The sequence below is a fragment of the Micropterus salmoides genome, unplaced genomic scaffold (assembly GCF_014851395.1).
Source record: "Micropterus salmoides isolate LMB-PRFRI ecotype aquatic unplaced genomic scaffold, ASM1485139v1 Ms_hic_scaffold_19, whole genome shotgun sequence".
NCBI classification, from domain to species: Eukaryota; Metazoa; Chordata; class Actinopteri; order Centrarchiformes; family Centrarchidae; genus Micropterus; species Micropterus salmoides.
Window position 1 is genome coordinate 6,781,332 of NW_024041039.1, and position 144,179 is coordinate 6,925,510.

At 39.0% G+C, this 144,179-nt stretch overlaps 4 protein-coding genes across 7 annotated transcripts in view; 3 read left to right on the top strand and 1 right to left on the bottom strand.

Annotated features, from left to right (window-relative positions):
- Nucleotides 1-1,327: 1,327 nt before the first annotated feature.
- Nucleotides 1,328-7,577, bottom strand: ky (kyphoscoliosis peptidase). Its single transcript, XM_038728772.1, has 7 exons — nt 7,522-7,577; nt 5,942-6,540; nt 5,360-5,474; nt 5,090-5,207; nt 3,644-3,835; nt 3,170-3,360; nt 1,328-3,003 (listed from the first exon to the last, which is right to left on the bottom strand). The coding sequence occupies exons 2-7, from the start codon at nt 6,518-6,520 to the stop codon at nt 1,631-1,633; spliced, it is 2,568 nt and encodes an 855-aa protein (XP_038584700.1). The 5' UTR covers nt 6,521-6,540; nt 7,522-7,577; the 3' UTR covers nt 1,328-1,630.
- Nucleotides 7,578-14,733: 7,156 nt separating this feature from the next.
- slc4a11 (solute carrier family 4 member 11) lies at nt 14,734-121,423 on the top strand. 4 transcript variants are annotated; one of them, XM_038728773.1, is made up of 20 exons: nt 14,734-14,966; nt 60,165-60,215; nt 65,364-65,480; nt 78,576-78,619; nt 82,883-83,111; nt 91,505-91,586; nt 93,127-93,250; nt 97,863-98,072; nt 101,371-101,455; nt 102,521-102,646; nt 104,025-104,138; nt 105,460-105,592; nt 106,571-106,644; nt 109,105-109,330; nt 109,754-109,860; nt 112,314-112,479; nt 114,279-114,452; nt 115,380-115,575; nt 117,274-117,443; nt 118,628-121,423. In XM_038728773.1, the coding sequence occupies exons 1-20, from the start codon at nt 14,906-14,908 to the stop codon at nt 118,692-118,694; spliced, it is 2,556 nt and encodes an 851-aa protein (XP_038584701.1). In that variant the 5' UTR covers nt 14,734-14,905; the 3' UTR covers nt 118,695-121,423. The 4 variants fall into 4 exon arrangements, with proteins under 4 accessions (XP_038584701.1, XP_038584703.1, XP_038584702.1 ...); XM_038728775.1 differs by having other exon boundaries at nt 65,369-65,480; XM_038728774.1 differs by lacking the exon at nt 14,734-14,966 and adding an exon at nt 37,736-37,905.
- Nucleotides 121,424-122,856: 1,433 nt separating this feature from the next.
- On the top strand, nt 122,857-130,624 carry rpia (ribose 5-phosphate isomerase A (ribose 5-phosphate epimerase)). The gene is made up of 9 exons (XM_038728777.1): nt 122,857-123,184; nt 124,262-124,322; nt 124,650-124,705; nt 125,055-125,114; nt 125,382-125,446; nt 125,534-125,602; nt 126,192-126,333; nt 127,461-127,560; nt 127,772-130,624. Exons 1-9 carry the CDS (start codon nt 122,873-122,875, stop codon nt 127,867-127,869), a joined length of 963 nt encoding a protein of 320 aa, XP_038584705.1. The 5' UTR covers nt 122,857-122,872; the 3' UTR covers nt 127,870-130,624.
- A 1,308-nt stretch (nt 130,625-131,932) lies between these two features.
- eif2ak3 (eukaryotic translation initiation factor 2-alpha kinase 3) overlaps nt 131,933-144,179 on the top strand; it is a 32,586-nt gene continuing 20,339 nt past the window's right edge. The window contains exons 1-2 of the mRNA XM_038728395.1: nt 131,933-132,455; nt 142,836-142,965. Coding sequence (XP_038584323.1) covers nt 132,148-132,455; nt 142,836-142,965 — 438 coding nt within the window. The 5' untranslated portion in view covers nt 131,933-132,147. The remainder of the gene's footprint in view (nt 132,456-142,835; nt 142,966-144,179) is intronic.

Genomic DNA, 144,179 nt, shown 5'->3' on the forward strand with positions numbered 1-144,179 from the left:
GTTTCCAACTGCATGGGACGAGTTTGAATTCATGTCAAGTTTAGTAGGAATTTTTTTAGAGAGGTGTTAATTCAACTGTAGAACCATTTTGGAGGCTGCACTTTGTGGCACTTTTAAATTGTATTGCATTATACGAACAGTTGTTTGTCTATTATTTTGTCCACTCCGCTTATATTGATTAGGGTAGGCTGAATATTAAGAATACCTGTCTGTATAATAACAATAAAACAACAGTTCAATAGCACCAGAAACTACACCCTCCAAATCCAAACAATACAACCTTCATCTTCAAGGTAGGTACTGTTGTATTAAACCTCATTACTTTTAGCTAGGTGTACCTAATAATCTGGCAATTGAGTCCCAATACCATACAATATGCTATTATACAGATTATGAGTATGTTGTGTTCTTACTAGAAAAGTGTTACTTAATGTGATGTACAAAGGAAATGGACAAGCTTCTTATGAGCTTTTTTTATTAAACACTATTGTAGATGGTGGCGGGACAGCTCCAGAAAGAGATCCTCAATCTCTCTTTGTTACATTTACGTGACAGTGGGGACTCTCCCTGGGTCCATGTTAGCAACATAATGTATACACATGCTTTCACATATATAAATACAGACGGGAGACAAATTAAAGGAATACCTGAATGAGTGGAGAAACATCCAGTGCACATGCTTCCATGCACCAGGGCTCACTGAAACATTTGGTGAGTATGAAAGTGATGTGAATAAAAAGCCACTGCCTTTACAGCCACCAGACATAACACCCCAGTTTTACAACCATGGAATATTTTGGACCGGTGTTTTAAGATGATGCTGTCCACATGTTTCCATAAGATCTAATTGTATAATATAAAAGTTTATCTTCAAATCTATTTGTGACTGCCACTGATGGTACATGTCCTGTAATGGTTATTTTTCTGTCTGCTTCTCTTGTTTTTTCTTGATCTCAGTGATTACTTGATTAAATAAAGCTTTTACTTATATATGAGGGAATATCTGGTGGAGGAGTGGTGTTCATCCCTCCAGTAGAGTCTCACAGACCTGGCAAAGAACACTGAAGCTTTTCTGGAGGTTTGTGGTGGCCTGTCTCCATACTGAGACTTGTCTTGCTGCATGTTGTGTCATGTTTGTCCTTGAATTTATTACCCATCTGTACATTAACATTTCTTAAATTGAAGTCTTTGCGCAGCCATGACTGTTGAAAAAGAATGTCATTCAGATTGTTTTCACAGTATATTTTTTATTTCATGCCTTTTGACAACCATCATTTCATAATGATTTTTTTTTCTTAAAACAATAGTTTTGCACAAATGCACTCTTTATCTGACCACCATTGTCAATTTTAAAAGGTTTTTGTACTGAATACTATCTGGATAAAAGCCCTTCCTAAAATTGTCAGGTCAGTTTGGTATTGCATTTTTATCACTTCATTACGAGTTTATACATTCACAGCATCATATTTCAAATTTAATTTTATACACCTTACTGTGACTGGCAATAGCCTGGCTCCATCTGTGTTGTGTTGATATAGTTTAACCTGAAAGATTATGCCTTACAGTTTGAAGTATTTGCAAATATTTTCAACCCCAGTCTGATTTGCATCAGTCCATATCAATAACTTCATCAGGCTGTTAACAGCTGCCCATCTGGTGTTTGTCTTTTGATTTCACACTTCTCTCTCTCCAACTGGTTGATGTCAAAGGTCATCAAAACAGCCATGTCACTGGAATCCCCCGAGGCAGCGGCCAGTTTCAGTTGTTCGAGACCATTTCCACTGAAAACTTCGCCCTCCCAGACTCTGCTCTTATTTAGTTTCAGATCAGTTCGCGTCTCTCCCACCACGCTCACCCTTTGGGCTCCAGGGATCCTCACCCTGAAGCGGACCCACGAGAGGGGCTCTAGCAGGCCCACGCGAGGCTCAAAGAGCACACAACCCTTCCTCCAGGCTGAGTAGACACAAGGGAACGGAGGCCCTGGCTGATCACAGCTGTTCCTCAGAACAAAGTCACACATGGGGTTGAAATCTCCACCAGGGGTGAGCCTAGCATACAGGCCCAGGCGATACACCCCAGGATCAGGTAGGCTGACGCTCACAGTCACCTTGCTGTCTGTGTATGTGCAGAAGAGGTGGCGTGAAAGTGGTATGGCTGCTGTTTTGCTCTCTTCTCTGCTTAGCACAGTGTGAAGCTCAAGGTCCTGATGGTTGTGGAAGGTGATGTTACACTTGCCTTGCTGGGTACTCACCACCGCTGTCGTATGGCTGAATTTGGTCAGTCCTGCCTCTGATGTGCGCGTCCCTGGCCCGCATGCTGAGCCCAGGTTAGGAGGGAAGAGCTCATTCAGACTGACCACCTTCCCTTTGCAGTGTAACAGGAAGTTTGCAGCATTCTGGAACTTGACCTCTGTTTTCTCATAGTCCCGTACAAACACTGACAGCCGGTAAAAGCCACGCATGGGGCACAGGACATGGCAGGTCAGGACATCCTTTTTAATTTGAGTAGCAAGACAGCGCTTGGCTACAGCAGCTTCCATCCCTGGGTGGACCAGTTCACAAAGGACCATCAGAGGCCTGGATGTCTTTAATGACAATTCAAAGACACCTTCTTCCACCTCAGCAACCTCGCTGCCCTGGATGCTGCCTGCGACACCAAGGGATCCAGCGACAGGCTGCAGGCCCCAAGACAAGAAGGGATTGTCTGGGATCTCCTCCATGGCCCTGGGAGTCGGACACTCGACTGTGAAGGAGCATACCCAAATCAGGGGCGTGGTGGCAGTTTCTGGTCTGGCAAACACCTTCACGTCATATACACCACTTGCAGGTGGCAGGAGCTGCAGCTTCATGCTGCGATGGGACACCGTCAGGAGGCCGTAGGAGGAGTTGCTGGACTCCTTCTGCTCAGAAGCTCCACAATGGAGAAGGTCCTGGTGCTGTGTGATCTCATAGGTAAAGGTTGCTGGCCTGGAGAAGCCGAGGGACACGTTTGCCTCGCCATCATCTGAGGAGGAAATCAAAGCAGAGTTGTTGTTTTTTTTTATTAATTTAAGTAAATTACCCTTCCCTTGGAGAGACGGAACAATAAGCATGATAGGAATTTATGAATTCAAATTTCTGATTTAGCAAAAACTAAATAATATATAAAATCAACAAAACTCAGGGCAGACCTGTGACGATGTGAGAGTGATGAGGCTGAATCAGCCTGAGCCCCATGGTGAAGAAGGCTGAGGTCTTGAAAACCCTCCTCTCAAAGTCCTCGAGGGTGATGGGTAAGTCCAGGAGCTGCCATTTCTCCTCATCGGGGAAGTGTGAATCTATGAACTCCTCCGGGTCCGTTAGGAAATAGAAATCATCAAACCTTTGAGACAACAGATGGAGACAACAGACTGGTTTGGGACTCAACTCGCTGCTGGTTTCGGGTGTATGATAATAAACAAGAGCAAACTCAAACTTGTCACGATTGCAGTGTTATGGTGTTTTTATGGAACCGTTTGCAGTAAAAACAAAAAGATGCTCATCACTCAGGCGTGGCTTTAAATTCCTAGTTTGGGCTAATTTCACAGAAACTGTCCTTCTAAAACTATACAAATGAACGGTGAATGGGGTGGAATCACTCTTTTGTCCCTCTACCCTTTTCAAACCTTCTGACGAAGCTTTCATGTTCCATATCTACTCGTCCTGCTCCCCAACAGGCATCCAATAGGAACCACTGTCCTCCCAGAAGCACAGCGTTCCACAAGTGATCAGATTTCACATTCTTAAGGCTGTGGCCCTGACGGTACCCGATGCCCTTACTGTGCCCCGGAACTTCTTGGCACTCGATGCCCACCTCTCTGTAAACAAAAACCAAACAGAGCACAATCACTGCTTTTTACTTTTGTTTTAATTCCCCTGTCCTTAAACTCTAGTTCAAGGTTGTTGATTGTGCTGTTGGTCTGAACTTTATTTCATTCACTGCACAGTATTTATACTGCAAATGTCTTGCTAGAACTCTGAAGGGATCAAGGATGCAAAATGTAGCACAATACTGAATGAATGGATGGAAGAATGGGAAGTGAAACAACGCTTTCTGTGTTTGAATGTCTAGATGAATGAAAAACTCATGTGCGATATGTTTTTCTCCATATACTGCACATTTATATATTTATTTATTTATATATATATATATATATATATATATATATATATATATATATATATATATTCTTTTAACATGTCTCTCGTGAACAAAAAAAAAATTTATGATGCATAAGCTGCATAACAGCATCAAACAAGCTGGTTCTGAATGGGGTTTATTCCAATAGCCATTCGTTTCAGTTTGTATAGTGAGCCATATGAACAATAAAGCTGCAGTATTCAATATTTTTATATTAACAATAGATACAATAGCTGTGTATAATATGAAATTAGTAGTGATGAACACATACGGTAGATGACAAACCCACAATTATCACCCAACTCTGCAGTTCCCCTCATATCTAACTAGCATTTTAACTCATTGTTAATTGTCTCTGCCCTGAAAACTCCAATTTCATCTAACTTATTTCCACCATAGCTGGCATTAGTTTTCAGCAAAAAACGTCTTGTTAAATTCACTGTACACAATCTGCCCAGCACCAAACGGCAGACAGACTGTAACTAACATGGTGGAGTATTATACTGGAGCGTTTATCGGCTTAAGAGCCAGATGTTTTCCTCAAGAGTTGGATGAGAACAGAAAGAGAAAATGACATTTATATGGTAACTACATGTCAACACATTAGCCATAACAACTTTATAAGGTGATGATATATCAATGTTGTGTTTATAGTTTGTACTGCTGCCCCCAAGTGGCCAAAAACATCAATTAATGATTTAACATGCAGAGACTTTAAACATTGCAAATTGTCTCTGTTTCTAACATGATTTTCTTGGAAGGGGTGAAAAATTTGAACTTCCTGGAAGCGGTAATTTGTATTTAAAGCGATTAACCAATAGTCATTACAAAACAAACGTTCCAGAATATGTGGCTATGGTCTACGTCCTTGAGAATAGCCATTTCCCCATGTGTGTTATTTATTTAAAGGTTTTAGTTTGGGGCTGTTTACCTGCACATCTCTGTACAGAGGTTGGAGTAGCCACAGCACACACCCCGACCGGCTGCTATCACCTCCTCTGGTGAGCTCAGCTTCTCTGAGTGGCCAAGGTACCCACTTACATCATATTCTATGAAGACAATATTTCTTTTATTCCAAAATTAGGTGTAATATGGCACCTGGTCTTAAACAAAAATAGATTATCTCTCCTGAAATGCATTATGTGATAGATAAGAGAACACTAGGATTTATATAAGTATGTATAGTTCAGCAAATACCCACCGATGTTGTGGCACAGCCAGACCCAGATGGCACGAAGCCTCTCCAGCTCATTTCTGGCTCCTCGTGTGATGCTCTGTACTATCGTCTTCACATCATACACACACTTTTCCTTCAGCTTCAACACACAACCAATATATTGACTGTTAGGTTATTTAGGGTTTTATAGGTAATTAATGTAATGCAAAAATGTCATTTGCTCCATAATCTTACTTATACCATCATATTTGTCGGCATCTTCAGTGTCTGTATTCTGTGTACTGAACAAACCAGGTTACGATGGATGTGAGTTCTGCCTGACAGCTGCTTTATTTGTTATGGTTTTATTGCAGTAGATGAGTAGATGTTATCACTTCCTTAATGCTTTTCCTGTAGAGCACAAGAACCATCTCTGTCTGGGTTTGTTTTTGTTGCTCTTAGTGTCTGTGTAGTTTATCAGGTGCACATGGACTGATGTTAGTCAGTGTTGATGTTAAAGATTCAATCAGAAGTGAATTTCAGGTAGATCTGCACTTTGGCTGGAAGCAGTAAAAATGTTAGCACTTCCTATGTTATGTTATACTAGGATGTACTGTATGTTTTCACCTCTGCTCCTGCCCTGATGACATGTGAATCAACCCTGTGGAAGACCTCAGAGTTGGTGAAGAGGTCCTTTCGACGCCTCCTCTTCCCTACTGCCATAGGGCATGGTGACACCCTCTGTCCCAAGTGCACTTTTGGTTTCAGGTGCCTCTGTTCCTCGGCCTCCTTCGTCACTGCACTCTTTTTCACCACGGTGATGGTCCTGGCTGCGCTCTCGGACGACAGCTGTCTCTTTGCTGCAGGCCGCTGATCTTCACTTTCAACCGTCAGTTTCTCAAAAACACTCTGCCTAGAGAGCACAGCACTCTGTGAAGCTGCGGCACAGACCAGGACCTCTGCAACTGCCATGTCTCCCCCAGAAGGTGGTTTTGGACTCTCCTGAGCTTCGTTCTCATCATGCACCAGAGCTCCTATAACTGCAACAGAGCTTGGTTGGGTTAAGACTGGATTCTCCTGAAGGTTATGAAGCTCCTGAGCCTTCGCCTGTACACATCCCTTTTGGGTCACGTCATCTTGCTGAGAAAGGCGTGCAGCACAGGAGAAGGGGAAGGAGAACTTCTGAATTGCAACTTTAGCTGCCATTATGCTGAAAGCATAATGTCCTAATCAGAGAGAAGGTAGATACTATTCAAAAGACAGTAGCCATTTTCTTTGAGCTATTTTTAGCTAATGCTCTTAATCCTGAGAGCAGGTACGGTTTTAATACTTTGTTCAATGGCTTAAAATGAGACCCATGACTGCTATGGGAGCCCCTCACAAAAGATCCATAGGACCATATATTTTATACAATACATTCTGTGTAAGACAATGATGAATTGGCAATTATATCATGTCTATTCATGACCAGAAATTAACAGAAAGGTTGGAATCATTAGTCACTGTCGCAGCTAACAGCGCAAAGAAAGTCAAAGCCTTCACCAGATTAATATGACCTTATAACTTTATATATGTGATGAACCTGCAGATTGATGGCCATGTTCAACATGTGTTCAACATGTGTGTACACATTAGTGAACATTTTGAGAATAAAAATTTAAAAAATGACTTCTTCTTTTGAAGGCACAGCAGGTTGGCACAGTGGAGACCGAGCCGAACTTGCCAAGTCTGAGCTTTAAAATACAGAAGTCCGAACTTGGCAAACTCAGTATTGAGAAACTGCCACTGACCGTCATTCAACCAGATGACCCCTGTGTTGGCAAGTGTCGGCCCAGCTCAAGTGTACTTCAGCAGGCGACTAAGTCCTATCAGCTCTGTGGGCGCTATGTTGCAGCTGACCCTGACCTCTGACCTTACTGGAGTACGACTAAAGTGAAAGTCCCAGGGGATCACCCTCATGTTGGCGTAAATCCAAGCCCACTGATAAAATAAAATGAGGATTTTTGCAGTAGTAGAATGGTACTTATTTCTCCAAACAAATCATTCAGCATTTTAGAACAACTGATACTATCTTCAATGTTCATGATAACTCTTGAAAACATTGATTTATGTGAGATTCACACTCACAAAAGTAAAGTTGGATAAACCCAGTATAGGTATGTTTAACTATCGCTGCATCCCTAAAAGTTGCTGAGGTTTTTACTCACCCTTGGAGGAATTAAAATGTCTGCTGGATGTTTGCTGGAGTGTCGGGCAGAGATGTTTCCACTGTGTGTTCTCAGTGGTCCCCAGTTGCAGGGGGAGGCTTATATACTCTCCCAGTGGCCTGCCAGGACAGGCCCCAGAATAACAGGCCTAAAAATACTACAAAGCAGTTAAGACCAGCCAATAGAGTAAGCCCCAACTCAGGAGTGTGACGTCTGTGAGTGTGTATCTGTAAGTGTGTGTGTGAGGCTTACAGATGTATGTTCTGATGCATTTGCTAATCAGTACATACACACAGCAGCTCATCTGAACACGAGTGAGTGTGAATTTGTGAATGTGTGTATGTCACGCTGTGTATGTCTGCATTTGTCCATATAGATTGTGAATGTGTGCGTTTTTGCTGCGTTGATGGGTTGGTGGGAAGGTTGGCACATGAGCACGTGTTGGGTGCAAGTGAGGGGTCAGATTCAAGGAAGAGGTGGTTGTTCAAAGAAAAGAGCAGAGGAGTTTATGAAGGGCCTGGCAAATGATAACACCCACATCAACATCAAACACCCTGAGTCACCCCTGGTTCTGTCACACAGAGAAATACACAATTTCCATCTTATTTGCATTTTGTAAAGTCTGAATCTATACCGATCACTTTTATTAGATTAGAGATGTACAGAGGAGAGGAATTAATTGTTCAAATAGAAAGTCAAATCCAGTTTAACTCAACAGGCCAGTATCACATGCAATGTCTCAATACATTTAACATGCTTACAACATCTACAGTTCCTAACAAAGCCCATATTCATTAAAAAGGCAATGAACCCCTCAAAGTGATACAATTAAAGAGGGGGAAAAAAACATTTAAACCTACAATTACTGTGATTTATATGGACACTCGGGATCAGCGGAAACACGTAGTTACCACAACACTGACATACAGTATGGACCAATTTTAGCATTCATTTGGAGCCACCTGATGAATGTAAATCTAATATTCACTCACCGTTTAGCTCTGTTTTGGTCTTCACCAACTCCTCCGGGAAAGATTTCCTTTTAATTTTTTTTCTTTTACACATCAATGTCTATTTAATGGTCTTCAGCCCCATTTCTTCTATTTGCTTAGGGCTAGCAGCTCGAGGCTACATTCTTTGCTACAAGCTAACTAACTTTGCTATAACACCCATGGAAAGAACCTATATGAGGATATATGCGCATATATGAAACCTATATGCAGTTTATATGCACATATATGATAATATATGTGCTGCATATATGCTGCATATATGCGTATATATGCAGCATATAGGCAAAATTGAGGTGCATATATGTGCATATATGCTGCATATATGCACATATATGATAATATATATGCTGCATATATGCATATATATGCAGCATATAGGCAAAATTGAGGTACATATATGTGCATATATGCTGCATATATGCACATATATGATAATATATATGCTGCATATATGCATATATATGCAGCATATAGGCAAAATTGAGGTGCATATATGTGCATATATACAGCATATATGCACATATATGATAATATATATGCTGTATATATGCGTATATATGCAGCATATAGGCAAAATTGAGGTGCATATACAGGCCATATAGGTCTCCGGTATTGCTTCTTTATATCCACATATAAGCCCTATATGTGGATGCAAGATATGTCTCCTATATAGCTCATGACAGGATCTGGTCATTTTGTAGCTCACATCTCACTTTGGCAACTGTCATACATGATGCCTAGCTCATATTTTCTATTATCAAGGCAATAACTAAGAACTAAAAGAAAATTATGCAAGGACTTATGTATGTGCGAACACGTGAAATTGGTATCACTTGTAATTGGCATGTTATGGAATTTAACAATTAAGTGAGAGGAGATGGAAAGCTATGATGTCTACATGTTTTCCTGAAACATTTACAAGGTCAATTCTTTCTTGTATAAAGATAGTGGAAAAGAAGGAAATGTATAACAAAATGGTTTGTTGTTTTTTTATTTTGTCAATCAAGCCTTTTTTCCCCCCAATTTCAAGTCACTTCCAGATTCACATTACAGCTCATACACAGCCACATATTCACCGTTTCATCCACCAAATGCAATGCAAAATGCAATGTTTTCTGTATTGTCTTAATGCAGTTTCTAGATGAATTTGGCTGAAAGGTCATTAGTCTAAATGTAGCAAAAAAAAACTAAAAAAAAACAAAAGTACATAGAACATACATTCAAGTAATCATCATCATCCCACATCTATCTGAGCATTTCACTGCGGTTAATGAATTTGAAGACAATGTCAACATTTCTGTTCAGTTTTTTGTCTTATTTTTCTTCTTGTACTATTTGATTGTTCTTAAGTTAATGAATAATGTAAATTTCTACATTTTGGGCTATTATTTATGTTGCCTAGTAGCTATGGATTTTTATAATTTTGCTAATATATAGGTAAACATAGGTGCATATATGTGCACTGATATAGGTACACATATAGGTACATGTATGCACGGATATAGGTACACATATATGCATATATGTACATATAATATAGGAAAACGATTTTATATATGTCACATATATTAAAAACCTATATCAAAACCTATATTAAAACATATATGTTTATATAGGTTCTTTCCATGTGGGACATCCCAAACACTGACCAAAACTGCCAATGCTTGAATTACATTGTGGGTATTGTTGGCACCAGGTTTTGCCAAAAAGAAAGTGTAGAATAAAAAAAAGATATCTCTGGCTCTGCTGCATAGATTTCAATACATTTTGTCCATCATGAGTTCAACAACGCTACATGCTAAATCAGTGGAATACTCTTTTAAGGTGCTAAATGCTCCTCTATGTTCACCAGCTAGTTGCTAACTTTATCTGTCTGCCATTTAGTGCTGGGCAGATAGTGTACAGTTTATCTGCATTTCTATCAGCTGCCTGCTGCGGTCCAAAGCTAGACTTTGAGATCAAGGGGAATTAACCAAAACAGTAGAGGCAGAGTAGGGATTTTGGACACAACTTTACCTACTTCCAAGGTGCTTGGAGCAGGGAAAACAGTCGAAAGAGATCAAACACATTACAAACAACATTTAAATAGGGTAGGCATGTAAAAGAAAACAATTTTAAAAAGGTGAGGGAAGTGCAGAGATGTGTGATAATTATCTGTGGGTTCATCAATACGAGTCACCCCTTTCACATACGTATTGTCATTAATAGGTGCTTTAAGTAAAATAATAAAAATGGCCAAAAATGTCAAGAGTGGTTGTTCAAACAGAAATATCTTTAGCATTAGGAGAACCAAATGTGGAAAAATAAAATCATAAAAAGATTTTATAAAAAATGTACAGTGCACTTAGTGGATTTTCTAAACACAAGAAATGTAAGAAGAATAACAATTTTCACAAAAATGAAATGTAAATATGTAACATTGGGTAAACTGAACAACACAGAGAGAGGCAAGGGCGCCTATGCAGGAGCAGGAACACTGCCACAGTCCTACATGTACAAAAATCAAACAGGCCAGTGTATCATGTTTTATGTTCATCCCAGGTGCTTTGAAGTTCCAAGCACAACCAATTCTGTAGTTTTCTCACCTATATCAACTCAACACTGGAACTGTCATCTCTAATGCATTTCTGTATGTGCATTTATAAATACTGCATATAGGAAAGCAGTCCTTGAACCAAGCTTTTGTCAGATTGAATCAAAAATAGAGAGAAGGAGAACTTGCGGGGTGATCACCGTAACTTATGGCCCCACAGATACAGTATTACATAACACTGCCATATGTTGATGTTGGTGTTGATGCTGATGCGTGGGCATGGCAGTGGGACAGCCACCTCCACCAGTGGTGGTTCCTGAGCCAGCTGACTGTGAAACTGCGGTGTAATAATGCCATCTGGAACAGCTGTCAGCCAAGGAATCTCGCTCTGGCTTATTAGGGTAGAGCAGAGTAGTGGGGAGATTCTCTCCAACTCAAAGAGAGGTGAAACACATGGAGGGAAGATGTGAAGCATTGATATGGCAGAGAAATGAAAAGGAATTCACTGCAGGCTGAAAAAGAGGAAGAATAATTTGCTCCAGGCACTAGTAAATTTATTATAGTGAGAAACTGTATTTCAATGCCTTTTGGGTTCATGAGCTTTAGGGGTTTTTTTTTTAGTCCCCACTTGCACTATTTAACCATCAGACAAAAATGGACTACTTGTAGAGGTGGTTTCTTAATTTTAGTAAGCATATGTAAAATACCATAAGCGACCACCCAGTGTCGCATGACCGAAGTTCTATACTAAGGGCACATGATGAGAACTTAACTATCCTCATATATACTGCACAAACTCACAGTAAGGTGTGTGGAAAATCCACAAAAACCAAGTATCTAAGTGGGCCTCCTGTTAAAAAAAATATTATTTGTGAAACTAGTGTTTCAAAGTTCAAGAATGAACTTTCACACTGAGCCTACTGAGAATTTAAAGTTATTTTAAAAAGAATACATTGAGAAGTAAATGAAATGAGTGCAGTGCAGTGCAGGAAATCAATCAAATGCATGGAAACATAAGATAATCTGAAAAGTGGCCAAAGTTGGGGTGCATCATTAGGTGGACCTGTGTGTGTGCAGCATAGTAGCTAAGTGCATCTTTACAGTGTTTGCTTCTGACTGGAGGCACAAAACCTGTTTCTTTGAGATCTAAGGGACCAACTGGGTTTATATTCTTCAAACATATCAGAAACATATTTGGCCTTTGGCTGTTGTGTGATTTATAAACTAGCAGAAGCACTTTGAAATCTGTTCTATAACTGAATTGGAGCTGCTGTACTGTGCTCAATTGTCTTGGTTCTCTTTATGGCAGCAGCAGCAGCCATCAAATGTGTTATCTTTTGAAAAGATCAAGAACAAGAGCTCATTGCACTCTGCTGGAGATGAAGGCATGAATGAGTTTCTCTAAATCTCACGTTGACATGAGACCTCTGATTCTTACTATTTTTAGATGACAAACAACTGATTTAGTCATTACTGCAGCAGTGCTGTGAGCTACAGTCTTGAGTCCATTAAAACAAAGAGATTTTTAGCTTCGATTTTAGTTTTTATTGCAAAGGTTAAAAAAACTTGAAAGTTGCAGAGTGCAACAGGACCGCCATAATCCAAGGTTTGGCTCGCACACACAGATACAAATAAAAGTGTTATGAGATAGGGTCTCGGGGAAACAACCTTAGTAAAAGTGTTCTACGGGTGTACCGTATAAAGCACTTCTAGTTCTTGGCACGAAATAATTAAAGAACCCCTGTGAATATTGTATTGTAAGTGAGTACTTACCTGCCACAGCCGAGAACTCCCAGCACTCAGCTGATGGAAATTCCCCCTCTTTAACCTTTGCTGTTTAAAGACAGTATAATCTGGACCGTTTGCTTCTAAAAATGAAATGTAATAATGCATGGCTTCTAAAAAATACATACAGATACATACCCTGCAGGGACAATATCACAGAAGCTACAGTATGAGCCTCATTCAAATACCCGTTCCATAATCAGTCTGGATTATTTAGAAATAGTTTATAGTATATTTCCCATAGAAGATCATAAAATAACCTGCCCAAAAGCTGTTGATACAACCTAACTACACTGAACAAAATTATAAACGCAACACTTTTGTTTTTGCCCCCATTCATCATGAGCTGAACACAAAGATCTAAGGCTTTTTCTATATACACAAAAGGCCTATTATTCTCAAATAGTGTTCACAAATCTGTCCAAATCCGTGTTAGTGAGCACTTCTCCTTTGCCGAGATAATCCATCCACCTCACAGGTGTGACATATCAAGATGCTGATCAGACAGCATGGGTATTGCACAGATGTGCCTTAGGCTGGCCACAATAAAAGGCCACTCAGATTTGGACAGATTTGTGAACAATACTTGAGAGAAATGGGCCTTTTTTGTACATAGAGGAAGTCTTAGATCTTTGAGTTCAGCTAATGATGAATGGGGGCAAAAACAACAGTGTTGCGTTTATAATTTTGTGCAGTGTAGTTGCCTATTTCAAATATCAGTTGCCCAAACTGTTGATACCACATGAAAAGAGGGCTGAAAATGTATCATCGGGAAGTTTGTACTTCAGCAATATATTTCAGCAATAGCCAAGTCAAATAGGATGTTATTTTACCCTCTCAAATAATTCATGTAACAGTTTAGTACCACATTGCTACGTATCTCTGTACAATTTTTTTTGCTTAATTAAGCTCTTAATGACTTATTGGAAAAGTTTGCTTTAAACTTAACACACGCATCTATGTTTGACCATATAAATTACATATATAGTATATTCACCATTAAATACTTTGAATTGTGGATGAAAATCATATTTATAAACAGGTCACAAAATGATAAACAGGAGACCACACAAAAAAGTACTTCTACCACACCAAATATTTTTTCAGACTTTCCTCTAGTCTTTGCTTTTTTCTTGTGAAAACTGAAATAAATGTACCTCCATGAGGTGAAAAAAAGACTGGTTGAATTCATGACAGGTTGAGATACGCAGCCAGTGAGGAGGGTTGGAAAATAGACATTGCTTCCTCTCTGGGAGTCACAATCCAAATAAATGTTGGAAAACACTGGGTTTAGCCTAGTAAACACAAACTCACCCAACTACCTTATTAAATAACAAAAAAGGACACATTTTGGCTGTTTTTCATTATACCATGTCTGTTTAACCCAGGTGTTTACAAACATGATTGGATAAAAACCTTAGAAGCATCAGAAAACAGTAATTTTTAAACATATTTTTTTATTGTTGTTTAAGTTAAGTTGTTTAAGTAGTTATAAATGCAGTTATATTTCTCATGGGTCCATGCTTTAAAAGGCAGTCAGTCAGCGGGGGGGTAAATTTAGATTATGGTGGTTGTGACATTGGCTCTGCGTTGGACTGGCGACCTGTCCAGGTTGTACCCCGCCTTTCGCCCAATGTAAGCTGGGATTGGCTCCAGCCCCCCGCGGTTGATGATGGATGGATGGATGGATGGTTGGTTGGTTGGTTGTGACATATTTAATCACAGATTGCACCTTTACCTCAGTATTTGCATTTGCTCAGCTTGTAGTCACATTGGACACTTTGTGACAGCCCAACTCTGGTTCGGACGAATCAACGGTCTCGTGCCTGTAGAGAGCGGTGGGCGGGGTCGCTGGTTCAGGCACTCGGCGGGCTCGCGCTGTCATCAACACCTGGTGATGGACGTTGATTACATAGTGATACTACTACTTTTTTAAATGTAGCGACCGGACAAAACCAAGTCAGTACCTTTGTTTTACTGGTTTCCTGTGGACAAACAAAGAAAAAGCCGGCGAGAGAAGATATTTCGACGTTATCTGCAGACCGGGGACATAATGAAAACTGTTAAGGACGACGGAGAGGTGACCGGTGTGTCAGTAAATCGATTTACTGGAGGTAAGATGCATTTTAGTTTTTTAAGCTTCTTGCTAATGGTTTTTCTCACAGGTGAACTGCCGTGACATGTATGGCAGTTGTGAGAACTATATTCTTACCACTCAACTCTTGCTACTTTCTGGCTACTTTTCATGAATAATGGCAGGTTAATTAGCTAGCTGGTTACAGTTAACGTTAGTTAAACTGTAGCCTACCGCGCGCGCGCGCGCGCGTGTGTGTGTGTGGGAGAGAGAGAGAGAGAGAGAGAGATAAAGACAGATTAAATGCTGCACCTAAACTGCACCAGAGGAGGGTCAATTTACTGCAAGACAGCCTTCTTCATGTATTTTGGCATGCTTAGCAGTGTGTTTTTACGAATATTCCTTAACTGTTACAGTAATTTAGGACTAGTTGAAGTTCTTTAAGAAACCTGCAAACTACAAAAAACTTGAGAATTCAGAGTTCTTTGTAAGAGAGATTCTCATGTACCGTCTCAGACAATGAATAAGCCTGAGAAAAAGCTAAATGAAACGTTCTTATGTTATGACAAAGACAAACATGGCAGTCCCCATTGCAGCTTTTGTGCATTTGACATGGTCTTTGCATACCCCACTATCAACATATGTCTTGTTGCATTGACATCGTCACAGGTTTCCACCTAAGACATGTTGTGATGAGTCAGGAGGTATGTGAGGGACACAGCAGAACTCGTTATATCTGGATAGAGGAAAAGATGAACACACAAGCACAGTAAACTGTGTCACTGATGCCAAAACACATGTAAACAAGCAGCTTTAAATCGAACAAACAGTGAAATGTGGCATCTTGAAAGAGATGCTTTCCATTGTTCTTCAGGTTTCTCTTAGAACCTCCATAAAATGAAACTGTATTGCCAGCATCATAAAAATTAGGCCTAAGAGGTATAGGTACAGATAAGTAGGCCATGTGTGTTGTGTGTGTATGTATGTGTACATTTATCTAATTCTGTTCAAAATCAGTTTTTTTGGGGCCAATTTGCATGCTCCTCACAAGCTCACTTTTAATTCAGTACTGATTCTGTGACGTCTTTTAATAGATAAAATGTAGACTAATCTAATAAGAGTGCAAATACATATCAGTGACAAAACAAGAAATTTTCAATTAATGAAAAATAATCAATAATGGAAATATCTTCTAGAAGCAGTCGGTGTTGTATAAATGTGACTGTTATGTAAACCATATACAGTGGTATTTTAAATATGATCTAATATTTAAAAAGTCAGAGACAGGTTTTCCTTCATACTGTAGGCTTACAGTAAGATTAATTTTTTTTGGCTTCTACTACTCCGTTCCTACATCAAAATCAAATCAAGGTCCTTGTAATTAGAACACTTCACAGAAAGACACACTATTAGCCTTTTGAACCTTCCTTTGCCGTATCTTGTATTTTTAATTGGCCGTTGTAGAACAGAGGCTTTGTAGTCCTAAATGCTTACAAAGTTCAGAGACGTGTTAAAAAAATCCTTGTGACCTTGAATTTTCCCCAAAAAGCACTTTTTCTTTTACACCCAGCCCAGTAATGCACTGTGTAACTGCCTTAACCAGGATTATTTTTTTTATATGCTATTTAGCTAGCACTTTCATCCTGAAGTCCTTGTGGACTTGAGAGTGTATACATGTTGTTTTGTTCCGGTGGGAGTAGAGCCTCCATCTCAGACGCTGTTAACACTCTGTTCTACATGTTGACCTACTCAGGAAAATCCACAATATGACCCTGTTACCTCTGTAAAGGACACATTAAGAAAAAATACAAACCATATGGGTTGTTTATGGGTCATTCATTTTTTAAATGGAATTCACTGTTGGCTGATATTACGTACCGGATACAATACAGTGTCTTAAAATCGAACAATTATTACAGTATAACCTCTATTTAACTTTTATCTCCCTTTTAGCTTATAACATTATTCGAAAAAGGCAAAAACCACCTCAAGTTAGCCTAAAAACCTATTTGCAAAATTTAGGAAGTTTTTCAATGAAGCTTTTTCAATGCAAAACTTCAAAATGCGCATTAAAAAACTTTGATGGAAACACAGCTTATGTCTTTGCTTGTGCGAACATAACATGTTAGTTCCGCCATAAACGCTTTTGCAGAGTTAGCTAAACCATTCTAGTTGGGTTGGCTGCTGAATGTATGCTTGTGCTTGTCTAACAAGTCATTTGCGTTCATTTTACAGTCGGTATGTAGAAAATATGTGTAATTTAGATCTGTTGTTGAGAAGAGAGTTTCCCAGTAAGTTGCAGCACTGAACAAAGAGTAGTAACATTGAACAAAAAGTGTGGATCGACATTGTGGAACCAAAGTTGGGTAATGTTATGTACTGGAAACGCAATCAAACATGCTAATTCACTTGCAATAGCATACTCCTAGCTGACGGTAAAAGGAAATAAGGGAAGGCCATATGGATACATCTTATCATGGTATATGTAATTTTAAAAGTTGAAAATACTACAATAGAAAGCAATATACACAGTATGTTTTATAATTTATTTAGGGGAGTTGTTGAGATCTAGATAATAAGATTGGAATGATTTGTTTTTTTTTCTTTTGGGCCTATTTAGTGACTTGAATATTCATATAATAGTCCTGTTCATTAGTTTGCAACATTGCCTGTAAAGGTCTAATACAACTTGACATTTCATAGCCCACTCTGTGTAAACAGTATGGTAAAGTGGGCACATTTCCATCGTCTCATAGTAATATCACCACTCCTAAGAAGAATACTTACAAAGTTGATATGAAGTTCTACCAATAAAGGGTGCGATCCATTGGCACACCTTATTTGTCACAAGCTACTTTATCCAAATACTAAAGGTCCTGGTTCAAAATTATTAAGTTTCTGAAATGAAATTATTGATATAATATGAATGACAGTTTAACTGGAACAAAACGTCTCCTGAAATTGACAAGACGCGATCAGCTAGAGAGACGATGTATCACTCTGTTGCAGTTGTTGGATGAATAAAAACACGTTCTGTGGTGATGTTACAGAGTGGAGGTTCTTTTACCTTATAAACGATCTTTGGCAGAGTACAGGCTCACAAACCAGACAATGGCCACGTTTACTTTGGCCTGCCATCAAGTTGCTCACAGAATAACGACAGCTGATATGACCTGCCGCTGATGTTGTTTGTCTTGTAATGATACTTGTGGCGAATGCTGCATTGTAGAGCTGGCGGTGGTGAAGGAGTAGCACTGTAACAGCAGACTGAGGTGGATAAAGCTCAGTAAAATTAGATTTGGTTGGGTATGGTCGGCTACAGCAACATATTTGAATTCTATTTTTTATTTTTTTTTTCCCATTAAGTTTTTTTGATTCCGTATTTGAATTCTTAAGCTAGGTAAAATTAAGGCCATGTAAATTTAATTATTTGAACGGTTTCCCAAGCTAAAATAATCAAGTTTAATCTGGGAAAATAATGTATTGATCTGACCAGAAATGACGATTGGATTTTAGTCAGAAGCTAACCCAAGGTGTTGAATATATTGAGAATTTAATATGATAATGTGTCCTTATTGATATAAAGAAACAGATGTATGTTCAGAGTACATCTTCAGTGTTCTTCATGAACTCACCTTACCTTCTCTGCTTCCTCTTTCTGTCTTAAATAACTGTCAGTGGTGTGTTCATGGACGCGTGGGAATTTGGTTCACAGTGTTAATTGTTTGTTAAGTGTCATCCATTAACTGCTGTCTGGCAGGACTGCAGTAGAATCAAGTAGCTACTGGTGAAGACATTAATCAATCAGGTCAGACACAGCGACTCACTTAGCTTTCAGCTCCCTCAGTCACACTTTATTTGCCAAGTTAAATAGATACTCAATGTGTCTGACTTAAACTGGTACTCGCATGATTTTCTTGCAATTAATCGCATTGTTACGTGCAAAATTTAATAATGAATTCTAAAGTAGTGTATTGCGCACATTTAATTAAATGTACTTCTATATACACAAGTGCCCATACAGTACACATGTTGGAGTAGTAGCACAAAACAAACAATACAGGCACACCAGGATCACACACACACCATGAAATAATACAGCAGACACTGAAGACATTGAAATGAACTGAAGAGCAAACATCCTGGAGCAACTGACACCTCAGGTCACTTTGGTCTTAAAATTGAATGTCAACCTCTACTAAAAAATCATTCACCAGTCTATTGTAGCTGGAGTAGTTAACTATTAAATGTATGATGTTACTAGGATAAAATATCGTCTGTCTATTCTTCATTAAGAGTGACTTTGTTGACTGAAAATATTTTCGGTACCATCTCAGTGACATTACACTTTGGTTCTTTCTTTGATGGTTAGTTGCTTCAGGAGAGTGTGATGCAAGTTTGCACTCACTTACTAAACTGTCCTGGTGCTGGACAGTCTGAAAATACATTGCATATTTTACTTATTGACCCAGGAAGCATTGATTTAGTTATTTGTAGATTCAAACTAGGGCTGCTGGATTATGGCGAAAATCATAATCACACTTATTTTGGTCAATATTGAGTCGAAACTTGGTCAAATATGATCATTTAAAACGATTACTTATTGACTTAGGAAGCATCATGCATTTATTAAACTTTTAAAATGTATTTTAAATCATAATATATGCATTATCCCAAAAAATCCCAAATGGCTCATGATACAAGAAAAAATAATCCAACAACTTTAAACTGCATTTGGAGCTGTGAGCTCGTTACGTTACATAATGCTGAAATTCAGCCGTGGTGTTCTTTCGGGAGATGCAGTTACTAATAATTAAGTATAAATAGTACATAATTTCTTAAGCTATAGGCCTGAGTAGAGGATGGGGACGATAAGGCGCAGTGGATTAGTTGCATGCCTTTTGAGGTGGGAGACCTGGGTTCGATTCCCACTATGACATCCACCAATGTGTCCCTGAGCAAGACACTTAACCTCTAGTTGCTCCAGAGGCGTGTGACCTCTGACATGTAAATTAAGTCACTTTGGATAAAAGCGTCTAGCGTCTAGCTATATATCCAATATATGCAGTGTAAAATGCCGGACGCTTATAATAGTAATAATAGTGGCTAGCAAGTTAAAGCAGTTATAACCTCCCGTCATCTTGGCTCGAGCTGGTCTAAACATGGCATTGACTGGCTGAGAGTGACTTTGGGCTTTTGAGTGGTGGGAACCACTGCTGTAAAGAAAAGCGGTGCACTGGATTTATAACACAAGACAAAACGAGAGCATCATTGTGAGACTTTTTTCGTAATCGCTGGAAGCCAAAATCGTAATTGAAAATAAAATTCGGCCCTAATTCAAAGTGAGCTCAATTTAATTAGCTTGTCCGTGTGACAATTCAGCTTCTCAGTAATAGGATTTGCTGCTTTTGTCTAGTTTGTATGATTGTAAGCTGTTTATCTTGCGGTTTGTACTGATGTTTGGGGAAAAAACAAGACATTTGAAGACTTCAACTTAGGGAAATGGGGATGGACATTTTTATATACAAATTAATTAATCACAAAAAACATTAACAACAGTATAATCAATGAGAATTGTAAAACTGAATGCATAGGTAGCAATTATGTTATTACTGGTTTACAAAGCTATGTACTAGATTTGTAAACCAGTTTAGGGTATTCAGAGTGTGTAAATGAGTGAGCGTGCATTTTCTTTTAATTTGTCTGTGCGTTTGTGTGTAGTTTATGACAGATGCATATTGTTGTTCTTCTTTGCAAGCGGCCCTTGGCCAGCATTTGAAAATGGACAATGCAAGGCAGGAGCCAGTCAGGAGGAGAGGAAATCCCACCCAGTGTTTTTCCACAAACTGTGTCTTTGCTGTCTTCCTGCTTGGAGCACAATACAACAAGGTGCCCTTTGCAGTTTATTGCTGCGTTTTTAATGCGCTCTGTAGGTGCACAGAATTTTAAAGCTTGCTGCAGAGTGACATTTCTTTTCAGAAGCAGTTCACTGTAAGCAAAAGGAAAGGCTTCTTTTCAAAACAAGGCAGCTTAATCTATTTTGATAATAGTGACATGCTCTCTTGCAAAAATATTAATAGCACAAAGTAGGCGCCTGTATTTCCTGGCTGATAAAATGAAAATCTGTAGACTGGATTCTGAATGATGAACATCAGGAAATTATAAGTTACTTCTAAAGAGATGGGTAGAGATTTCAAAATTAATTCTTTAACCATAAATCAGAAATAGTGAGCAGCAGTATTATTGGATTTACCATGACTATTAATCTACAATATTTTCGACACATTGTTAAGGATAACGTGAAATACACTTACAAATGTCTGCAGTGTCTGTTATAGAATTTTGTTCAAAATTAATATAGTCCTGAGTCAAGTACTGCAGTATTTGACACAGTTTGCCATAAGAATGGGCTTCAACACTTGTAGGTATACTTTTATTTGTGCAAATTTAAATTAAGTTTGAATTTAACCATGTAAACCCGATTTCAAAGCAGATCACCTCCATGGGAAATTATTGTTGTATGTTGGTCAGAGTATGAATTACAGTGAGGGCAGATGAGACAGGATGATCCATGTTGCTGATGTGATCATTTCACTTACTCAATTGAAAGCTAAAAGTGTCTGTGTCAGCATTGCTTCCCCAGAAGGGCTTTTGGAAATCCAAAGACAACAAACATTTCCTGTGTGTGTGTGTGTGTGTGTGTGTGTGTGTGTGTGGAGGGTATCGCACTGAAGAGGGAAGCATGTAGGGGAAACTAGGAGTCAAAGGGCATGGCCGCTGTCTTCAATTCAGTGCCGCTGCACATTTCAATATCTGACCAATCCAAGATAAGACAAGCCTCATTGAGATAACCAGTCTTTATGATGTGCACCACTACTTTTGAAAGTACATAAATAGATGTAGACCTACATTTTCTATACATTTTTGCTTAAAAACTTGGTACCATACAACAAAAAGTAGAATAGAAATAATATTCTATTTCCTTTCTAAAGCTGAATGATATATTTTGATAGACCTACTTTAGTGTATTTTATTGAGCCTCTGTAGATTCCAGCAGGGGGCAGTGTGTATGTGTCTCTGTCACACTGGACAACATAATTTAGCTTGTGATGAAATTCAAGATCTTTTGCTTAGAAATCCTTGGTCATCGGGAGGATTTAGTCTTATTTAACAAGGTACATAGTACTGTGCATAAGACTGAGAATTATAGGTCACATCTGCAAATGTATCAGTTGGTGGCCTCCAATATGTAAATTCTATTCTACAACTATGGAAAACTTTTAACTTACATTTGCATCATAAATAGACATTTATCCGATAAGCATGATTTATTTGTCATTTATAACATTTTTCTCCGCTGCTTACCTTGGTTCCCCTTGGGGCTAATGAAGTCCACCTTTACCACATTTTTATTTGAACATTATGTTTTTTGCTGCTTCAAATCTAAGTTAGGCAGGGAATGTGAATAGGAACCAGTCACACACCCTTGAGCAAGCGCAACTGTTGCATGGGGTAGCTTCTGCATGTGAATGACTAAGTGATGTGAGTGAGGAGGTGCTGAAAAATGTGTGTGCTCAGTCAGCCTTCCCTGTTTAGATTAGGGTTGAAACTTCCCCACTACACCTGCTGCACTGGAATTCTCATTTTACATCCCAGGCACTTATGTCATGCAGGTTTCCAGGACAGCTTACTCTTAAGTGAGCAGGTGGGATTTACTGTGTGGCACTTTGCTGGAGGACACGGTTGTTATTGGACACATGTGGGGATTGATTCTGTCAATCTCAAGGCTGCTCCGGCATCCATTATTTGGATGCCAAACAAAACGTTAACCAAAACAAGCAACATTAATTTCTGATGAGAAGCGCCCACACTGCCGCTGGTTTAAATTATTGTGCTTGGGCTGTAGGAGTAAGTGGTGGCCTATAGAGGGTAGATGGAGGGCTAGGAGGACTGTTCAAGTACTTACTCAATTGTAGCAAAGAATTAATAACCAAATAAACCAAAAATCTTTTTTGGTCTTATCTTTTTTATTCCACGCACTACATTACCAACTTTGCAACTTGTTCACCAACAGTTCTGTCTGTCAGAGTTAAAATAATTGCAGGTAATGTAGCCTCATGCTGCTAGCCTCAAGCAGAGGTGAGGAGTGGGCTACAGAGGTCTGGTAAGCTCACCTCAGTCTAACTTCACGCCCACAGATTTGTGGTCTTCAGCCCCGACTGAAGCAATTTATCAGTTTTCGGACAGCTTTCTGTGGAGCCACAAAAGGCTTTATACTGTACAGCAACATATTAGGGCTGAACAATTTTGGAAAACAATATTGCGATTGCAGTTTAATATGCAATTCATTTTTAAGCTCTTTACCTTCTGAATTACTTAAAACGGACAAGCAATAAATCATTGTATAGTATGACGACACAATATAAGATAGATTAAACATACACTGTTCTTTCTTGTAGGCCAATTAAATTAGGTGATGCATGAATTGCATGAATTATTATGAGCAATGGTGGAGTATCAAATTATAATAATATGGAAATATATTTAAAAAGATCGATGCAAATCGATCAAATGCAAATAATCGTTCAGCCCTATTACATTTGCAGTAGTATTTCCCAAGTCCTGCAAATAGACTTTGATGTGTGACATTGATGAAGTTCCTCTATCCTACGTTCTGCTTACTAGTTGGTAAAGGCTGCATAGAGGACATTCAGTAGTGATTTGGTAAACGAATACCAGCAGATTTATCAAGCTGAAGGATACTCAAATATTACATGTCATATGACCAGATGGTGGTGGGTGATGCAGATAAAATCCTTTTTTATCACGTTATTTGTCATTTTCTATTACTGTATCGAAGTTTATAGTGATATAACACATTTCCTGGAAAATCAATTAAGAAATTGTTGAAGTAACTAAATAATAAATATCTTTTTTGGCTAGTCCTGCAGATTATATTTTGCCTCTGCACAGTTGTCACCGTATATATCATCATACTGCCAGCCCCCATGACCAGGCTACACTGGAAAACAACACATAGGAAAAAGAACTTTGTATCATTAAATTTTACAGTATCCTATATCCAATGTCATTGTGGTTATTAATGCTTTTATAAAATATTGACACAGACATTTTGTGTATACTGAGAGTGAAAACAGAGTTTAGCTTTGTTGGTAAAGCAGGTTTGCTAAGGATGGGTATTTACGTAATACCTTTTAAGGTATCGACCGAAAAATCCCAGTATTGAGTAGTATTGAAACGTCTCCAGTCAAACCAATATTTTTTGTAACCAGATTGCAGCACAAAATTAGGATTTTTATAGTTTTGCTTGCAGCAACATGCAAGCAACACACCAAAGGAAGAGAAGGGCATGCCTCTTTTTTCCTTATGTGCCAGCACGTGCCTAGTCCATGCATGATTTTAACTACCCCTCCACCTGCGGCTGTGGTCTCAGGCATGTTCGTCATTGTTGCAAGTTTAACACTACTCTACGCTATTAACGTCACTTGTCACCAATCAATCACTGCATTCCATCATATTAATTCAATGCTTTTGTGGAACAGCAGCCTCTCTTTTCCTCTTTTTGCTTCTTTAGACCCTTTGTGTAGTTTAGTGACTGGTTTAAATAGACCTTACTTGTTTTCTACTTCTTACTGGTCTTTTTGGAGGTTTGCAACTCGCCAGGAGGAAAAAGCAGGCTGAGATGTTTCAATTTGTAGGTTAACAAAATAATTTTCTATCCTTTACTTTCAACAAACGTATCAAAAATTTTTACTTCCCAACTTATTTGGTCACTAAACTATTTCACTCCTACTCTCTCATTGAAAAACAAAAAACTCCCACGCTGTTGTCCTTCCTCTGATACTACCCCTGAGGATGACCTAATTAGGATGAGGAGTGATCTGATACAATTTCCCAATATTTTTATATAAAAGTTATTTGAAAAAAGAAAAAAATCACCTTGCTTGTCCTTAACAACAATAAAAATAATAATAGGCTACCAATCAACTACTATGGCTTCAACAAGTGGCATTTTACACAAGGTATCAGGTGTTACAGACAGTAGCTCCGCTTTAATCTTGAAGCTGCAGAGCTGCAGTCTCTTTTCATTCAACCTGCACTGTAAATTTCCAGCTAAACTGACTCACCCCCATTTTGCCAAAGTGGCATGGTCCTTGTTTTGCTGCGACGCTTCGAATGAGAAGCATCAAATCTTCGACTATTCGGGGTCAGCCCTAGTAGACACTCTTTTCTAACAAGCGTTGCACTTCTGTCATTTGTTACTGCAATTGCAACATTACGCTAAAGTGGTGTCAGCGCTAACGCTGCATTGTACTTTGTGCAGGGAAAGACGCTGCCAAAACTTCCAGTGTAGGGACTGGAGGTTTTGGCTGCTGCACTTTCAAAATAAACAGATGCGACAGTATTTCCATTGGTAATGTCTTTGCCACAAGTAATCACTTAAGAAAACAATACTGCTTTGTCCTGCCATTCGATATTTTAATAGTTTTATATCGCCTGCAGGCGATTAAAAATGCAGATGCAAATGGCAGTATGCGTTCGTGAATGCTGCTTAGGGCTGGACGATATGGCCAAAAATGTTATTGCGATAAAAAGCTTCATATCTTTCGATATCGATAATTATCACGATAAGTATCAAATTGTTTTTTCATTCAAGTTTAAAGGCTAATTTTTGCTTCTGAGTGAAAGTTGAAGAAACCTGGTGGTTAATTGTGATTTAAATTTTTCTTTATGGTTAACACACACAACACACGCCAAACTGTCGATCGCATCACAAATCTGAGATAGAACATTCAAAATATTTATGATAAAATCTTTGTCAACAAATATCTTTAAGTGAAATTAAGTAAAACCTTTTTCCGTCCTTTTTCCTTAACAGAATAAACATCTTAATAAGAAAAATTAAGTCCTAATTCGTGTATGATTCAAGTGAATAAAATCAAACACTTATTGAATATTTATTGAGCATTTGTTATACTGTTGTTGAAAAAAATTAGATTGCGATAATTATTGCTTTATTGTCCAGCCCTAATGCTGCTGTATGTGCCTCCTACATGTATGACTGAATGCTGTCCTGTACAATGACATTTATTTATACCAGAGAAATGGGGGTAGTTTTTGAGTTTTTAAATTAACGTTTTTACCACTTTTATCAATATAAAAGTTCAAACAAATGTCTAATAACATATTTGGTCATTACAATACCTACATCTAAAAATTAGGAAGTAAAATAAACAATATGTTATAAAAAAATTATGTTGTGTAAAAGCATCTTATGTGAGGGGGGCGCTTATTTAAAAGGCTAATTTCTTTTTTAATACATTTTTAAATGCCTCAAATCCAGGATATTTTACAAGATCAGTATGTGTGGTTATGTTCTCAGTCTTGAACAGAGCTTAACCTTGCCATGTGACTTGAGCTTTAGTAAGAACAATATTACTGGAACCACTGCACAAAATTGCAGATAACCATTTAATATCCAGGAATTCACTTCAATTGCACTGCAGAGATTTGTCTGATGTAATGTGGAAAGATGGAATGCTTTGTTGGATATCAATTTGGCGTTTTTTTAGACAATATTTTGCATACATTTGTTGTATTGTAATATAGATTGATAACACAAACACATATTGTGATGTTATTTTAATTCGCTCAGCCATAACATTGACTTGATGATCGCTCCCAAGGTGGTAACCATGGTTTGGTGGGGTCCAAATGAGAATCTAAAACAATTTGACAATTGCATTGTGACCAGATATCATTATTTTGCCAGAAGAACAATGACTGACTTTGATGATGATGTTCATTTGAATATTCTGCTTTTATTACTAGTGGATTTATTTACAGCTGATATTCAGACCTAGGTTAAAACCAATGATATCAAGCTGTTTAGTCTCTCGTTCCCATTTTCTCACCTGATCATCTGTATCTCCACAGCATGACTTCTGTCTGGCCACTGCCTTCAGCATGCCTCTCCCTCTCCCTGTCTCTCAGTGCTGCCTGCAGTGTGTCCAGATACCATTATTTTACCGTAAGAATAAAATCTGACCTTGATGGTAATTTTAATTTGATACATTGAATATGCTGCTTGTATTACTAGTTTTATTTTATTTTTTAATGTTATCATGCTGTTTAGCTAGCTATATATGTATAAAGAACAGTGTACATGCAGCCCTCTCTGATGGATAACTGAGGTTGTTATCGTTACCATCTATGTTTTCTTCACAGATACCAGGCTCCATTGACAAAAACAGTAATTTTACCTTGCAGAACATTGGACTTGGTGGTCTGCTGCCCCACGTGGCAGCAGCACGTGAATGTTACACGTTTTCCAGTTTCTTGCCAACAATGCAAGAATGTCACTAAATGGTAGGGGTGGGAGAAAAAAACGATTCTCTGACGCATGATGCGGACGTGGAAGATTCTGAATCAATTAACAAATCAAAAAAATCGATTATGTATGTTGAGGTTTATTGATAACGTAATGTTGACAGAACGCAACAGGCGGAACTCGCAGAAGTGCAGCGACCGGACCGTCTGTGGCACGCACATAACAGAGTGTTCCACCTGTATCCGGCTTAAATGTATCACAATCATTAATATCAGTGCACAAGTAATTGATTTTAACTCGCACACTGCAAGCATGGTGACACTCAAAGCTTGGCTAGCTCCCTGTTAGTATACTGATAGTAATTATCCAGAGATCCTGAATAGAGAATAAAGATGCATCGATAATCATTTTAAAATCACAGCCCTCCGAATCGTGACGTGCCAATAGATTACCACCCCTACTAAATGGTAAATGGACTGTACTTGTTTAACTTTCAAGTCTTGCAACCACTCAAAGCGCTTTACACTACATGTCACATTCATACACTGATGGCAGAGACTACCAAGCAAGGTGTCAACTGCTCATCAGATAGAAACTAATCATTCACACACAGCCTTCAGCAGCCATTTGGGGTTCAGGATCCTGCCGAGGCACACTTCGACCTGTGGGCCGGGGGAAGCTGGGGATCAAACTGCTGATCGTAAGATTAGTGGGCGACCTGTCCGACCTCTAAGCCACAGCCGCCACTAATGATGTTGTCATGAGCGTGTACCTGTATTTTTATGGGCCATTTGTATAGCAAATAGGCCTTACCACAATGGAACTAAAACTAATGCCAGACATCCTTTATTCAGGTTGACTTGTGTACGCATTTTGGTCTGCTTTTTAAAAAAAGTGTTCATATTACCATATATGTAAGTAAACAGCTCTCAGATTGAGACTGAACTACCAGTGTGAAAGTGTCCTTTGGATCGTGTGTGTCATTATGTCTGCACTGATGTGTGTGTTCACCTGTGTCGTCTCAGTTACATTTCTCTGAGCCATTTTTGCCTGAGAGAACATAATCAAGTTGTTCTTCTCCAAATTAAATCTGTAGCTAGTTTGTGACCTGAAATATGCCCTCATCCCCTTGGCAATACTTACAACTCTGTACTGAACGCTGAACACACACTAACACACACTCACTCACGCCCATACCCATACAGGGGGAATTGCAGGAGGCTATATTCTGATGGCTGCTGCAGTGATGTGTGGGGTCAGCAGAGTAACAAGAACCAGCTGCTCCCCTCCTCTTCCTTCTTTTTCTTCCTCCTACTCCTCTTCATCTTCCTCCTCCTCCCTTTTCCTTCACCTCTTTTCATTTCGTTTTTCCGGAACATTATTATGATTATCACTGTGCCTCTCTCTCTTCCTGTTTGACAGTAAATCATGAACAACAACAACAACAACAGACGACACTGAAAGAAGAAAAAGGGGGAAAAAAGAGACAATTTCCCTAATGCACGCACGCACGCACGTGTACACACATCCACAGGCACACAAGCTTAAAGACACACACAAACAAAAAGACAAGATAGACGCCTACACATGCAGACACCAAGGTACAGTTAAAACACATGCGCGCACACACAGACCGTAGTCTCACACACACGGCTGCTAATGAAGGTTGTTCCCAGTCAAAAGGAGGGCGCAGGATGCAGGATTCCCTCACTGATTGATGACTCATTGAGGCAATAGATTTCGCTGTTTGTGCATCATTACTTGCTATGCTGTATTTCCATTAATACTATACTACTGCAGATGCAGACCTTGGGAACCCCACTGCTTCTCATAACAGGGTCGACAGGCTTTAAAATCAGCAAGTGAAAAGTCTTAACACTGGTGCAGAGGCATGTTGGCATCCAAATGAGTTGTACACCACATCCTGACATCTGGCACAAGGACAAAAGGACACAACACCACATACACTGCAGCAGCACAGTCCTGCACAATACTAGACTACAAATCAGTTAAATCACATAATTTCCGCAGCCCTATACTCGACACTACATGGCTGCGTGCTGTGTATTAGAATAGCTAGGAACGGGATTGTTTTTGCAAAAGAACCATGCACTCAAATATGACAGGATTTTTTTTCAATTATTTTGACATAGACTCTAGAGGATAATTACAGAGCCCAGGAGGACTAGATTGAGAAAAAAACAATGAATTTATGTGCACAAATGAACAGAATGGTTTACAAATGTTGAGAATTTAACATATTATGTTTAAAATATTACATTCGTAGCAGTTGTTTAACAGGAATATAAAAGTCCACATGTATTCATCCAAAATCAGAACAAAACTGCATTAAATCAAAGTGGCTCATTTAAGATTTAGATTGTCCATGGCCTAACAACTTTAACTAATTATGCTACTGCATTACTGCATTATGCACTTTGCTGTTATCAGCCAAAGCTGACCTGTAATGCTGAAAATGTAGTCTAATTTACCATCAACTGTATATAAAAAAAAGTGTTGCTGCTGCTAGCCTGCTGGTAACTTTTATCCCTAACTGACCAGAGCACCCAACAGACCTGTAACTTCAGATCTTACTGTAAATCACTAAATAAATGACTAATGTGTGTTCAAACAAAAACAGATTTGATATCACAAATGATAAATTGGTACTCACGAGTTAAAGTAACAAAACAACTTAAACAAAACTCCTGGACTTGCTTGGTTCCTAACAAAATAGCGCTAAATTACTTAATATTAGAGCTGCAAAGATTCATCAATTTAAACTATTATGATCAGTGATTAATCACACAAGTACATTTTCAAGCAAAAATACCAAACATTTGATGGTTTGAGGCTCTCAAATTTTTCATATAGAACATGTCTAGACTGTACTTGTGACATTATTTACAGAGACCCAACAATTCCCACCATGAGCAAGCACTAGGCGACACAGGCGGGGGGGAAAAATGTCCATATTGTGATGGATTTATTTTTACTGTTTTCTGATGAGCAGATTTGTAATGATGATGCAAATAGTTTGTTACTCGTAGCTAAAATACAGTGTGTCTATTTAAATTAGATAGGCAAATAGATAAACAAGTGAGAAAAATAATAATACTGTACGTTACGCCTCATTCAGTCCTCTTTGACCTGCAGACTATCCAGCTCACATTAAATGTTTCGGTATAGAACACACACTATGTTGACATAAAGCTTTATTTGTACTGTGAGGCTCTGACACTGAAACCAGGAGACGGTCACTGTTGAGCTCCGGCTCAGCTGTTTAGACAAGGTGTACCGCAGGTACGAGGATCATCTTAATAAATGTTGGCTTTGATTGAGGTTATCCTTAGTCAAAGTCATCAAGATGTGTTAAAGTATGAATAATGTTATATCTATTGATTCCCTTAAATTTATTCTGAATATCTCAAGTAAGATATTGAAAACACTTTTGTATTATTTGCACATTTGAGACCTGCTTTTATTGATGAAGGACTATAGAAATGACTTTAACAGAGTCGCTTCAATGCAGGTTGAAACTTTTATGTGCAAATGCCCCCATGGGCCTTGTGAGTGTTGCATATAAACCCTTTGTTTATTTTTTTTATAGCTTACTTTGCTTTTTTTATTGAAACAGGGCTGAGAGAGGGACACAAACATATGGACAGTTTTGGCGGGGATCAATCCAGGCCAGCAGGGGGATGCATGTGGTTCCAGAAGCAGGGGTCCTAACTGCTAAACTTTGTGTGCACCTTATGGCTTTTTAGTGGTTAAGGCGGTTCGCAAGTGGTGATTCATCATTCAGTAACACACACACATACCAAACTGTGAGCTTCCTGGAGGCCATTTCCACCTCCAGCCTCATAGCACCCACTGATGACGAACCGCAGAGTAGCCGCAGGGTCATTCCAGACGCCTCCCTGTGCACGCAGTATCATCTGAAACTGAAATTTTATCCTTTTTTTTTTTTTTTGGGAGACCTCCCACTCTAGTTATGTGTTGGAACTACCTTTTGATGCCAATTAGCTGGAGAGACCGAGAAACCGCTGTTACTAGATGTGACGCTCTGAGCAGAAACAGCTGGAGTCTAAGGCATGATGGGATTTTCATGAGGGAGAGAGGCTGACTGCAGTCCCTGGACAAAATAAAACTAAACTCATCTAGATATTTCAGGTAAATAGAGTAAAATATAAAACACCAGCAACATATTTCAATAATACAATAATTGAAGAGTCAATGGTCAGGAGAAATGCAAACTCTACTCTGCACTACATACTGTACACTGAGCTGCACACAACATTTGCAGAATTAACAACTCTGTCAAGAGAAGGTAAACCCTTAGTTTTGCTGTGTTGTGTGCCATGCCCTGTCTCTGAAGCTTGGCAGGCTGCTGCTAGTTTAGTAATGTAGAGAACTACTGGAAATTGGCATTTTATCACACAGTTTTAGGCAATCAAACAAGGTCGACATCAGTCCAAAGGACAAATGAACTCCTTAACAACATGGCACTATGGCATTCCCAGACCCTATATATTACATCAACTATTTACCAAGAGCACCTGCCAGCATTTGATGCCATTTAAAGCTAGCATTGAGAAAAGCACAACCTTTGTTTTGTATTATATTTTAAGCATACTGAGAAATGGCATAGCTTTTTTTAACATGTGTTGTTGAAATGGTCATCATAACTTTTCATCTTTTTCTTCTTAAATTGAAAATATTTAGACACTGAGAAATGAGTCCTTAGAGATGATTCTTGTTTGTGAAGAGAAACTGTTTTATGTAATATTTACTAGATGATATGATGAGCTATTACTATAATAACCTTTACACAGTAGTGTCCCAAAGGTGAAGTCCCTTCTTTATTAGTACTGTTGAGTTGCCTCAAGCATTTAATTACACCTGTTTCAGTGGAGCTAATCTAGGGTTGCAACTAACAATTCCTTGCATTATAAATGAATCGATAGGTTATTTTTATAATTCGTTTACAAAATATCAAACGGTAGTGAAACATGCTGCACCTGATCAACAGTCCAAAAAGCAGATATTCCATATACAATGATACAATGATGAAGACAATAAAAAAGCAGCAAACCTGGACCCACAATTGTTGCTTGATTAAAACAAAATGCTGAAACTAAATGAATCAAATCTCAAAACAGGGTAATTTTCAGATGTTCTCCTAATTGACTGAATCGAATTGTTTCAATTCTAATCTGGTCAACAGATCAGACTGTGGTTCTGCAGACTTCATCAGAATATCAGTAAATACTAAATCTGTTATTTAGCAAATAGGCAACAGTAGTTTATGTTTTTTACACACTCAAAGAAGATTTTTTTTTAACAAGTGTTGTTAGATCCTGCATGAAGCAGTTGCACAAATGTGACCTTACTTTGAAACTGTGTTATGCACCGGGGGGAGCAGCACTTACTGGACTTTCTCTTAGCGCTAAAAATTGCTAAAAGCATTGAACACCAACAAACATCAACAAACCGACCCAAGTCTTAAATATGTGCTTCTCCCAATACGTTTCCTGTAGTCCAGTGAAAACTGGGATGAAGAGTCACAGCTTCACTGTTGGCCCTGTTTTCCACTGTGACTTAAAGTAAGTAGACAGTAAGGGTTTAGTGTCAGGGACAGTTGAACTCAACATATGGCTGTGGCAGGTTATGTGAAACCTCTCATGCCCTCCTGTTCTTCCTGTTGCAAAGTGATTGCATAGACAACTTGTCGAAAACAAGCATAACTCCAATACCATAGGCCGCAACTTGTATTTGTTTGTTTTCCACAACCTAAGTAGAAGTACCACTCAGGTTTTGTGTAGAACATGAGCTTGGTTGAAATTAAAGGTTGTAGATGAGGTAAAAGCAATCCTTGCTCAAAACATGGTAGGTTTTTTGTTTTTAACAGCCGTGTTGTACTAGAATCTGGCTCCTGGCTACGATGGCATCTTTAAGTAAAACATTAGTTAAATATTTCTGTTTGCTTAACTCCCTTTTCCCTTTTCTGTGATGTTTTGAAAATGAGTGTCTCTACTGTCAGTTTCTAATTTGTCAGTTTCCCCATGGTTCATGCTAAAACAGTGTTATATGAGATAGAAAATAATTCAAAATATGGTACACGGTTTCAGATTACTTTACAAATTAAATTACCTTTTTGTGTATAATTCAAATACACTATGCAGTACAGTACTGTATATTAACCTCTTGGTACCAGACCTGCCCGATGGGTAATCGATTTTCATTGTTCTAGCTGTTTTCCGTCTAAAAACAGTGGTCGTTTGTGTCAACAGAGACCGTCTGGCGGGCCGCCATCTGAGGTGAGGTTGGCAGAGCTAATAAGTTTCCTTTCTGTCATCAGATTGAAGTAGAGAAGAAGATTTTGCTTTGGCGGGGGGGGGCAGGTTTTTCAGCCTCTGCTGGCGACCCGTAGGAGCTACACAGACATGCAGGATATCAATCGATTCGTCTCTTCAATACATTATGCATCTAGGCCTAATGGTTGAGAAGATATTACTGATTTATTTTCGGTATGTTATTTTAGGCGTTTCCTAAACGTAATAGGTGGCAGGTACCATGTGGTTAAATATAGCTTACTGTAGTTCAAATTATAATTAGGCTATAGTCTAAAATAGTTTTGTGCTGTTAAATACAGGAATGTCGGTAGTTTAAATAGGCCAATGCCAAATTGGTAGCAGAATTTATTCGTATTCACAAAAATTCCGATTTATTTCCGTGGGAGAGAGGGAGAGAATCATCCATCTAAAAAAGCGTCAGCTAAATGTATGTAATGTTATGTATGAAAAGACCCAAAATGAAGACTGTAAGCAGGCTGCTTGATTACTGACTCCAACAAATGTCAAATCGTGTGTTTTTTTTTTTATAGTTTTTTTTCCAGTGAAAATGAAAATTGTGGAAAACAAAATAAGAAATGATCACTCCCGCAAATCACAAAGCCAGAAAATATGATCCAGTAAAAAAAATGAGTACAGTAAATGGTGAAGTTCGGCCAACTTCTTGTGTTTTCTGTTTTCTTCCACAAGTGGTCTACGCACATGCGCAATGCAGGTGTTCATGCAAAAACAACAAGAAGGTGAACTTCGCTTGCTGAGATCACACGATTTCCTCTCAAATGCAAAGGTCCAACATGTCTGCATCCAAGTCCAGCTCGTCAGTTCCCCTTTAAACAGGTTTAAGAACCCGAAAGTAAGAACTGAAAGAAATGAAGAACAGTAACATTTTAAGGGAAATGTAAAACCAACAAAATATTTGATTTCCATACACACTAAAGGAATGCTATTACATTACCTGGGTACAGCTTCCTTGGTACTTTTTTTTTTATTGACTTTTTTTTCTGCCTACAGTTCACATTTGCAGATGTAATTTTATTATTCACAGTATTCTTTTCTCCATTCACACTCTTTTGAGCTTAATGTGACACATGCATATACTCACCTCAGGTGCAACCATGAGTCATCATGTTGATTTGACTTTTCTGACTCCAGTAAATGACAAAGATGGAAACAAATGTACATCAAACCTCAAGGCTTCAGTGCATCACTAGACACAATAGCCATTTTAAACTCCATATTGTCAACTCAGTCACTCTTATTGACATTTACCAAGACATAGATTGTAATGTAGCCACGCTGTTAGGTGTTTAACTAGAGTGCACCCATCGTGTCACCTGGGTTACAGGTTCAGGGTGGGTGAGAACACTTGAATTATCCTCTGGGGAGAATGCGCCCTGGCTTACTGAGTGACGCATTTGCCCTCACAGTGCATAAAAGTTCTTATGCAAAACAGACCCACTGGCCGTTACCACAAACAGTGATGTTATATATGCTGGCTTATGCAAATGGATGACCTTTCACAGAGCATTTACATCAGGGTAGGAAATTAACTTTTTGATCCAGTAGCTCTGTGTGTGAGATTTATAAATTAAACCAAACTGCTCATTAATACGAACAGAAGCTACTCAAAACCAACACTATAAAAGAAAACCTTTTCTTAAAGCTGGGGTAGACAGTTTATTTTGGGAGACTTTTTTTGTTACATTTGTTTAAATTCTTTTTACATAGGCATAATTTTTTTTTTCAGCAGAAAAGACTCCACCCGTATAGCCACAAATTCAACGAACTCGCATCTTGCATCTACTGAAATGGTTGCACTTCTGAGAATCTGTTGAAGTGATGAGGGCTTGCTGGCATTATTCTGTGTGTGTGTGTGTGTGTGGAGGAGGCTCCCGCCACCAACACAGAGAGCAGAGGACAGAAGCAGCGTGCCCCTAAATGACAGCAAAACATAGCAGTATAGTTTTTTCTATTCATTTGCTGTGAAAGGAAAAAAAATTACAATGAGAGGGGGAAAACACAGATTTGAATAAATTGCATCCACATTTTGGCAGATTACACGATATTCGGTGTCTTTAACAAGCCTCAAGGTCAACAAGCTAAACTAATTTAAAAGTTGGCACTTTGGTGATAGCATGTATGATCAGAGGTCATCCAGGGGAGTAGTATTTATTTCTCTCCAGGGTTATGACCTTTCATGTCAGTATCATTTGCTCTGAAATTACATTGCTTGTATAATGCCTGATAGGGGTCATAGGAAGGATAAAAATGCATACCAGATCCATATATTGGGTAGTATATCAGCTACATGTTTTTTAACCACTTTTGGGCAAACTATTCATTCACTGAATATATTATTTAAATTGGTCAGTGACAAAGTCAAAGTTCTGCTTTTAATCTATTTTCTATTCTAATATTTCTATTTCAGATGATGTGGATGGATTCAGTCTGTCTGTGTTAACAATCATACATGGCTATCTTGTAAAAGAGTTGGTGTTACTATTTACAAATGGATGCATGTGTACAGTAGAGGCTGACCAATAAATCGTCGTGTCAATATCATTGGCAGATGTGAGCTGATTGCAGATAAACCTGTATCAGTGTTTATTATAGCCGAAATATGACAGTTTACAAAAGTAAAGGAGAGCGCATGCTTCAATCGTGTTATGAGTGTTGTCGTTGCATAGTTTGTCCACCCGAGGGCACTTTTCAACTCCCCTGTTGGAGCAAATCCACTGAGAAACAGGGCAATCAGCTGACATAAACAGCTGTGCTTTTGTTTGAAGTACTATTTATAACAGTAAAAATGTTAGGGATAATCTTTCTTCACGTTATGCGTTTCTGAAAAGAGAGAAAACCAATCAGCCAATATATATCACAATATTGGATTTAAAAATCCTCAAATATCAACATTGGTGTCTATTTTATAAATCTCATATCGGTCGGGCTCTTGTGTGCAGGGTTTAGTTTTTTCTTTGCACTTGAATTTTAATGTTGAAATGTGATCACATTTGTGGTATGTGTTCTTTCATACAAGCCTTAATTTATTGATTAGATTTGTGTATTTGGCTTGTGTGAGTTCGCAGAGGCCACAATTAAACCAAATTAAAAGACTTGAAAGCCAGAATCACAGGCTTCTTTTTTGGACAGAGTTGAGGTTACCTGTCATGTAAACTGGAGATTTTGGCAACTGAATGCAGAAGTGTCAACACAAATCTTATGCCAGTCCCTGTCACTTTAGGTAGGCATAATGTCTTTGCTTTCTTTTTCTGGCTGTCAGGTACTATACTATCGTATGTGTAAAACACAACTTGGCAATAAAGCTCCTTCTGATTCTGATAAAATATGTGGCATTATGTTCTTCTCACATCAGGGCAAAGATAAGTGAGTTTTGACCAAGGCTAAGATTCATTTTTTGCCCTTTATTCAGCATAGATGCAGAGAGGATAGAGGAGGGGGGTTTGACGTGCAACAAAGTTTAATGATGTGGCCATATGTTCCAACCACTAGTCCTCCAGAAAGCCTCACTAACAGCACTAACAAAGTTTTAATTATTGATTTAACTGACATGCTGAGCCTGGACCTGAATCGGTTTAGATTAAATTCTGATCCACAATATTTTGCAGAAAAAGACGAAGCAAAACTTCCATGAAAGTAAGCATTAATGCATGCATGTTGTGTGAAGTGATCACACAATTACAACCCGTTAACTCTTGCTTTAGCACTGTTCCATTCTTGGTTTGGCCTTTACAAACAGCCAGTATGAGTGTTCAAGTATAGATGTATGTGAATGAGATCATGGAGAGAGTTTGGTCAGTCTGAGATAGACTATATGACAATGCTGTGGCGACCATGTGAGTTAGTGTGGCTGATAACAACATGACATGTTGAATGTTGGGTGTACTGTGTTGAGAGAAGTGTGTTTAGGAGGTGTGTCTTGACGCGCGGTTTGCCTCGCTGCATGCTGGCTTGCCATAGGCTGCTGACTGGTGAGCTGGGATGGTGAAGCGGAAGGGGAAAAGAGAAGGCACTAGGACCCAGCGGTGAGACATTGAATAGGCAGGGAGAGTGGGGCTGAGTCACTGCATGTGTCTTGAGAGGCAGTCAGAAACAGAGCAGAGCAAGGGAGCAGAGGTGATCTCACACATCAGCACAGGATAACACAATCATGATGGGTTGACTTGGGGGGGAGGCGGTTGGAGAGAGGAAGTGTACATTCGCCACCGCTTGTTCAGCTATGGAGACCAACAAAGTTCTTCATTTTGTGCCTTCCGGTAAGTGGATCAAAGCTCTCAAAGCTGCTCCTCAGCTGTGCACGACAGTGTTCACTGGGAGAACCTTGGGGTTCCCTACCTAGTGAAACCTGAGAACCCCCTGTGAAAACATGTGCAGCCCACCTCCACTTCCACTCTGAGGGACGGCAGATGGATGGGGTGCATGTGTTCTACTGTACATACTTGGTGTTTTTTTTGTGTTTGGTGTTTTCGTGTGTGTGACAGAAATCCTTTTTTTTTTCTCTTCAGGGGAGATGGGGTTGTAGAAACCCTGTTGTGGTAACAGAAGTGCAGATGGGTTTTTCTTTTGCCTTTTTCTTTTTCTTTATGTCTGAAATGCGACATGAGACATTCCTGCATTGTATTTCTTCGGTTCAGGAACTGAACCTTGAGAAACGATTGCAAACCCACACAGAGAAAGCCAGCATACCTGTAGAGCAGGGACAGCTAGAATGCAGAAGGAAGCTGGGCTCATAATGCACTTTTTATATGTTGCGCTGACGGGGCTTGTGCAAGCGTGCTTGCTAGACAGAGAGGGATACTGTACAAGAATCGGTGTGTGAATGTGCACATGTATCTGTGTGTACTGTATGCCCATGTGTGCATTTATTTCTGTGCATGAGAAATTGAGAGAAGAAAACATGTGTATAATCATATGTCGCCCTGTGTGTGTTAGAGAGAGATTGAGAAAGACGGACAGATTAGTGTTGGTGACAGCCACAGGAGAGCAGCGAGTTCTCCCCTCACTGAAAGTCCTCTGAGAGACCAGAGCTCATTTGGAGGTGTGATGCGGCTGCCTCCTCACTTTCATTTTGTCTGGGAAGGCAGAGTGCGATACTGCGTCTCAGTGTGTGTGTGCGCGCGCGTGTGCGTGCGTGTCTGTGTGTGATAAGGACATTAAGTGCGAGTGCAGGAATATTATCTGAGCGTTGTATGTTTGTGCGTGAACATTTTGTTTGTTTGTAGTACTCAACCATTTCTGTATGGGATAATGTGCGGGAATATATCTGTGTTTCGCGCATTTTTGTCTGTATGTATTTATCAGAGTTTGGTCGTGCTCTCGTGAGGGGTGTGTGTGTGTGTGTGTGTGAGCGTCATGCACTGTGCACACTAACTACATCTCAGAGTGTGTGTCGGGGCGTGATGGACACTGCTGTGGCTCGTCCTCTGAAGAGTAATTTGCATCCATTTGCTTAGTGCTGATTAGAGGCAGAGATGGCAGGTTTGATCCCTGCAGCAAAACTGTTTAGTTCTATGAACAGAAAGGTATTCAAAAGGTTTGTTAGCAATCGAAGGACAGGTTGAGGTTTGAAAAGGATAGGAAGAGAGACCTCTGATCCAGTAATGTCTCTTCCAATTGATTACATTACATTTTCTGTGTCACGCCATGTAACGTTGGCTTTAAATGTGCATATTAATGTTTAACTGCTCAGTAGAACAACATTACCAAAATATATCTGCAGGAATTTAATGGAGCTATTGATTGCCATCGGGGACTTTACAATTACTTTGCCAGAGGATTAGATTTTTTCCAGCCACACTTTAGTGCCATCTGGATTTTCAAATAAAACGGTGAGCTTTTCTGCGCAGCACCTTTCAGCATACATAATAGGACCATGTTGTCCTTCAGAATGATCAACTGAAACTGCCCATACACATTACAGAGAATCCTTTTATTGGTTTTGTCATTTATGAGTATTAGCAAGTCCTTATTGCAGCATATTGCAAGCAATCTTTCAGATTATGTCATTATCAGTGGCAATGGGCTGACAGGTGAAGGAGCAGCTGGCGCTGTGGGAGGTCAGGAGATATGGCATTCAATTTATAGAGCTGTAAATTAACAGAGTTTTACCATGTGACTACAAAATCGAATAATACTATAGTGAGTTTCTGATTTACTAGTGAGGCTTGGATTAATTTACCTTTCTGACTTTGTTTGCTTGCTCTCAAAATAGACAACATATTACTGCAGCTTGTCATCATTGCAGGCAATGTGGGAACTTATGACAGCTGTGTCACTGAGGATTAACTATTTCCTATAATGCTTTCCCTTGAAATTTATTAGTAAAAAGGTCATATTTACAGTAGGAATGGGCAATAATTTGGTATTATAGTGTATTGACTTTCAGTGGAATCATATTTTGATCCAGCTCTGTGAAAACCAAAATTTTAATAGCTAAATCCACATTTCTTTAAACAGTTCTGATTAAATATCATAATCACAACATAAAACTGAAATCTCCCAGCGTTACCCTAGCAGGGTGTCAATCAGGTGTGACAGACAGCCTGGTAATCAGTGTTGCAGCCGTGCCCTGCAGAGCCAGAAAATATCAGCATGGAGGACACATAGTGGCTGTGTAAATTAGTAGTTCGACCATGTGGAAGTGGAGGTGTGTGTGAGTGAAGATGGATGACGTGAGGTTGTGTGCATGCATGCGTGTGTGTGTTCTGTAGATGTGACAGTGATCTCTGATCAGTATTCACCGCTGGCAACAGATCTCAGAAGCTCCAGCCTCTGAGCACAGCCATCTGGGCAGAGGAGAAACACACATCGGCACACACATACAAATTATTATACAGTACCACACATGCAAAATACAAATACACACTGAAATATCACAATGCATCACAATGCAAGACATGAGAAGACAGCCACACAAGCACACACATTTTTTGAAAATACACACACACACACACACACACACACACACACACACAGTGCACGCAATTTGCATACACAGCAACTGTGTCGCAGATACTGGCCATACACGCTGCAAGTAATTATATACACAATTCATTCTATCTACATAATTTGTTGGTTTACACACACAAAACAATTATGTAGAAGTGTCAATGCAGACACTCATCATGCACAGTTCAAGGAACACAGGATGAAAAAGACCACACATTCGTTGCAATACCAACTCACTCGCACATAGACTTTCTCTTGCTTGTCTTTATATCTGTCTTACTCCATTTTCTTTAGTTTGTTTTTATTTTTATTCATTTTTCATTGTCCCACTCCCACACATTGATTTACATACATACAGTCTTTTATCTGGATCTTTGAATCCATAAAAAAATACAAACACACACAGCTGTACCATGGACTGTTGTTTGTATTTTAGGGAAAAGATAAAACAGGCAAAAGGCAGTGTTTTAGAAGTGTCTAAAGCGGAGGGTTTTTTTTTGGGTTTTTTTGGTTTTTTTTACATACTAAGACCTGCAGTGCTCAAAGTGTGATGAAAACACTTCCTGTCATTTACGCGGGCAATGTAGACAGTATGTGGCTGCTATTTTTGGAATAACGTATTAAGCTTTGTCATAATCACAAACTATTTAACGCCAAGGTGATAAATTACTGACAGATACTGTGTGACATCAGTGAACATTGGCGGTTATTTAGTATATAGTGAGTTTCTGAATGTCGCTCATGCCTCTGTGTGAAAAGTGTCTTGTTGGTGCTGTGGATTGTATCACTTAGTATTTTGGTGATAAAGGATTTTCTCGCTTTGACATCAATGAGGTGCAATTACGACAACAGCTATTGCTGCTACTAATAGTCGCATAAACAATGATTAATAGAACAGAATGTTTAATATGGGAAACATGTTCTATAATGTAATATTCAAAACACACATTCATGTGGTCTTCAGTGTTTTTAAAGACTATCAGGATGGCAAACAATAAGGATGCAAAAACATTTTGGGCTGTATTTTTGTGCAAGTAAACAGTGAAAAGTGCAGTTCTGCATTGGCAAAGCTGCATTTTCAGGAGACAGTCAGCTCTGTCCTATTGTCATCCCTTCAGTAGATGGAGGCCCACTGCTGAATATTCACACTTGCTTGTCTGCATGGTCTTGATGTGAATTTTAATTTCTCCTTCCAAAAAGTGTGGTTTGGCCTCTGGTAAGTACATTGAAAGGAGCTGATATAATTGGTCACGACTTAAACCAGACTCTAACACACCCACATAAAAAAAACTATTAAAATTTTTTTTCCTTCATCTCGCCAAGTTTCTAAATTACTACTCCAGGTGTGCCTTGGGCCTCTGGACTTGAAGATACCACATCCACAACACAACAGGCATTGCCCAGTTGAATGCACTTCACGCCAAGAAGCTATTCATCTCACCTTTTTTTACTGCTGTGTCTCTCACAAACGTTAGATTTATTTATGTTGGTGTCCTGCCCCCCTATTCCTGTGGACAGTTTGTGACATGGATTAACGCGCACACACTGCCAAGAGCTTAGGGAGAGTTTGGGAGCACTTGGTAAGAGGCATTTGATCTCCCAGCTAATGCAAACACAGTCATTGTTACATAATAATGAAATGACATGAAGAGACATGAATCAAAATCATGGTCTTCATTAGAACTATAGTGATTAGTTGATTAATGGATTAGTTGATCGACGCAAAATTAATCTGCAACTATTTTGATTAAATATTAGTTTTCATAATTTTTAGAGCAAAAATTTGTTTTTGGACAAAACAAGACACTTGAAGACATAACGTTGAGCTGTGGGAATGTTTTACACTATTTTCTGACAAAACAATTGAAAAATTAATGTGCAAATTAATTGATAATGAAAATAGTAGTTAGTTGCAGCCCTGGTCTTTAACCATGCAGCGTAGAGTATCGTGTTTTTGAACTAAGACAAGACCAGGTCAAGTCAAGGTTATAGGTTTTTAATTGTTCTTCAGGTTCTCGAGTTTTACGACTTCTTCAAAAAAATATTTTTAAATGAACAGGTTGAAACTGCATTTTATGTCCCCGCTTATCCAAACGTTATTGTATTTTATGTTTCAAGCAGACGCTAATCAACTTTTGTAAAACAACATCTCAGAAAATGCTAATGGAAGGTTAAGAACAAAATCACAATGTAATTCCTATTCGAGAACAATATTAAACTGATGTATTTCCAAATGAAGACTCAGTGCCTGAGAAGTTACTTAACCACAGGGCAGACTAACTTTTTAGCATTGGTTGCACTAGTGCGCCTACATTTTTCATTTAGGTGCACTGCCACATATTTTAGATGTGTAAATATAATTAGACATGAAAAAGCCAAATTCTTAAGTCAGGGATTCAAACCCCAAAAATAAACGGAAGAAAACAGACCAGGTTGACACAGACCAGGTCCATACAGATCGTTCTGCGACATGTCTGTTGTATTTTGTTCTTCACAGTAGGCAGAACATGCAACATGTAGGGTTTGGGAATTACTCAAATCTATTCTGCATCACATCCTAATTTGGAATTTACAAACTATTTATGCAGCCTATCCCTATTAGTGTCATGTACAAGAGTAGCCCTGTAGTTCCAACATGGTATTTAATGTTTCTTTTTCAATCCCACATCTTCATTTCGTTATCGCAACAGTATGAAAATCATCTATTATTGTGAAGATGAAAGCAAAACAGTTTTGTCTTCTTTTTCAATGGTCAGATAAAATGGGATTTAATTACTAGTGTGCTGCATCTTATAAGAACAACCAATAATCATAAATCAAGTTAGACTGAATCCAGCTACACCAGTACAGTTATTTTTACCCTGATTATAAAGGCAGAAAGTGTCTCAGTCATTGACCATTAATGGGGAGGTCCCCTTTTATTCACCAAATTGGATGTGTAGCACTTGCTTCTTGACAGTTGTTTCTTTTCAGTCTGCTTTGTTTTTAGCAGAAGATTACATATATGAATTTTGAATTTGAGTATTTAAGCGGTTTTCAGTGGGTGAAAAATGAGAAACTGATGTTAAGTGCTGACTTAACAGAGAGCTCATGTCTTCACCCAATTCAAAGTACAATAGATGCTTTTAACTCAGAAGTAAAGCAGATGTTTGGCTGCCATTGTTTCTAGATTTAAAGTAGATGCACAAGCAAGCAATGCACACAGACATGGACAAGCACATAATCTCTTACACAGCCTACATACACACGCAAAAATGAAGTTCATATAGCTTACACGCATAAATGCACATGTTTAGAAAATAAAAAAAACACACAATGTTGGTGGTCCTCTCCCTTTGGTGATGCGGCTCTGGTTGGCCGTTGTGTAATTAGGCCACAATTTACAGCCACCCGCTAGCATGTATATACCCATTCACATCAGATTAAAGTTTACTGTACAGGTTACAGCACAGGAAGCAGTACTGTGCACAGGCGTGTTTTTGTTTCAGTTCCTATTTAATATTGCTTTTGTATGGTCTAGTAAGGCTGCACTGCATTGCCAGCACAGAACAATTTGTACTGTGCAGAGTACTTTCTCCTTTGCAGTGAATTTAATTTAAAACCAACAAACAGAACACAACAGAGTGGTAGACATGGCGCACTGCTGCTCCCCTCCCCTTGATATGTACACCCCCTCCACAACATAGTAATTATTCCAAGATGAATGAGGATGCCTGTGTCGATGAATTCCCAAACCTTGATTGTAAAGCTTCCCTTTCCATGTGCCAGAGCAGAAATATCAATTTGCTAAATAGAGTGTGGCAATATGTATAGAAGGCACACACACACGGGCATACAGACACACACAGTTCTTATGTTGTCTTGTGTTTGGCACACACAATGGCTGAAGAGAAACAAGTTGCATCATGTTTTCGGAGTCCTGCAGACATTTCTCCTTCTTGCTTAGACTGAGATTATTTATGCCAGGTTTCTGTTTTCGTACAGCTGTTAAATCAGGGTTTGAATACGTGGCATATATAGTCTTTGTCCATAAGAGATGTTTTGCACTGTTTCTTGACACTGTGTCTAATGTCCATTTTGTTCTTGTCATGATGATGTAATTTACATCATCCGTATAGGAGCCAGATCAGTATGGGATTCATCTGATAGCAATATTCTGATATATCAGCTGATCTTTTTTTTCCTTCTTTTGAGAAACACATAATATACACATACAGAGCAGCTTCTTAACCCAGATTGTGAGACTCCTTGTCCTCCTTGAAATTCCTCCTCCCGTGTGCCTGAGTAGTATAAGCTACAAATAACAAACTATCACATTATGCAACCCTTTTGTAAAATGACAGATAAATCCATCTTGTATAGTTATGAGACCTCACAGAGATAAAATTAAATAATGCAGTTTAAAAAAATATTTTAGTACGTTGAACAAAAGGACAGCTGATTATCAGCTGTTTGCTATGTTTTATGGTGGATTTGTATTTCCAAACACTATGCTGCCAACAGGGGAGTTGCAGAGTGCCCTCTGGTGGACAAATTATGTAATGATAACACTCATAACATGATTGAAGGATCCGTCTTTCCTCTCTCTATTTCTTTTTTAATTGTCATTTATCGTCGTTATAAACACCTTTACTGATTCATCTGCAATTAGCTCATATCTGCCGATAATATCGTCTCACCAGGCTCTAATCCATATGCTGCAGCCACAAAATTTGCATCCATATTCCAGCACCTATAGTGTAGTTAATGTCTGTAGTTCCGATCTGTCTGAATACAATGGGATTGTACAACACAGGTAAAGGAGTGTGACTTGGTTGGTACCACTGGTGCAGAGATACATCAGCATAGCAACACAGTTCACATTGAGTGATGTACAAGGGCAAAAAGGTCTTACCTACAATGTAAAGCGAATGCTCACGATAAAATAGACTGAAGACTGCACAAACCCCTCTATATCCAGTGTCAGATGGAGGATTAAACAAGACTCCTAGTAGTGAGACACGCTGTAGGACGATAAGATGGAGAACAGTAGGTAGCCGAGGTTGCTTAATTTAAATTCTATCAATCTGATTCTGGGATACAACTAAGCTAAGCAAAGAGACAGCTACTGGCCAGGCAGGGCAGGGTAATGACATTGCTGAGGTTAGTGGTTTGATTCTCAATGGGACGCTGCATACTAAAAAGGTATGAATACTCAACTACAAAGCTTATTTGTTTAAAATGGCCATTAAATATTGTATTTTGTATTGTTTAAAACGCAACTTCCTCTTTATGCTACTGGAAACTGTCCAAATCACTTATTTCCACATTTTACACAGGCATAGGAACATGCACAGTTACGTGCACACATATAAGGACCTCACATAAGGTGGAATAGACAGCCTGACAGATATACAGAACACTAGACTTTGTGCCGGCATTTTCTCTCCCGCTGCCTCACATCTAGTCAGTTGAAACTGTGTCTGTGCAGTTCTGTGGGGAGACACCACAAATGAAAAACATTGAGATATGCTGTCAGATGGCGGACAGGCTGAAGCAGCATACAGTAGAAGGCTGTGTGGAGAACAGCAGACTTGAAAGGGAGATGGTGGCCTGGCTTTAATCGAGCCAGAGGAAGAGGGGAATGTGCAAGCAATTAGCAGGAATCCCCTAGCAATGGCCTTTTTTTTTTTTTTTTTTTTTCCCCCCCTTTCTATGAAAATTGAGGCAGCCAATTTCTTCAGCGAGCGCTTGGCTGGGGTGTGTGTGTGCGTGCATGCTTGTGCAGTGGAACAACACCTCAGTCGCTCACTCGTTCCCTAGCTCATCCACTGCCTGGCTTGCTCACCACACACACACACACACACACACACACACAGAAGAGAATCCCTGCTGCAGCACCTGAGCGTAATCCCATACCTGTGTGTAACTGTTAGAGATTGAGACAGAACAGACAGAAAAGCAAGGGGAAAAACAGAGGGAAGAGAATGAGAGGGAAAGATATGGAAAATCAGAGATACAAATAGACAGAGAGAAGACAGACAAGAAAAAAGGGAGGTAAGAAAAGAGTAGATGGGTTTAAATCTGAGCATGTTCTTGCGCTAACCTCAGTCACGATGCCTGGTCTCGTGCTGCAGACAGGGCTGGATTCATGTGTGAACTCGCAGTTGCCAGCTCACTACAACTATCAATCCCTCTCAGGTGAAAGGACCAGAGGATTACTGCAGAGGTTTTCAGTCCACAGACCTAACACCAAGAGACGCATCTAACATTCATGACAAAACAAAAATGCGAATCAGAAATGCTGCAGGACAGAATTTTTGCACAAATCATTCCATGTTAAATTATACAATTATTCAAAATGAATCACACTCGGGGCAATCCTGGAGTATTCATTTTTGTTCTTTGGTTGAGGCCTGATTCATAGACATCTGGCTGTCACAGTATGAAATATATTAACATTTATTAGTTCTTGCATTCAGCCACTCAAATTGTAGTGTTTTAATGGGCTTGGTCAGGTTTTTTTGTACCTCTGTCCTGAACACTTGGGCTTTGCTGCACCATAGCCCAAATAAATAAATATATATTGTTATTTTCTGCTAAGTTGGGGGAGGGGGGTTTTGGGGAATGTTTTTACAATTTGTAGTAACTTAGCAAGTTTATTTCACTGTTTTAATTGTACTTCATTCTACACCTTATTTAAGTCACTCACCTATTGAATCTGCCTCCTTCATTTCTCTTTTCCCCACACTCAGACCTAACGTACCTCTGCTGCAAACACGCCAGCATGCCCTGCTTCTTTCCGTCTCTCTCTCCCTGTATGCTCCAGTGACTTTCTCCATCAGTAGTTGGCTACATTGTCGCTGGCAAAAAAAACAAAAAAGAAAGAACTTGTCTTCTGGACTTTACCTCCCGCAATTCTGTTCACAGCAGTAGCTGCGGTGCATGTTGAGGAGGCGTGTGGGAAAAATGCTAAAATGTGTCGTTAAAATATACCTGGGCGGTCGTTAATACACCTGGTTGGCCTGCCGAAGTAAAGTTTATGTGTGGGAAACACTGACCGAACCATAGTTCTTCTTTTTACAAGCCAGGTCTTCAGCAGTGTCTATCAGCCCTTCATGTTGTTAGAGACTTTGTGAGTAGACGGCTGCGAGGGGCGGGGCTGCGCGGTGAAGGGGAGAGGCGAGCAAAAGCTGGCAAGACTTTTACGAAAACATATTAATTAATGCAACATCAAACTAGATTGGTATAAACAGTATTGTCTAATTTTATATCTGTTTTGAAATTATACCGATATACCGCCCAGCCCTGTGTCTTCTTAGACCCATACAGACAAATTACACACACACACACACACACACACACACACACACACACACACACACACACAGTGATGTCTACAATCAGCCCAGCCAGAGTCCACCTGCTTGCCAGATAGTTTACTCATTGCCTGCCTTGTGGTGAAGGCTCTGATGTGACATCATCGACGTCAGACGAATGCTCGGGGGCACAGCTGTCTGTAGAAGAGCCAGCAGTTCTTCCCCTTAATCAAACAAAGTCATATTTTAATTTGTCTAACATTTAGAAAAGAAGCTCAACCAGTGGCTCTGTTGTGGATGTAAATATGCTACGACTGACACTAAACGAACATTTAAGATCAGTGCAGGGTCTGTGACAAAAACTAGTGCTAACAGAATGTGTCCTGGAGAAGGAGACATGCCATTTAGTTGTGATAATTTGACATTTTAGAGTTTTAATTATTGTTATTTGGCTGTCACTTGTCACAGTATAGAGCTACAAACTCAAATGTCTCTGCATTTCCTTGTTAACAATGTAAGCATTCCTCACTGAAAACACGAGGAGCGTTTGCTGCAAACATGTGGTTCATTATACCCTTGAGTTTGAATGAGGATTTCTACCGATCTGTTTTGAAGAAACTGAAGGACAAAATGTTTTTTTTCCTGCAGATGTGACTCATTGTACTTCAAGGTTCTTTGGATAAAAGCATCAGTTGAATAATGTGCTGTTTATCTCCGATACCTGGCTGGAGGATAGTACAGTATAGGTTTGTTTAGTATTGAATGGGCAAAACATTGATAACCTACAGATAATATATCTCAAATGCAGTACTCTGCATGTAGCAAAAGGATGACAAGACCTCACATACAGGACAAACAGTACATATTTTTGAGATTTTGGTGAAAACTAAATAACTGACATTAATTCAAAATCTTATGATTAAAGCCTTGTGGATTATCCTTCAAAAAAAAAAAAAGAGAAAAAAAAGTGTAAAATATGTGAGAATTTAAAAAAAGAAAAAAAAAAAAAGCAGGTAAGGCTGCATATAACTTTATAATTATTTTCATTATTGATTAATCTACCAACTCAACTAATAAATTATTCATTTGGTCTCAAATTGTTTGCAGTTTTAGATGTAGTTGAAGATTCAGTATGAAATAGTATCACGGTGTGTTTAAAAAGTAAGAAAACTAGGCGGATTTGACTAAGTGGAAAATTGCAGTGAAAGTGTGAATGTGATGAGAGACCAGCAAGGACTTGTCTTGATAGAGCTGGGCTCAAAGTGACAGTGACCTTGTGGGGTTATGATGAGTTTTAGCCAAATCGTGTTTCCTCAAATATCACATCATCCAAACCAGATTTGACTGGAAACTACACCTCGCTGATGTGGATGCCTTTCAACAGCTCCGTGGTTATAGTATGGGGCAAATAGTCCTTGTAGACGGCGGGGTGGCTTCCCACCAGAGCAATCAGTCCATTCATTTTTGGCTGCTTATCTGGGATAAGATTATAGAGGAGTCCCTTCAGCACCAGCTCTCAAGAGGCTTTCCTTAGACCAGTGTGATGTGGATTTGCCCTTACCTGGTGATGGAAATGATAAGATCTTTGATACGAGCAGTTGCACTTGCACTCCTTCATAAAGAGTTCCCAAGAATAGGATAATGATCTGAGAGGTCCGGGAGGAGCTTGGAGTAGTTCAGTAGTTGCCCAAGAAGTAACAGTGTAGGTGTAATACCTGCAGCAGCTTGTGTCGCCATTGTTATTGAGCCGTGAAGCTCACATTTACACATTTGCAACAATTTATTTTACCTCTGGCGCATTTAAAGTAGTTGTGTTTTCATTACAAATTAATCTGCAGATTATTTATTTATTTATTTTTTATTATTTATTTAGTTGATAAATCCTTTGGTCTTGGTTTGGAGAATGCCACCAGTTCTGACTTTCTGGTCTAATACATGAATAGTAACGGGTTCAAGTTGCTATGAGCTGGCATTAATGAAGTACAGAAATGCATCAGTGTATGTAGTCAGTATGTTTCAGACATAGGAATAAAAAAATACATGGGTGTGCCCTCTCACCTAACTTTAAGCCCCAGTATGCTCCTACTCCTCTTTGGAAATACCACGCAAACACGTACTATAAATTGCCATTTACAATGTGTGTGTAATTAGCATGCTGACTGAAGTTCTTTAAAATTCCTTTGAAATAAAAAGACAAATAAAGGCCAAATGTGGGCCTGCTGTTTAAGATGTGTATACGAGCAAACAGACCCAATACTGAGCAGGGCACCGGGAGGAATTCCCTCTCCTACGGGGCTCTTTCAACGACCACAGCTCCAGAGAGGACGGGTGCCAAGAGAGCCTGTGGGCACAATTAGCCAACACAAGGCCCGGCCTCCTCCATGGTGCTGGCCCTGCCCTTGTAGATTTCCCTACAAACGCAGCAGGAGCACCTTTTAATCTCTTGCCCTGTTCACGTCTCAGCCTCACCTCTTCCTTAAATTCCAGGGTTTGTCCCTCCTGGGGGTTTTGGCATCTGTTTTGCATGTACCTGCAGTGCACTGTCCTGCAATAGATCAGCCTGTATGGGGAGGAAGGTTGGCTCAGTTTCAACCTGGCTGGTTTATATACACACTAAGGGTCGTATAAGTTGACTTCCTGTTATCTTGGAGCATTTAAATACACATCAAAACATGTTTTTTATACAATTTAAGGCAGAGTCTGTTTTGGGTTAGAGTAATGAGTAATTCTTACAAATAAATTTTTCAAAAACTGCATGTTGAATGTATAAGGCCCTTCCCTTTTTGCTGATTAAATACCTTAAGCCATCAAACAGCAACAAGAATGTAAGGTGTATTGCGTCTGTAAGCAACACACAGTGTAATTAAACAAAGGTCAAACTGCTTTGGTTTATGCACCATTTTTCCTAATATTGTGAATATTATTTATCAATAAACTGGGCAATCTCAGGATGTGTCCTGAGGGAAACAAAAAACCCTTGAAAGGTGGATAAGCCTAGTGATATTTCGCCTGAAAATAGTTCCCGATAAATGCACTTTTTACTGGCATTATGTTTCTTGCTCCAGTTACTTAACCACCTGCTGGTTTTAAAGGGGATTAGAGGTGATGGCCATTATTTAAGCTCCACCCACTGATACTACTACTACTAAAATTCACCCTATGCTGTACTGTGACAGGATTGTACATGTGCCTTTAGTCACCAGAATTTCCATCATCATGCTTTTGTGCCCTGAGTTGACTCTCTGTGTTGAAACTAGAAATTAGAAGTAATAAAGAATATGCTTAAAGTACCATTATCTTCTTGAAATGAGTGAAGAGCATTTATAGTCCCTCACGGAAAAATCTGACTTGGCTTTGTTTACTAGAACGAGCAGTAACAGTATTGTTCTCTATGACTGTCATACCAGGCAGGGAAGGACTGGGTTTCCTGCAGTGTTTAGCTGTAATGGCGCTTTGTAACTTGGTAAGAGAGGTGGTAAATCATATTAAATGTGGGAACACACACAAACCGCGTGGGCTACGTCTCAATCTTTGCCCTGGGCATCCGTATCACTAACTACCCTTGAATGTACCCCTTTGTTTTTGTTTTTCTTCTTAAGGTCTGCGGGAAGTCATGTTCCCTTCACATTTTTTTTTCTCTTTTGAGAACACAAGAATCAAAAAGGGGATTCAAAGAAGGGTAGGGTCGGCTGGTGTTTGATTTGTAGCCCACAGGAGTATTTGTGGTTTCAGAGACAGAAAACACAGGAACATCATCTGTAACATTTTCACTGCTGAAACCCCTCTGTCTGTCTTTGTCAAACAGTTGTTACTTGCTGTGTTGCTACTTACTTGTCGCTGAACTGATGCAAAAACCACAGTCACTGCAAAGGCAACAAGCAGCTGCCTCTCGTCTTTTTCTGCAGATAACTCGTATCAGACCAAGGTTTGGGTTTATCAGGAAGAAAGTGTTTGTCATGTGGCATGTACTGACATTGCATCAAGATATCAGATATTGCCCTCATGTATATGTTGGGCTATAATGAAAGGACCGACCCACACACACACACACACACACACACACACACACACACACACACACACACACACACAGTAGATCAGCGAAAGCGATGAGATGTATGTGCGATGCTATTCTAACCAGTTCTGACTTCCTGCTTGCAAGTACACAGCTTCCTCTTCTTTATTTATTTATTTTTTTTTGCATGGCTCTTCTAACGTGCCTTTTCCAGGAAGAACTGTCTCACCAGTTACTTCTGTTTAACCACTGTTTGTATTTATTTTATCAGAAAATGAACTTTCATTAACTGGTTGTGAAGGATAAATGATCTTGATGAGTTTTTTAATACGCACCTCAAAAAAACTTGGCTTGGAAAAAACAGACCAATCTGAAATGAGCAGGGGAATTGCCTCTTTACATGAACTTTCTCATTTATAGTTGTGAGATAACCTGTATCGTATGGGTGCATTATAAGAAGCATACTGAGCATGAGGAAGTTAGATTTGTCTTTAGTGAGAGTCCTGACACCAAAATGTGGTATGGTGTTGGAAAAAATAGAACAATTTAGTCAGTATTTCTTTGTCAAATGAAAAACCATAGGCCAGACATCTAAAGTTTTTTATGTTCACAACTGCCATATGTGTGCCTTTTATTGTGTCTCATTTACATCACACATTTAGCCATAAATAAATGTAGATATGATCCTTACTGTTTGCATGACAATACTTATGCCTGCTCCAAAACTTAAGTGAATAGTACAGTAAAATAAATTCCACTATTTCAGAAATTGTGTTGCATCTGCAAGGTTTTTTCACAAATCATTACACACTCTTCTGGCACTACGAGTGTAGGTACACAGTTACATGCAAGCTAAGCACTCTTCCACGTAAAGGTTGAAGACAGCAATTAGCCTTTGAAGATCTTATTGGAAACTATTGTGAAACAGTACTGGACAACAGATTCAGTGATAGTGATTACAAATCAGATAATGATGAGATTCCATAAACAAGGGTTGGACCTTTAGAAGTTATAGTAAAGATTACAGTACAGTAAGAAGTAGGACTGTAATAATAGTAGAACCGAGACCGAAACCGTGACACACAAGTCCACTGTCTGGTGTTACTGTTCCGAGGAACAGAACCGTGACACGCCCTAACTGTTGAGCTCTCATAATGACAGTGTAACGTTAACTGCGGCGCCAGCTGGGGGGTGGAGGCGGTTGCAGTGTAAGATATATTATTGATAGTAGGTTATTCTAGTTAATTTTCCACCTTATTTTAGTGTTTATTCACTACTTGAATCTGTTCCCTTTCTCTTCACTTCTCTTTTGCCCACACTCACACACCCCACACTACATCTCTCACTGCAAACACAGGGGCTTGCCCCGCCTCTCTCTTTCTCTGTATGTGTCTCCGCTCTGCTCACTTTCTCCATGAGCAGTACGCTTCATAAAGCCACCGCGTTTAATAAACTCACCCGCAATTCACTTTTGAAGTGCGATGCATGTAGATTGAAACAAACGTGGTAAATATACTTAGGCAGCTGATAACATACCTGGGCAGCCCGCCCAAGTAAAGTATTTGTCGACACTGTATTTACATGTAAACACTGTATTTAAAGTTAACGCAACCTGATGATTGAGTGATCATACTTGCAAGTTACTGTTTTTAATTAATCAAAGATGGAAAATAATGATGATAATAATAACAATGCCCCCCCCACAACACCACCACCACAATAAATGGAGGTATCAACCGAACCGTGGCGCAGAACCGTGAATTTGGTGAATCGTTACACCCCTTGTAACAAGGATACTGGTAACTGTGAAATTAGTTACCATTCAATTAAAATTATACTTCAACTACTAATATAAATGATCGTGTAATGTTTTAAGTTACTTTATTTTTACACCATTAAATTAACTTCTTACCTTTCTAACCTAATCAATTTAACCAATTACTTTAGCTTTGTCTTTACCAGAGTTGGCAAAGGATGCTATCGCCAGTGATGTAGCTGTGTGTAGCACTTGTCCTGAGTTATCTCTTCGCTGTAAACACTGAGCGCGCTGGTTTTGCGGGGGTATTGGGTTGTTCCTGAGTCGGCCAAATCAACATCAGTGCTGTCAAACCATGCAGAAATGTACTTCCACTTACTTTATATTTCACAATAACATACTTCAACAAGTTTACTTTTAAACTGCATTATGTCATGTTATCTTGGTGGAGTCTCATAACCACACATAACAAATGTTAGGAATAATCTTTCTTTATGTTATGTGTTTCGGCTGATATCAAACATTAAAATAGCTATTGGTCTTAAAAATCCTATATTGGTTGGCCTCTAGTCCCAGTACCTTACAGGGGCAGGTGTCCTTATACCTTTAGTGTAGTCAGTGAATCTTTTGGTTGTCAGCATGTCTCAATTTGCACAATTTAAGTGAATCAGCATCCTATTTCACAAGAGAATAGCCTTTATGACTGATAATGGGCCTGTCTCTAAAATACCATCCGAGCGTGAAGTAGGTTAAAGTCAGCTTTGTCATGCATGTGTGTGCAGCCCATTAGAGCAGACAGTGTATTAACTCATAACAAAAACAAATAAAGCAGTCTGAACTACATCTCATGTAACTCCTAGTTCATGGTCTACAAAATATTAATAAAAGGATATATTAGTATAATCGCCTAGTGTTGCTTATTTGGGTGCATAAATTTAGAACAATGCTCTTTATTGGATCATAATGTCTCGCAACAGACTTGTGCTCCCAGTTAGTTGAGTGACATGAAGTTTTTTTTCATCCATGCAGATGACGTGAATGAAAATTTGAAATTATAGCAATGGAGTGCTGATCTGGTTGTTATTATTAGAGCCAAAACGACAAGTTGATTATAAGTTGAAAATCATTTTGATAATTAATTGTGAGTATTTTCTTCAAGCCAAAATGCCAAACATTTGTTGGTTTCTGTTTTCTTTTACATATGTGATAGTAAACTGAATATCTTTGGTTTCTGGGCTGTTTCTCAGACAAAACTTGTAATTTGAAGATTCTGGTAATTTTTTCACACAATTCTTGGCATAAACTATTAACTAAACAATTAAAGACTAAACGGTTCATTCAGAAAATAATTGGCAGATTAATTCATAATGAAAATAATAATTAGTTGCAGCTCTGTTGATTTGTTCTTTGTTTTATCTACCACTTGCCCCACAATGCAAGAAGAATAAATTTTTTCTATAATGAAATTACCTCAACAACTTACTGTAAAATTGTCTCACTCAGTATTTTGTGGTTTATTAATCCGATGCATAAGAGATAACTGATTGTTACATTTAATGCAGAACTCTTCAGAAGGTGGAACATGATGTGCATTTAATCTCCTTTAGTTTATTTGACCTTGTGATGCTGTAGCCTTTACGTTAATGTGGCAGAATTCAATTCAGACTTATGTCGTGTTAGAAGCATTATGGAGTATGACTGGCGTTGTGACTTGTACGTAAAAGTTATTTGTCAATTTATGTAGACAAGTGACTGACATGTAAAATTAACATCACACTAATATAAAAAGGCCTGAAAGGAGCTTAATAATCATAACCATTATAATATCAGCAATAATATCATTACTTGCATTTTAGTTGAGAAAGAGTGTAAGACAAGAAAAGGAAAAATAAATGTATTAGACTAGAACCCTATGATGCAAGAACTTTGTGTGCCTGAGGCCTCTGAACTGTGAGTGACTATTGGTTTACTTAGCTGCACATATAAAAATGTCTAAACAAAGTGTAAAAAAAATTATTTTGCACGTGAGGAAAATAACCCAGAGTATCCAAAATATTATATATTGCTGTATATCCATTATGCTCATAGCCTAGTTGAGTGTTTGTGCTCTGAAAGTAGCTGCAGGTAAGCAGGCTGCACCACAGGGATGTGATCGACCTGTCTGTGTTGTGTAGGAAGGTGTAGGGAAAATTTATGTTTATGTTACTGACATCACTATCAAACACAGCAAGTAATACAGAAGCAGCAGAGGATGTCGGAGAAATGTTTCCACATGTTTGTGTTAACGCTGCAGCTCCGATGAGAGAAATGATTTTGTATTTTTTTATTTTGATATTTCAGGAAGCTAGGTTGGGAGAAAAAAAACCCACTGGGGAGTTTTGTTTGACTAACTTTCTTCTGTTGATTCTTGTCATAAATCAGAAAGATCTACAACCAAAAAATGTCCTGTTTTCATTGTTTGAAATGAAAAGGAAAGACAGTCAACTCACCTGGGTTAGTAGGATGTTGGTGTACTGCAAACCAATGTTCTGTTATCACTTTACATATGTGAGGTAAAGAATTACTAGCTAAAATTAAGAATATCTGGGTTTTGTGAGAGAGTAAAGCTCTTGGCATTTAAAACCCTTCATCTGTAATTAGTAACCAGTCAAACCGATGGTTTTGAAGGTCACTATGTGGGACTGATAAATCAATTTATTCCATTTCATCTCATTTCAGTTTTGATGTATGTGAATACGTTTTGAGACAATTAGACAAAATGTTTCTTTACTGCTGGATAAAGAGTAAAAGAGGCAGATATTACTTTATCTAACCAGAGGTCTTTACAATATGTGATACCATTTAGAGATGAGAAGATGATCACTCGTGTCTGTCCATTAAATATGGAGCTGAAACCAGGAGATGACTAGCTTATCTTAGGATAAAGACTGGGAACATCTAACCTGGCAGAAAAACCTAAATTCATAAATTAAAACTTTACATCTCATTTGTTTAACCCCGCCACACACACACACAAAAAAAAGACAGGTGTTTCATCCTGGGCTGCTTCTTGGCTACTCGTAGTGAATTACTAAAGCATATAACACCCCCTAAAAAAACATTTTTTTCAGATTTTTTTTTTTGTATGGTTTGAACTAACTTTTTATGTTAATTAGTGAGCTTTAAGTCTAGTTCACACTACACGATTTTTAGCCCGATTTGCTGGTCTGAGAGCTCGGCGACTGTCAGGCTGTGATCGGGGGGAAATAAGTGATCGATCAGCGGTCGGCAGTCGTTATGTGTGAACGATGCATCACAACGAGCCAATGAGAGCAGGCACCTGGCAAAGCAGGAAGCTACTTTTTCACTGCAAAACAGTTTTTACTCACCTCCAGCTCTCTCTGTAGCTCAGACGATCCCTGCTACCTGCCTGTGCTAATCCTTTCTTTCACCCATATGTTTTGTCTTTATAATTGGTAACTTTATAATGACAAACAACAGCTGTTTCATGTGTAGGTTTGCGTCATTTCCCGTTTAACATTTCACAAGTTTTCTTTACAAAACGTGGTTTGGAGTACAGCGTCGGGTGACAGAGTCGTTGTCAGCTCGTTAAGTGTTTCACCCTGTCACCGAACAGTCACGTAGTTTGAACGTCACAAAGACTTCAAGACTCCTGTCACAAGATGGCAAGTTGTGTAGTGTGAACAGCAGGGCGATCAGCTGACGCTGAAAGTCATGTAGTCCACACGAGCTTTTAGAGGTACTTGACAGAGCCAGGCTAGTTGTGTCCCCCTGTTTCCAGTCTTTGTGCTATAAAGCTCAATACCCTATAGACATGGGTATTCTTCTCATCTAACTCTTGGCAAGAAAGCAAAATAACCATGTTTCCCAAGATCTCAAGCTATTCTTTAAAATTCTCTGGACAACACAGAAAGAAGGCGAGTTTGTAGACAGGATTTAAAAATACATATCAATAACCATGGCAGTAAGAGTTCAAGTGCCAGGGAGGGAAACTTGAAAAATGCAAATGGCTATTGCAGAACCAAGCATCTACATAATTATGTAAATTAAACAAGCTAATTGTTGTGGGATAAATTAATCCCCGGTTCTTTTGCTCTTGAGCAGTTTTTTTTTTCTCCATCTCGCACCCCAAAAGTGAAGGATCATTTTTATAATTCCCAGGAGTGTGTGTGTGTGTGTGTGTCATTTTCTCCCAGTCCCTTTGTCTGGGATGGCTGTGATTGTAGCAGTCAGGGAAATACCCGCAAGACACGCTGTTGATTTTTGGTTATAGGATGAATATGTAAACATATTGGCATAATGCTGAAGAAAAGCCTCACTGAAGTCTGATAGTGCAGCAGCCGCCCCCACACCCCCACCCCTTTCCTTCAGCATGAGCCCACAATGTCTCAATAACCTTCAAAGTATCCCCTCTCCATATCTGCCTCGTCTTTCTGTGCCATCCACATGCTACACGCATCCACAGGGCCGCGTGACAAACACTTTGAAATGTTGTACTCTAAATTCCCTTTCTGTGTAGCCTATTTGTAGTGGAGCTCTTCGCCAGATTAAGTTTAATTCCAAAATGAGATATCCACCATTTTAAAAATGCTGCACCCTACCATTGCAAAATGATTGCTTGCCTGGAAGCAAAACTCAGTATGGATTATCACTGAATGTATTAACAATGTCAAGACCTTTTGCTGAAGGAAAGAGTGTGTATTGCGTATGTTCAATGACTTTTAACATTTCTTCTACCTAATGGACATGTTAGGAATAAAACCCTTGCAGTTTCTGTTAACGCTTCCCCCTAAAGTGAATTCTTCTTTTCGTCGTCTTGTTGAACTACAGGGTTACGCTGTTTGTGCTCACTCTTAGTGTCTCTGAGTTTTACATAGAAATTCTGTATTACGCAGTCTATATAGTCTATTTATGGTTTAGCAGCTAATTTTTTTTTCTCTGTTGGCAAATCTTCACAAGTCTCTGTCGAAGTGATCCGGCTTAGCAACCATTTTGGTTATTGATATAATCATTCAAATCATTTTTGGTTTGGCTGTTGTTCAGATGGATTTAAAAATGTATATAGGACGTGCTTTATCATCATCATTACATACAATCAATGACAACATTTTGATAAAAAGAAATTCCTAGGAATCCTTGGAATTTTGAGAAGGAATATTACTGCTGTGATTTTTAAGGCTGTGTATACTGTACGTTATTGGTATCTGCTTTTGTAGCATAAGAACTAAAAACATAATATGATAGACTATTGTTTTTGAGGAATAAGCAACCCATCTACTGCTCCCCTATTTCTTTAACATGCTCTCTGTCCTAAAGCGGATAAAACACACGCTTAACCAACACTGTTGCCAAGAATATAGGCATCCCAACACCCAACCTCTCAGAGCTCACACACATTGCAAATACAGTAGCAGAGGATATCACACACCCACTCATTTCCCACCTCACTGTAATGCTGTCTGGGTGCAGGTAAAGGTCCCTGGTTGGTGATGTTTTAGTCTGTTGTCGCTGTGTGCTGTTTGTTGTATTGCATGCATTTCTGTCTGTAACTGGTGTGTGGTGATGTGTATCTTCTCTGTGATGTGCAGTGCTGTGAAAAGGAATTCCCCCTGGGGATAATAAAGTCTTACTAACAAGAACAACAGATGTTTACATTCAACTGACAAACACCTCTAGCAGCTATAGAAATGATTACTCTTTGCTTGGGAGCAAGGGAGGAAATACTATGGCATTATAAAGCTACAAAGTTTGTGTAGGAAGGAGGTTGGGGTGGATGGATGGGTCAACAAAATGCCAGACTTTTACACAAAGAGACCACTGTTTGTTTCTCATTTTCTACAGACAGAATAGAATGTTTCTTTATTGTGCACCAGGGTGGACATTTGTCAAGGGTAAACATTCGTTACATTTATCAATGACCACAATCTTTAACCAAGTCGTTTTGTCCCTAAAAATAACCATACGAATGCTTTTATGTTTGTCATGGTTTGAAAGGAGAGGGGGGGGGGGATAAATAAAATATTTGTCTTATTGGGAGCAGTTTCAAATGATGTTTTGTCATTTAATTTGGAGGACTTGTAGTGATATGCAAATTAAAGCATCATGAAAACCTTTGCACGATTTAGCAGTATTGCAGTTTCCAGTGCGTCATCAGTAGGCATTGTCATTTCTCCTAAGGGCCATTAGAGGGCAGATGCTTTAATCATAAGTATGTAACTGAGTGAATGAATGAGTAACATTTACTTCCTGGATCCATGAAATGCTTTATTTAAATAAACGGGTCTTTCCCTCTTGAACATCAGCACTAAATTACTAACAAGGGTCTGATAATGGTTTGCATTTGTATTTGTAACCACCTCTCATACCAACAATTACTGTGTAAAAATAATAGCTAATAATGGGTATCTCGTTTCAAAATGAAAATTACTCCCTGCAGGGCCTGTTACCTAGTTTCACCTCAGTGATTACTGTCTTTCTCTGTTTTGCTCACTCCTACAGAGGCACCTCCCTCTGGGATGTCCAAGAATGGATACTTCTTTCAAGAAATGGGTGAGTCTGAGCCATCACCAGGACATATATAAATGCACTGTACACAAACATTTCAGGATTACCCAGGCCTAGAAACCAATAATAAGGTATCCATGAGTTGTGCACAAAAAGTGATCCTCTCATCACAATGGAGAAAAGAAAGGTAGAAGGATATTTTTTTTTAATTTGAATGCCGCCAATAATGTGCATTGTACAGCATATCCATAGTGGAAGATGTGAATTAAAGATTAGAGCTTCAGCACAGGCACAGAAAACTATTCCAGCTCTCACACTCCACTGCATTTGGATATAAATAATGAACTTTACTCCGGCTGTTATGATAACAGCAGTTTCATTACCTTCAAGCCAAGGAGAGGCTACCAATTAGTATGTGCAGCACAAGCAGTCAGGACAGAATTTGCTTGCATTGGATCTCCCTTTCTCCCCCAGCCAATTATTCCCCTCCTGCAACACACCAAGTCACTCAGCAGAACCACAGAAGGCACCCTGCTGCAGCTGAACAAAAACTGTCTTTATTAGTCAACCTTTTATCAGGATATAAATGCAATTACATTATTGTTTGCATTATCCAACCATTGTCATCTCAAAGGATCATTAGTGAAGGTTGGTCTGGAAGCCGAATGCTCTTCAAATGCACTTGACGACCAAAGACTGTGAGCAGGGTGAAATGAAAAATAATATTTGTTGTACGTCTTGCACTGTAGAAGTGGCCCTGTTGTACCACTGCCTTCTTCATTAGTATGTTAATAGTTGATATGTTACTGAGACATGTCAACTATTAATGTGCTCATTTAGTGCGCTTGGTAAGCAGCCGTAAATGAATCTGATTATGGCTGCACATTTTTGGGTCATGCTCTTTTTGTCTGAGTATACAGAACAAAAAACCGACAACAAACATGCAATGTTTGTAGAATGGGGATTTTAAAAAAGTGAAACATGTACAGAATTATTACAAAATTGGTGTGGAAATAACTTTGTGTTTGTCTGTGTGATCTCTCCTTGATGATTACAAGGATTCATTGAACAAGGTTTTCAGTGTCGAGATTTCTGATGTGATGTATCGAGGGAATTATGTTATGAGTTTTTTTGGACTTTATAGCTTCCTCATATTGCATTTTATAGCAATTAAATTCAGGGGTTCCCCAAGAAAATCATTTAGCAGACGTGGTAAACCACACAGATCCTTACACAACTTATTTTATGATCTTTTTATTAAGTAAATAACTTCCTAATCAATCGCCACACTCAATATATGGAATTTTCCATATACCTCATCTGTTTTCTCTGAAGCTTAATTTTTTTTATTTATGGTGGGTGGTCTTTAGTTCATGCAAGGTGGCCCGTCCCTGCAGTAAACACTTTGGGGAAACCCTGTAATTTAGCTGTCATCAGTATTTTAAGTTTCACACAGGGAAAGGCCAACATAATCTTAATGGCTCTAGAGGATTTTATTACTCATAAAAGTGCACTAATGTTTATGTCACGGAGCTGTCTTTATCCAATTGGCATCTTCTTTTGTTCATTTTATAAAACATACACTTTTTTGAATATTCTTAATTGGTTGACTTCAAATCTTTTAGAATCCTAAAAATAAAAAAATACTTGTTAATTGAGAAGCTGAAAGTAGGAAATATAGGGCATTTTTGCTAAATAATTAGATTTATGTCACTCGAATAATTGATTTGAGCAGAACAATAATTGACAGATTAATGCTATGGTTTCTTGCAGACTTGGATAACGTAACAATGGCAGTCGTGTATCTTCTTTGAATAATTCTTAGAACACACAGCATACGAGTTAAAAACATCATTAATGATTCAAACATGCTCTAATGCGGCTGTTTGTATAGTGTTTCTGTATGTCACGGCTCCAAACACATCTCAAAGGCTGCTGCAGAACACTGCACACCGTTTGAAGGAAACCTATCAATCATTCAGTGTTTTCATATCAAAAATCCCGTCCCGTGTTCCTTCTACATGTTGCATGCTTGTATTGACTGTTCAGTTACTGAGGGTGAGTTGGCTTCTTGCGCAGCTCGTCTGAATTCAAATGCTGCGGAATTGATTTCATTTATTTTTCAAATGACATGTAAAGAATAGATAATGATTTTTAATGCAATCATCCCTAATCCTGAATAGTAATAATTGCGTATTTGGAGTTTATTATTAAAAATAAATATATAAACATAAACAAAGAGTAAAAAGCAAATGGGATAGAATGTTTAAAAACTGCAAAAATAGTCATACATAAGAAACCTTTAAAAACCATTGCATTTTGGAGTAAAACCATCGATTTGTTCCTCCTGCTCTGCAGCTGCTGTTCTCTCCCAAGGTGATTTGAAAGTCAGAGCCCAGCCGGTGAGTCTGAGGCACAGAGGGATGCAGGCAAGGCGACGACACAGCAAGGTTCAAATAATGTCAAGTGCTGAGGGATGATCCTGATGCAAGACAAACTGAATGAACTGAAATTGGGGGCCCCTCAGAGATAAGGTCAGCAGATAAAGAGCACGAGTATGAGATATTGTTCTCGTCGCATCAAGCCGATCACTGGATTATATTTTGGAGCCCACTAGTTACTGTAGGATTGGATTTAAGGGGCTGCTGTGTCAAGAGACGTGAGAGAATGGGATGAGTCATACAAACAGGCTCCTGGCCGGGTGCTGTGATGCATTCAACCATACAGTTCTGTCCATTACACACCAAAGAAAACCCTGATAAAAACCTGTCTACCTGCTGAGTCATGAAATACCTGTTAATATCAAAACAACCACTAACCAGTGTAATTTTTGATGTAGAGGTCCTCTGCTTACAGTTATTTATGCCTTACAGTCTTACGTGTGTGTGTGTACGTGTAATAGAAATGATATACAGTACTCTGCAAAGGTTTTAGGCAGGTGTGGAAAAAAATTGTCAAGTAGAATGCTAATAGACATGTTAATAGATCATATTTATCAATTAAGAAAATACAAAGTGATTGAAAAGAAGAAAAAATGTTATCAATATTTGTGTGACCACCCTTTGCCTTCAAAACAGCATAAATTCTTCAGGTACACTTGTACAGAGTCCGAGATTTTGTAGGGATATTGTCAGGTGTATGATTGAATTGAATATGAACAGTTATACCAAACAGGTGCTAATGACCATGAATTCAATATGTAGATTGAAACACAATCATTAACTGAAACAGAAACAGCTGTGTAGGACTCCAAGTAAACTCAGTTACAATGCATCAGCAAGGTCTCTCCCAGGCAGAAATTTCAAGGCAGACCGGGGTTTCCAGGTGTGCTGTCCAAGATCTTTTGAAGAAGCACAAAGAAATGGGCAAAGTTGAAGACTTTAGAGACCGTGGTCAGGCCATGGCCAAGCGACTGAAGTATGCACAGGAATTGGGGTGCAGAAAAATAGCAGCAGGTACTCTGGACTGATGAGTCAAAATGTGAAATATTTGGCTCTAGCAGAAGGCAGTTTGTTCGCTGGAGGGATAGAGAGTGGAGAGGCCACAGTGAAGCATGATGGAGGTTCCTTGCAAATGGAGTTGGGGAATTGGTCAGAATTAATGTCTTCTCAATGCTGAGAAGTACAGGCAAATACTTGGTGCATTGCATTATGCAATACCATCAGGGAGGCATCTGATTGGCCCCAATTTTATTCTGAAGCATGACAATGACTCCAAACATACAGTGAAAGTCATAAAGAAATATATTCAGTTTAAAGAAGACTGAGGTCGCTTAAATCCACAGAGGAACTGTGGGTAATTCTCCAAGATGTTTGGGCCAAATTACCTGCAGTTCCTTCAAAAACTATGTGCAAGTGTACCTAGAACAATTGATTCTGCTTTGAAGGGAAAGGTGGTCACACCAAATAATGATTTTGATTAGTTCTGTTCACTCACTTTGTATTTTGTTAATATAAAATATAACATTGTGTTAACACATCTATTTTTGAAATTTTGTTTGGCGCACACACATGGTAAAGATGCATAAAATTGCACGGTGCACATCCGCCAATAAATAATGTCACAAAATACACACACAGTAGCTACAAAAGAAAAGGACAGAAATAACAGGAGTGATCAAGCATATCTTCTTTTTACAGACAGACATTTTGTTTTTGTCACCTTGAAAACATAGCGCGCTGAATATTTGGTTTGTTTAATGCTTAAATGTTTTAGACATTGTTCACCCCCCAAAATTCAACCCTGCTCTTTTACAAGCGCATTTGATCACATTTAGATCTGTCTGAACATGAAACTGATTACAAATCCAAATCGGACCTATTATGAAAAATGTAGAGCTGTAATAATTGAACTATTCAAATTCACTGGTTTAAGCTCTCATATGTGAAGATTTCCTGGTTTTCTTTGTCTTCTATGATGGTAAACTGAACTGTCACCATTATTGCTATTTTCTCTCTTTAGTAGACCAAATGTATAATTAACTGACAAAATAATAAGTAGATTAATTTAATGAAAATAATTAACAAACTTATAGTAAACCCTGTTTCTTACTATAACCTGTACTTAATTCTTTTTACTTACAACCTCAATGGACTGCAGGCATCATACTTCACCAAACAAACTCTTTGTGAAATTATGTTAAAAGGAAAGCTGGAGTGAAATCTGAGTGCATATTTCACAATCGAGCCTCCTCGTGACATACTTCAGGTGACATCAAAACATCATTTGCATATAATTCTGAGGAGTTATCACCAGATGTTTATTAAGGTGGCACGGTGGTTCAGTGACTATCAGATAAGCTGTCACAGAAAAGCATAATTTCTTGTAACAATATCTTGTCGCTGTCAAATCTTTTTTCTTTTCCTCAGATTTTTTCATTTTATTTTTTAAATACAGTAAAATACAATATAGGAATCTATGCACTGAATTCTGCTGTATAGTTGAAAAGAATTGTTGACCAACAAAAGACAATTTTGGCAAATACAAGAGCATTATTTTATGGTCTTTTACCCTAAAAGTCAAGCTGACCGGTGAAATAATGCAGTAAATACCTATTGAATTTCTGGACTTCCTGGACAGCTAGTTTGGCTGAAGATGATGATGATAATTATAACTAGTGGTGAAAAGTGAGTTTGCTGCCCTGCCTGGTAGACGGTGAGGTCCAGAGGTGACCCTGTGCTGTTGTGTCCCCAGAGCAGCGGGAGGTGGAGCAGGAGGAGGGCAGCGAGGGCCGAGAGGAGGGACAGGACTCGCCGATCGCCTGCGGAGATGACATCCACCTCTATGACAACCAGATCAGCCCTGGGCCAGGTCAGTACACAGAGAGAGAGAGAGGTAAGAGTCAGAGAGAGATAGATAAAGAGTGAGAGGCAGCGGGGGTGAGAGTGTGTGGTGGGGATAAGGAAGGATTAGAACAGCTGGACAAAGAGACTGGGGAAGAAATGGTTAGGGACAGAAGGAGATGGGAGGAGAAACAATGCTGATGAGTGATAAGATAAAGGAAGAAAGATAGAAAAATAATTGGGCAATGTGAGAGGAAAAATGATTTTTGTGTAACAAAAAAACACCTCAGTTTGGTGAGTCAGTAAATGACTGTACTGGCACTTTTGGTTTGTTTTTATTTAAATCAGAAATACTTTATTGATCTCAGAGGGGGAAATTCTTGTCACAGTTGCACATATCGCACATCAAAGTGGTGAATTCAAGCTAAAACTCTTTAAGGCGACAATCGATATTTTTTATTTCTTTTGATATATTGTTTTTCTGAATTGATAAATTAGTACTTCTATGTGAAAGGGGTCACACGTAGTGATGAATCCACAGAGAATTTTCACCTGACTCTGCAGTTCATAGAGCTCTACACAGCTTTTAAACATCTTTCAGCTCCCTGGTGATGCAAAGTATACAGGTGCTGGTCATATAATTAGAATATCATCAAAAAGTGAAACTTGGATATTATAGTTATTCATTACACACAGACTGATATGTTTCAAATGTTTATTTCATTTAATTGTGATGATTAAAACTGACAACTAATGAAAATCCCAAATTCAGTATCTACGAAAATTAGAATATTACTTAAGACCAAAACAAAAAAGGATTTTTAGAAATGTTGGCCAACTGAAAAGTATGAGCATGTACAGCACTCAATACTTAGTTGGGGCTCCTTTTGCCTGAATTACTGCAGCAATGCGGCGTGGCATGGAGTCTATCAGTCTGTGGCACTGCTCAGGTGTTATGAGAGCCCAGGTTGGTCTGATAGTGGCCTTCAGCTCTTCTGCATTGTTGGGTCTGGCGTATCGCATCTTCCTCTTCACAATACCCCATAGATTTTCTATAGGGTTAAGGTCAGGCCAGTTTGCTGGTCAATTAAGAACAGGGATACCACGGTCCCTAAAATACTGGTGGCTTTGGCACTGTGTGCAGGTGCCAAGTCCTAAATGAAATCTGCATCTCCATAAAGTTGGTCGGCAGCAGGAAGCATGAAATGCTCTAAAACTTCCTGGTAGACGGCTGCATTGACCTTGGACCTCAGAAAACACAGTGGACCAACACCAGCAGATGGCATGGCACCCCAAACCATCACTGACTGTGGAAACTTTACACTGGACTTCAAGCAACGTGGATTCTGTGCCTCTCCTCTCTTCCTCCAGACTCTGGGACCTTGATTTCCAAAGGAAATGCAAAATTTACTTTCATCAGAGAACATAACTTTGGACCACTCAGCAGCAGTCCAGTCCTTTTTGTCTTTAGCCCAGGCGAGACGTTAATACACAGCAACAGATGACAACAAATTTCAGAAGACTCATTCCGAATCTTGTATTGTTCAGTTGGTGCATAAAAGGGCTTTGCATTATATATTCTAAGGCAAATAGACATATTTTTGTGTGTGGAAGTTAAACGATTACTTTTGAGTACAGGACAAACTACAGCTCCCATAAAAATTTACAAGCACAGCAGAGTGGGTACTCATGTCATCGACCATATTCAAAAATTAATGAAAGCGCTCTTCTGAAGTAAATTTTATTTTGTAGTCTCTGTTGTCTGACAGCGTTTACAGTGTTCTCTCTGAAACTGAAGTAGCCCCTTGGCTTTTTGTTGAGCATGGACGTTTCACCCACGAAGGTCTAGGGCTTATGGGAAATAGTGTTCATTGAAACAACTGAAATATTAAAAAAAGAACAATGTTAGCTCGTTTATTACAAAAATCTATCTAAACATATGAAGCAAGCAACATGAGCCACACTTTTGAGAGAGGCTCTGTTTCCAAGGCTGGAATTTAGTTATTAGCATTGTTACAAATGTCAATGGGACTTTGAATGAGGTTTTCTTACTTCTTGAACAGAACCCGGAAATTTTCTTTAAAGAAATCATATAAAAGTGTCATGCTGTGCCTGTAGTGCCGTCTAACTGCGACCTCTGACTTGATCTCATTTTAAGTGAACAATCAGCTTGCCCAGATATGAAAAAAGTACAAAATTGGCTAGCTTTCTCTCTGAATCTGCCTCTTCCAGTCAATAATCTCCTCTGCTGTTCAACTGTGAGATCAATATCAAATTTTTTTTTTTACTCCTTGCACTTCAGCCTTTTGGAGATGATTTATGTTTTTATATCATAACATGAGGCACATTCTTCAAAGGCAGTGTGCGTCTGCAGTCATGGCATCATTCAAGAAAAATGCCCAGAAAATCCTCAAACAACTTTAAACTAATTTCTGTGAGTCCATCCAGGGCCTGATGGAAGGTGCTGATTTGATAGACAGCTCCTCAGGTGCAGATGATTTTGACCCCCATCACCAGAAACCCCACGAGTCAACAGGTTACGGTTGCCACGGCAACAGTCACAGGTGCACTATGGGGAGAGAAGGAAAGAGAGAGAAATGTGACAGGTGACCGTGTCACTAGGACTGATTCTCCATACATAGTAACACTTAAGGCATCTGACAAGAGAGTGGAGATAGAGGAAGACGACAACAACAGCGAAAATTCTCAAGTTTGACAGGTGCTATGAATGTCAGGTCTAAAACAGGAGCGTAAAATACTAGAGTAGTATAGTGTAAACTGTCAGATTATACAATGCCTGTAACCGTAAATGTTTTTTAAGATTTCTGAGAATGAGGAGGTCTTATTCCCACCTGTTGTCTGAAAATAGTATTTAAACCGTACCACTCTGTTCTTTGTATACAAAGTGAAATAGACAGATGTGACAGATGTTGACCTTTGTGCCAAGATGTAAAACTATATATTATAAAACCAAAAATATAAGAATTACAATTTCTTGTCCATTGTTTCCACAATCTCTGGACTTTATGAATTGTTTTGGTTAAAGCTGAGGATTTTTGTTATTGATTATTGTACTGTTGCATCACCACATAAATAGATGGATGTCCCATTAATATATAGTGACAGTTTTGTCACTATTAAGTTTTGTTGGTATAAAATTTGTCTAGCATTACTGAACAGGAGAAGATGACTGGACCTTTCTTTCTGTCTGAGGTACCTCAGGCAGAGCTACAGAGGTATACAGTGAGGAAAATAAGTATTTGAACACCCTGCTATTTTGCAAGTTCTCCCACTTAGAAATCATGGAGGGGTCTGAAATTGTCATCGTAGGTGCATGTCCACTGTGAGAGACATAATCTAAAAAAAAAATGCAGAAATCACAATGTATGATTTTTTAACTATTTATTTGTATGATACAGCTGCAAATAAGTATTTGAACACCTGTCTATCAGCTAGAATTCTGACTCTCAAAGACCTGTTAGTCTGCCTTCAAAATGTCCACCTCCACTCCATTTATTATCCTAAATTAGATGCACCTGTTTGAGGTCGTTAGCTGCGTAAAGACACCTGTCCACCCCATACAATCAGTAAGAATCCAACTACTAACATGGCCAAGACCAAAGAGCTGTCCAAAGACACTAGAGACAAAATTGTACACCTCCACAAGGCTGGAAAGGGCTACGGGGAAATTGCCAAGCAGCTTGGTGAAAAAAGGTCCACTGTTGGAGCAATCATTAGAAAATGGAAGAAGCTAAACATGACTGTCAATCTCCCTCGGACTGGGGCTCCATGCAAGATCTCACCTCGTGGGGTCTCAATGATCCTAAGAAAGGTGAGAAATCAGCCCAGAACTACACGGGAGGAGCTGGTCAATGACCTGAAAAGAGCTGGGACCACCGTTTCCAAGGTTACTGTTGGTAATACACTAAGACGTCATGGTTTGAAATCACGCATGGCACGGAAGGTTCCCCTGCTTAAACCAGCACATGTCGAGGCCCCGTCTTCAGTTTGCCAATGACCATTTGGATGATCCAGAGGAGTCATGGGAGAAAGTCATGTGGTCAGATGAGACCAAAATAGAACTTTTTGGTCATAATTCCACTAACCGTGTTTGGAGGAAGAAGAATGATGAGTACCATCCCAAGAACACCATGCCTACTGTGAAGCATGGGGGTGGTAGCATCATGCTTTGGGGCTGTTTTTCTGCACATGGGACAGGGCGACTGCACTGTATTAAGGAGAGGATGACCGGGGCCATGTATTGCGAGATTTTGGGGAACAACCTCCTTCCCTCAGTTAGAGCATTGAAGATGGGTCGAGGCCGGGTCTTCCAACATGACAATGACCCGAAGCACACAGCCAGGATAACCAAGGAGTGGCTCTGTAAGAAGCATATCAAGGTTCTGGCGTGGCCTAGCCAGTCTCCAGACCTAAACCCAATAGAGAATCTTTGGAGGGAGCTCAAACTCCGTGTTTCTCAGCGACAGCCCAGAAACCTGACTGATCTAGAGAAGATCTGTGTGGAGGAGTGGGCCAAAATCCCTCCTGCAGTGTGTGCAAACCTGGTGAAAAACTACAGGAAACACGACCTCTGTAATTGCAAACAAAGGCTACTGTACCAAATATTAACATTGATTTTCTCAGGTGTTCAAATACTTCTTTGCAGCTGTATCATACAAATAAATAGTTAAAAAATCATACATTGTGATTTCTGGATTTTTTTTTTTTAGATTCTGTCTCTCACAGTGGACATGCACCTACAATGACAATTTCAGACCCCTCCATGATTTCTAAGTGGGAGAACTTGCAAAATAGCAGGGTGTTCAAATACTTATTTTCCTCACTGTAGCCTTGCCAACACCATAAGGCAGAAGCTTAAATTGTAGCTTTAGCAAGGTTGTATCAATGTAATCATCTTAAGTTTTTGTTATCATATCATAATCTGAAGTGAAATAACTGAAACATAAATGTGTTTTTTATTATAGAATTATTTCTCAGACATAATTCTGTTGTCAATTTTGAGAGTAAAGAGAATAAAGATAGTTTCACATTATTGCAATTATTTTTAATGAATATAAATAATTTGGATCATGAAAGAAAATATCACTCTTAAGATGGAGTCACCAAGATGAAAGCATCATGGGTAGGAGTGGGTGTATAAAATTGGTCACAGAATATGTAATTTTATACTGGAATATGAGATATCTGTTGTTTTATTGTTTTCTAACGCGCATATGCCTACTACCTTATACCACCTGTCCTAAAGCTTGCCATTGTCTAGTTGAGACAATGGACTGCGGATAATAGAGGGAGAGAAGTCAGGATGGTGGAATGTACACGATATAATGGTACTATGTTACTGAGAAGTGGTAGTACTTTATCGTTTAGCTGGATAAAGTAAACACTGTTTGTAAGCATGCCTGTGTTTGCTTATTTACCAATTCACACTACATTTTCTGGAACTGTTTAAGGCTAAAAAACGTGAGAATGTCGTAAACCTGTTCCAGTGAATTGCGTATCTGGAAAAAACAAAAAACTACGTTGTCTTCACTGTCAGAATAAAATGATAAATTATGACTGCTTCAAAAAGATGAGAAAGAAAATGTGAATTGCATTAACTGTATGGCAAAATCTCTTGACAGTAGATCAATTCTATAAACTCATGCTATATAATTAGCAATCACTCACCCCCAGCCACTGATTGACACCGCTGGCTTTAGTTTGAGCCAAACCCCTAAACATGGCAGTGTTTTTACCATACTCCTCTCCATCTATACAGCTGTAATATGTTGATTTCTTTTGTCATGAGACACAATTGTCACCCACAGGTGCAAAATGTTTGTCATGGCCAACAGTGTCTGTTCCCAGATTTTCAGTGCATTATTCATTGACAGCACAGCTGAATGTTGATTAGAGTGTTTTGTTTTTATTCCTGCCTCCCCCCTAAAAGATCTCATTGTCACATACATTTGATCCCAGTGTCATAAGCTGTTTGCGTGCCTGTTTTTTCTTTTAATTTATGTCACAAATTATTATGTTATTTCATGATTCCACATCAACAGGCTGCTGTGGAATATGTCCACCATATCAAATCAATGTAAGACTCTGAACAGGACTTTTAATCAGCTCGTGTCTGGCTCCATAAGCAGTGATTTGGAAAGGCAACTAGCTTAGTGATTACATCAGACCCAGAGACACAGCAGCTCCTACCTAAATCTAATCTCAAAAACATCTGTATGTTATAATTAATAATTTTTTTCTCTATATATTTAACAGCGGTTTCTTTCAAGAGAAAATGCTGTTATGCTTTGGATACTTTTGTAAGTCTGGTCTCATACCAGCCTGGTTTTTGGGGCAGTATTCAATCTTGACCTTTATGATATCGTGCCTGTTGGATATTTAACTGCACAACACTAAAAATACATTTTATAATGGCTTACAACATTTGAGTTATTTAAAGAGCATTTTTGATTTAATGTCCTGAATACGAGCTCAGCCTCTTAAGTAATGCAGTAGTTTTCTTTTTAGCACAGTGTCATCATCATCCAGAGGAAAAAAATGTAATTCATCTTTGAAGCACTGAATTGTTCTTTCTTGTGTGCTCATTCTGTCTGAGTTCATACAGATAAAAAATATTATTTACTTGTCATGATTTCTATGTAGTCATTGTTAAAAGGTTTTTGTATTTCTTGAATCATCAAACTTAAGAACATACATGAACATGACGAACATGGTACCTGCTAAATATTAGCATGTGAGCGTTGTCACTGTTACAGTAGTTATCTAATACACTGTTTATTTTTTCTACTATCTTTGTGATTTGTTATTGGTTATTGATAGATTACACTCTTTCCACACACGCGCAGATACTGGAGGTATCTGCAGAAAGCTCATCATCTTTGTGTGTGACCCGAAGAGTCAGTAATACATCTGGCTCAGTATTAGTGTAAGTGGCATCAGGAAAAGATCACACACAGTGATTGATGGCAGTTATTCAAGTGAGTGTTGAAAAGTAGAAATTGAAGAGCCTACTAAAAATGTTGTCAGCTGGTAATACAAGTATGTTGTTTGTTGTCTGTGTTTTTTTTTCTTTAATAATTTGACACAATCGTATCCATTCTTCACTCTTCAGAGAACTTTGTCATAAAGCTGTCAAAGGCTCCCTATAAATAGAATTGATTTTGTGATTATATTTCTGCCAGCCCTGGGCTCAGTTCCATTTCAGTTCAATCAATTTGGCTGAATACTGAAGTGGAAAAGTCATGAGGAAGGACAGGCTTCTCTCACACTGGGTTTAGTCATTGCCTAAGGTCATTACTTGACCTTAATAACCCTGTGAGGGGTTTGTTTCATGAACATACATCAACATTTACCATTGAAGGATTTCAAAATGTAAAGTTTCACAATCTGAAGTAAATAAAATGGAGAACCTTTAGGATCTCCGCAGCCTTCAGCTTTGATGGAACTTAAGGAAACTTTAAAAAGCAAAATTGTGTGCCATATTCTTGTTTACTCTCACAGAGGAGCAATACAAAGCATTCTGACTTGAAACATTACAAACTGGCATTGAATATACACAACCCAGGGCATTAAAACCGCCCAGAATATCATATGAACATCAGTGAGTGAGGTGTGGTGCCTGCACAGAGCCCAAAGGATACTAAAAGACAACATCCACTGCAGCCACAGCCTGTTAAAAATGTGAATATCATGGAAAACTTCATTGTGAGCACCAGAACCAGATGGAGAGATTCAAAGATCAGGAAACCTTTGCAGTTCATTAGATAAATAGAGCGCTTCTCAGGTCGACATTTCTGTAATCTAAAATTCTATTTTATTCTATTGAATTACAAATTGAGATACTAAAGTTTTGATTTCCATGTGCTGTAACCCGTAATCATCAAGATTAAAACAAAGAAATATGAAATTTAAATATTTCAGTGTAACTTTTTGACTTAAAGGGTCAGTGTGTAATATTTAGGATCTATTGACAGAAATGCAATATAATATTCATAGCTATGTTTATAGTGTATAAGGACCTTACATAATGAACAGTTAATGTTTTTATTACCTTAGAATGAGCGTATTTCTATCTACATATGATGCGGGTCCCTTACATGGAAGTCACCATGTTTCTACAGTAGTCCAAATGGTGCTAGAGAGTGCGTTCCGTCACTACGTTATATACGTACGAAGAAGAACAAGTAAAGGTGGTAGTAGTAGTTGGAGGCAGCAGTGGCTGGTTTATTAGATGTAAGGAAAGAAGAGAAATTTGGACAAATGAAGGACCGCACGTATTATTTAGCACAAGAGCAGACAGTGGAAAGGGAGGGGTGAGCGGTGGTCATTTTTTTCCTCCTTAAATCTTTACTGTAAAAAGAGAAATAAAGTGTACATGGGAAATAGAGAAGTATACAGAACTGTGATTTGTGCAAAATCATTTATTGCAAATTACCTATTTTGCAAACATATAATTTGTAATATGGTTATAATTATTAGTTTGCTGTCTATGTAGAGTGACTAGATGTCTGTGTGCTGTTTATACGCTCTTGTAAAAATGTAATTTTTTTAGGTTTTTGTAACAACCAAATCCATGGGATTTAACATAAAGACATACAACCAATACACAAAATCAAGACTATCAAAAGGCCCACACTCAGAACATAACACAAAAAACCCAGGCCACCATCCACACTACTGCGTTTTCGAATTAAAATGGAGACCTTTTGCTACGTTTGCACCTCCCGTCCAGACTACAATGATGAAAACAGAGACCTGCTGACCCCGTTTTGCGTTTCAAAACTCGGGAGGGCGTTTTAGTGAAGACGGGCCAAAACGGAAGACTTTAGAAACGTTGATGCAGCCGCTTACGCTTGGCTCCCTGATTGGGTCTTGCAAAGTAGAAACGCGATGCTGCTGACCGGGTTTTGGTAAAATATTCTGTACCGTGCAGATAACACTCATCTGCCTACACTTGTACTGTGCATGTCGCCGTTTACTTTGCAACAACTCCCAGTCTGTTTTCTGACGCCACGCTCCCGTGTTACATTCAGTAACAGTCCCAGCTCGTTATTGATCCATGCAACAACAAAAACAAAACTGGTCTGATACTTATCAGAGATCTTACTCATCTTTATTCTTTCGCCAAATCTTCTGTAACTACAGAATAGACCATCTGCCTGAGAAGCCAATTCCTAAAATGTCTGAAGATTGTCAGTCATCCAGGTCATAGTTATCCAAAGGAAGGTAAAAGTCAAGGATAAGTGGACTTGGTGAAGATACTAGAAGACGTTTCAAAACTACAGGGGAGGAAAAGAAGGTCAAACACAACAACATTGTGATTCCATACGTGTCTGGAGTATCAGAAACTCAGGAGGATTTACATTTACTCATTTGGCAGATGCTTTTATCCAAAGCGACTTACATTTGAGGAACAACATACAAGCATCAACAGTGCATCAAATACAGATCTACAACTGACAATACATACTAGTAAGAGCAGCAATAAATGCTAGTAAGAGCTCATGGTATATATCACATCAATGGGTTAAATACCTAGGAAAGGAAGTAAGAGTTAACAAAAAGTGCAATCAATACAAGATAATTGTAAGGGGATAGAAGAAGGTCCAATGTAGTGAGGAATGCACAGACCTACATCGGGGAGACTAAACAACCACTACACAAATGCATGGCTCAACACAGAAGGGCCAACTCCTCAGGTCAAGACTCTGCAGTTTACTTACATCTGAAGGACAGAGGACACCACATTTTACGGATGGTTTGAAAGAGGTGTCAAGGAAGCCATCTACACTCAGGTTGAGAAGCCGTCGCTGAACAGAGGAGGGGGTCTACGCCACCACTTATCCCCCACTTACAGTCACTTCCCAGGAAACTCAACAAACGTAACCTATTGGCCTCAGTTGAAGATGCCAACGATTGCTCGTTCAGTCTTGGCCTTGGGTAGTCCCAATGACCATAACGACTGTCGTTACAAAAGCCAGCGGTATCAACGATCCTGGCAAACGACCCCGCTGAGGTTAAATTGCTTAGTTTTCCTACCAGTTAGTCAGAACTGAGTCCCTTGGATGAGGGACGAAACATCTTCTAGTATCTTCAACCAAGTCCAGTTGCCCTTGACTTTAACCTTCTTTGGAGTTCCTAAAATATTAACATATTTCAAGGACATGATTTTGCGGAGGTCAGAGTTTGATATCTTTTGTCAGGGCTTGTAACAGTGCCTCTAAAGTATTTGTGTACAACAATATGGTGTTTGATGAGATTTGCAAGCATTATGCCAGTTTTTTTAATTTTTCAGAAATATCGCAGGGACTGAAGAAAGTTGCATGTTCTCTCAAATAGGCATTGGTCAGGTTTGTTTTAATGAATGCAATTGTAAGTTTTCAGGAAGGAATGTGAAATGTCTACTGTAAACAGCTTAATGATTGAAATTTATTGATGAAAATTATTTTTGGAACTTTGAATCATGCCAAGCTACCTTTTTAGAAGTCAGACCTACAATATAAAGCTGGAAATGGGTCACCTTTAACAATCTGTGTAGAATTTTAAAATCTTCTTTATTTTATTCAACTTCTAATTTGATGGATAATAGCAATTTTTAAAAAGTGTATTTAAATGTGTTTTTAGATTGGATTCTCTGACCTGTATCTGCCCTGATACTGATCTTATTGGTACTATTTTATACTGCCTGTACCAAATTAAATAACCTGGGCACATTAAATGTGAAAGGTAGAGTTTGAGAGATTGATGGTAAATGTATTCTTAGTATTCTGAAAAAATGTGGTAGATTGAACAACCAATTATTTTTGCCCAGCTCTTGACACTTGAGTCTGTTCAGATACACGATCTCTTCTATAACACAGTAATTCAGCCATTGTCAGTCACCACCCTACAAACCTTATTGACCAAAATAATAAACACTCCACTCTGAGATTACATAATTAGTGGATAACTGAATACAATCAACAGTTGTAATGCCACATTGATCAAATAAGGAACCAAGTAGGGAAACAAGCCTTTGTCACATTTTAACACATCCTCTCCTTGATCCCTAAACCCTGAAATTCTCCTGGATTACTTTAAACCACACAGTATATTGAGACATACAGAGGCCATTAGAAGGAGGTGATCATTGGGGACGTGGTAATCTTATATGAATATATGAATATCTCCTTACGGCTGCAGCCTGACAGCAATTAGAGCTGCAGCTCCCTCTCCCCCTCTCCCCCTCTGGGAGCGGATAAGCCCAGCCGTGAGCTTTTTGATTGTGAGGCTTTGATGAACCAAATCCACTGCACACAACACGTGCCCCCTGCCATAGTCTCATCATAGAGGTAGGGTCTGGAGCTCTCTTTCTTACTCTCCTGACTGCAGGGTTTTATGATGGCAAGGTGTTTGGTGTGGCGATCAAAGCAACCCCCCTTTCCTGCAGACTCTCACTCAAACATGTTCACTTGTGGCTGTGGCTTATTGATATTAGGATATGTTGGCGCTTTCTTAAGGCGTATTGGCTTTTTAAAGGGGGGTTTTCTTGCATTTCCGTTGCTGGAGGGAGGAGTTAAACACTGATTTCCAGACGGAGCCGACATAGTGCATCACGCGGAGCAGAGGAGGAAAGCCCATGGTAACCTAATAACGTCCTCCCCACAGTAAACGGTGATAACTGCATTATGTAATGCAGTGGCGGACTGTTTTATGAGAGTCAGCAGGGTACTGGCAGTCTGCTAGTTAAGGGACTGAGGTGTGTTGAACACTTCATTCCCTTGGATTGTCCCGGTATTGTTTTCTAACATAAAAGGTTTTTCCTCCTGTTCCCTTTTTTTCGACACCAGGAAAATCCAGACCTTTGTACTTTATCTCACCACTCGCCTCGACTCCACAGACGTGTGTATTAAAGCCTTATCAGCGGAGAACTTCCAATCCCTGCTCAATGAGAGCATTTAGAGACTTTCCTCTTGACATTTTCATCACTATTAGAAAAAAGGGTCACAGGCTTCTTTTCTTTACTGGCTGAGTGGTTGTTACTTGTTATCTTTATTTCCGAATTTGCACCATCAGTAATGAATGCTCCGTTGCTTTTAAATGCAAATACAGAACATTATGATTTTCCGTGTCACTACAGATTTGCATTAAAACATTAAGCATTTTAACTTGTAATATTCTAATTCAACAAAAGCAAAAGCAAACCATGAAGGACAACATTCCCAATTCGAATCTGCCTCAAGTGATGCACCTGTCTCTTTCCCCTCATTTCCTGTCATCTCTTTAGCATTAACTGTCTAATAAAGGTATAAATAATAATTCCTCAAACATTTTAGTCATATCATTATTAATGTTTGAAAATGTACCTGGTTATTTTTAGACATTGTTACCAGGCTAGCAACCCGGTATTGTCTTTTGGTTCCAAAGGTAATGAAAGAGTTGCCATATTTTGCTTATATAGAACTGAAGTAATAATCGTACTCGTTTGTAATTAAACTCCATATTTAATTAATCTAAACGTGTCTAGAGTGCTTAAACATATTTTAGATAACCTTTATTTCTTGGTTCTCTCTGCCTCACACACATACTGTGATAAAATAAATCGCAGAATAAATGTAAACCTCCTGCAACCCTGATCAGATCTTCAGTTTTACATTCTAGTCAGTTTAGTTTTATTATTACAATAAAGATGCAGCAAATTGGGCGTGGCTGAACAGGTAGGTATAGCTGAGTTTATTTCAGTTACGTGAAAATGCATTGTAAAATACCCTGATATACGTTGATCATATTCTGTAGTACAGTGTGCATTGTGTTTCAAAGTTTACTCTCAACTTTTTGATCAACTTTATCCTCACCTCAGATTTGTTTGGTATGAGTTCAGTATGTTTGAAATGAACATGGTCATACGATGTGTTGCAACTGTTTAAGTGTGGCCAGATGGCAAAATTGCTCGGTTATCATTTTCTGCTTTTACCACATATTAGTGATGTATCAATATGACACATACATATCTTAAATATTTTAGTGTACTGCAGAATATATTCATTGTAGACATACAGTATATGATGTTTTATTAATGTACACTTTGAATTCTAACTGTACCTCTTGTTTTGTTTTTCCTCAGATGCTGACGATTCTGGTTGTGTTTTACTGAACACATCAAGAAGGGTAAGCATAAATATTGATTGAATTAAATGTAATACAATATTAAGTTATTTTTGGCAGTGAAGTAACTCGACATTGCTGATTATGAGTGCAGCCATCAACAATAGAGTTAAGCTAAATTCAGATCTTTATTCCACTATAAAGGAAATTTGACCTCAGATACACAGATAATAAAAAAGCTGCAAAAGAAACATGCAGAATTGAATTTTTAATCAAAGAGCAAAACAAACATCACTTATAACATTGTCATTTACTTAATTTAAAACCCCCATAAAGCAGACATCACTCCGCTTGGTATCCTAATGGAGCCTTGAAACTGATCAGCATCAGCCCCAACTTGAACAGCTGGTTGAGAGGATAATGACTACTGACTTGTACTCATTCCTTAAGTAGATCAGAGAAGGAGTTGAGATTCTTTAGGTTCCCCACTGCACGCCATATAAGATGGTGCCGTTTTAATATGCAGTGAGTGACAGACTAGAAAGAATATTTTTGTGAATAACGGTCTCGCTTAGTCGAAGTCAGTAACTTATGGAAGCTTCATCACATCTAGTAATGTCCTAATCAAGATTTTGTGCGTGAGTCATGAGTGTCATCCAAAACGAAGTCCTAGTCTACTACTACTTATATTTTCCTATATACCTGTAGTAGCCCACAGCTCCACAGTGCACAGTTGAAGTACGGTGACTTTTGTAAAATCAATCCAATTTGTGTAAGATATGCTTGACAAGTGGATAGCTCAGCTGTCAGTGTGAATATCTTCTGTGAAACTGCTGTCTGCTGCTGTTTATCTTTTCATGCCACTTTACTCTTAGCTCACTCATTTTATTCTATGTTAGGAGGTGGTTCTAGTGTTATAGCAAAGGCAAAGGCACATTGATGGTACCTATACAACAGCTGGTGTATCCAGACTGTGGTGAGTTAACGCAAAGGATGATAATTTGGTGAGTCTTACCTGAAAATATAAAGAAATCATGTTGATACGGATGAGATGGATATATCCTAATGATATCAATGTTTGCTTATACAGGATATTTAAGGATGTCAAGAATTGATCTCCAGCTGTAGAGTTTGTGGGTCTTATTTTGCCTGTTTGATGGTCTTGCAGATTTGATGGCTAGCCTGAGGTCATGTGTTTACAATTTGTTATCTAATTGGCTTTCTGTATAAACGAACACTCCGGGGCAAAGGTATTCATTCATGTACATGTACTGTATGCAGGCTTTCATTCTAAACAAACACATTAGCAGCTAATTTCATTGATAGTTAACAATAGGCTAAAATAAAATATAGGTCAAGTTAAGCCCAACCAAAATAAAACATACATCAAGAAGAAAAAAATTGATTGCTTACAGTCACTCTAAATTATTTGTGAATTCTTAGCTAAAAAGGTATGACTCCATTTAAAACAGTTTGCAGATTTCTCAGTCACTCAGCTCCTCTTGCAGACTGACTGGGAATTACAGTAGTCAAGGCTGCTGATGATAAAGGTGTGCAGACGACTTTTCAGAGTCTGCCTGACAGAGAAAGAACTGTACTCAGAATCACAACACTTCAACGTAACAACTAAGTTGAAGCACTGCATGCGTTTCTGGGCATTTGCAACAATAATTACTTCTATGTTTTATCTCTGTTTAGCTGCAGTGCATTCTGTGAAATCTATAAATTGATGTAATCCATACAGTGAACCACTAATGTGTCATATGGTGCAGCAGCTGAATATATCTGCATAGCTTTGTAAATCAGGTCCAAGTTTCCTAAGTGTATTGTGGGAGCATGTAAAGGCTGAACAACACAAATGAAATTGGATGTTTTAGTGTATAGTTAAAATATAAATGATCTCTAATATTTTAGTATTGTCAAAGTAATTCACACAAAATGAATAAAACCAAAATAGCTAAAAACCTCCAAAAATATTAAACACAAACTTCTTCTGATGCCAGCAAGTATTTTGCAGGTCAGTATCTCTAAATGTAGCAGTAATATTAACAGATTTCTGTGTGTACAACAAGCCTTCTCTTGCACTAGAGATAAATGGATGCTTCTCTACCGCCACAGTTCAAGGAGTTTAAAGCAGCACCCACAGGGCAGAAGTTTAAACTGGTGACCAAGGCTGTCAAGAGTTAGACTTCCTCGGTACAAGCCTGTCAGAGATTTCAGATTGTTGTGATTTCTTCCTGCCAACAGCATGCCTGGTTCTTTTCACTAATCTCCTCATTCTGTATAACAGTACTGTTTGTTTGCTCTCTCCTTCTGTTTTTTTTAATAATCAATTTCACATGGTCACATCCTCACTTCCTTGCCAAGAACTTTCCTGTGGATCTGTTTATTTGCAATGGTCTATAATTTTATAGTTAATTATATAGTTTTATAGTTTCTGCTACAGCTGCATAGTTTTCACTTTCGTTACTAACAATTAATGAAATCTCCTTAGAGTTAAACATTCAGAGGACAAGTGTAAGTTTTAGAAAACATTTTGTGTGATTGGAATGAAAATCAAAAACCTGTTAATAACTTGAGTGAAGAAGACCCTCTGACCTAAGCCGATTTGCACAAACAAAAGAAAATAAAATTTATTTCTAGAGCTCTGTACACAAAAAACTCCAAAGACTCTAGACATGGACTTGTTCAGTGCTTGTTTTATTTTAAAAAGAACAGCAGGGAATCCACTCATCTTCAGAATTCCTCACGCGATCAATGAAATCGAGGATCGGTGGGTGTCTGGGCTCTCAATCGAGCTGTGTTCATCTCTATGTCCATTTGTCTTTCTTTCAGGTAATTCTCATACACCATTCGTACAATTTTGATGAACTTTGGAGTTGTGAGGCTATTTGGAAAATGATTTGGCTCAGACACAAAATAAAGAGCCACAACAATGGTGACAAAGGGCTCAAAGTTGATGTCAACTGGACAGACACTATGTTTCATTGTACGTTGTGTTAACTCACACTACATGTTTTAATTAGCCTCTACATCTAAAATAATAGTATCTAAAACACTACTCCAATAATATTAAGAAGATGACTAAAGTTTATTACAGATGTTTTGCCATACTGGAAATCGGACGGTGAAACGGTGATCCATCGGACAGCCAGATCTCTGATGAGAAACGAAACAAAATCAGAAAAGGTTTTTGGAATTCATCCCACTTCTAAAATTAGTTTGTCAATCAATTCAGGGTTAAATTTACATTTATCCCGTACAGTTTCTGTCTAACTTTTAAAAAATAAAATTTCTTTCATTGTCCTGAAAAACCTCTAGTTGACTACATCCTAGAGCTGGCGCGAATGTCATTTTGTGAGCTTCGACGCTTCGATAATAATTAAGAGCGAATAATCGAAATCTTTGTTTTTAACTTTGTTATAGCACGACTAGCAGACCCAAGTTCAGGACTAAGAAAGGGAGAAATATTTATTGCAGGTTAAAAGGATCGGATCTTGAGCAGCAGAAGAGCGAAGCAGAATGAAAATAGATCCGTGCCGAACCAGGTTGGTGGCTGCTGTACAGAGCAGGGGGAACCGTAGCGAGTCCAGAGTGTGTGAGAGTCTGATCCGAGCAGGTCCAGAGCGGAATCCGGGAATAGTTTAGCCGTGCGGGTGTCCAATGTGTTGCTGATTGTTTCCAGCCTACAGTTTACTGATTTAATTTTAAAATGTAGGAAATTTGACTGTTTTTGATCTGTAATGAAATAAAGCAATTGTAAAATTAATATACGCCATAACTTCCACACTACTGCAGTCATCACTCAGTTTAAAGCGCTCCCACACAGCTGAGGGCTTCATTTAGTTTTCCCTTTGATGTGAACTGGAGCGTTGCGTTCACTGTTGTCGTCTGGCGTGCGGAAAAAACCCCTCAATAATCGAATCTCATAATTGAAAATCCAATGTGAACTCAACGGTCAAATATTCGGGTCCAGCCCTACCATCCATAACATAATGTTGGCTAACACTAATCAACTCAAAACTTGAAAATGTAATATCACAGACACATCATGGCCATATAAATATCTCAGCATGTTGAGGATAGTAGAATTTATGAATGAATTTTTGCTTTTTTTTTTTAGAATTTAGACACTAATTGTTTTGATAGACCAAACCAAAGACACAATCAAACTATGAAATTAGTATTGCACTTTGGGTCCAATTCCGCTGAAACTAGGGTAGACAATGTGTTCCAGTCTTTGAAATTACACTGAATGACATGATCAGTATAGAAATGTCAATAAAAAATATTTCAGACTTTAAAAGAATTCAATCTTTTCCATAGTATGTGAAGCTGATGAACTTTGAGGAGGAAATTCGGGCACACCGTGACCTGGATGGCTTTCTGGCGAGGGCCAGTATCCTGCTGGACGAGACGGCTGCCTCCCTGGATGATGTTCTGAAGAGAATGTTGCACCATGTAAGCCAGGACAGCAATGCATCCGAGCCCAGCTGCAACTTCGAGGAGGTGATGAGCATGCTCTTCACAGATGCAGGAGCTCAGGAGGTCAACGGTAAGCAGAGAAACTGTCCATGTGTATGTATAAACCAGCATTTGGGAAAATACAGTCACAGACACACAAAACACAATAAGACAGAACTTGTACGATCTGTGCCTGCCCACAATCAGACCAAGACCCCATAACATATGACACCTGGCCTAGAAACATTGGATGTCTGCACATGTCAACACCTACCTGAAACATAGCTTCACCTCGGGCAGAATTGTCAGATACACTTGAGGATGGTTCAAGAAGCTGTTAAGACCCAAAGGAAAGTTTGTGGTGTTTGAACCACGACTGTCCATTTTTTTTTTTGGACACAAATAAAGCTCAATGTGCTGAATCGTGTTGTTCTTTACATGAACGTGCAGATGTCAGATGTTTCCCAGTAAAACTGCCAAGTGGTTATCCTGCACATTAATACACAAGCATAAGATACACCACAGCCACAAAAATCAACACAACTGATCATTAAAACAACAAAATTCTGTGTTATGTCTATTCACGACCAAGTAGTAATTTTACAGATAATTGAAAATGTTTTTGACATGTTTTGGTTTATTCTTTTTAAATGCAGCCTGGTGCCATTTTAAACATTTAGACTTAATACTTCAGGGGAGAAAAGTTTTCATTTCTGAATGCAAAATTATCAAACAACATAAAATCTAAACTATTATTAATTTTACTGAAATAGTTTTTTTAGCACACGTATTTGAACCTGAAAAAACTTAGATTTATTGTAAATGGTGTATAATGGTGATAAGCTTAAAGTTTTGCGGACACCTCACTCTCTTCTAATGCTTAAATTCATTTCTGAAAAGTACTATAGTTTCTCCAGGTTTGGTTCCCATTTGTCGGCTTAAAGATCCCTGTCACATTAGTTCAGTCCCTTCAGCATAGGTCCTTTTGGCTGAGTAGCAAAGCCTCTTGGTTAAGGCGAATCTCCTCAGCCCATTAGAGCAGCAGAAATCCACCCTCTTACATAACCGTATGTAGCCATTGTTGAAGCCTCGCTCTCTGCTGCAAGCTGTACTGAACACTGCATTGACAGAAGTTATTATTAGGCAAATCAAACTTTGACTCCTCTCTAGTCAACGATACAATGAATTGAAGAAATATTTTAGTTCTTTCAGAGCATTAATTTTGCCTGAGGGTAAAACGTTTGCTGAAAATGCTGTGCAGATGCAGTAAAACAAAAGAGGGGTTTCCTACCACTATAAGGGCATTTGGAGGTAATGGTAGTGTACGGACTGCCTGTCATATACTCTTTCTCAAGTGTTTTCCTGTCTGGCTGAGCTGGTGTCCGCAGTTGTTGATGGTTAGTCAGAGGTGGGTGGTGTGTGATGCTCACCCTGCACAGACTCCTCTGACAGATCCTCGAGGTGATAATTGACTTCTGTCATCGATCACTCACTTAGCTTTTCAAATGGCTCTCTAAGACTCTCAAGCTCTGTGGTGGTGCTTCTACTTGACTGTTTCTCTCCCAGAATACCCCACACAAGCGCAAAAAGGAAGTGACTTTCCCCCCCCCCCCCCTTTTGTGGCGGTCATCTTAACAAAAAGGACTCCTGCGCAGGTCTGGGCTGACTAGAAATGTTTCACACTGAATTGCATAAATCAGTGATACTTCATATAAAAAAGAATATACAGCCATAGAGCGATAGTTGGTTCACGAAACCAATATCTGCACAGATCATAAAAGTATAGCACTTTTAAAATGATTCCCAGCACAATTAAATACTTTCTTTGAGCATACATTTTTAATTTTATTAAATATTATAGATTATAAAATATTCACATAAACTCTGCTTCCTTATCAAAGTTTTTTACTAAATATTCTCAAAAAGAATATATAGTCATGATTTGTTTTTTATATTATACTATAAAAGTACTGTTTTAAATCAGTTGAAACTTGAGTCACTCTGGGGATATACATTATGTTGAAGCATAAGTGGATAAAATAGGATAGTAGATTATTGTGTTAGAGAATGGGGTGATAATTGTGCAGTTGATGTAACAATTCCACAATTATGCAACAAATAAAGATGACAAAGATTTGCAGTTTAAAACATGCAAATGAGCAGCACTGCTGTACTGTAGCTGTTCACTTATAGCTACAGATGGATGGAACATATAAATATTCACAGAATTAGCAGAAAAGATACTAATGGATATTAAGAAATAAGACCTTTAAATATGCATTCACATCACGGAAAAGCTCTGTTTTTTTTTTAAGGATCAGTTACCTATGACTGAAATTTTGATTTGGTATTATTAATTATTTAATTAGAATATGCACCCCTCCAAAAGTGGATTTCATATTTTAAAATCCTTCTCTTCACTATGTTGTTTTGCAATGAATTCCCTTCACTCAAGTAAGAATCCCCATGTTGCATGTAGGATCCCTAAATTAAAATCATGAACATTCACACGTATCTCCAGGGGAGGAACAAAGGCTCTTCCTGGTGGAATACATTCATATTGCACGTAAGTATGTTATCAACAGGACATATCTCTTCAGGTATTAATTTCTGCCAGAACTACGTTTACTCTGCCACAGCGGGTTGATACGGCTGGCGAGCGGACCAGCTCATTTGGAGTGTAATACTGTACAGCTGTGAGATAAAGAGAACAGGGTGAGATTATAACAGGCACAGAAAGAACAGAGAATTACAGAAATGAAAAAGATGAAAGCCCACGGAGATAATTAGTCCTGTTGCAACTTGTGCAGAGGAGTCGATTTTTAGAGGCCAAAGAGTGCTGTTTTTTGGTTCACTTTTGTCTTGGGATTTGGCGAGAGAGCACAGTATACACACTGTGCCAGAGTAACGAACAGCTTTGCTGATGATGCAATGCACTGATAATAATATTCACTTCAGCTACTACTATAAACATCAAACCTGCCTCTATTGATTAAAAATAACACTATCTTTTTAGATACTCCAAGTATTTAAACCAATAAATGATTGTAGGATGCTGAAGATTATGACAGTGCTACAGTAGTGGTGAGAGGCTGCCACAGAATGACTAATTGTCAGCAGTTTGAGTAATGATGTATTGTATAATTGTATTTTCCTGATGCTGTTCTCAGCTACAGTGCTCGGTGCTCTGTGCGCTGTTGATTGTGTGCCCTATTTGTGATGACTGTACCATAATTTCTCCCTAAATTGCTGTCATCTTTGATCGATCTTGTCGGCTCTCCACTTTGCCTTGATTTGCATAATCCTGTGTTATTTTTTTATTTGCTAGTTCAAATCAAACAGAAAAACAGTCACATATTTATAAGTTTAAAGCCGCAAAGGTGAGGGTGTCTTAAGAAAACATAAAAATGTGCACAACCAGTACAGTCTGTGAGTTTTGTGCCCGTTAACCCCTTAAGATCTCACCTGGTCAATCAATTAAAAAATACACAAGCATCTGTTTAAGCGGAAGGATTTTGGCTTATCTGTATTTCTGTATTTCTAAACAACATATTTCTTGCAGATAAATGTTTATTTTCTGACAGTAGGTGTTTTTAGATATTCTGGATAAAATTAATTCTGTTCACAGGAAAGGTACTGTGTATTTGTGAATCAACCGACTCCAGTATGCCTCGCCATAATAATATATCTTTTCCAGGCCGGCGGCATGACTTTTCACTGAAAATCTCTCTGTAACATAGTATTCTGCAGGAATGATCAGAATACTAAATTGAAACCATTAATTCAAGCTCTTTACCACATGAAAAATGTTGCCCATACATGTCACTTTTTTCCCTCTTGATCTCTTCATTGACGTCTCTGGGTGTGTTTGTACTTGCTGAACACATAACTGCTATCAGTGATAAAATCCAATTTTTGATAATAGCCTGTAGACAGTAATCAAGATAAGATCTCTCTGCGCCCAACAAAGAAGAGACATTGAGGGATTTTCTCTGGAAAATGATATTTAATATGCATGAGGTAAAGGAGGGCAGGAAATGAAGCTTCTGTTCAGCAGAGATTTTCATGTACGTGTCTGTTAACCACTAAGTATGTCTGTGTGTGTGCGCGTGTACTTGCAGAATGTGTATTTGAGTGTCATTTTCTTTGCATATGTTTGTGTAAAATATAAACTGCTTGTCTGTTTATCAGAAAAGGTGACTGATCTGACTCTCTGGTTTCCCCTCTTGGTTTTTCTCCCTCCTTCTCCCCATGCAGACAAGTCTCAAAGTTTCGTTTTCTTTGATGACGGTAAGCTGTGCTAATTGGATGAAAATGTCAGCATCAGCCGCCATGAGGCTGCAATCAGTGGTTCGCTTCTGTACCAATCACCATCAGTATGCCATTTGTGTTCCTCTGCACGCTCGGGACTGGGTCGATCCATTGAGTCATCAAATGATTACAGACATCAGCAATCCCTCCCATGTCACAGATATCGATGACTCTTCAGCTGCCCCTCAAATCAACGCCCTCTCTGTCCAGTGGATTTATTGCCCAATAATGTTATCAGTTCTTTTTGGAAAGCCCAGCGGTTCTGTGTTAATACTTTGAGTTCAAAGTGACGAAATTAGTTCATAGTGGTAAAATTAACAAATCCATTTAATTGACATTGAAGGGATGAAATAAATTAAAATAATTGAATCAGTGTTTTTGGTTTTGGAGTTATGTTGTGGGTAGAAACAATGAGATTTTATATTCAGGTAATTTGTTTGTCAGACTGGTTAAATAGTTGGAATTTAGCTCGTCATATACGCTGTACTTCACTTTGATACTATATCTAATAGGGCTTTGGTTTGTTTGCCATTAATGAAATTTCTTTTTATGCATGCAATTAGAAGATTAGGATTGGCAACCTCTCTAGATAACAAGGTTTCACCATTGACCCAGTCCTAGTGACCCTCTCATCATCATGTGACATCATAGCATCTGTGTCGTGCATGGTGATTGGCTATGATGGATACATAAAATATAGTGTTTCATCCACCACGGCTATGGAGCCCTCCTTTGTTTTAATCACCACCTTCAAAGTGCCCTACACATCCGACGCTTTGAAGGAATCCAATCATTTCCCTTTGTGTGTGTGTGTGAGTGCGTATGTGTGATCACTGTCAGGTCTTCCAATGGGTGAGGTCACCATTAATCTATAAGGCAGCATAAGATCAGGAGGTTTTATTGAGGTCACCTCTGAGCATAATCTAAGGAGTCTCTGTGCTCCTGGCACTTTCACACATACTTAAGAAGAAACCATGAATCTGTGTGTTGTACCTGCACATCTGTGTGTATTTTCTGCTGCGGGTGTGAGACTGGCACGTCATCCAGAAGAAATATTAACATCACTGTTTTTTGACTTGTTTAGCATATTTATTGATTCGTCGCTCCCTGATTTGTGACAGACTGCATTATCCTCATGCGATTTACAGAAATTGCAATCTGTTTTTCCTCCATCCAACCAAACCATGTGGATAATGCAGTTAAAGAATTCACTGAGAATCCTGAAAGATCAAAGAGGGCAATCCAGCCATCCATTCTTGCCTTCCTCAGATTTTTTCATCACTTTTCATTGAAGTTTGTCACATTTGATATGCTGCGTGTGAGCATCTGTGATTTATTTTATTTTTTTTCTCCCTTTTTGTGTGTGGAAACAGCAGTGTTTGCATACCAAAAGCTGACGAAACCGTGCAGAAATCTTCACATAACTGACAAGTATCAAATGTGCATGTCTTAATTAGTCTCCCACTTGATCACATCAGCGACCTTAATCATACTCTCCTCCATCCAAGTCAGGTTTGTTCACCTCAGCTGGTGATGTAAGATTTTCCCACACATGAACATGACCATTTTCAAAGGAGATTGGGGACAATGTTTGCATTAGCATATCAGCACAGCAAAAACGCAGTAACACCAGATTAAGCTCTCTGTGAACTTCTATGTGAAAAATGTGTTTTGCTTATTGTTACTAGGATGTTTGAGCTTCACTGTGCAGAATTATGTATGTTCAGAATTTGACACTAGAAGGCCGTTTCCACATTGATCTGCTGAAGTTTCTCTGTGCTCACCTTAAATCTCAGTTTAAGATGTGTACGTACAAGCAAGATTTTGTGACGACATAACAATTTTGGAAGCCAATCCATTATGCACTTTATTAAAGTGTGATGTGGACACTTGAAACCTCCAGTACATACATACACTGATGATAGAGACATCTTGTGTTGTTAAATTAACAATATTTGCATTTTCATAGATTCTGGATTTTTTGATGAGGTAGAAGGAGTAGATGGACTTTTTTGTAGAAAAACACTATTAATAGACTAGCAGATAATTTTATATGCCGATCTTTTTTTATCTATAAGTGAGTAAAGTGTTTGTTTAGAAGATGTTAGCCCACTAGCCATGCTAGCTTACGTAGTTTAGGTTTAAAATCCTGCGCTCATCCCATCTGCTTTTCAGCCCTTCACGAAGTACATTTTGGTAGAAAATGTTAGTCAACTGTTAGCCAAGCTATGAGGCATTACAACTATAGACCCTCCAAATCATGTCATTTTGAAGAAGATTTTTGTAATACTGATATTTAATACTGACAGTATTTTTCATGCTTGGCTGTTGAACTACTCTCAACACAAGTAGAACGACATAACAAACTCACTTAGAAAAGACATTTGTCACAAACAAGATTAAAGTGGTTGTAAAATGATAGCTCGTGGCTAGCAGTGCTAGCTTTTCTCGGAAGGTCTGACATTGGCTCCCTAGTCTATTGGTATGGAGGATCACAGATATCCCTGCAACGTGTACCTCTCTTTCGGTCTTTCTTGTCCTCACTTTGCCCTCCTGTAACATCTGTCTCTTTCCCTCATCTCTTTATCTTCTTATCTATCTTTTGTTCTGTTTGCATCTCCCTCTCTTTCTTTCTCTCCTCTTCTCCTCCCTGACGTCAATGATAAATTGGATGGTTTTTGATTATTACATGGCTGTCAGGCTTACTGCTATTAATTGAATTGAATCTCAGTCCATCTCCTTCACTTCTCTGTCCCTTCCCTGCCTCTGCCTCTCTCACTCTCGCTCCTCTTTTCATCTCACTCTCATTTTCCTTCTTGTTTGTCATGTTCTTTGTTTTTTTTATTCCCTTGGTCCTTCTTTGCCCCTGTTTCTCTTGCTTGCATTATTTCCTATCTCTGTTTCATTCTCTCTCTTCATAGCTGCTCCTTCTTGCTCTCGCTTCCTGTCTCTCTCCTTTCTTTTATTTTTTTCCTCTCCGTGTCCCCCGTTTTTTTCCTTGTCCTCCCGCTTTCTTCGCTCTCTTCCACCCCACGTGCCTCTGCTGGCTTCTTTTCATCCTTTCTTCCCCTCTTACTCTTTATCTCTCTGCTTTCCCTCTCTTATTTATCTGTCTCTCTTGCCCCCCTCCCCCTTCTCCCTTCCTGGGTCTCTCTCCCCTTCAGCACTGTGATACTGTTGTCATGGTGACGCCCATCATTTTCTGGCATGAATGGAGGATACTTTATTGATGAGACGGCATGGCAGAGAGAGAAAGAGAGAAAGGGACCGTGATGGAGAGAAAGACAAAGACGGACGGAAAGAAAGGGAGAAACCACTGGCAGAGAAAATCAGAATGATATGGAAATGATTGTCCCCGCTGCTTACGAGACAAAACAATTCCACCCTGTAATTTGCTCAGTAATGATGAGTCGAAGAGGACGTTGCAAATCAAAGCACGCTGAATTTTCTTGAGGGGTTTGGGATAGTCGGGGCTGCTGAAGAATATCCCCCAAAACACTATTATTCATCACTCTCAGCGTGAGAAGTTGGAAGGGAGATTCCTTTTATTAGGAAGCAACAAGCTAGTTTCAGCAGTGCCCCTAGTTGCCCATGTTTAATGATTTCTACTGTGCAAACATGGCAGCATAATGAAATGTGTGTTTTTTTTTGTTTTTTTTTGCAAACATGAGCGTTGGTGTTTTCTGGGGTGGATGAACATCATTATTAGCTTGTCGTGGCGTGGTGTTTGCACACATTGCAGATTGGCATCGCGTCTAAAGCAGAAGGCGAGCTTGTTAGACACTTGTGATGTAGACATCATATTGAGAGGCTTGGCACAGCAGATATGGCTCTAGACTTCTATTGAACATTTTAGGCATTTGGCTGACACCATTAGGCTAGATAAAGAAATCAGAGCCAGGTTTTATTTTTATATAAATAAATATCAGATTTAAACATTAGTGAACCTATAAATGTGGTATGAACATAAAGTTTTACATTTTAGGAAATTTACAGCTACATCATACTTTACCAGCTACAGTGGAGGGATGACATGCATTGCTGGTGCTATTAAGGGCCACACACAAAAGGAGTTCAACACGGTGTAGCAGAAACATACGACTGTGAGGATCGAACTGGATTTGAGGTTGATCTCTGCTAACTTGTGTTTGACTTCTGACTTTTCTGCCACAGTCCACCTGCTGTCAGAGACGATCCAGGGGGTGACAGCTACTGCCACTGGGATCCAGTACCAGCAGTCCTGGCTCTGCATCCTGTAAGCCATTATGTGTGTGTGTGTGTATGTGTGAAGTCTTGAGTTGAAACAATTGATCAATTGTTCAAGGAGCTGATCAACAAAAAAAATTATATTTTTTTTAATTGATTATTTGTAATTAATTTATCAAGCAAAAATACCAAAATGCATTTGTTGTAGCTTTACTGATTGATAATGGAAATATTTGTTAGTTGCAGCCCTATAGTACACATACTGTATTTTGCAGAGCTAACACAATATACAATAAAAGCGAGGCAACAAAACAAAATGCACTAAATGAGAAAGCATTAATCAAATCCAAGGAAAGTTAATCCCGGACTACACATGTAACGCCTGCGCCACGTTATGGCTGCGTCGCGGCTACCAGGGCTGATCGTGGCTATTGTAGTCGGTGCTTGTGCTCACACCAGAAACATTGCAGGTAAAAAGCTGTGCAAAGGATGCAACAAAACAAGGTTGCAGAGAGCTGTTCCCAGTAGCAGAAGTACAAAAAGGACGAATTAACAAGAAGTCAATAATGTGGTGCAGGCAAAACTCTTCCAGTGTCACACCGGGCAAAATATGGAACAAAACCATGGCCCAGGCAGATGTTTCATGTGTGAGTCCCGGGTAAGTTAAGGCTTCTTCAGTTCAAGCCTCTTGGATAAGCTGTGAAACATTTTCAAGTATATTCAACCAAGTCCAGTTGCCCTTGATTTAACCTTCCTTGGATAACTAGGACCTGGATGACTGATAATCTTCACAAGCATATTAATCAAATCATAAGTATTAATGAAAAGCATCATCACTACAACCTGTAAAACTAAAATAATATATTGTTACTGTCCTGTGAAAACCATGAATCTCCAGCGTCAACTTCTCAGTCAACTTTGTTTTGTTAGCTATGGCTCGATTCATTCCCGAACCTTAACCATGTGTTTTATTATTATTATAACAAATTAAGTTGTCATTTTAACCCAAACCACAATGTTTCTGTTAGTCTGGCCAACTCGGTTTTGTGCTGAAACCTAGCTAACCCTTATCCAAAGCACAGTCACATCACAAACAGATTAAATTCTTCAACAGTGATTTAAAACAGTTTTGGAAGGTTTAGATAAGTGATTTTGTCCTGCAAATAGGGGCATCAGCTTCAATGTGTCATTTAATGTACTTTTTTGTCCTATTTGGAGGAACTATTGATATTAATAAGTTAATTGTTAATAATAAAGAATGTATGCCTCTTTGTTCTGTTCTGGAAGAACTGAAGAAGTCCTTTGGATGAGGGGCGAAACGTCTTCCAGTATCTTCAACCAAGTCCTGTTGCCCTTGATTTTAACCTTCGTTGGATAACTATGACCTGGATGACTGAGAATCTTCATAGACATATGCCTCTTTGCATTCATAGATATGAGTGTTTAAGCGTGTGTATATTTGTGTACATTTGAATATTGTCTACCTGTTGCTTCAGAGACAGAGGTTAATCTATGGAAATGAAAGGTGCTTCCAGTGAGGTGACGCATTGACATTTATAAAACCTCCTCTTTCTCCCTTTCTGCTCTAGCTGCAACGTGAAGCATCTCCAGAGACGTCACGTGTGCATCTCCCGCCTCGAGAGGCCACAAAACTGGGGGGAGAACTGCTGCGAGGTCCGCTATGTCATCCTGATACTGGCCCCACTCAAAATGGTAACTGCCGCCTCCAGAGGGAGGAAATGATACGTGGGATTTATCTGACTTTGTCTGGTGGATTACTGAGGCATTTGTTGACCCACTTGTTTGTTACATTTGTTCATATTTCATTCATTAGTTCATCTTCTCTTTTATTTTTTATTTCTTTCATCTATATCTTGCTTGTAACTGACTGTTAAGTTGCTACTACCCTCATCATTTATCATATCATTCAGTTATTCACTGATAATGTGCTGTGGAGAGATTTTTCCACTGCCAGCCATTTTGTTTTTTTATCACTTATCTATGCTTAAAGTCATGTAAGGAGTTTTAGCTGCATGTGTATGGATTAGGAAAATCCAACTCCCCATATGATCAATGTAAGCATCCTGCTGCTATAGCACAAGCAATTGATCATTTGGATTACCTCCTGCTCTGCATTCAGCTACTGTTTTTACAGGAAATATAAATTCAATTCAACAGATAAAACATTTCTAAATGTGTCTGCTCTTACAGATTCAGTTACACTCAACTACCTGTCATGAGTCCAATTAAGTTTGACTTTCTTAAAACCACGCTCAGTTCAGGATGAAAGCATATAATGAATAAAGATCACCATTTTATGCTTTGGAATATTTTACCTCTGTATGCCCAGATCAGTTTAAACAGATTTTCACCAGGATTTTATGTTCCCATGCTTCCAAAACACATTGTGTTTCTTGCTGCAAGAAAATGGTAAAAACACATTTCTGTGCTCATGCTGCATTTTGTATTATTTTTAAAATGAAAACCAAACCACCTCTGACTTAATTTTTCCATAAAATGGAAGAGGGTGGCAGGATATGTACTGATCCAACACATTTCTCAGTTTTTACTCGGAGTTTTGATTTTCATTTTTAAGGTAAATAACTACCAATTTGTATTGCATTTTATATTTTATTTAACTAAAATATCAAAAATGTTAGTGATGCTGTATGCTGCCAAATGTCTGTTGAACTGAATACAATCCAAGGGCCTCTCATATCTTGCGTGGGCACAAGTGTCCTGTAGGCTGACCCTTTCAGGTCACTGCTATGTGCAGGCTTGCTGTTTTCTTCAGCTTGCTGTAGCCGACAGTGCCACATATGCTGTAATACCCTTCCCTCCCATCAAAACATGAACTCTTTGTACTTCCCATCAAACCACTCAACCCTCCTGTCCTCCACTGCTTCATCCTGAGCTTTCAACACACATCTGCACGCACACGCATACATGCACAGATCCATATAACTCTGATTGTTTCCCCATTCTAATCCTCAGTTCCCTTTTTGCTGAAAAAACTTTTAGCATTGTATCCCCAAAAAACACAAAATCACACCATGTTCACCAACCCACAACCATTAAACTGCGGAACCAGTGGGGGGTTTGAATGACCCTGGCAATCAGCGATGCTTCAGCTAACAGCATCATGCTTTGTGTGTGTTTGTTTGTTTGTTTGTTTGCTTGCTTGTTTGGTTTCTACCTTTTTTTTTTTGTCATGATCTCTCCATTTTGTTTTTGTTTCTGCCCTGCTTGCCTTTCTTCCAGGCAGCCATCACAACCACTAATGGCATTCTCAGAGACATTAATCTAAGCACCAAGTAAACATAAAGTACTCTTATGTCTCAATTATCCTTGATGGTGACTGCTTCTGCTAGAAAAAAAATCTTTGAAGGGGCATGATGATAATGATAATAGAAATTCCTTTGGTTGGCAAATGTATGTAATCTAGCATGTGTAAGGGTGGACCATTTCCATCACCCACCGTTTAGAGAGCTTTACAACATTTGTGGCTTTTTTTCCCCCTTTTCTTTACCCAGCGTGAATGTGCTGAACAGACATGACCTTTCTTCAAAAATGCTCTGTTTCTCATTCACTCCGTTAAACACATACCTGAAAGCACCTATCAACACATTTATGTACTGTTGCCCTCAAAGAAACTACTTTAGCTCTTTTCCTAGACGAGCTGCCCTCAGTCTTTGATGTTCTTGGCACATAGTTACTCACTTTCTACATCCACATTTTCCCAGTCAGCCTGGTAAATCAAACTAGTGACCTTCAAACCTTTAATAAATCCCACAATGAAAGTCTATCTTTTGAATATGAAACACTTCATCCACATAGGCTTGAAAGGTGGATCAGAAATGTGTTTAGCTTCCTCCTTTTATGGACGATGGCAGCTGTAGTAAACTTCACATCAGTTACAATGGATTTCAATGGAAAGCCAGGGTCACAGGAAAACATATGAAGACCGCCTCGTAGCATAATTCACTTATGACATTAATGCATAAATTCACTATGTGCCAAACACATATTTTCAACACGTCATACGCTACTGCAATCGCCTTCTCAGAACTCTGAAACGTCAAGTATTGACAATTGTTTAGAACATACAGGTGAACGGCAGAGGTGGTTTATGCTGTGCAAATAGTTTGAGTTTTTATGGATGCTGTGACACCTTTTAACCTTGCCACTGGCGTTTTACAGCGATTGGATGGATTGCCATGACATTTTGTACAGACATTCATGGTCCCAAGAGGACAAATCCTACCTACGTTTCCTCTTGAGCCATCAGCAGGTCACTTTTCTTTACCTGTCCAGTAAAACATAAACAAGATAGATTGGCGCAGAATTATTAGTGCCAACATGAAGCTGACATTTGTGGTTTATCTCTATTCGATGGATTGCCATGACATTTAGAACACACATTTTTTTGTAGTCACATTGACGATCCCCTGGCTTTTTATCTAGCACCATCATCAGGTCAACATTTGTCCACATCAGCAAGTTAGCACTAACCAAAAAAGCACACGTCTCACAGAGCTGCAAGGATGGCTATAAACTAGTCTTGTTTTTTGGTGCGACTCTAGGTCCAAATGCAAGCTGAATGTAGCTGCCGTCCTCTGCGACTCAAGCTCAAATTGTCCAGAGCACAGAGTAAGATTTTTGATGGCTTATCCTTTTTATAAGGCTGAAACCTGTATTCTGACTGAAGTTAGGGTATCCTTTGCCTTCACTCAGAAACAGAGCCTTCAGACTAATCAACATCCATTCTCTCAGCTCTGTCAGCTCTACTTGAAATTCAGTTACCACTGTGAAAAAGCTTAAAGGCTTTAGATATTCTGTTTGCTGCAGCTGCTGCTGTGCGCTCTGAACTCGGCTATGTTGGTATCATCACCACCTGGCTAACGAGGCTTCCCTGGCACCACACTGTCTCAGAGACTGCCAGGACATTATTACCATCACTCTGTGACTTGTGACAGAATTATTTGTAACAGATGTGGGATTATTGACAAAGCCCCCCAAAACGCCCGCTCCAAATCTGCTACCTACATTACTACATGAAGTAGTAATTTTTAAATGTATCGGCCCTTAATATCAAGACCAGATTTATATCCCTAGTATTGGATTGCCAGCAAAACATGAGGTGTTAGTGCATTTTGTAAAAGATGTTTTGCAAATGAGACATTTTAGTTGTGATTTATTTTTATATCGCAACATGATGATAACACATTTTCTTGGAATTTAATTGAGAGGCAATTTATACATAAATTGACCAGATAAGAAAATCTTCTTTTGGCTAATCCAGTGAATTAAATACCTGACTAATCAAGCTATTTTATCAGTTATTAAAAATGTTTTAACCTCGATCAAACTTTGACAGCGGACAGATATGGTCTCATGGTATATATTACAGTATATTGTGATGTCACCCAACCCTACTAAAACAAAATTAATCTAAAAAACATTTTGAAATTACATGCTAAATTAAAGCAGCAACATTTCTATATTATCAAGCGATGAAATGATGTATAATGTGAAAGTTGAGGTTAATTGTAGTAACAAAACCACAGATGCAATCACTTGATGCAGAATCTTTCAGCATATTGCTTTGGTTTTCTGGCCCGCAACTTCACTGTTTTAAGTTATCTCTCTCCCCTATCTTCGTCACCATTTCCCACCACAGTTGGCAGCTTTTTTTTTCTCTGAGAAAGCTCTGAAAACACTTGCCCAGGGCCAAATAAAGCAGAGTTAGCGGTTAGCTGGTCAAGAAAGTAGGACATTTAGCAGTTAAACAGCAAGAGATATCACTAATTAGTTGGTGACACAGACACTACTCAAAATAAATGCTAATGTTATAATTTTAATAACAATAATAATAGCTTTATTTGTAAAGCCCCTTTCTATGCAGGTAACAAAGTGCATTGCAACAATCAATACAAAACATATAGAGTGCTCAAAATAAAATATAAGATAAAAATAGGCATCACACAGTGGTTTACAACTATGATTTTGATCAATACAACGATCAATAACACAATGAAAGTTTCTTTTTTTTGTATATATATAAAAATGTGTCTTAAGAAGTGACATACAACAGGAAATAGACTCTGCAAGCCTGATCTCTGGTTGATTGTTCTCTTATGCTCACTAATGTTGCTCTGTGTGCTGTAATAAGGAACTGTTATAAGTGCACCATATCCTTTAGGTGATAATATGTCACTATCGTGTTTACGGCTTGTTTCCACTGGTTTAACAATGGTTAAACAAAACAAACCATTGATTAATTCATTATTTTAATGCACAACCACTTCCACATGCTCTTCCACAGAAAAGCACCAAGACAGCAATGGAGCTGGGCAGGACGTTCGCCACCCTCTTTTCTGACATCTCCTTCAGGCAGAAGCTGCTAGAGACGAAGACGCAAGAGGAGTTTAAAGAGGCGTTGGTTTTCCAGAGGCACCAGCTGACGGCAACCAACCAGCAGCCCACCGCTCTGGGGAAGGAGGAGACCGACCCCCGCAGTCACAAACCCCTGAAGGTGGGCAGCAGCATTAATGTGTGTGTGTGTGTATGTATGTGTGAGCAGCATTCCACTGTTTACCACCTTTCAGTGTTAGGCAATTTGGCATATTTCCATAAATCTTGAAGCATCATGTATTCATGTGATGGCATTATGAGTCATTCACAGTGCCCTGAGATGAGGCCTGTGACTGGTTAGCACTCACTAATTTTCCTCTACATGTTAGGTATTTCCCGAATGCTTCTCATCCCATCTTCCCTCACCTTTCACTTACTTTTTATCATCTCATTTCTTTATAGGGCTCTCCAGAGAAATGAAACTATGCACATTCATTTACACATTTCAACCCTTTTTTTTTGTATTCTCTTCCATTTCCTTCTCCGGTTTTAACCCCCCACCACCTCCTCCTCCTCCCCTCCTGCTCGCTCGGCTGGCTTGACTCTTCCATCTTTTCTCTCCCCCTAATCAATCAGCATCACTCCTGCCAGGCCTCCTCAGTGGGTAAATGACCTTACATCTCTCACAGTCCTGTCAGAGCACCCCACCCCTTAGCTACACGTGCATGTTCACACACACACACTTTAACACATACACCTCCAGAGGGGCTATGCTCAATGCCACGGACCAACATCTCCTCCTAATGTTGCGCTTGACAGGCCAGGGCTCCCAGACATTTCCCCTTGTGTTTTTTTTTTTTAGTGGAGGATTTTGTTAGGTGTTTATCCCAGGGCTTGAAAGGCTCAGTGCCACTCAGTGAAAGAGCGATATATGGAGAAAGACAGATGGTGAGAAAGGGGGAAAGAAAGATAGTAGAGAGAGCAGGTGAAATCCAAAGGAAACAGAAAAATTTGAAATGAGAGAGAAAAGAACAGAAAAACAGAGACCACCCGCTTTTTCCACATCCGAAGTTGACATTGGACCACCCGCAATAACACACCACTTCCCTATAGTTTAAAAAACGAGGCCAAGTCATTGTTTTTATGTTTTTCCTTCCTGTTGCCTCACTCTATCGACCGTTCAGAACGAATGGCAAACAGGTGGACAGTAATTCCTCTCTGAGACTTTTGTTTATCGAACCTGAGCCAAAAGCTGGTGATCAGGCCCACACACACACACACAGAGTACACACACGGGCTCCCTTGTAATAATAAATGATTCCATGATGTATAGGGATTTAATGGATGAACAGTCCTTGTTGAACAAGCGTGTGTGGCTTCATAAAACTAGCCAGCCCGCTCATAGAAAAAAGAAATGTTGATGCTGTTGTTTGTTTTCAGGTTGTTTATGTTGAGGTAAATTGCTTTGTTCTGCCAAAACCGTCAAAACTCTCTTAGATGACAAATGAGGCAGGAATGATTTTCCCAAGGGCTTTTCTTACCGCCCCCCCATCACCCATTCCATTTAATAATGTAATGCTATGTTCAACAAGAAAATGAAACATTGGGTAATTGGATAATTTACTTAATAAGCTCAGTCAGGACTGCACATTTACTCCATTTCTTCTGTAACCTGAAAGCTCATCTTTTTAAGAAGCACTTCATGTCTCCTTTTGAATCACGTGGCTCTCTTCTACCGTCCTCCTCTTGACTTCTCTAAAAATACACTAAATCTTCTATCCTTCGTTGTTGCTGTCATCTCTCTGTCATTCTTGATCATTCTGTGGACACAGGCATCTTTATTAAATGTACATCTAAATGTAGTGCTGCTGATCTGCTTACTCTGTTTTGGATTACGCAATTTAAGCTTTTCTAGGACTGTCTCGTTAAATTTGATGATTCAAATCAGCTTTTCAGAGAGCCCCCTGTGGAATAACCAGTGTCTTAGCTGAATCATCCAATGGGCAATTTCTAATCTAAATGTGTCATTGTCCACAGCAGAGAGCAGGATGAAACAACATTTCTGAGTTGGATACAGCCTTAGGCTTTCGTGCTGTTGCATTTTTTTTTTTTGGAGGTCACCATGGATAAGACAAGCTAAATTAGATGCCTAAGAGCAAAATGTAAACTTTAAAAAAGCATTGAACATCAAAAACTGTGTAAATAGTTTTTGTTAAGAGGAACCTTGCACTCCTGGAAACTCATTCATGTTTAGGTGATTGCAGCTTCTTGCAAAAGAGGCAGCTGTGCAGTCACCTTCAAACTAGTTCTTCAAATACCAACCTGTGCCACCTATAGGCAAGGAAAGTAATATTAGCAGCAGCAGTATTGATCCCAGGGGGGAATTCAAAGCTACCCAGCAGTATATAAATTAACTAAAATTTGGTTTGCCATTACTAGCGACATTAGTGATATTATATGATGATGTTTCTGAAATGGGCCATTCTGCACAATAAGTACTTTTAATTTTGGTAACTGAAGTTTATTTCTAATACTTTTAAACACAGGACCTTCATTAGTAACAGTTTATTTGGAGATGTTGCTATTGCTACTCTTACCTATGTAAAATATCTACTTCCTCCACTTTAAATATTTCAGGTTGTCTCTTTTAACATTGGCCTCCTTACTGTCCAGCCATCACAGTCCAAATGAGAGTTGATAAAAATGTTGATAAACTCATGAGTCTCCTTTAGTAATTCTCATGCGCTCAGAGCAATAAGCTTAACGAACAGCAGTGAAAGGTGAGTTCAGTGTTTATTGGACATTTGTTGCTCTGGGATTTGCCTCTGAGGTTGCATACAGGCCACCTGCAGAGTTTACACAAGGCTGAAAAAATACCCAGCATTTTTTTGGGTTAAAAAATTATTGTTTAACATAAATGTTGTCCCAAAAATATGCTATTATTAATCAGTAAAAAATAAACTTGTAGATACGGTACGGAAAACTAAACGCTTTTGAAGATTTTGTAAACAAATCTATGCTTTGTTTTTCTTTCTAAACAACAACAAATATGTAAATAATTTAAATAACATTCAAGTTTACCATTCAAATATTACATTTATAGCTCTTTTATTGTTTTCTTTTGGTCTCTGCATCTAAACCATTTCCCCCCCCCCCAGCAAATAAAATCTGGAAAAGACCAACCTTCTTCCATCTTCAGTCATGTATGATCATCAGAGTGAAATCTGTACTTTTTCCAGTATTCAGCAGAATATACTCCAGTCAACACAATCCTTACATTTATCAGGTTTAAACCATAAAATACAGAATGATAAACAAACACACAAACAGAATCTATAGAAAGAAAAAAATGTTTTAGCTGCAGGTGGTCAAGCGTTAAATTTGCAGCAACTATTACTTTCCTTGCCTGTAGATGGCGAACAGTGGCACATCTGCAAGCTGCTTGATGAAAATCTAACCTTTTCCTATTCTGTCCACAGTGTAAAGATTTCTTCAAAGCCGGCTGGGGGATTTATGAGGACTTGTGCCGCAGGCTGCCTTTCTACCCCTCTGACTTCACAGATGGTAGGCTGGACCTCGACTTGTAAAGAAAGTGAATCATCTTCCTTATTATGACACACCGGGGTGCCTCTGGCAGCTCCTTATTTGTCTGTCACCTTTTGCCTCAGATACATCTGTGCTGCATCTGTGTCACATCTAAGGCTATCTCCTGCTAAAATGACTGTCTGTCTCAGATGTCTCACTGCTCCCATATGTTCCCGTATGTCCAATATTATTGTAATTTCCCTAGTCATCAGACAAGGACATTGCCATTGCAATCGCAACAGACTTGTGGTTTTATTGACTCATCAGATCATTCTCTTTATCAACAAACGTGTGAAAAGATTTCTGTCCCCAGTGAAACAAATGTCCGCATGCTGCTTGACCTTTTAGAATTTGGTATTTTTCAAAAGAGGGGAAAATAAATCTTTCTGAATGTCTTTTAGTTGCTGTAACTGCCAGGGATGCTTGTGAATGTTAGAAAATCATTTTAGTTCTTTAAAAAAGATTGGAACTACTTAGTTAAACCAGATACACTGACTCAATTTACCTTGATTTTTTTTTTTTAAGACTGTGTAATGAAGTGCAGTACATTTAAAGAGAACAGAGTTTTATTGCTGGATTCTTCTTCTCAGCAGCTCTCTTTCAGTCCTTTCTCATTTCATAATACCCAAACACATGCATTTGGGCTGTAACAAAATCAAGATATTTCTGTCTTGTGAGTGTCATCAGATAATGATCATCTGATGAAGGTCACAGGACCAAAATCATTGTGATCACATTAGAGCCCAATTAAAGTGTTTTATTCCAAAATGAGTTATCCATCATTTGGATAAAAGCGATAACTGCTCTTACAAAATGATGGATGGCACAAAACCGAAACAAATTACTCATATTTCAAAAAGGGCAGTAGGTAGTTTAAGCCCTTGTAGAATAGTTTTACTGTACATAACGGATGTTTCATATTGTAGAGGCACTGAATGATGAGCTCTGTTAATGTTTTTGTCGTTTTGAAATTAAAGTGTTAAGCCTCCTCCGCTCCATTATGAGGTGAATATGACTCATGTGTTTGTGTTTATCTCCCCTCAGGTATAGTTGGCAGTAATAAAACCCTGCTGAAGTACATGACCACAGCCATCTTCCTTTACATTGCCATCCTCCTCCCTGCCATCGCTTTCGGCTCCCTCAATGACGAGAGCACACGTGGTGAGATAGGTATGATCACGTACTTGAATGTAGACACGTGAGCACTTTTCTCTGAGGCTGTACATTTCCTGTTTATCTCCACAGACATGTCCTCACATTAAGAGACCTGTTATTTTAACAGAGATTCAAAGAGCACCAGTGTACTTGGCTGCATACATATTGCTGTAGAGGGGATAAACTACTAATCCCATACCACGTTATACGTAATTTAATTAATTAATTATCTTCCTTCGAAAGTACTCTACAAGGAATTCAAGGATATGACATTATTTATCAAGAACAAAGTTGAAATTAGACATGTGGTTTTCTCATGAGCAGATCTACTGTAAATGTTTCATAGTTTGATTACTCATGTTGAGTATGTCTTTTATTTTTGCCACCTTGCTGACAGACACACAGCTCTGATATATAATGTTTGTAATTTGGGTATATGTTAGCAAATAATTGCCTACCTACACTTCCTACAGACACAGAACAACATTAGGATTTATTCAGAGTTTTGATCTTAAGTCCAAAATCTGGTTTGGTCTTCATCAACTTCTATAGACAGAAATTCAGCCCCTAGTACCACTTTTTTCAACAGCTAGTCACTAACCATGTCTGTCATACACAGTACTGTGCAGTGGGTTTATGTGGGCTTGATTTTGAAAAATGGCTACTTGCTGCTGGGAAAATGTGGTTAATGAGAGTGCCGAAAAGCTTGAAAAAGTTTATTTAACAGCACTTTTCAAAACACAATGTAGAAAATGCTTTACAGGAAGAAGAAAGGAGAAAGATGGCATGAGAGACAGAGGAGGCAATGGAACAAGGAGAAATCAGTTTATAATCCACAAAATGTTTTAAAACACAAAAAGGTTTTACAATGCTTTTACAGATGTGCACTGATGAAGCTTTTTTAAAACTGTTGAAATGATGTTCCAGAGTCGAGGGGCAACAGCAGCAAAAGCGTAATCACTTTCAGTTTTCAGCCTTGACCTTGGAACAGGCAGGAGAAAACCCTGCTCTGAAGACCCTAGCTCTTCCCAACTGACTAAACTGCATAAAACCAAATGAAAGTATCTCTGGTCTAAGCTCGACTCGAACCGGCCAAGTCCTTACGAACTATAAAACTATTAAGTAAACTAAAACTATAAAGAGCTCCATAGAGCTTCAGATTTTGGTGATAAATTCGTTTTTGGTCAGTTTGGCTGATTGCTTTCACAGTACACGTGTCATTTATTACAATATTGATAAAAGAAAAATCATTTTAACAGTCTATCTTTGAAATGTTAATTGGAAATTTACTTCTTTTCAGCTCTATGGAAGAACCTAGCAGACATTCATGCACACTAATTAGTACACATCAGTACTTCCCCCTGAGTTTTCTCTGTGTGTCCTCTCTGTCCAGATGTTCGGAAGACCATCATCGGCCAAAGCATCGGTGGGGTCGTCTACTCGTTGTTCGCCGGCTCTCCTCTAGTCATCCCTCTAACCACAGCTCCCCTTGCCATCTTCATCAGTGGTAGGCTTCCCCTCTTTCATTCAGCTCAGCCAAAATACACTTCACACTATACATCTTTTCACATTTTTTGCCGACGGCCGATGTGTAAAGGAGGCTGGGGGTGGGTGGAGTGCTAAGAAGATTACGTCAAAAATCAAGAGGAGGAGGCACCCAACCGTATAGAAGAGCAGCTAGAAACTCTTGCATCCTCATCTGCTCTCTTTTTTACAGCAAACACCACAGTTGGAGTAATTTAGCTGTTTGTTCACACATATGCCCCAAATGAGTGTTCCTGGTGCAGTCAAGCAAAAAGCACATATTTCCAAAAAACGTACGTTTTTCAGGAATGAAGAAAATAACTTTATTTTTCTCACTGATGTTACGTAATGGTTGGTTTCGGGGGAAACTCGCTAATCGCATACACGAACATGTAAACTTTATATTCAGTTCAGAGAGACAACAGCACATAAACTGTTGGATGGTTTTTACCCAACAGCAGTGTTTTGTTGGTTGGAATTTAAACAATCTTGACGGCTAGAAGCTGCAGAATGGGGCAGTGATGAGGAAAATCAGCGACCCCAATGCCAAGATGTAGTTTTAATACCAAAGCTGTTTGTTGGATTTGTGGTGTGCTGATCTTTGAAGTAAATGGGTTAGGATTGTGCTAAGCACATACTCATGGGGATAATTACGCTACATTTACAGCAGCCTGTCTGAGCAGAACAATGGCTTGTTTGTAAAGTTGTAACTCATCTGCGCACAAATCTGCTCAAGATTACAAACCCATTACAATTCTTTTGTCTCCTTTATGTTTGAATGAAATGCAATAGTTTTCCCCCTTTCTTTGTGTGTCTGTATGTGTGTAAAATCAATGTCTGCCTTAGCTGAAATCTTTAATAAAGTTCTTCCTCAGTTTTTCACTAACAGCAGGAGCAAAAGTAGTTTTTTACTTATTGTTAGTATCTGATTTACAGAATACAAAAAGATGATCGATACTGTTTCTTATTAACCTTATTTGTTTTTTATTTTATTGATTATATCAACATTGATCAGTCTCCTTCTGTTTATTTGTTTGTCATATACAATTTCTCAGGCACAGCTTATTGAATTCTGATGAAACTAAGGCAATTCTTCCTCGTTTCTTTATAGAACCAAGGTGACATCTTTACTGCTGCGTCATTGGTATTAGCAAAAGGTGCAAAGAATCCTTTAATCAACCGGAGTGAAACACAAAGTGTGCTGAGGTTGAGCACATTGGTAAAAAGGACGAGTAATGTGTCAGATGCATTATGATCTGTGTTCACATTTCTGTGTGTGTTTGTGTACACGTGCAACCTTGCAGTGATCCGAGGAATTTGCGACGACTACAAACTGGACTTCCCAGCTTTCTACGCCTGCATCGGTTTATGGAACTGCCTCTTCCTCATTCTGGGAGGGATCTTCAATGTCAGCCTCCTCATGAAGCTCTTCAAAAGGTATTTTTCATACATTCACACTTTTAAATGTAACTCACTTTAATTGTTTTCATTTCGGTGAAGTCCAATTTATTGAAGCAATTCTTACATTTTCTTTATCTGTTGGTGTGCTTCCTTCTGTGTCAAACAGAAATATGTTCTAAATTGGGTGGTCACGCCAGTGACTGCACCAAAATCACTGGCATTCTACAGACACATCTGTCTCTCTTGTACAACAAACAGTTTTTAAAGAAAGTCCATTCTGTGTGACAGCTCCCCTCCCTGATCCCACACATCCAGAGTTTTAGATCTTTTCTTCTGATTCCCTTTTTAGCCCAAACCAAGATATATTAAGGACTTTCTGCCCTGTCTCAACTAAAATGTTAAAGAAAAATGTTACAGGAGCAAATAGTAAAGATTATATTTTTTAATCTTTATTGAATTTATATTTCTACTCATAATTTGATGGGGGGGGGGTCTACTGTATTTTTTTCTGGTTTCTATTACTTTGTGTTTTTGTTTCACTGCTTTACAATCAATTCTGGGAAAATAAAAGTGATAATTATTATAATTTCACACTATTTTTCACCCAGTTGTTTGGTGGTTTTATATTTTGTTTCAGTACAAACGCTGCATGACCAGGTTACATTGGGTGCTCAGACCCTGGTCTATCTGCCTGCAAATCTAGTTTTAGAGTCTTAAAAATAATAAAAATGAAAAATTAATGTTATGCTTGAATCAATAATAACTTGTACTTTCAATTTTGTTTACTTTCTTTTTTCTGTAAATATCAATTATTTGCTAAGATTATTTTTCTTTTCATCAATACTATAAGTAAAAACAATAGTATGGATAAAGTATGAATAATTTTTCTATTAAGATTAATATTTATTTTTATTTCAGTTCATATCCACAGTTTTGTAACACCATATTCATCATCATGCACTATACTACTGCAACCCCGATTGTCACTTCTGTAATGCTTCTGTGTTTTTCTAGGTCGACAGAGGAGGTCATTGCCCTGTTCATTTCCATTGCATTCGTGGTAGATGCAGTGAAAGGCACAGTCAAAAGTAAGTTCCTGACACACATGGCAGATGTCTTTGTCATTGTTCATACAGCTTGTTTACATCACTGTTTTCACAGCCTCACATTGCTTTTACTGTGGCTTCTTCCTGCCACATTACTGGCATTTTGGCTATGTAAATCAAGAGCTTGTAGACCGCTCTCACTAATCAGAACCAATGCTCACACCAGCATCATACCTGCTGTCAGATCCACCACCAGTCCTGTCTTTGCCAAGTGTCAGCCTCCAACTCATATCTGATTTTTAAACAGCCAATTACACTGAGACTCCAAATCCAGAAAAGAATGAAAAGTAACACTGTATTATAGGGGACTTTTTAGATTATAATTTAAGTGTGCAGCTCTCTAATTAGTATGGCTGTCCTCAACTGAAGAATCATTTGTTCACTGGTTGTCATAAGATCTCTTCATTTTGTCCATTTAATTAAAATCTGTCAAATTGTTTTTTCAAGTACTATTGTCCTTCTGCAGATGAATGCAGACATTCGGAAGGATATTTGCTTATGCTTGTTAAAGAACAAACCATATTTTTTAATATTATAACAGATATTATTTTTCAGTGATCATGAACAACTTTATAGTTAATTCCCTGAAAGTAGATCAACAACTGTATAACAAAATGATTCTCAGACAACCAAGACCCAAACGATTAATTAGTTAACACATCTAATAAGAGCTGTCCTTATTAAAATCCATTTCAGGTCAAATCCCTAATAAGTTAGCATTTCGCCTGACCAACAGTGAGAAACAGAGCCTCCTAGATAGTTTAGTGGTGGACAGACAGAAAATAAACATTTGTTCCTTTGTTACTCTGGTGGGTCAGTAGACTGAGAGGCTGAGAGAGATACTGTGTACTAAATTAATCAATCTAGATTTTGAGCCAAGCCTGCAGCCATATTACACCACCCCTGCCTTTACTACACCTCATCTTAGTTTATCATAAATATTTTACACAATTTAATTTCCAAAAAATGAGATGACGATAGGCGAATGTAATACATTTTGAATGCAATGTTGTCGTGTTTTGGAGATTGCCAGTGCAGTAGTTCAATTTTCAGAAACCATTTGTAAAATACGCTCCGAGCTCATATTCCATTACCATAACATTAACCCATGCTATTTTGTTGACACTTTTTCATCCAAAATATTTTTGCAGTAACATAAATGAATAAATTTTGGGTGTGTATCCAGACTCCCGTACAGCTTTGCTTGCCGCATAACTTTCTCCTGGTTTGATGAATAGGCCTGGCAAGGGAGCAGCATGCAGGTTGTGTCAAACACTGTCCAATGAAAGTGATGATAGACATTATTTCTACTTGTGTGGCACTCTTAAAGATAAGGTTTCGTCATTCTTATTTAAAAAAGTTGTAAAAGCACTGCTCTACAGATGCTACATGATGCTCACTAAAGGGGAAACACACATTGGCACTGTTTGGTTGTTTATACTGTAGATCTGATATGTCAGGACTGATTTCAATAGACCGAGCCTAGTACAGTCTGGTACAGCTGGTGTTGCCAGCGCAGAGATAAAATCATTGAGTTTCTTTTGTTTAAGGATTCAAATCTTTTGACCTTTGATACAGTTGCTGCCCGACATTCTCATTAAGACAGGCTGAGTTTTATCTCCTTCAGCTCTCCCTGTAGAGTTTACAGTCCTTACAGTCTCTTCATCCAACATTTTACTTAAATTTAGTATTTTTCCTGTGCTGATTACATCATAAAAACGCAAAGAGGGCCGTTTGTTAGTGTCTGTTATACAGTCACATACAAGCTTTCTTTCAGGATCTCAGAGTTAACCAAACAACAAAGCCATAATTATAGTCTAACTATGTGTTTTCCTCTGTATTTACGCACTTGTTCAGTATATGTTTCTTCCTCTCTTTTAAGACTAAACAACACTGAGAGTCTATAGCCATGCTAGCGGCTCTAGACTGTACTCTGGCACAGTGGTGTGTTCAGCTAAATGTTAGCATTCACACAATGATGATGCTAATGTTTGGCAGGTATAATGTATACCATGTTCACCATGTCAGTATACTAACACTTATAATTAGCCCTAAATAAAACAGAAAAGTAGTTTTGCAGGTATTTGGTATCAAACCATGTATTGTGAGTATGGCACAACATGTTAGTACATGTTAATTACTCTAGGCGTTTCACAGAAAACCACAACTGTCAACCTGTAGGTAGCGCTAAAGGAAAAGTCAGGGTATTGGATTTAGCCTCCATGCATCGTGCATGACTGTATAAAATGTCATTGCGCTTAGTCTAATATTTATTGACATATTGCAGCCTGAACCAAAGTGGTGGACGAGTCAACTGTCATTGCCATCACTAGAACCAACGTGGCTAAAAATCAGCGTTTTGCTGGATGTAGTCGTTTTGTGTGGGGTTTTTAGTTTTGTTTTCAGGCTCAGCTTAACTTAAAACTGTGGATGTAATTTCAGTCTTTCACGGGCACTACGGTGCCCCAACTCTGGCTAACAGTAGTGTAGAGGACCCTCGGGGTGGAGACCTGCTCGGGGGAAACAGGAGTGAGGTGGCGGCTGGGTTGGCACTGAATGCCCTCCCTGAATCCTTCATCCAGTGCACTCGAGAGAGGCCTGTCCTCTGCCTCCTGCTGATGCTCGGGACGTTATGGATGGGCTACACCCTCTACCAGTTCAAAAGGAGGTACGTTCAGCATTGCAGAGCTGCAGCACTCTTAGATAAATCACTGGAGAAGTTTAAATCGCATTTGGATGGGAACACTGCCGGCTAGGACGAATATTGCTGAGTTGGCCCTTGACTCTATAGATTGTCAGGAAAGACAGAGCTTCAAGAACTTTCCAGACAGGCTTTTACTAAGCTCCCTTTTCAGTCGAAGCTTCTCTTCCGGACTGTGATTTAATAAACATTAATATTCTACTTCTGATTGCTCCCAGTAATCAAATCAACCTCAAAGCTGGATTCAATTGTGTAAGCAAAAGGCAAAAGGTACTTAGGCAGTGTCAAGATTGCAGCCATTGTCCTTGTCTTGTCCACAGTAATTGTATTCCGCTATTATTTGTCTCTCTCCACTCACTTCCTCTTCCCCTCTCTCTCTCTCTTTCTCAGTCCGTTCCTGCATGCCAAAGTGAGGGAGGTGCTGTCGGACTGCGCCCTGCCGATCTCGGTGCTCTTGTTCTCCTTCATCGGCTCCTACATTTTCAGTGACATTGAGCGTTAGTATCATTTGTTGCTTTAACAGACTAGAGAGTTTTCAGACTATACATTCTATTCATAGTGTGTGTCTATTAACCTGCAAACAACAACAAACTTGACCACAATATTGTGTTTTTCTCAGTGCTCCAAGCTTTAATTAGAAGAGCGGTTCAACATACTCGAGTCTTAACTCTTTACTTTATTGTTAGCTAAAAATCAAGACATTAGGTACTTCATCTTAGAATTATGACAATAGAAATTGTCGTTGTTTAAATTACGATAAAATTGTGAGGATTGTTTCCGACCAGAATTGTAGTGTGGTTATTGGTAAACCCCTTTGTGCATTAGGGAATCTTGCAACATTATAACGATATTTGAAAAGCTGTCTCACAATAGTGTGAGTGTGAAATTAGCATTGGAGATGCCCCCGCCATTTTTAAATAATTTATGTTGCAGCATTTTGGGTACCCGGTGGAAATGATACACAGTGATAGATTGAAAGACAAGACACAAACAATATGTATGCAACATTTCAAGACGCACTTGAATTTTTTTACATTTTGTGACTTTACGTCAAGTACGAGACTTTCTTAAAAATAGTGTTAAATAATTGTCTCGTCTTGTGAGCTAAGTGTTTTGTCACACCCCTAATGCACATCATATATATTTAGCTGTAGATATCCATGACCTTGATATTCCATAGATTTGCAAAGAGTGGGGAGAAGAATAATTTAAAGACACTGTAGATTTATGTCGTTGACTTAAACTTTAATTACTTCAACTCTTTTTTAGTTGAACGGATGAACCTCTTCCTTACTTTTTTTATTTAAACAGGCTTGTACTTTTGACTGTGTATCAAAGAACCAGATGTTTTCAAACAACACAATTCAATTTCATTAATATAGTGCCAATTCATAACAGAAGTTATCTAATTGCACTTTTCATAGAGCAGGTCTAGAACGTACTCTTTGTAATAATATTAAGTGAGACCCAACAATTCCCACTGTGAGCAAGCACTTGGCGAAATAGGCAAAGCTCAACTTTTGTATGATTCAACCAGAAAAGTTTCATGCATAACACTGCAATTACTGAAGTTGTCCATCACCACCATTGTCTATGTTAAAAATTTACAGAACTTTAGATCAGGAACCCCGGATGCCCAAAATATCTCCTCCCACATGGTAACTCTATACCACTTGCACAGGGATATATGTTTTCTCACAGCTTCTTAATGAATGATGGAATGATTAGCAGTGGTGTTTCTGTGCTGTTAACAAGGACAAGACATTTTTTTAAATTGAATCACAGAGTTTGTTTGGTATGGTAACAGTTTCACAACATTAATTATTAAATCTGAAGAATGAATGAACGTAAATATTAAACAAAAGCTGTTAGTTGCAGGTCAGCTGTCTTTTTGCGACAGTGTTGTGCAGTTTAGGATAGATTTACATTTTAGGGTTGTAGCCTGTTTACTTCCAAGAGAGGCCGTCTGACTGCGAAGGCTTCCCTTATTTGGTGCCTTTATTGTCTTTTTATGTTGCTTAATCAAGGACAGGCCAAAACACATTGGAGATTTTCAGTTTGTATCCTCTATTGTTTAGCATCATTTTGAATCTCCATTCATTGTTGCCAAGGCAGCAGCTGTTCTCCAGGGGTCGACACAGAAACACAGAGACAAGTGCCAAACCCTCAAGTGAATTTAAATTTAAGTGCCTGGCCAATTTTCTGTTCCTTTACCTCCAGAGACAATAAGTCATAAGATAATAGACCCATTATTGTATTGTCATGTCCTCCTAAATTTAACCAACTGCACTTAATTCAGCAGCATTTGAGAGGATACAGTCCTAAATGAGATATCCAGCCACTCTTAGAAAACGATTGTTGGTGTGAAAATGTGAGTCATCAGTTTGAGAGACAGTTATGTTTGTGAAGATGGAATCTGATGAGTATTGGAAATACTGATTTTTAGGCAAAGGGTTTTTAAACAGTTGCATTCCTATCACCATTTGAAGTCCACAAAAGAAACTGATGTTTATAACTTAGCTATTATGGATATAATCAAGTGATGTCCTAAGTTACAGTTATCTAACAAAGTAAGAACATATTCATTAGAGTAAAATCTCACTGTTAAACTCATTTGTGATTATTAGTGCTACAGCTAAGAATTATTTTCTTGATTAATCAATGGTAAGTTTTTCCATAAGATGTCAGAAAATAGTGAAAAATACCCATCACAATTTCCCAAAGCCAAAATTATGTCTTCATGTTGCTTGTTTTGTCCAACCAACACTCATAAATCCAAAGATATACAATTTATTATTAAATAAGACAAAGAAAAACATCAAATTCTCTTTTTGAGTTCACAAAAATAACACAATGTATAATGGGTTAACAAAAACATGTGTTCATTATTTCAGCTCTAGTTTGTTATTTAGTCTAGTTGAGTCATTTTTTTCTCTTCTTCTTTGAACAGTTCCTGTCTTTAAAGTTCATGACCGGCCCATCTTTAACGTGGCTCCATTTGAGCGTCTGTCAGCCTTGAACGTTGTCAGCGCCATGGGCCTTGGCTTCCTCCTGGCCCTCCTCATCTTCATCGACCAGAACATTGTTGTCTCTCTGACTAATGCACCAGAGAACAGGTAGAAGCAAAGCATCCATCTCACGATTGTTTGAATATTATGTATGACTTTATTCACCATTACAAAACTGTCTATACTGTTGAAAGGGATTACATTAATGAGGCTGAAACCTGAGATATTAATGCATGTGCATTAAGTGGGTTAAACTTTTTTTCTATGACCCTTCAAAAAGCCATCAAGGACCTTTGGGGATCCTCTGACACCACTTTTGGATCTGCTGAAAGTGGATATTTGCCGGTCTGTTATGGAGAGAAGATTAACTGAGCCAGAAACATGACATCTGAGTCAAATTGTCAGTCAGGGAGTTCTGAAAAAGCCTCAGAGCCAAAACATGATGTTGAGCTTTTACCCTGTTCTTCAAAATTTGCATCGGACAGACCGATTTAGAGCCATCAGCCATCAATCAGCCCTACAGTGAAAATCTATAATGATGGAATTTCAACCATTATCATCTACATTTGTTGGGCAGAATTAATTAAATCTAAAATGTCACTGGAAGGCAAAAATAACTGCTACTATAGCATAAAAAAGTGTGTTTTCTAAGAGTATTGATCTGTTCAGCACTATTTTGATATTGTTTTATAAATTGAACTATTGTGATCTTATTGACTCTACACAAAATTATTTAAACTAAACTAAAATAAAAGACTCCTGTTAGCTTTAAGCAGTGTATCGCCAATGAACAGGTCGGTACAGTTTGCTGTATTTTACCCTTCACTACATCCCTCATGTGTGACTAACACTTGGACAGAAGCTGGCTGTTTATGTTCCTGTTTACACATTTGATTATTTCATCTAGCGCATGACATCTTTTTTTAAATTTTTATTTATTTATTTATTTTTTGTCTGGAAATAAGATTTAATGAAGCATTAGGGCTTTTTTTCCACCTGCATAGATCTTTTATTGCATCTCTACTTTGTTTTCTGTCATAATTTATTTATTTCAAGTAGCTGCCATTGTTGTTTGAATAAACATACAGTAAACATCTTTTAGTCGTTTAGAGACCTAATAATTACTCATACATTTTGACTGAAGGAAAATAGGAAAAATTAGTTCTTATCCAGAGTGATATACTGTGTGCTGGTTTCAGCGTCATGCTCAAGGGCACGTTAGGCTCAGTATGATCAGTGTGTTGATTTTTCTTTACAGAACGATTGCTGTAGACACTAGCCTGCCCTCACACAACCTATTAACCTATACACAACAGTTTAAGGGTTAACCCCCAAAAGACACGCACAGAAACACATACTTACACAAACACACACATCGCCCTCCTACAGAGTAAGAGGCTGGGAAGATGCACATCAGTGATCCCTCACTAACATGCAGAAAAATGTTGTGTGGCATCAAAAAGGTCACGGTCCCTTTTCATGTAAATTCGCTGTAATGTCACGCTCTGCTTATGATGTCATCATCAGTGGCATATTGATTTATGCTCTGCGTCATATGTAAACATGAGAAAATGTGCAACATGTACATGGATCTTCTTGTATGTTGAATGAGAAGAATTACTGAAACATATGAGTGAGTGTGTTCGGGTTGTGTTGAAGGGCACCGCTAACCTTAGGAGAATGATGCCCTTTGTATTGTGGGTGTGTGTGGGGAGATACTGTCATATGTGCTCACTTCCAAATATTACTATGTCTTTGTTAATTAACCTGTCCGAGTGTGTGTGTGTGTGTGTGTGTGATCAGTTTTCTTTGTGTGGTTTAGGTGAGTTGTTGCGGTTCAGCCTGTTGTCGTGATGCGGTTTGTTGTTGACTGTGCGGCAGAGTGTAACAGTTGTGTTGCTCCTCAGGTTGCTGAAGGGCACGGCGTATCACTGGGACCTGATGCTCTCTGGGCTCATTAACATACTGATGTCGGTGCTGGGGTTGCCCTGGATGCATGCCGCCTTCCCCCACTCCACCCTCCATGTGCGCCAGCTGGCATTCGTGGAGCAGCGCGTGGAGGGGGGGCACCTCTATGAGACGTGAGTTACCCGCCTTCTCATCGTTGGCACTAATCAGACGCTCAATTAAAGGTCGTCTTCAGAGCATGTGGTGACTGTAATTTGTTGTTGAAGGCTACTGTATCCGGCTTCTCCCTGATTGCATGATTACCATGTAACTAACCATTTTCTCTCTGGGTGGAAGAGGTGAGGAGGTTTTTAAGAGATGAGAGGATTAAGTTCATTATTCTAGCAACACAGATGTGCAAAGTAGTAGTTAGCATATATTTGGGATTTGTGAAGAAGTAAAGTGTCATGCCTGGGGTGTAAGGGCCAATATCTTTAAGTACTATACAATCTAATTAAAAATATTGGTTGTAGAAAAATATGCAATTTGGGTTATGTCTGGAAATTAATATTCTAAATTTCCAAATCTGATTTTCTATTAACATTTGCTAAATTGGTTACTTAAAGCACTAAAGCAACTTTTTAATGTTTTTTAAAATACATTTAAATGACCAGAACCTCATAGGTTGTGCTGAAAAACCTAATTAAGAAGAGTTAAAAGAACATAAATAGAAACAAGGCAAGTCTAAAGAGTTGGATTTTGAGCTTCCTTTTACACAGATGTTCTGTCCAGAGGGAGAGTTCAAAGTACTTTCTCCTTTAGTTTTAAGACATATGTTTCCCTTCTAAGATTGTCTAATTTAAACTACAGATTGGTCAACTTTGACACTGCCCACACTATACCTGCTAAATTCACAGAGCGAACACACACACACACACAGATTATATATATATATATATATATTTCTTTCAAACTCTGGAAATTTGGTATAGAGTGAGAATGTGTTAAATGGAAAATGTGCAGGAATACTGATAAGAAAGTCCTGAGAAACATTTTGGGTGTTGCATTGTTGAAACAATTGTATGCTTTCCAGTAACCAGTATGTCTGTGTGCCTCCTCAGTATCGTTCAGGTGAAGGAGACCCGGCTGACTTCTCTTACTGCCAACATCTTCATCGGCGTGTCGGTGCTGCTGTTGCCCCTCCCGCTGCAGTGGATCCCCAAGCCAGTCCTGTACGGCCTCTTCCTCTACATCGCCCTCACCTCCATCGACGGAAACCAGATGTGCGACCGCATGGCTCTCCTCCTCAAGGAGCAGGTGAGAAAGTTCGTGGTGTAAGAGGGTGAGTGAATACGTGTGTGTGTGTGTGTGTGTGTGAGAGAGACCATATGTCGATTGCAGGGCTCTGCAGATCAAACAGTTGACCGGGTGCCCAGTGCTGGAGGACCAGACCTGATTCAAATAATGTGTAATAATAATATATTTTTTGTTTGTTCTAATCTACTCAGAATACCAGGTGGGGAAGGTTTTAGCGAATTGAGACAAATCATCCAGTATATCAAGATTGTTATTATTATAATGTTGGGTAGCCACAAATATCTTCATTCATTACCCTACTGCTGAACCCTTTAAGCTAGTCAGCCAGGTTAAAACATAAAATCAAATTGGAAAGTATGAAAATCAAAATACTTTTCCCATAAAGAAAATCTAGAAGAATCTCTTATCTTGCATCGCTTCTCCTGTGTGTCCGATTTAACCTTCCTGCTGGAAGCAACACTTGCCATTTTCCTCTTAACTGTTCCTCACACACTGGCGCCTCCAAATGGCAGTCAGAGGTAATTTTACAAAAAAACACATTCCCTCAGAAATGTGTTTTTCTTATTTTTACTTCACTTGGATGAGCTTCACCATGTAGAATGATGTATGTGCAGAGTTTGACACTGGGAGGCTGATTCCACATACATCTGCTAAAGGGGGAATGTTCCTTAACATGAATATTCATAGCTTTTGTACAATGTAATTATATTGTAAGTGTTATTTGCCATTATTGAGCATTTTTATGGAGAAGCAATTTCAGACAGAATTTATTATGTTAAGCAGATCTTTAATTTCAGTATCCAGAAATCCTGTAATGTAATGTCAGCAAACTGCAGACAGTACAGTATGATTAGGTTTAATAACACAGGCATCATCATCATTTGGTATTTACTGAGAATTCTATTAATCTCACATTTAATTATTAAATTTTTGTGTTTATTTATGGTTAAGAGTAATTTTGTATTAAACTTTTATTTTTTTACTAGATTTCTAAAAATATTTTCCCATTCAATATCACAAAATTCCACATGAACATAACAGACCAAGAAACTCTTCATAAAATGTGAAAATCACAGCTGAAGTGGATCACAAGATCGCTACCTCTGTCTCAACAAGAAGCTTTAATCTTATGACACATGAAATTTATTTTGTTTGATGAGACACATTTCCAGGTGTGAGAGAGGGAGTTACTGTGGGGAGTCGAGATTTGTTGGTCTTGTTTTTGTACATCCCAGATAAGTCATAACAATCGCAGCTAGTAATTGAGAGACAGTTTTATTCGCAGACGTATTTGACAATTTCTGATTTATCATTTCCTGTTGCTCATACATGACACCAGATCAGTTGGGAGAAATTGGTTTGTTTTTGTTGCAGCTGGTGGAAAGACAGGTATACTTCTTATATAAAAATGTTATCGAGTGCAGGTTTAAAAGAATATTTCCGGCTTCTCTCCTCTACCCCACCTCACACGTTCACACAGTAGACCCCTCACGCTATAAAAACACTTACAGTACGGGTCCACTGAAAGCTAGCTGTTATTTATAATCTAAAACCTGCAGTGCACTTCTTAGAGGTGTGTGGGCCTTCTTCTTCCCTTAGTCATTTTTTTGAAGACTGCAGAAGACTTGAGGACAGTGAGGAAAAGAACCTCAGGGTAGATTGTGTTTTAATCTTTCCTGATCCTCTCACCACCTGCAGACGTCTTACCCGCCTACCCACTACATACGCAAAGTGCCCCAGAGAAAGATCCACTACTTCACCTTCCTGCAGATGATGCAGCTGCTGGTTCTGTGTACATTTGGCATGTACCCGATACCGTACATGAAGATGATCTTCCCTCTGATCATGATCCTGTTAATTCCAATCAGGTAGGACTACTGCAATTTTGTCCCAGAAAATTATTTTCTCAAGTGCTTTAAATCAGGATGACTTCCAGAAGCACGCTGGTAATGAGTACTGTGTCTGACCTGAATCTGCCTCCGCATCAAAATGTGTGTCAGCCACACTTAAACCTGTGGACATTGTTTCTCTAGTTGTCGAAACCACATCTCTTTAAACAGCACCTTGTTGGGGAATAAAGTAGATTCTAAAACAAGGTTAAATGTGTTTCAGCTGAAAATATTGTCAGTTCAGTAGAGATACAAATGTTTTTGCTGCAGTTCATGTAATATGTGAGGGCTGCAGCACTAACAGTAGATGGGTGTAGTGCATTATATATGATATTTGTAAATTCACAGAATATTATACCTGTACCCTTGCTGCATCAAACTAGTGGAATATCTTAAATAAAAAATGATGGTTTGCACTTGAAAAGTATTAGTTCCTATTTTTGTGGTGATTTGGTTTAATTTCTGCATGCCAGCTACACCTTCCATTACAAGTGTAGCAGTATACAAGACAAGCGTTTTCATTATTTTCATTTTCAATATTTAACCCTGCATGTATTTTTTGGGGGGGGTCACTTGCGAGCTTTATGTTGTTATGATTAATGTGTTAGCAGTTGCTTATTTACACATCTAGCAGACAATGAGCAATATTTAGTCATTTCATCCATTTTGAAACATCGCTAATCAAAGCAATGAGACTTAACCAAACCAAAAATATTTGCTGTAAGAGTCGGCTAATAATTCTCTGTGGGTTCGTCACTGTTAGCAACACCTTTCACATGCATTTAGTCATTTCATCCATTGTTTTAAAAAGAATACTGATTAGAGCAGACATCATGTACAGTTTGGACTTGTGCCTTGTGATTGTAATTTTACTGCATTAAAAAGAAAAATAATTTAATGTCAACTTAAAGATCTTTCAGTGCAAAGAGTCATTTTGTATTTGATATACAGTATATGCAGCATTTTCTCACCCAGATCTTTAGTGCTGTTGTTCACACTCACATACTTACATCAGCCACCACTGTATAGTTGTTATATTTGCTCTCTTGTTCACTGGTACTAGAAGAATTGATAAATCTTGTCTGATAAGATCTGACATTTTCTTTCTCATTGCTGGCCTAACATGTAATAACTGACATAAATTCTGTCTGCTCTGTTTTTAGGAACAATGTGCTTCCTCATATCATTGAGGCCAAATACTTGGACATAATGGATGCCCAACACATGTAGCTACAGATGGAGTTCTGGATCCACAAAAAAGTCTAGAATAAAAAAAAAAAAAGAAAACGTATTTTTCAATGCAAAACTGTATGGAAGCAAAAAGGAGAAATACCGACTGTTTAGATTTTTGTATCTGATAAGAACATTCTTACAGGTGAAGCACTGGAAATATGGGTAGTCGTGTGAGGAGGAGAGATGAGAGCCGTAGGAAATGTTTTCCAAACATGGACAGACAGCATCTCTCTGGGGAAAAGTTCTACCGCAAAACAGGACCGCCCAGAACTCCCTGTTTCACCTCTGTTTGACCCTGTTAGATCGCTCAGTGCCATATACCTCCATGTTCTCCTCACACCTTTACATTTTAAGGAAACATTTTACAATATCTTTACTGCAGTATATTCATCTGTGTGTTAAGCTATGGGTAAGTGCTTAAAGTACTCACTAATGCTGTGTAAGTAATAAAAACGGTTGCCAGTCTACATTGTCGAGTACTTAGAAAGGTGTAATGGCACAATGTCAGTATGAACAATATCTTTTCTTTTTTTTTGACACTTTGCACTCACATTGTGTTTTTACACTGTCGTTCGGGTAAATTTTACATACTTACATTGTGTTAAGTACTTAAATACTTTACCGTGGGTGAATTAACTGGTAAGAACACTGTATTTAGGCCACTGCAAAGTAAATCTTTACCTTTTGTAATCCTGTCATTGTGCAGTGTTAAAACATTTACCTTCCTGCACCTTTTAGCTGTGATTCTCCCTTTTTTCTATGAAGGACAATTGTGCTCGTACTTATTGAGTTTCTAAGTCATTCCAACAAATGTCAGTGTTCATTAAGGAGAGGAAAAAGGAGTGTGTGTGTGTGTGTGGGTGTGTGTGTCATGGACATTACTAATTTGTCTCTCAGTCCCTTCCTCAGCTGAATAAAAAAAAACAAAAACATTCCAATAGTATATATATATGTAATTATTTAGAATGACAGCACAAACCAAAACATATAGTGAAATCTTTATCAAATTAGGAATATATTAGAATATATTATAATAATATACAAAAAGGTATTTTAGATTAAATTCAAATAAAATATTTATTTATCATATATCATGACAGTTTATCTTTTAAGGAGAAAATTATCATTTTGTGTTTTTACCCCAAACTGGAAAGTATTCTGTAATTCTCTGTTGGCTCTTTTACATTCCACAGTTGCTGATTCTTGTATGTGTTGTCTTACATCTGGCTCTGCTGCAGTGTTTACATATCAAAAGTCCCTTCCAGGTCCATGTCAAAGTCCAACACAGTTCTGGGGCATTGCAAGTAAAGATAAAAGTCAGGTAAAGGTTAAAGAATAAATAAATAAAAAACATTTGTGGGCTTTGGATTCAACAAAATGCATCTCTTTTTTATTTTTGTGAACAAGTGTTCAACGATGAGTTTTAGAATAATCTGGTCTTGTTTTCTATTTAGATGTTATAATTAGATCGATGCTTGCAAACGTTGTCATGTATAATCCAATCGCTGGAAAGATTATCTTGTTATCTACAGTACAAAAAGAAAAAAAAAACATTTCTAGGCACTGGTTTGCGTAAAGCATGACTCATCTGGGTTTTTGATACAATGTGATGCCAATGGACATGTATCCTACACAAGAAAAAAAAAGTAGCAAGTCACACAGTAACTTCTCAATAAACTGAATGCAATGCTCAATATTCAGCAATACTGTCTATAAAAACAGAACTTCACTGGTGAGATTCGGGTTTCCCAGTGAGGGGGGGACCTATCAGTGAAGCAAAAAAACAGGCTAGCTGTATTTTTAAGACAGCAACTTTTCAGTCCGTCCTCATGGTACAAAAATTGCTCTGTGCTGATTCAATTATTGCACATCAAGGAGAAAAAAGTTTGCCTGTCAACGAGGCATTCTCAGTGCAGGATTTCATTATGGTTTAGTTGCTTTCCCAGTATCCAAATGGCAGCTCCCTCATGCAGTTCTGTTCAACTTTGTCTTACGGATGTGAGTAAAAATGTCCAATTTAAGCAGACATCTCATGCAGCGATAGCAAGGCATGAAAGAGAAGCTTGGAAGCATTTACATAATCCTTGGACTACAGCTTAAAACAGCACTGGTGAGACAAGAGAGATTGTGAGGTATGAAGTAATATGTACAGTTTGCAATGCAAATTTTAGTTTATATCAACTATCCATTATAATCCATGGTAAGGTATTAGTTTCTAACTTTGGAGTGAGTACAGAGATTTAACCTTCTTCTCATGTGACAGTATTGTTGTTCCTTGATATTATCTCTGTACTGATGATTTTGGAATAGCAGCAAACTTCTCTCAGAGGACATGACGTTGGATTCAGAGTGAAAGTCATACTACTCTGTTTGTGAAACCTTGACTCCCCGCCCCTCCTCCTAATTGGATTTGTTTGAAATTGCGTGCTGTGGTGTTAAGTTTTTTTTTTTTTCCTTTTTTCTCTTCCTGATTTCATATAGCCTACTTTTTCTAATCATGAATGTAAGATGTGTGGATTTTTATATAGCATAATAATTTAGGTGTCAAACTAAATCTGTAATTTTTGTCAAAAAGATCAGCTATATTTGTAAGCTGTAATATGTAAAAATTAGAAAAAATGGTTATCAAACAGAATGTGTTGGTTTACTATAGTATATATACTGTACACTGAAAAAGAGAGACTATCTCAAGCTGTTTGCCAAATAAAAAGTAGTAGTGATGTAAACATTTGTGTGTGCTTGTGTTCATTGTCAGACACTTTGGACCACAGCTAAATATCTAAATAGTTTGGACATTAATGGCTGTGTGATGTTATTTTGAGCTGTACACTCACTACTTTACATTGTAGCAAAGTGTCATTTCTTCAGTGCTGTCATATGAAAAGATATAATCAAATATTTACACAAATGTGAGGGGTGTACACTTTTGTGAGATACTGTATATTTATAGCACTTTAGAGGAGGCTTCCTTGTTATGTTGTTGACTCCATGACCATTTCTCTAGTGCCAACCATCAGGACATAATGTCCTCTTGACACTTTGTTCCATTAGAAGGTGTCACAAAAGGTCAAGATGTGAAGTGCTAAATGGTTTCATAAAGTATGCAGTTAATTTATAGTACACAAATGTATTGTGGAGATATTCACCAAGACAGTCTCTTTATTCCAAGTAAGTCGGTTATCAACTCCAAACAAAAACTAGCACTGGATATTGAAACTCTAAATGTGTTGGTACCAACCAAAATTTGGCAGTAACAAGTATAAAAAACTATCACATACTGAAAGCTAGCATTTATGTCAGGTTATTTGTATTTTGTGCAGTCATTGATCGCATAGTTCCTGATTTCAATCCAAATTTTGCACATTTTTGAATTGTATTTTATTTAGGCAAAGATTTTGTTCTGATGCTTGTGATTTAACAACATTTAATGTTTGACCTTTTCATTCAGTGATACAGTAAGATATGAAAGTATTGTTTGATATCAGTACTGAAACACTGGTATCATACAGAAGAAATCAGTTTCTTCTGTAAGTTGCTGTCTCTCCCAAAACTGAAATGAGACAACAGCCTTTGTTGCGCACACAAAATATCAAAATGTAATTGGAAGATTGACTGTGGTCATAGAGGAAAGACTAGGACAGCACTAGGTCTAGTTTTTCCTCTATGACTTTATAATATTTGGATTCAGCACCTCCTTTTAATATAATGTTTTTATTCTTTCATTTGGGGCTCAGGAGGTAGGTTGTAGTATAAAAGCGCTTTCAGTGGTCGCAAAAGACTAGAAAGACGCTATACAAATACAGAGCATCTACATTTATTAATTTATTTAAGAGTGAGCGTGTTGTGGTCTATTTTCAGATTACCTGTGGTGAAATGTCCTTCTCATGTCCTTTTTCATTCTCCCAAGAGGATGGACCTTTTACATTTTACATCGCTTTTCCTCTTGCGCCACCCTCCGGACAAACTTTACACTGATCAGCCACACTGAAGATGCATATCCTCAAATGTAGTATGATGGTGTGATTTAGCTTTGTAACGGATATTTTACACAAACAATCCCTAGAAAGTTATTTTCTGACAGCATACCGAGCAGGTGAGCCTCTGAGTGTCCAGGGCCCCGGTGGGGTCGCTGCTGCGCTGTACCTGCGCAGATAACCCGCAGATCTCCAAGTCATATGAGGAGACACTGGACAGGTGATCAGTTGTCAAACAGGATTAAAAGCACACATTTAAAACGTCGCTCTTGGCTTCCTGGCGCAGGAAGGAGAAACCTGCCCATCTGTGTCTGTGTGGGCCGGGTCATGAGACTCCAGGGGTGGGTCTCCCTCAGCAACCTCGCAGCTGGATTTCTGTCTTCTTCAGCATCTTGCAGGCTGGCGGCTCTGAGCAGCCAGAAACACGTGCGTCTGTTCAGTGTGTCCGGTGAGAACATGGCAGAAGAAGCGAAGAAACTGGCCGCTTACGCCTCCGTGGACAACCACGTCCAGGTACAGATGACTGCTCATAGCGTCGCTGTTAGCCGACATGTGTTCACCGCCTGCTAGCTTCTTGTTTAACGTTACACCAGCTCAGATAAAACCTCTTAGCTGCACGCTAGCAGGGCTAGCTAACAAACAAACAAACAGAGATATAAAGTAACGTAGCTTAGCTTGCTAACGTATAGCTGTTATTTAACTTGCACGGTTTGGCAGGGAATTAGCTCAGTGTTATGCATGCTTGTCCCCGGATAGTGGGCTAAAGACTAAAAATACTAACCGTATGTTAGTCTGTGTTAGCTGCCAAGCAAGACAGAAATAGATGAGCTAACAATGTTATGCATGATTTAAACTTGCAGCCTGAAATTAGAAGCAGGAGCTGACAGAACTTTGCACTGCTGTTGTAACTGCATAATGGATAATAGAGTTAACAGGTTGTCTGTCCAGACTCTACTGTGAAAATGTGATACCTTTGTCTTTTCCAGATGCTTGAATTAGACTAGACTCCTTGCATTGTATTATTTGTCTCTATTCTTTTATTATTCTTATATAACTTTCATTTGTTTATTCCATATTTATATATTTCTACATTTATTTATGTCAAATGTATGTTTGTCTAAGTGTATCAACTTATTACCAAAGCAAATTCCTCATATGTCTAAAACATTACTTGGCAATAAAGCTCTTTCTGATTCTGACATTTAACCTCCCACATCCCGACTGTAAGCTCATGAAATGTCAGAAACAATAAGAGGTGGACACATTATCGTGAACATATTTGCAGTCTGTTGGTATCACATATCAAGAAAACTGGTGTTTCAACTAGATGTTGTGTGATATATTAACGTGTTCATGGTATGTGTGAGTATATGGAAACACCATGAAGACATGAACACATAAATGCAGTCAATTAGATCAGCTGTAAGTACTGTTCAGGATATTGTGATCACTGATTCTCACTGTCGGCCCACCTACAGGAAAGTAAATGCTTATCGGGCTCATGGCAGCTTTGCGTCCCCTCTGTTTTAAGGAATTGCTTCAAAATGAAGTGTTTTTGCACCAGTTTGTGTTCTTTTTTTTCTTCCATAGAATAACCAGGTGGTTGGAGTGGGCAGCGGGTCAACCATTGTCTATGCCGTGGACAGATTAGGTGAGCGAAACATTATAATTCAGATTTTAGATGGTCTTATGTCTCAGGAATTACACCTAACCATCTGGCTCTTGTCTTTAAGACAATAACTTGGCCACAGTAAGTAGCAGAAAGTTCATTGCTTATTTTTTGGATGTTTTAAGGTAAGTCTGCTTGGGTGTAAATAAGCACAAGGTTGAGGTTGCAGTGCACGACTTGTTTCATCAAACATACTACCTCTAGTGGGTGTTGTTCTGGTTTGTCATCACAAGTGAAAAACCATAAATGAAGAAGTGCCAACATTTGGATTGGAATTTTTTTAAACTTTGTGTATGTTGTTCATTCCAGCTGAGAGAGTGCGTCAGGAGAAACTGAACATCGTGTGTGTGCCTACCTCTTTCCAGGTTGGTTTGAGACATTTAGTCTTTCTTATACTCCAACATGACTTCTAATTATTTTCATCCTCGTGGCTTAATGTTGTATACACAGCATTTGGCAACAGTGTGTGCTGCAACATTATGCTTTTGAATGCAATTCATTGCCACACACATTGTCATTTCTTTTTTTTGTCTAAATCTATAGATGACACTGTGACTTGCAAGAGAAAATACATTAATTGCTGTTTTCGTGTTTCAAGCGTGCCCTACGAAATGGAAATGGCACTGCAGCTTTTCCTCTGCTTTTCTTGTCACTTTTCCTGCTGTTTTCGTGGTTGTCTCATTTTCTCCCGTCTCGCGGCTCGTCCTCCCACAGGCTCGTCAGCTGATTCTGCAGCACGGCCTCACGCTGTCGGATCTGGACAGGCACCCAGAGGTATGACGAGCTTTTTGCAAATGAATTTGAAAGCCAATTGGAAATGTGGAAGGACCACAATATGTTGGAGCTCAAATCCTGTCAGCTTGAATTGGAGCGCTGTGAATGTTATGCCTGTACAACTGCAAAAAAAAAAAAACGAACATGAACTGGAGCTGACTGTTGCAAATTCTAAATGCAGAGAATGGTTCGGGAATATTTGTTGTACCTTTTTGCTTTGCATGCTGCCTTTTGTAATAAATTTGTCTTTACATTCCTCCCACACAGCTGGATGTGGCGATTGACGGAGCAGATGAAGTGGATGCAGATCTCACGCTGATAAAAGGTGGAGGGTGAGTACAGTTTAATACAGACAGCAGAACTTAAACAGTGTCTCCTCTGATTTTATCTCTCTCACACGTCCTCTGTTTGCATCACAGCGGCTGCCTGACTCAGGAGAAGATTGTAGCCGGCTGTGCCAAACATTTCGTTGTCATTGCCGACTACAGGTCTGTATTTGCTGGCTTACCTCTTGAAGAGAAGTTAAATTAGAAAAAAGTCTGGAAACAGTTTTGCCAGACTTTGATTTTAAGATTTGTTTTGTGGTTTATCATTAAAGATTTGTTAAATCCAGCTGATTGAGAGGTGGAACTGTACAAGAATCTTGAATTCCATCTTTCTATTAGACTGCATTAGCAAAGTGTTTTACAACCACCAGTTGGTAGCACTAACTAAAGCATGAATTAAAATGTTAAGTAATAAAAATATTTTTGTGTGAGATAAGCTTGTTGGCTGTCTCTATACAACGTGACTCAGTCACTCTGAGCTACAAGTAATAAATTGAAATTTGGGTGACTTGCTGAATATTGTTACTCTGCTTTCACACAGCTAGAAGCCTTTTCTACATTTCTCTTTTTACCTTTTTCACACCTTTCCTACATGATACTATTGTAGGAACACATTTATTGTGTAATTCTGTATAAACTCAGATCCAACAGAAAATATCTCCTTAACAGTAGTTACAATATAAAAGGTGTCTTTTAATCTGCATCTATGTGATTTTAAAAATCTATTAAAAACTCTGCTTTCTCCTCCCAGGAAGGACTCCAAGGCTCTGGGCGAGCAGTGGAAGAAGGGAGTCCCTATTGAGGTGATCCCCATGGCGTACGTCCCTGTCTCCAGGACGATAGCCAAAAGCTTCGGAGGGGAGGCCAACTTACGAATGGCTGTCAGTAAAGCAGTAAGTGAAGGATTTGCTTGACTCCAGCACACTGAATGTTCACCTCTGTACTCCTAGCTTTGCTTTCTGTGTTATTTTTCATACAATACTGTTAGATCTCTTAGATTCTCTTTCCGGGGGGCCTGTGGTGGTCCTGAGTTCCAGGTAGAAAACCTTTTTATGGTGACACTAAAACTAATTTTAACTTGACATGAAGCCCTGAAAAGGCTACACTGTCAATCCAAATGTACAGTCTTTCTGGACTTGTGTGAGCTTAAACGTACCCTGTGGAGTGTTTGAGCTCTAGTAGCGCTATGGAGCAGTTTTTTTTCTTGACTGGGTCCCTGTTTTGTTTGTCTTGTCTTGTTTGCACTGAATCCAGAGGACAAAAAGGCCTCACTGACAGTCTGTAGTTGGTTAACTGGTATACTTCTCTGTTCAGCAGGTTAATTTTGAAGAGCTTTCTGCCACTACACTGTTGTTAAGACTTCAGAAGTATTCCATCATGTCAACAAAATAAATAACTGTTGACATGAGTTTTGTTCCAGTCCTTCAGTTTCTATCTTGAGTCACAGTGGACTGGAAAACAAAGATCCTAATAGACAGCTGTTCAACCTTCGCATGATAATGATTATTTTCAGCTAACTCAACACATTGTGATAAGTGGTCAATGTGATAAACATTTAGTTGTGTCATCAGTGTTCATGTGATACTTAAAAAGATGTTGTTTGCAATTTTCTTATGTGCTTTTCTGAAAGTCCCCAGAGTTAGCTCAGGGCATAAATATCCTGATCTGAGTTAGGCCTGAACGACATGCACAAAAAAAGATTATTTAGACAGATATTGTGATATGAGTCACCATGTTAGTGGCAATAGTAACTTTGCATTACATTTTCACTGAAAAGAATACAAAAATAATGTGATTTTGGCTGGGATATGTACCAAACAAGCATGTTCCCTTATGTCTGGAGAACATGATCTCTGTAGCACCGCAGTGCTTCATTTATTCCTTCCTCTTTTTTGTTCTTATTTCTTTTTTTTAAATCAAGAAAATACAGCTGCTGCGATTTGGACATAGCACTTGGCCATTTTCAATATTTCTTTTAATTGTTCAGACCTAGCCTCAGTTGTTCCTGTCTGCCCCTCAGGGTCCCGTGGTCACTGACAACAGCAACTTCATCCTGGACTGGAAGTTTGAGCACGCTCAGAACTGGAAGGAAGTCAACACCGCAATCAAGATGATTCCAGGTGAGGAGCTGACAGATGACTGTTTGTTTATGAAGTAAGGTGCAGTTTGTGTTTGGTGATGGCCAACCATCCTACCAACCAATCATTGCTCATCACACACAGGAAATATTAGCATAATGGACTGAAATTGAACAAAACCAGCAATCAAGAGGAAGACTTGACCTATATTGTCCAACAACACCCTCAGTATCTCTGTTTTTGTCCTCCTCAGGGGTGGTGGAGACGGGGCTTTTCGTTGGCATGGCTGAGCGAGCCTACTTTGGGATGGAGGATGGAAGCGTGCAAGTTCGGGATCCTCCAGTCAACTGAGGAGTTTGCCATAATCACAGTCTCTTACCTCCTCTTGAATGACCTCACTTTCCCCGCAAGTGCCGTGTTCATGATTTACACCTGGTCTCGGACTGTGTCGTAGCAGGGAAGTTTTCACACATCACAAAACCAGATCCTGTTGAGGATCACTTGATTTTTCTCATCCTGCAAGCGGTGCTTCTGATTCTGCATGTTTTATAGTGCCTGATGAGTAAAATCAAGTGCATCTGTTATGCTTCCTGTTTTGTTTTGTTTTTTTCAGCCTGTATTTCCTCAGTTTGGCTGCCTGGTCTCTGCCTGGAAGCGTTGGCTCTTGCTGTAATGAGCAAGTTTGACTGAATGTCTGCAGTGCTGTGGTTCTCATCTAGCTTGGTGAATCACTTCGGTGCTGCTAAATAAAGGTGTGCCTTGATTATATTTTATGATCTATTAAAAGACATGACGCCATTATAGTTGCATTTAAAAAGCTCATAATCATACATCAAACTATGGTCATTTGCTGGGCTGCTGCAAACAAAAGTATAGTAGTCAAGACATTTTAAGCAGTGAGAGAGCTGATATGCCTTGAAGTGTTTTTGTTTAATTAGATTACAGAATGGGGGAGTTAAATGAGTTGCATACTACAACATAGAAAGTTATACATGTCTCAAGAAATTAATTTCCTTCATTAATATGCTAATTTAGACAGCAAGAAGCTCCAAAAATTAATAATGCCATGGACAGTTTAGGGAAACCCTGTGGTGCAGGTACGAAGCTTCTATTATTTGGTAATTGTGTTAGGAAGACACGTGACACTGTGATGATACAATGTTGTTGGTATGTGTATGGTGTACACATACCATGCAGCACAGATGTGGGCTGTAATAAATATAATGTAGATTCTGCTGGCATTAAAACACCACCTATAGGTGTTGCTACATTTGCAGCAAAAGGGTTGAGAACCATCAAACCTTGAAATCGTCCTTTCACTAAGAGTATGTACTTCCTGTTGCTGAAACATGCAGGCTTCGCCGTTCCTTTACTTTCTCTGTGTCACTGAAGCTCCTGGTTTTCTGCTCTGTCGTGTCTTTCAGCAACTCTTGGTTCATTTTTCAGCCGCACATGCCAACAAATTAACATCCTCCGCTAGGAATTCTGATGTTGCGCAGAACATGTCAACATGTCCAACTGTACAGGTTAGACAAGTATAACCACATGTGCATCTCAGGATTTAAACCTGTTAACGACTCCATTCCGTCACATAAGATTCCTTTAAAGTTATGGTGCGCAGAGCTGGCTTGAAAATTTTGGATGTGTAAATTTGTTTGTCACTCCACTTGTGGGATACATGGTCTCTATGGAAGTTCTAATGTCCTTGGCTGTTGAATTTTAGCATATGGTAGCCACTGTTGTTGTGGACCAGTAATCTGGTTTCCTGCTCTGCAACTGTGAGTACAGTGGAAATCTTTTGTGGTTTTCTCTGGGTTTCAGCAACGTTTCTGTAGAATTACACTAGTCAAGTCAGTTAAATTCCACAGCATCTCACTGTTTGACAAAACAAACAACTGAATGAAGGTGTACTTTCATGAACGTAACTCCTTCCACTGTGTTGGTTCTTTTTTGTGCCTGTAAGTTACTTGCATGACAATTTCTTATCTTACACAAGCTGTCTGGTCACAGGAAGTCTTGTGCCATAAACTTAACTTTGAATATAGCTCTAGAAAGACTTGTGAAACACTTTGGGGTAAGGGTGATGGGCAGCTATTCTATAAAATGGTCACAGTTAATGGTGAACTGATGTAGCTCAAATCTGAACCAACAGCTCCACAAGTAACATTTGTGCCTTGGCGCACCAAAGCAATAAAACACTTATATTATTATTTTTTTTTTTTTTAATTCAGATGCAGCAAAATTAATTTATTATGTAGCTGGTTTCATTGTTGGAACAACTGCCTGTTGTTAAAAGCTGCATCATCAGGTTTTAGGAAAGACATTTACTTGTAAAATATATAAAAAAATGCAGTTGATACAGACAAAATAAAAATTCACAAGGTTTGATTTAATTTCTGTGCTGCACTTAAAATCCAAATTCCAATATATCATGTTTGGTCAGTTTGTTTCGCAAGGTCCTATCTCATTTCTAATTGGGGAACATTAAAAAAGAAGCTGTACGTGCAGCTTTAAGGTGTTTTATAAAATCTGTGCTCAGTGTGCAGTAGGTTCACTGAGGTAATGTGTCTCAAATCAGCACAGTACTGTTGTTGAAATAGTCTAAAAATACTATTTACTAGACTATTTTCAAAATGCTACTGCCCCCCCAAACCCCTCTCAAAAAGCAATCAGAAGCTCATCACTCCTTTTCTCAAAGATTCAAATAGTCAAGTTGTCTTTCCTTACACAAATGACAAGTAACTTTACTGTCTACAACAACCATCATTGGTTTGAAATGTGTGATACTTTGTCTTATTTTTTTTTTTCCTCCATATGATTGATATCCCTTCTTTTGGAAAGCAGCTATTCACTTTGCTTTTGGCTCACAATGCCTTACACTTTGGTTTTTAATTATGTATGTTTATGTTTTTGTACTATACAATACTAAGAAGGTTAAATCAACTAGGAATATGTGGACTGGTGTGGATCCAAAACAAGATCTACCCCATGTTGGATCACCAGCATTTCTTTTATTCCTTTCTTTACCAAATGACTGTGATAATGATTTTGCTGTGAAGGTACTATTTTCTTTGTCAACCAATACAGGACCAAAATTGAGTTTAAACAGTGTGCCTCTGTGTTTCATTTCTGATAATTTGGTGAAAATAATCTTGTCATTCTGTCAACAACTTGAACGGTGAAAGACAAACTCCAAAACTATATATTAAATGTTGTTGGTGACACTTGTTATAATAATTGTAATTTTTTGGCCAAATATTCACAAGTTCTTGCTTTACAGATATTTCCTTCTCTCTATTATAGTAAACTCTGAAAAGTTGTAATATTCTATTTCCCTGTCATTTGTAGACCAATCTATAAAAAACAAAATATTTAGATTAAATGATAATTAAAGTGATTCTTTGTTGCAACCCTTGTAAATATCAGTAGAGGTAGGTGAGAAAATCTTGTTCTTGCTTTGTAACAACAGAATATTCTTAAATGTTCATGTCAATGCAGATAGGAAACTTTCGACCAAAAGTGAAGGTGGAAAGAAAACTTTTATGGTGCAGTTCTTCTTTATTGCCACTTGGGGACGCTAGAAATGCAAGCGGCTTGCAAGGTGCTCACATGACCTTAAATGCCACCTAAGATTATTATAAAACACATCTTAAACGCATTGAACTAGTCTCCACTGCTACAAATGCTTTTTGATATACGTTTAAAGTAACATATTTTTTATAAAAATATATATGAAAAAAATAAAAAAAGGAACTTGAAAGCTCCGTGAATGACATGTAGTTTTACATACGCTTTATATATAAAAATTTTAATGCTTTCAGAGTCTTTAACAGACATGTCAGTCTCCAGTTTGTTTAGTCGAAAGTGAGAAAACATAACTCGTGATCAGGAACAGGAAATGTACCTATAATCTACAGTGAAGCCACGTTGATGCTTTCATATCGACTGTCTTGACAACTACTCATGAATGACACCTGAAATATCGAATCGAGTGCTTGCATTTAGTCAGCGGTGCAGGGATCGACCAATAGAGTTGCTGCTTATCAGCGTTCTCTCTCTTATTGGCCAGACGACGACACATCCCACCAATGAAATATCCGCCACAGGAAGCGCCATCGGGGACTTTTTTGCGTCAACTTATGCTCCCGTTGTGTGGCAGTAGCTAGTGCGCCTGCGTCGCTTTGACAAACACTGGATTGGCCAATGAAATTCACTGTTTGGGGGGCTGTAACATTCTGAGCCCGCCTCTTCGAGTGACAGATCTCTGATTCAATCGTATTCTGCTTAGTATGCGAGTATGCGTGATTGACAGCAAACGGCGCAATCAGAAGCGGTTACATGATTTTTTAACGAATGTAGGGATTTTACTGTCCAATCCTAGTGTAGAAACAAGGCGGGACTTAGCGTTACCAAGGCAAGTCTTGAGTCAAGTATAAAGGGAATAACATGGTGTCCCAGTGGCTGTTTATGTTTACTTGAAGAAGAGATTTGAAAGGACGTTTTGACACAACGGAGTTTTCTTTGTAGTTAAACTGTTTGTTTTTTTTACACTTTTAAGTTTTTTATGTTAAGATTTACAAGGCCAGTGGCATGTAAATCTCATATTTCACTAATGTGCCAGTCTTACAAATGGAAAGGGGGCTTCACTTTGGAAACGTGAGCATTTCCCTGGTGCTCCTGCTGTTGCTGAAAGCGCTCATCGGATTCGGGATTTTGCAAACTCAAGGCTCCGCCATCGGGGGGGAGCCGCAGTCCGCCACCCGGGGCTCAGGTTCGACCTCGGAGGAAGATGGTTTGAGAGTCATGGAGCGGGGCTTGGAGAACGTAGGCGCCCCGGTCATTGTAGCAGACGTTACCGTGGAGGACGACGACAACGGGTCCGCGGGGGAGGCAGACGAATCGCACGGAGAAAGTAACGGAAGCGTCCGACAGACAAGGTAATTTGTGATGCGAGCAGTTTGCTAGACACCCATTTTTTTGTGAAAACTTTCAGTGTGACATGCGTGTTTAACACCTGCAAATTGCAACTAGTCGACCTCCAAAGTGACAAACACAATGAAAACATGAAAAACTTGCGTTGTGTTTTTAATTGAGCTAACTTAGCTAGCTAAAAGACTTATTTACCGACTGTTTTGCCAGCTAACGTACAGTCTCGCGCTTTGGGCGCACGCACAGTATCCATCCGCCTCAGTAAGTTAACGTTAACGTTACTCCACTTGTGTGAATGCGGTTTCTTGTGGCCCCGACACATAAACAGTGTTTAAACGCTCGTTATTCCAGCTCATCTTTCCATATCCTTGATACCTTATTGTGGAAGAAACATTAAGTGGTGTCAGCGAACTGTCAGTGTTGACGAGCGAGTTTTACTTCATCTAGCAGAGCACTTAGTTTGAATGGAAATCGCGTGACAAGTAGACGTAGGGAAAAACACAATAAATAGAGCTTCTTTTTAGTCATTTGCGGTTATTTTGAATACTAACTTAGCTGTAGTGTGTTGATAAAAGGTCACATTTTTAGAAAGGAGGACTAGGGCATGTCGGTGCTTAACGCGCTCTAGTTGATCGACCAGAAACTTTGTGAAGGGACTGTAAGTCTCCCTAACCGTGAAGCTGGGACACGTCCTGAATAGGCATGGCTTGGCTGTTATGTGGGTTTGTTGGAAGTTGTGTCCACAGTTGAATCCACAGATCCGTGCAGTACAGTTGGTTCAATGTTTGTGATAAGTAAACAGGTTTCTGTTTAACGAAAATATGACGTGACTGCTGAAAATGCTTCCGTAGATTCTTGTTGATTTTCTCTCCTCAGTCAGTCGTCAGTTTGCATCCATTCATTATCATGCAGAAATTGCGTTACATGAAGGGAACATCCCCAACCACTTAACAGAGATACCATCCACTCATGAGGCAAATCTTCTTGTCAGCTACTTCTTAGCAGAGAGAAGTAAACCTGAAATCCGTTTATTTAATTAACCGCAGTTACCTGGGAATTTAGCAGAAGAATCAAGTGATGTTTGTAGTCATTTACAGTGAGGGATGAAGATTTCATACATGATCTAAAGTGTTTGGCTTCACATGTTGAGATGCTGCATGTGTCCTGGGATCTGTTGTTTAACAAAATAGAAACTGTTTTAGTTTTTGTTTAAGATAAATATTGGCCTTGCTAGGGAATTTGTCTTTTGACATAAACTGGAAGCAGATGTTATAAATGAAAACTGAACATTCGGTGATCGCTCTACTCATGTACCAAGAACACTAATTAAAGGTGACAAGCACATGTATTTATTTTATAATAGTCTGTCATGTAAAGGCTTGTCACTCTGCTGAGAAAATCCCTATCATCCTGCCAGTCAAAAGTTTACGGCTTCACACCGTCCACAGGTTTACCAAACCCGTAAGACCGGCTGCTGCTGCCTATGGCTGCTGCCCAATGTGAGGTGAGATGCAGTTCTTGGCGCAGTGGGTAGGGCATTGATTTTGTCTTCCTTGGTAAACAGTAGGTTTGACGCCCACCTTAGATGTTTGGCGCAGTGTGTTCTTCATGATGTTTACTTCTCTTTACCATTACAAATACCTGTAATCACTGAAATTATCATTCTTACTTCAGTGCCTTCTCTTTGTTGAAGCATATCGGGTCAGTCACTAAATAATTCTCTGTGTAGTATTAATATGCTGTCTGCTTTTCAAGAGAAAGATGGACTGAAGTCAGTCACATTTCATTTTCAATGGAAAACAAACCTTTTGAAGGCTTGTGGTGCCGCTTCTTACCCTAATACTGAAACTTGCTGCTGCTGTATCTACTTGGTGATAAAAATGCAGCATGTTTCCCATTTACCGTCAACCTTTTTTAATGTTGAGGCTTACTTAAAAGCTTTCTGACAACCACCCAAAGCATCAAATTTTAGTTCTTGTTATTTGGGATGCCATGCAAACCCAGCTTTGTCACAACAGGGAGCCACTGCGCACACTGTGCTGTGAGTCCCATGAAGCTCGTCAAGAGGAAAAGTGTGATAAGTTGTTGTATATGGTAGTTTGAAAAACTGTGTAAGACAAAGTGTTTTCACATGTTGTTTACGGGAGTGAAATCTTTGTGTACACCACTGTTGACACCCCGTGCACCAGCAAGGACATAAACTTATCAGGATAAATATGATGGCAAATAAGTCTTGTAAAAGGGCAACACATGGTAATGGACTTCAAGGGGATAAGGCTTCTGCCCCTCATCTGAAGTACAGTATCAAGAGGAAATCGAAAGTAATTAGCAGAACAGTTTGCTCTGATAGCAGCCTGCTATTCCCCTGCCAGGCACCTCAGCTGCTGCAGGAAAACTCCTGAGTGTCATCCTGCTGCTGGTCACACCCTGCCACCGCTCTGCGTCTATTGCTATACAGTATACCTAACTGTGTCTGTCACTGGCTTTTTGTCTCTGCTGCTTTTCCTTTCTTACTTTGTCCCAGTCTGTATCTCCCCCTTTCTTCTTTCTGTCTCTGTCATTTCAATTCAGATTAGCTTTATTGGCATGAATGTGTAACAACAATATTGCCAAAGCATCATACAAACTACATCAATTAACCCCACACATTTCATTAAACAAGTAACTCTCTCTCTCTCTCTCTCTCTCTCTCTCTCTCTCTCTCTCTCTCTCTCTCTCTCTCTCTCTCTCTCTCTCTCTCTCTCTCTCTCTCTCTCTCTCTCTCTCTCTCTCTCTCTCTCTCTCGTTATATATATATATCTATGTTGTACATTCACACATTTGCCTGCCACCACTTATTGGCTTTGAGACATTTTGTACCAATCACTTTTTGGGTAATATGTTTAGAATAATTTGTCCGTATTATTAAAAGTTTAAAGTATTCCATTCTGTGTTTTGTTTTTGGTTTATTACGTTCTAAAGTATAACATTTTTGTTCTGCCAGTTTTCAAAATGCTGCCGTTGATGGTGTGAATGTACACACAATCACCATAACAAACAATAACACAGATATGTTTAATCAATGAGATAAAAAATTAACAAAGTAGCTTGTGTGACAGATACAGCAAGAATGAACAGGTGAATTATTCATTAAAAAGCCTGTCTGTAAAACAACAACAAATATGTTTGATTTAGCTGAAGCTATCACAGATGTCTGTCTCTGTCTGTATGTTGAGGTCTATCTCTCGTACTAACTGTCTCTCTCTCTCATCTTACACTTGCTCTCTCCCCAGTGCTCTCCCTTACCTTCACACATGCCCATTTTTACATACACACGCTTTTTAATGTCATCCCTTGAGCATATACTCTACTCCGTGCTCTGTTTCCATCCTTCAGCCAGGAGAATTGTCTTTTTCAAATGGGTCAATTTAAACAAAACCGACTAAGCATAAGGTACATATAATGGTTTGTGTTGATAGAGATTCAAACATCCAAAGTAATGAAAAATGGAGAGGAAACCCACCCATGTAACAGAAACACTTTTTCCAGCATTAATAAGGTCAGCCTTTTGAAAATATATCGCCACTTCCTTCTGTGACCTTTCAAAGTTTACCTGCGGTTGTTGCTGTTTTCCAAGTCAAACAGACCATGTCCTGTGATACGTGCCACCCTGTGACAATAATAAATGCTAACACACCCTTGATCATTTTGGCTGGAGAAATTACTTCACAGAGATGTGAATGAAGTCACTACAGACACAAAATTCAAACCAATGAATCACTTATTCCACTCTGGAAGGATCCTGGTAACTTTCGTGCTTTGTTGACAATATCTTAATTCTCACAGCCTGGATCTCTTTGTGTTTTTATTTTCTTACAAATTAGATTTTGGAGTGGAGCACTTCAAAACATTTCATGCGGACAGCTTGAAAAACTGTCTCCGCTCAGATGTCAACATTTTAAGTTTTTAATTTTAAGTTTCTGTCAGTTGCAGTTGTTGTTTTTTTTTTTATTCCCGTTCCCTCCTACGCCCCCGTATCCTGTAATCTATAAATATTCTAGATGTTCGCTTTGATCCGGCCTTCAGTTTATGACAAGAGCTGCTGTCGTGTCGGCTGACGGCTGTCACCTCACCTTTAACGCTGACATCTATACATTAGTGTATACATCTGTCTCTGTGTGTGTGTGTGTGTGTGTGTGTGTTTGAAGGCTTTTGTTTGTGTGTGAATCATGCATGGGACGGCACTGACAGGTTTGATGTCTCCGCCAGTGATCTCTCCATCGGGGCCTCCATCACCTTAGGGAGCCCTTGGAGGTGAGAGGCGAGAGGACAGCAGCTTTGTTTGAACCTGCTACCCCCCCCCCCCCCCCCATGCTCAGTACCACCCCCCCCCCCCCCCCCCATACCCCCCTCAGGGCCCTGTAGCGGCAACAGCTCTTCTGGGCCGCCGTGCTCGTCGGCTGGCTCCTACCAGCCTACTGCTTAGCAACAGCCAATCGGCCGAGCCGGGCGACTTGTTGGCCAATTGCGTCAGAGAGACGGGCTACTGCTCAGAATTTGAGTTGGCCACATGGGTCTGGCTATAGTTAGGTAACGGAGGAGCAGAAGAAGAGGTTTTTTTTTGGGAAGGGGAGAGTTCATTTCCTTGTTGTTTCCCCCCCCCCCCTCTTACTTTGTTTAAGTAGCCTGCTCTCTGTAACCAGGGAGATGTTGTGGGTTTTATTAATAGCAACTGTCCCCAAAATAACAGGTCAAGATGAAGATGACTGAACTCCCTCTGGGAAGTTTTAATTGGGCACTTTAAACTCAGTTCTTGAAACTCAGTCTGTGTGCAGCAGTTGTTTTACGTTGGATAGGTCTTAATGGATAACTCGAACTGCTGTACTTGGTGCTACTTGAAACCAGCTTATATAATCTCTTTTTACCTATTTTATCCTGATTGTCTTCTCCTTATGTAACCTTATTTTATTGCTTACTGTAATAATGCTTGTTTGAAATTATTATTTTGGTGTGCAGAAGTTGACTAAAAATTGAGCAGCAGCTACTGATGTAGGGATGTAATGACCTTTGGTGTCTTTGTTGCTGACTTCCTCACCTTTTCTGCACTTGATGAACACTGTCTGGGTTACAGAAGCGCTTACTGCTCATTTAACAAGATGTTTGTAGATTGTTTCATAGCCATGTGTAGTGACCTGAAGTAGAAACAGTTATTCCTAAATGTGATTGCTAAATAATACTAGTTTTGAATATGATTATCAAGATGAGTGAATTTATTAGGTCAGTGGCTATTTTGGTACGTCACCGGGACCCATCCTGCAGCACTGCAGTATGGGTGGGGCAGAAGCAAAAAGGTGGGATACTCTGAGGAAGGGAGGGGTGGATGAAAACAAGGAGTTAGCTGGTAGTTAGTAGGACCACGTTGTCTTGTTTTCACTCTCGATGGCTCCTCACTGCTTAGCAACAACGAATCAGATCCTCGGATGAGAGCTGCAGCCCAGCCAATCAGCCAGCAGGAGCGTGGCGCCATAGAGTTTGGATTTTACCACGTGTGAGACGATACTGGTTGGAGAGGGGAACGCACTTATGCAGGAGGTAGAATGAGAGAGGGTGATGGAAACACTTTTAAATGGTGTGTGTGTGTGTGTGTGTGTGTTTTATGCTTGCACTAGAAGTGGGTTTTTTGTTTTTTTTTTACAACCACACCCTTTGCTCTCTGCAGTGGTGGTCTGCTGCATTGACCCTGATGAATGTGAGGTCGAGGTTTAAAGCAAACTGCACATCGCAGGTCTGTCACTGAAGTCCTCATCAATTAGTCTTCAACTGCTGTGACAAAGACATAACATGTTTATTTAAAAGGTTTAGAGGACAGTTATATAAACCTTCAAGTCACATTAAGCTGCGTTTAAGTGCTGGTGTTATGTCATCTGCAATTATTATTCTCTCTTCAGGCTAAGTGGCACATTACTGCCATGTCAGTCAACTTTGAGACAACCTACAGAGGTTTCTTTTTTAACTTTTAACATTTAATCTAGTCATTGTAAGTGATCATTTATATTCGGCATTTTTAGACACATGGGAGCATATTCATGTTTGCCAAATAAAAAGACTGGGGTTTGATTTCATGCTGTGTTGTGCTAGCTGCCTGCAGGTTCATAAGCCTTAAAAATATCCTGCATTGAATTATGGGATTACCACAATTGACAGACTTAACAGGCTCTGAAAGAGTTTAAAACTTGATAAGTTTGGTATTAGCCTTCAGGGCTTCAAGTATTTATTCACACTGTAAACATGTTGTGATTACTGGTATTTATTTTGTGATGAAACTGCAATTCAGTATAATCCTGAGCGTGATTAAATAATCTCAAATTGAATGTTTAAACCTTCCCCTCTTTGGCTCATTCCTGTGGCATTATCTGTCAGAATGTGCACAGTTTAAAGGAATGCAATTGACTTGCTAGTGCAGCTGGTGGTGCTGGGTGCGGCCGGCTCAGAGCTGCATCCATAACTTTCTCCCCACGTGCTCCCCATGCTCTCGTATTTTTGTTCTGCCTCTCGGTGTCTGCATGGCAGGCTGGGTGGCAGCTGTGCGGCAGCAGAACTCCACACTCCAGCGTGCATCCAGGCTGCTCGCTGTTGCATGGTTACAGGCAGCTCTGCCGTGCCATTGGCTCGGAGTCTGCAGAGCTGCCCGCGCATTGGCTAAGGGAGGAGAAAAACACTGCTTCTATTGGCTGCTGGGAAGTGGGAGCTGTTGCGATTGGTCTGGCTCGACGGCTCCCGCTCCTTGGAGACTCGGCCTGTGTAAACATCCTGGTTGTTTCTTTCAATGGAGTGTTTACCATCAACTTGGTTTTGTGTGTGTGTGTGTGTGTGTGTGTGTGTGTGTGCAGACTGAGGCTGAATGTCTCTGAGGAGCAGAAAGTCTGGTGAGAGTGAGGCTAATTGGCTCCCTGCTCCGCCATATGCTTTGTGATTGAAGAAACCCTCTGCACTATTATGACACTTTGACAGGATTACAGGCAAGGACGCTAACAACCCTCAGTCGGTTGGCAGCCTCACTACTCTTACTCCTTCTACGTTCTCCTTTCCAACGTCTTCTTCAGTATCTCCGCCGCCTGCATCTGCCACAGTCGGCAGCAGCAGCCCCACAGGCTACATATTATCCCTTTGGTGACGGGCAGAGCAGCAGTGTCTCGGGGCTCAGATGTGGAAAATAAATTGCCCTGAGTTCTAAATGATACAGTACAGCTGTTTGTTTTGTTCTAGTTGTTTTTATTGTTCGGTTTAGTACTGTTTTTGTTGCCGACTCCTCCGCTGCTCGTTCTCTCCATTACCATCATGATTCCTAAGTTGTAGAGTTAAGAGCCCCCCATCCCACCTCCCTTTTTATCCTTTATCTAGAGTACAAAGAGTCCACAAAAACCTTTTGATCTCCCTATCAGCATGAAATTCTATCTCTTGCGCACCCTCCTTTCAATCTCTGAAGTTGAACTCGATGCTCTCAGTGACTTCGTCCTCACTTCTACATTCACAGCATGACTTGGAGGGGGCGGGGCCGACCGAGCGGAGGCCGCCGAAGCTTTCCACCCTCTCAGTGAGCTGACTGCTTAGCAACAACCAATCAGCCTAAAATTTTTTGGCAGGGTCTCGCAGCCAATCATGAGGGTGAGAGAGTGCTTTAATGCTCTGTTTTTATTGGTGGCTGAGAGGGAAAACAATGTTTTTCTTAGTACTCTACACTTCAGTGTTAGTGACGAAGCTGCTAATGCTAAGAGCAGATTTGGGGAGATAATCTTGGCTTTGATGGGACTGAAAGACACATGGCTCATTACTGTTAAGTGATCTTATTAGCATTTTTATGCAAACTACCTGCTTCAGTTGAGCTGCAACAACTAGTTGGTCCAGATCAGCAACTGTAACTCCCAGTGATGGTGTCAATGACTGCAGTTAAACATAAGAGAAACCTTCCTCAAATTGATTTGCACTCTCTGAAACAATCCATGTCTTAGTTGTCCTGAGGCTTAAACATCCTTGAACATGCTCCCTCCCCTTCATGACTGAAGAGCGTTCGATAAGCTAAATCAGTAAGGGGTTATAGTTGGTCAATAGCAATTCACCTGCTCAGTCTAAATGATGGATAATGTAAGATTCCAATATACACTCAGCTTAGTTGAAAACTGTCACAGTGCATGTAAATAAAGATGATGATGAGTCCATGTTTTCTTTATTTCCCCATTTTATCAGTCTGAGCTGGGAAAGTGAACAAGCGTAACACTGTCTCTTCCCTCACCAACTGCTGTCTTGTTGCCCTTAAGGGAGGCAGTTAAAACCTCATATGCCCCAGTGGCCAACAGAGGGAAACTGGTTGGGTCCCAGCTGTGTGGATGTGAAGCAGTGGGTGCCCAGAGACAGCATGTGTGCTCAGCCAAACCTTGCTGGTTAAATAAAGCTAAAAGCTCCGTTGACAGCATCTCCTCCAGACAGATACAAATCAATAGTCAGGAGGTGGCCCCTGCCAGAGCTCAGGACATGATTGACAAGCAGTGCAGCAGAACCTTAAGAGTTAGGCAAAGGGTGGGGCTGGATGTCTGGATTAATTCAAGTCAGTCAGACTGTTTTTAGCCTGGAGTTACTAGACGAAAGGAGAGAATCGCTGTTAAAAAAAAATCTTGCTTTGTCGGCACAAAGAGGAATAAAACTCATTTGGAGAATTTGTACTTTACTACTGATAGAAAAGCCCTTCACCAAAGAAAACTTTTTGGTAGAGCTACAGAATTAATTGGGGTGGGGAAAACTAAAATGTAAAAATCCATCACCACAAGAATTTTTAAAATCTTTTCTCAGAGGTAAAGTGTGCTGGGGCTGTGAGAAATCCTTAGCCCATACATCATCTAAGGGAAAACACTTCCCCCCCCTGCATCTTATTTTTAGCTGCTCACTGTGTCTCTGCCAACAATGCCTCTGAATGGTTATATGTGGAAAATACCTCCACTATATTTTGTAATAACATTATTCACTATTTAATTTTTTTCTTTCTTTTAGCATCACGAAAGCCAATTTTTGAGGAATTAACGTAACTTTTGCCAATGATGGCCAAACATCTTTCATTATATCAAACTGGCTTAAGATGGGGGTTTATCTGTGGTCTGTTTACTCGCAAAGATCTGTGAACGTGGCATGATACAAGTCTGTAAAGGGTTTGGTTGTTTTCTAAACAGCAGTGATATGGTATTTCTCTAAGCTGTCATCGTGAGCAGTTGAGACAATATTTGTGAACACATAATTTTCTGCCAGTATTGGAGAGCCCAGAAGAAAGCCAAGACTAATCAGAAATGTCACTGAACGAATCCATCGACTCCGAATAAAAGACGGTCTTTGTCAACACATTAAACATTTATTTGAGGTTTTACATGTAAATGAGCTAAATTTTATGGCAGTAATAATACTTTTAAGCCTGAGAATAAAAACCATGTCAAATCCCCATGTGTACTCTTAACAGTCGCTATTACCATCTGTTTCAGAGCATCATCCGTGTGCTCTTACCAGATCTGAAGTGCAGGAAACTCTTATGTCTTTTCTGACAAAGAGCAGATAACAATGAACTCTGTTATAAAAATGAGGAAATAAGAAAAGCTATTTATTTTCAGTACTTGTAGAAAGGAAATCAACCTTGTCTGCCTGCCAGCTTTGTGTTTTTTATTTGATTTTGAGACTGAATTCAGTCTCAGGTGGTTTAAGTGTGCTTGCTGTGTGGGACTACATCAGTTTTAGATTTTGATAGAAGTAAAATTAAAAAGGCTTGATAATGTGAGCAAATGGAAATTTTGTGTGATGGAGCATAGTTTATTAATCTAGTCATCCATCCATTTCTTACAAAGTTCACTCACCTCCAGTCTCTCATCCAGCATTCCAGCCATATTTGATGTTTTCACATGGTTTGCCTTTTGCTGTGCGAATATAAATGAAAAAGGTGAATTTTGATGGATTCCTGTTTGGAAGTGAGTTGCTATGTTTGGGATGTTTGGTCAGGTTTAATAATCCTCAGGTCTGGTTCCATCTTTAATCAAAATGCCACCCAAGGTAGCTGACGGGATGGGGTTTGTCATGGCACAGGTGTGCTGTTGGCTGCAGTTGAAGGTCACCCTGATTGCTAAACAAGGATGAGGACTAGAGAGGGAAGGACAGCATCTACACCACCACTTCACAAGATTACACAAGAATTGTTGTTTAATTTATTTTGAAAGATAAACAGCTTGCGGAGACTGCTGCCTTGACAAGTGCAAGATAGTCTTGTCAACGTTGGTGCGCCGGGCTGTGATAAGTGTTGCCTTGCCAGTATGTAGAGCTGCAATAAGTGTCTACAAATCCTTATTGAAGAGTGTGTTGAAGTCTTTGTGTTTTGTCCACAGGTCTCTTGTGATCATCAGTACCCTGGATGGGCAGATCTCTGCATTGGATCCTCACAACCAGGGCAGGAAGCAGTGGGACCTAGATGTCGGCTCAGGGTGCCTGGTGTCCTCAAGCCTCAGCAAACCTGAGGTACACCAACACTTGTGTTTCCTTTGCGTTTTTATTTATTGGAATAAGGGTAAAATGGAGGAACCCTACCTAATATTGCACAGGCACACATATAGAGAAATGTTAACAAAAATATAGATTCATTGACCTTTTTGTCTACCATTACAAATAAAGATCCTAGTCTATGTATAAAAATTTAAATAATTCAGATTGGTGGACTAGTACTATAAAGAATCCCCTTCAAGTTTTATTCAAATAACATAAATACGTAGAGCCAACAGCCACAGGTTCAACAGACATTGTTCAGCTAGTTAAGATCGATCAACAGATAAATACGCCAATTTCCACAGTCTTGACATGTCAGTGTGAGGTTAAGGATGTAGTCTTGTCTGAGTCTTTTCCTCAAAACAAACACTGTCCCTCCGGGCTTTCTTTCTGGAGACAGTAAGACCAATAGTTAAACTCACTGCACTTTGAACAGTCAACCAAGGGTTGCAGTTGCTTGCATTCATTTCATGTACATAATACACACCAGACATACTGTACACCCCCATAAATCTGATAGTAGCTGTTTCGCCTGGAGGATTAGTCTCTTTGTTGACTCCAGTGGTTTACACATAGAAGCACAGCAAGGCCCTCGTCTGTACATGTATACAGAAGCTTAAACCACCCACACCGACATGCTGAAAGTGAAGCATAGCCCAGAGCGCTGCTCTCCGAGACACATACTAGAGACGTGCTCATGGTTTGCTTTGATGTGGACTTGCTCCTCGTCTGCGAGAGTTTTGCCTCAGGGAAAAAGCCTCTGATACTAACAAGGGTCTGGGTGGCTACTGAGATCAGTTTAATGTTAGTCTGCTGGTGCTGGTGAGGCATGTTTTTGTGTTTAAAAAAAAAAAAAAAAAAAAACTCTCTGGCTCTGTCATAAAAAAACATGTCCACTTTATTAGCTTGGTATATCAATATAAAAAGCAATCCAGAAACCAGTTCATGAGGTTTAATAACTTTTTGACCGGTCAAACTCATAGGTTGTGATGTGTTTTGTGTTTGCTATAAAAGTAGATTGATTGATTTGGAATCAGTGGGTGGTGGGTAACACGGATAAAAAGCCATGCCAGACTGTTTGATTGACGGGTCACTTCTGGGAAGCACAAATGAAATTTAAAAGCAATGAGCCCTCTTTAAAGAGAACAACGTGAAAGCACAAACAGTTTCAGCTGATCTTTAACAATCCA

Excerpts from the sequence above, each read along its gene's own strand:
- ky (XM_038728772.1), bottom strand. The coding sequence starts at position 6,520 with ATGGCAGCTAAAGTTGCAATTCAGAAGTTCTCCTTCCCCTTCTCCTGT. Across the intron at positions 5,475-5,941 it reads TCATCAGGGCAGGAGCAGAG|CTGAAGGAAAAGTGTGTGTA; the intron begins GTGAAAACATAC and ends TGTGTGTTGAAG. Across the intron at positions 3,361-3,643 it reads CATGAAAGCTTCGTCAGAAG|GTTTGATGATTTCTATTTCC; the intron begins GTTTGAAAAGGG and ends GTTGTCTCAAAG.
- slc4a11 (XM_038728773.1), top strand. The coding sequence starts at position 14,906 with ATGAAAACTGTTAAGGACGACGGAGAGGTGACCGGTGTGTCAGTAAAT. Across the intron at positions 109,861-112,313 it reads CATTTTCAGTGACATTGAGC|TTCCTGTCTTTAAAGTTCAT; the intron begins GTTAGTATCATT and ends TTCTTTGAACAG. Across the intron at positions 112,480-114,278 it reads ACTAATGCACCAGAGAACAG|GTTGCTGAAGGGCACGGCGT; the intron begins GTAGAAGCAAAG and ends GTTGCTCCTCAG.
- rpia (XM_038728777.1), top strand. The coding sequence starts at position 122,873 with ATGAGGAGACACTGGACAGGTGATCAGTTGTCAAACAGGATTAAAAGC. Across the intron at positions 124,323-124,649 it reads CTATGCCGTGGACAGATTAG|CTGAGAGAGTGCGTCAGGAG; the intron begins GTGAGCGAAACA and ends TGTTCATTCCAG. Across the intron at positions 126,334-127,460 it reads GAATGGCTGTCAGTAAAGCA|GGTCCCGTGGTCACTGACAA; the intron begins GTAAGTGAAGGA and ends TCTGCCCCTCAG.